The sequence below is a fragment of the Brachyhypopomus gauderio genome, chromosome 4 (genome assembly GCF_052324685.1).
Source record: "Brachyhypopomus gauderio isolate BG-103 chromosome 4, BGAUD_0.2, whole genome shotgun sequence".
Classification (NCBI taxonomy): Eukaryota; Metazoa; Chordata; class Actinopteri; order Gymnotiformes; family Hypopomidae; genus Brachyhypopomus; species Brachyhypopomus gauderio.
In genome coordinates this window covers 25,364,709-25,503,340 of record NC_135214.1, presented here as the reverse complement: position 1 = coordinate 25,503,340, position 138,632 = coordinate 25,364,709, and the positions used below count along the sequence as shown (strand labels likewise).

The 138,632-nt window shown below is 44.8% G+C and overlaps 12 protein-coding genes and 1 long non-coding RNA gene across 20 annotated transcripts in view; 11 read left to right on the top strand and 2 right to left on the bottom strand.

The window, feature by feature from the left end:
- LOC143512691 (alpha-2-macroglobulin-like protein 1) overlaps window positions 1-5,584 on the bottom strand; it is an 11,885-nt gene extending 6,301 nt beyond the window's left edge. The window contains exons 1-18 of one of the 2 annotated variants that reach the window (XM_077003289.1): window positions 5,442-5,584; window positions 4,949-5,132; window positions 4,384-4,540; window positions 4,217-4,269; window positions 4,116-4,136; window positions 3,797-3,965; window positions 3,500-3,581; window positions 3,261-3,387; window positions 2,833-2,947; window positions 2,625-2,734; window positions 2,212-2,382; window positions 1,864-2,097; window positions 1,665-1,728; window positions 1,269-1,417; window positions 930-1,079; window positions 398-547; window positions 208-286; window positions 1-119 (exon numbers count right to left, since the gene is read on the bottom strand). The exon at window positions 1-119 is cut by the window's left edge and continues 11 nt beyond it. In XM_077003289.1, the coding sequence (XP_076859404.1) occupies window positions 1-119; window positions 208-286; window positions 398-547; window positions 930-1,079; window positions 1,269-1,417; window positions 1,665-1,728; window positions 1,864-2,097; window positions 2,212-2,382; window positions 2,625-2,734; window positions 2,833-2,947; window positions 3,261-3,387; window positions 3,500-3,581; window positions 3,797-3,965; window positions 4,116-4,136; window positions 4,217-4,269; window positions 4,384-4,540; window positions 4,949-5,132; window positions 5,442-5,518 (2,211 nt within the window). In that variant the 5' untranslated portion in view covers window positions 5,519-5,584. The remainder of the gene's footprint in view (window positions 120-207; window positions 287-397; window positions 548-929; window positions 1,080-1,268; window positions 1,418-1,664; window positions 1,729-1,863; window positions 2,098-2,211; window positions 2,383-2,624; window positions 2,735-2,832; window positions 2,948-3,260; window positions 3,388-3,499; window positions 3,582-3,796; window positions 3,966-4,115; window positions 4,137-4,216; window positions 4,270-4,383; window positions 4,541-4,948; window positions 5,133-5,441) is intronic. The other variant, XM_077003290.1, reaches the window with a different exon arrangement.
- Window positions 5,585-22,720: 17,136 nt separating this feature from the next.
- On the bottom strand, window positions 22,721-35,104 carry LOC143512690 (alpha-2-macroglobulin-like protein 1). 4 transcript variants are annotated; one of them, XM_077003285.1, is made up of 34 exons: window positions 34,983-35,104; window positions 34,483-34,666; window positions 33,918-34,074; window positions 33,747-33,799; window positions 33,646-33,666; window positions 33,330-33,498; window positions 33,038-33,119; window positions 32,799-32,925; window positions 32,371-32,485; window positions 32,163-32,272; window positions 31,751-31,921; window positions 31,403-31,636; window positions 31,204-31,267; window positions 30,808-30,956; window positions 30,480-30,629; window positions 29,948-30,097; window positions 29,762-29,840; window positions 29,544-29,673; window positions 28,963-29,089; window positions 28,802-28,864; window positions 28,327-28,378; window positions 28,155-28,238; window positions 27,582-27,758; window positions 27,199-27,280; window positions 26,897-27,053; window positions 26,699-26,773; window positions 24,957-25,119; window positions 24,561-24,754; window positions 24,109-24,324; window positions 23,785-23,903; window positions 23,591-23,699; window positions 23,453-23,518; window positions 23,201-23,306; window positions 22,721-22,976 (listed from the first exon to the last, which is right to left on the bottom strand). In XM_077003285.1, the coding sequence occupies exons 1-34, from the start codon at window positions 35,057-35,059 to the stop codon at window positions 22,930-22,932; spliced, it is 4,059 nt and encodes a 1,352-aa protein (XP_076859400.1). In that variant the 5' UTR covers window positions 35,060-35,104; the 3' UTR covers window positions 22,721-22,929. The 4 variants fall into 4 exon arrangements, with proteins under 4 accessions (XP_076859400.1, XP_076859401.1, XP_076859402.1 ...); XM_077003286.1 differs by having other exon boundaries at window positions 28,802-28,861; XM_077003287.1 differs by having other exon boundaries at window positions 30,808-30,953.
- A 10,528-nt stretch (window positions 35,105-45,632) lies between these two features.
- On the top strand, window positions 45,633-46,297 carry LOC143511646 (uncharacterized). The gene is made up of 3 exons (XR_013130211.1): window positions 45,633-45,731; window positions 45,823-45,878; window positions 45,968-46,297. It is a non-coding gene; the product is annotated as an uncharacterized LOC143511646 (long non-coding RNA).
- Window positions 46,298-56,433: 10,136 nt separating this feature from the next.
- LOC143512689 (uncharacterized) lies at window positions 56,434-59,092 on the top strand. The gene is made up of 3 exons (XM_077003284.1): window positions 56,434-56,566; window positions 56,658-56,713; window positions 56,803-59,092. Exons 1-3 carry the CDS (start codon window positions 56,547-56,549, stop codon window positions 59,004-59,006), a joined length of 2,280 nt encoding a protein of 759 aa, XP_076859399.1. The 5' UTR covers window positions 56,434-56,546; the 3' UTR covers window positions 59,007-59,092.
- A 2,723-nt stretch (window positions 59,093-61,815) lies between these two features.
- LOC143512688 (uncharacterized) lies at window positions 61,816-64,474 on the top strand. Its single transcript, XM_077003283.1, has 3 exons — window positions 61,816-61,948; window positions 62,040-62,095; window positions 62,185-64,474. The coding sequence occupies exons 1-3, from the start codon at window positions 61,929-61,931 to the stop codon at window positions 64,386-64,388; spliced, it is 2,280 nt and encodes a 759-aa protein (XP_076859398.1). The 5' UTR covers window positions 61,816-61,928; the 3' UTR covers window positions 64,389-64,474.
- A 2,717-nt stretch (window positions 64,475-67,191) lies between these two features.
- Window positions 67,192-69,841, top strand: LOC143512687 (uncharacterized). Its single transcript, XM_077003281.1, has 3 exons — window positions 67,192-67,315; window positions 67,407-67,462; window positions 67,552-69,841. Exons 1-3 carry the CDS (start codon window positions 67,296-67,298, stop codon window positions 69,753-69,755), a joined length of 2,280 nt encoding a protein of 759 aa, XP_076859396.1. The 5' UTR covers window positions 67,192-67,295; the 3' UTR covers window positions 69,756-69,841.
- Window positions 69,842-72,550: 2,709 nt separating this feature from the next.
- Window positions 72,551-75,209, top strand: LOC143512686 (uncharacterized). The gene is made up of 3 exons (XM_077003280.1): window positions 72,551-72,683; window positions 72,775-72,830; window positions 72,920-75,209. Exons 1-3 carry the CDS (start codon window positions 72,664-72,666, stop codon window positions 75,121-75,123), a joined length of 2,280 nt encoding a protein of 759 aa, XP_076859395.1. The 5' UTR covers window positions 72,551-72,663; the 3' UTR covers window positions 75,124-75,209.
- Window positions 75,210-77,925: 2,716 nt separating this feature from the next.
- LOC143512685 (uncharacterized) lies at window positions 77,926-80,576 on the top strand. The gene is made up of 3 exons (XM_077003279.1): window positions 77,926-78,050; window positions 78,142-78,197; window positions 78,287-80,576. The coding sequence occupies exons 1-3, from the start codon at window positions 78,031-78,033 to the stop codon at window positions 80,488-80,490; spliced, it is 2,280 nt and encodes a 759-aa protein (XP_076859394.1). The 5' UTR covers window positions 77,926-78,030; the 3' UTR covers window positions 80,491-80,576.
- A 2,722-nt stretch (window positions 80,577-83,298) lies between these two features.
- Window positions 83,299-85,946, top strand: LOC143512684 (uncharacterized). Its single transcript, XM_077003278.1, has 3 exons — window positions 83,299-83,420; window positions 83,512-83,567; window positions 83,657-85,946. The coding sequence occupies exons 1-3, from the start codon at window positions 83,401-83,403 to the stop codon at window positions 85,858-85,860; spliced, it is 2,280 nt and encodes a 759-aa protein (XP_076859393.1). The 5' UTR covers window positions 83,299-83,400; the 3' UTR covers window positions 85,861-85,946.
- Window positions 85,947-88,655: 2,709 nt separating this feature from the next.
- Window positions 88,656-91,314, top strand: LOC143512683 (uncharacterized). Its single transcript, XM_077003277.1, has 3 exons — window positions 88,656-88,788; window positions 88,880-88,935; window positions 89,025-91,314. Exons 1-3 carry the CDS (start codon window positions 88,769-88,771, stop codon window positions 91,226-91,228), a joined length of 2,280 nt encoding a protein of 759 aa, XP_076859392.1. The 5' UTR covers window positions 88,656-88,768; the 3' UTR covers window positions 91,229-91,314.
- Window positions 91,315-94,030: 2,716 nt separating this feature from the next.
- On the top strand, window positions 94,031-96,681 carry LOC143512682 (uncharacterized). Its single transcript, XM_077003276.1, has 3 exons — window positions 94,031-94,155; window positions 94,247-94,302; window positions 94,392-96,681. Exons 1-3 carry the CDS (start codon window positions 94,136-94,138, stop codon window positions 96,593-96,595), a joined length of 2,280 nt encoding a protein of 759 aa, XP_076859391.1. The 5' UTR covers window positions 94,031-94,135; the 3' UTR covers window positions 96,596-96,681.
- A 6,282-nt stretch (window positions 96,682-102,963) lies between these two features.
- Window positions 102,964-107,419, top strand: lipg (lipase, endothelial). 2 transcript variants are annotated; one of them, XM_077003274.1, is made up of 10 exons: window positions 102,964-103,093; window positions 103,779-103,960; window positions 104,290-104,469; window positions 104,837-104,948; window positions 105,076-105,300; window positions 105,655-105,897; window positions 105,984-106,104; window positions 106,192-106,416; window positions 106,496-106,597; window positions 106,702-107,419. In XM_077003274.1, the coding sequence occupies exons 1-10, from the start codon at window positions 102,991-102,993 to the stop codon at window positions 106,712-106,714; spliced, it is 1,506 nt and encodes a 501-aa protein (XP_076859389.1). In that variant the 5' UTR covers window positions 102,964-102,990; the 3' UTR covers window positions 106,715-107,419. The 2 variants fall into 2 exon arrangements, with proteins under 2 accessions (XP_076859389.1, XP_076859388.1); XM_077003273.1 differs by lacking the exon at window positions 102,964-103,093 and adding an exon at window positions 103,402-103,461.
- An 11,062-nt stretch (window positions 107,420-118,481) lies between these two features.
- The window catches only part of ipo11 (importin 11), a 105,623-nt gene continuing 85,472 nt past the window's right edge, over window positions 118,482-138,632 (top strand). Inside the window, exons 1-8 of one of the 3 annotated variants that reach the window (XM_077003272.1) lie at window positions 118,540-118,634; window positions 119,374-119,530; window positions 119,868-119,923; window positions 121,695-121,758; window positions 122,065-122,210; window positions 126,327-126,427; window positions 128,097-128,169; window positions 130,578-130,781. In XM_077003272.1, coding sequence (XP_076859387.1) covers window positions 122,073-122,210; window positions 126,327-126,427; window positions 128,097-128,169; window positions 130,578-130,781 — 516 coding nt within the window. In that variant the 5' untranslated portion in view covers window positions 118,540-118,634; window positions 119,374-119,530; window positions 119,868-119,923; window positions 121,695-121,758; window positions 122,065-122,072. Of the gene's footprint in view, window positions 118,635-119,373; window positions 119,531-119,867; window positions 119,924-120,331; window positions 120,374-121,694; window positions 121,759-122,064; window positions 122,211-126,326; window positions 126,428-128,096; window positions 128,170-130,577; window positions 130,782-138,632 lie in introns of those variants that run through there. The other 2 variants (XM_077003271.1, XM_077003270.1) reach the window with 2 other exon arrangements.

The following is a 138,632-nucleotide window of genomic DNA, read 5'->3' as shown; positions in this document are numbered from 1 at the left end:
AAGGTCCCAGAGCCAAGTCTCTGGAAAGTATCTGCGGACCGTGGTGGATGGTGGACTTTGTTCGGAGGGAGTTGGAGCAGAATCTGTAGAGGATTCTTCAGCCATGGCCTTATTTACAGCTGTCGAGGTTGAAGAAATCATTCAGATACACAATACAATTTACTCACTTATAAATGAGCAACGAATCAGCGATTTGATGCAACTTACGGCCAAAATACAGCAGTGGATTACCGCAATCGTAGGGCTTTTTTATGTCAACATTGGTAATGATCTTGATACCAGCATCCTGAGAACAGGAAACGCCAGCAGAATCTCAAAACATAATAAAATTTTATTGGAATTTTGCAAAGAGCCTTGTCTTCCCCACCAAAATAAATAAATAAATAAAATTCCTTACTTTAAAGATGCTGTATACGTCAGCATTTCCATCATACGGGCGAGGGAAAATGATTCTCCGCTTTGATCGGAGAGGTGGGTAGCAGGGGTAGAAGTCCTCAGAGTCATCTGGGTATCCATATAGATCATAGACTGGAAGCAGCTTGAAGACCTAAGATCATACCAGATGAATTCATCCACTCAGATGCATTCATCCATTGGACTCCCAATTAAATTAATAGCCGCTTGAAACCTTCAAAAAAGGAGTACAACCTTTAACTTGTAAAAACCTCTAGGATTGTTTTTTAGTAATTTCTGATGTAAAATCAGGGTACAGTAGTGGTGGCCTCTTGCACCAGGAGATCTTCCTGCTGCAGAGTGAACCCAACCCTGATCAGGCTAATGAAGGTTCTGCAGAACATCTACAGATCATGTTTGGAGCAAAAGCTCTGCAGGTAAACCAGCAAGGACAGACGTGGGGGCCCCTGTAGTTCAGGGGTTCAGTCTGAACAAACATCTGGGTGCCCTGTAGTTGAGGTGCAGTCTGAACGTACAGATTCAGCGCTGAACTCCTCCTCTGGTCTGAGGAGCAGCAGACTCTCGTCGATGGCCCTCACGGAACACAGCGAGCCTGGGTGAGCTTTCAGCGTCAGCTCCACAGAGCTCCCAGGGAGCTCCATGGGAGAAGAGAAATCCATAGACACCTGAGAAACAAGAGAAACAAACCCATAAACTACACTGATGAGATGCAGTTTGTTTGAGAGGTGGAGATTAATTACACTAATTGACCATTACACTTTTACTTCACAGGATTGAAGTCTGATATTAGAAGTTGAGTGCAAGCATTTGAAACTGAGCACTGGGTGTTTATGGGAATTTTGTGACGTACTGACCTCGTTAGCCAGACACGGCTCAACTGGGAAGTCCATGCCATCAGCCAGCACCTCCCCTCCAGGGAGCACAGCATACACCACCACCCGGGCGACCGGAGCCAGCGCGTGCACCACCTGGAGTGACACGGACACTTCTCCTCTGTTCTCTGCTATACAGAGACAGGTGGAGGTTAGAACACACCTAGAGCACCAGAGCACCTACAGCAGAAAGGGGCCTGGAACTTCTGAGCCCAGAGGAGGTTCCTATGCCTAATTCCACCATGTTCATGGATTCATGGATTAAGGTCCTCAGCCAGGCTTGTTCATACTTTTACAATGCAGAAACATACATCCTGCACTTTCATGACTGAAAGTAACTGGTGCATTGTGGGTACAGTTCTGGTGTGTACAGCAGACCTTTCTGCGGCTCTACAGCCACGGAGACACTTCCCTGCTGCACAGTCCTGCCCCGGGACATCACCTGCACTCCAGCACACAAACAGGAGAGATCAGTTAAACAGGCACATTCTAAACATGACCATCCAGACAACTAATAGCTGTTGGGCAAGTCAAGAGCATCATCTTACACCCTGAAACTAAGATTGGCAGGTCGTACCATGTAGAAGAACTCTAGGGAGACCTGGGTCGCTCCTAGGGCACTGCCCTGTACGATGTACTGGGCCAGCACTGTAGCGATTCTGTTGCACCTGAACACCTCTAGAGGGCGCTGCACCTCCAGGAAACTTCTGCTTTGGGAGTAGAATGGCTGGACGTAGAGGTAAGCAGAGATGTAGTCTGGTGTTCCTATGTTGGTCATATTTCCAAGTGGCTTCTTTTCCACATAATTGGCCTATTGGGAAGAGGAGAAACAATACAACTCCATAAATACAGCCTCGTACACCTTCAAAAAAGTGTCAGACAATGTAAGACATTGTTTATCCGAAAACAAAATGAAGACATTCACCTGTAGAGAGACCGGCTGCGAACCCCATGAATAAGTGTCCAAGAAGAAACGGGCAACACCGTTGCCATCAGTAACCAAATTGTAGATTCTGGATTGGTTTTCAGCGTACGTTATCATCAGAAGCACCGATCCATTCTTCACAGGAGCGGAGTCTGGACCAGTGGCCTTAATCTAACAATGATACAAGGCAGAGTCAACACCACAAGAAAAACATTCAAGCTAACACTGAACAAAATGACAGTTAAATATCTGACAAACGTATCCTGCGCTACATTTGAACTAAACACTAGCAATAAAACACATTGTTAAGATTGCTAAGCAGTAGATCTGGTATTCTAATGTGCAGTACATTTTAATTAAAGGTCCTTATATAGAAATTAATTAAATTAAAAAAATCTTTATACAGTAATCACCTTTCCTTCGTAGGCCAACCCAAGCCTGAACACACCAGGAGTGTCCACAAAGGTGAGGATGACGATCTCACTGACAATAGCAGAGCTTCCAGACCCAGACAGGACCACTCCTGTGACAGTCAATTCATTTATAGATCAGTTTACAAGTATAGATAACCATTTTGATCATCACTAAAACATTAGAATGTATTAGACTGGAATCCCTCACCTGTCCCATATTCCTCCAGTTCAGCATCAACACTAATAGTTCTCATATATTGTGGACTATTCAGTGCAAAGTCACTCAGGTCAATGATGTGGGACCCACAGCCCGTCCTGTCAGTCTAAACCAGGTTTGAACAAACGTGGACCAGAGTTCAGAAACAGTAGTGTCTGCTACACTGGACAACAATTACTGCTCATATGAAATTTAAAGGTACAATAAGTAACTTCTCCAGTGATTTTTCTCACGAAAGCCATTGTGCCGACACTTGGTGGCCTGGCTGTTTGAGATGCTGTACTAAATACATTTTAAACATGGCCGTCTCCATTTGGGGGACCTGCTCTATGAAGCATGAATCTTATTTGTGGATTTACAAAGCATTCTGAATAATATTTCATTTCCCAGTGCTGTAACAGGTGAAGACGTGGACTAACTTTCATGGTGTAAGTCCTGTGGATGTCTGGGAGTTGTGTAGCTCCTGGAGCAAACCACCAGTATCTGTAACTGTTACGGCGGACCACAGCAGTGACAGACCCCATCACTGGTTTCCCATAAGTATACCTATGGACAGAGTGGAGGTGGTGGAGTAATGAATACATAACATTATGGTGATGGATGTTTGTCTCATATTAAATCATTATTGTGTGGTATGTAAAATGTTTAAATGACTCACTTTGCACACACTTTCAGTGTGACCACTGTGTCCAGAACAGTTATGACTGGAAGATCAACTGTCACTTCAAACTTTGGCAGGACTACAGGGGAAAAAATTAAGACTAAGAATCTTTTAAAAGAATTTAAGAATGTTTTGCTGTTATTCATTTCATTTAAATATGAATCACCTGTGAGGAATTAAGCATACTGCTCCAAACACTGAATACTGAGAATTATATAAACTAAGAAAGCACACAGTGCTGGGTCTGACTAACTGAACCCATCTGACATTAACAGAAAACAGTGCTGGTCTGACCGTATTCCTTGATTTCAAAGTCTTGTCTGGTTGCTTCGTTCCTCTCATTCCAGGCGGTGATGGTGTAGAATCCCTGTGGAGTCTCAGGGCTCATGGGATACGTCAGATCCAGGAAGCCGTCGGATGTGGACTTGTTAAGCCACTGACCGATGCGGTTGGAGTTGGGGTCCTACACACAACAGCAACATGCAGCAATTCTCAGAAAATGCAATTAGCAAGGACACTTCTGAAACAACCAGGAAACATTTCTAGAATCAGAAAACTGTTTTTAAGAGCAGAGCTCAAACGTCAGCGATGTGTATTGCAAGATTCACCGTACCTGCAGCTCCACTGTTGGGAACTGAAAGAGAAAGAAGCCCATAATATCACTCTCCAATATATATTAGTGATGTGTTATGCTACTGCATTCTACCGTCTTACCATCTGATTGTGGGTGAGGAAATTGCCATCCAGAGAGACTATGCGGAATTTCACTGTTGGAAGAGAGAGACGACATCACTGCTGAGCCTACAGACGCTCAATGAGTCACTCCTTCATATACTAGACACACATTCCCTCACTGCACCAGTAGTCCCAGCAAACATTACCAGTCTGTCCTGGTTTGTAGATGGGTTTGTCTGTTTGGATGATTGTCAGCTGCGCGGGACGTTTCAGGATGATCCTGGTTGTCCTGTTTAGGAAAGTGGTTTTCCCAATGAGCTCGAAATAAATGGAAGCTTCTGTGTCCATGGTTACAACAGGAACCTGTTTGATGCAAAATTACAAGTGTGAAATGAACCACTATTGTGTTTGTGAAACACATGATGAAACAGAGCTGAGAGGCACTCTACTCCTGAATCACCAGTAGCTGTGTTTACACAAGCAACGTGTGAAAAACACGTATGAGACACTGGACATATTCTAAGATACACCAATACTACAAATAATAGGAAACTGAGAAAATGAATATTTTATTTACTAAAAACAAACTAAGCTTAAATGAAACACTGAAATAGCCACCTAAAGACTAATATATAAATATGCATTAGGTGAAAAGTATACTGACTAGACATTTCAATCTGAGCCTTGTTCATATGGGACTGCTGATTTAAAGCAGTTTGCTGATAGATTTAAAACATCATGGTGGCGTTCCGTTAGACGGTGGGGTCAGACCTGGAAGAAGACACACTGGTAGTACTCTTGTGTTTTAACATTCCAGGTCAGAAGACTCTGGTTGCTTTGCCCATGTTGCAGATTGACATGCAACAGCAATGTTTTCTGGGACGTGTAGACATGGACACACAGAGTCTCCTCACTGCCCCCTACTGGCTGGGAATTTACAGTCAACAGGTAAATCCTGAATGGAAACGAAGAAAAATAGTTGTAAACCAGTTTTTCACAGACACAGTTGATATAAAGTCCTAGTCCACACTACTGATGCTTGGAAATCTTTGACGGCACTCGGTTTTTTTTTTTTACAATGACGTAACCATACGCAACTGTGGTACAAATAAGAAATACAGCAAAACAGAGCAAAGTGGGTTAGTCTTGATCAGGTGTTACGTCGTTTCATGTTAGCTTGAAGTAAACAAATGTATCGCGTATCAAAAAACCACTACAACTTCAATAATCAAAGTTAACTTGAGATTTAAAAAAGCGTTCGTACGTGTCATTGGAAGAAAAGGCAATAGCGCTGTGGACGAGCAGAAGCGCGGGAGCGAGCACTCTGGCGAGCAGCATCATGACCGGGACTCGGCCACCATCTGAATCAGGCTAGCTGGAAGCTCCGGCTATAAATACTGAAATATAAATATGCTACACCTGTTATCAAACAACCTATCAGTTCGGTCGAAATTTGAGATGTTCATCTCCACGTGCACAGCCTCCGTTGCAATCCCGTGTACACGCCTCACTCTCCTTAATGAGACTCATTAGGTGATCTAAACCAAATATGGGGGCTATTCCACAAAGCGAGCTCATAAAAGCAGCGCTTATTAAAGTGAGCCTCGCTTGAGTTAGCCAAACAGTTAACTTCCGTCTAGTTCTGGTCCACTAACGAAATCCAGACGCAACCTGTTCCCGCTAATTCAAGCCAGGATTTTGTAATCGGCGATCATGCGCGTGCACACGGTATTTAAACAGCCTCACGAATCGATATTCGAAAAGGCAAGAAAATATCGAAAGAACTGAAGGAACGAGCAGCTTTTTTCCCTACTTATAAGCAGGGCTCTCAAGTTTTGGATTCATGTCAGAGTGTGAGAGTTGTTGAGCGGGGGGGGGGGGGGTTTGTATATCGCGATCGATCGCCAGTGGAGGGCGACATAGATATGGATCGGAGGTAAATAAACTAGATTTTTTTTTTCTCGCCGTGTGAAATCGGAAGTGTGGCGTGTGAGCGGAGAAGGGTAATGCTGCAGGCCGGAGCCCCGGTGGGCGTGGATAAAGGGCGGAGCATGTGTCAATCATTTTCGACTGCAACCAATCAGATACTAGACTTTCGTTGTCAATCAATTTTTATTAAGCCAATTATCAGCCAGAGTTAGCTGTCAATCATTTTTTACTGCAGCCAATCATCTTAACAGATCTGCCAAAAGAAGGCGGAAACTGCACGGAGAAACTCTTTAAACAGAAGTATATGCCATTCTTGCACAAAAGTAGCTGAATAAAAACATTAGAAGAGCCATGACTTTAGACATTTTTAAATCAAAGTTTAAAATGCTTCTCACTTATTTTTCTGGAACGGCACTTTAATGTTTTTTTTTTCCTTTATTGACAACGAAAGTCTAGTATCTGATTGGCTGCATTCGAAAATGATTGACACATGCTCCGCCCTTTACCCACGCCCACCGGGGCTCCGGGCTGCAGCATTACATATATGTGTGAGCGTGTGAAGACGGTCAAATGCGTGTGTCACACGCTCAATGCGTGAGACTTGAGAGCCCTGCTTATAAGTCTGTTTGAGGAATATAAATACATTATTACGAAGAAAGGCAACACGTCCTGTATTTATAAAGCCAGAGAAGCTGTCTGGCAGAATATTGCAGACAGATTAAATGCGTGAGCATATAATTGAATCCATTCATTGGCATTTTAAGTGTTATAGTAAATTAATAATGTTAATTAATCATGAGCGGGCTGAAGAGAATGTGGCAGCGGGTCAAGGTGAAATATAAAAATATACTCCAGAATGGTAAGTACAGTTGATTAGTCTAATGTGCAGGAAAAGGTAAAACACTATATTAAATAACTGTATAAAATATTTTAGCAACCAGAAATAAAACTGCTACTGCTGGTGGGCCTCCTGTAACAGCCCTCACTCCTGCAGAAGACCTTGCTTTAGAGCAAAACAGCAGACGCCCCATCATTGTGGAATTTGATGAATATATTAAGGAAGCGCTTAAGCGCAAGGAAAACCTTTTGAATTTCACGGCAGACCGTAGCCTTACTAAGATGTTCTGTGTCCCCAATGCTCTACAGAAATGCGCCACTGGCAAAGAAGCACAGAGCGATAAAGACCGTTTGGGGTTTGGTACGAGCTTTACTACGTCTAGTGGTCTTAACAGGGGTGTAGCAGCAAATTCTGGGTATGTGGTGAAAGTCTGAATATATGGAATGAAACCTGACGTCATCGACGCACTCGCGACGTTTTGTGCTTTCAGTTTGTGATGCTGGGTGTGGTGGCAGGCTGCTCGTTATGAGTGAGGCATCTCGTAATTCAGGGAATTTTCTCCATAGTACTGTTGGCTAGCGTGCTATCAGCTGTGACTGTGATTCCGAGGTGCAGTTTGTTTGTGTAATCATACTTCATGTTCAGATTCACCCTGAGAACATTACACCAGAATCGGTAACCGCGTCGCGTGATGAGGGCTTCCATACGGGAAGATAAACCGGGCCCATAGTTTACATCAGTGACTGTGTTTCAGCCATTCACACAGATATATATATATATATATATATATATATATATATATATATGCACTATTACAATACTACTGAATGAATGCCACTGTATGAATGTCTGTTCTGTAGGTCCAGTCGTATTGCACAAGTAATCACTCAAGACTTTCAAATCAGAACTGAAAACACTCCTGTTTCGGACTGCTTTTAATATCTCTTAATTGTTTTATATTATTTACTGCTGTACCTGACGTTTCTCCCATTTTATCTGTACAGTGTCCTTGGGTGTTATGAAAGGCGCTTTAAATAAAATTTATTATTATTAGGGTATTATTAAGTAACCGTCTGCGCTGCGCGGACCTGCACACTGGTTCGGTTTGAGGAGGACTCTGAGAGTTGTATCTTACCATATGGAAGCCCTTTGAACATGAGTAAATTTACACAAACACCACAGCTCCGAATCAAGCTAATCACCGCTGATGGCATGCTAGCCAGCAGTATTATGGAGAAATGTTCTATTTATTCTACTTGTAAGCAGTACGCCACCATAGCTTGTGCACTGTCAGGGTGTTTATCATCTCCGTACTGAGGATTACTGCTACCTAGGGGTGTGACGATACACTCAGCTTACGAGACGAGACACGTTATTGGGTTCACGAGAATGAGACGTGACAATTTTAAGAAAACTAAAATGACAAATTATATGACTGGACAACAGACTTTTATTTAACTGAGTTACACATGCATTTTGAAATGTTTTATTAGAACTCTTAACTTAACAAACTGCATGCATGTGTAACGGTGTTAAATTGTTAAATCCTGCATAAATGGGTTGAGACTTTTATTTTGTAATCGGTCTATACCGTTTTGCATTGTGGGATTTCTGCAGCGGGAAGAGAATTACATTGCTGCAGGTAGGTGGGATAATCGTGGGTCTGAGAAGTTATTAAAATCCATATTTGCACTATTTTGTATGTCTTAGATTTAACATAAATTTAACCTAATATGTAAGGTGATCTATAAATTGGATTTGTGTGATGTTTTCTCGTTTTGTATTTTTTTTGTTGGCCTTAATGTATTCGTATTGGAAAGTCCAAATGATAATACAGCATTTGTTTTGTTTAGGCAGACTCCACATTTTATCCCACCCTAAATATCATTTTATCAACCCATGTGCAGGTAATTTATTACATTTGTATTTTAAGTTGTTTGCATTTTGTATGTTCTATGTGCACCTCGTGGTCCCGCTAGCATGTGCGATCCAAAGCGTGACTAGCCTGGAACGTTATGGCTGCATTCCACGTGCAGTACCGGTGGTGGCCATTGAGTGTACTTTTTGTTCATGTATATATATTTTAAAAATGGATGAAGAAATGTTTTGTGTGAGAAGCAGCGGGAAGAGAATTACATTGCTGCAGGCAGACTCCACATTTTATCCCACCCTAAATATCATTTTATCAACCCATGTGCAGGGAATAAATGACTTCATCCAATTGAGCGTCCTCATCATTTTCAACACAACGCAGAACAGTTACATTGGTGCCGTGATTCCCGTGACCTTCAGTTGGTCGACGATCAACGCCTCTTTGGACCGGTGGGCCTGTCGTCATCCTACAGCTGAATTTATTTATGGGTCATTGTAGTTGCAGTTTGTGGATGTTTGCATTGTGAAAGATTGTAGTGTAGTATATTGTATATAAATGCTCTTTATTTCTCTGCTTTCCTTTATCTTTGCTCTTTCTCTTCTATCTTTTTATTTTTATACTAATGGATAACTCACAGCCTAGTGGGTTTCAGGGCTTCCAAACTCCAGTTAGTGTAGGTCGGGGTAGAGGCTTACTTGGGGTGTCTATTCCTTTCCCTGATATAACCACTACTGTAGGTAGAGGTGTTGGGATGGTAACAGCCAGTCCTGTCAGTAGCAACACACACACACACCTCACACACAGTATGATGGCCCCTCTGCAGGTCTGGCCCCATGCACATCCACTCCCAATGCAGCGCATGACATTACTGGTCAGTTGGGTAGCATTGTGCAACACATAGGTCAACAGCTAGCTGATAGTCTCCTCACACACTTGAGTAGGTCTGTTCCAGTGTCAGCAGCATCTGCATCTAGTGCACAAAGTGACAGTCACAATCCAGCTCAGAATTATATGTCAAATTCATCTCAACTTCAAGTAGTGAATCAGAGAAAAGTGAAAGATCCTCCTACGTTCAGAGGTGACTCGTCTGATACTGTCACACTTGAGGAATGGATTGAGCTCATGCGAACCTTCATTAGGAATGGTGGCCTGGCTACTGAAGATCGGGGAGAAGAGATTCTCATACATCTAAGAGGCAAAGCCAAAGATGTTGTCAAAGTGGGTGTGAAGTCTAGTGGGGTTGATATTAGAAGTAACCCAGATTCCATATACAGCCTTTTGAGAAATTACTTTACTTGCAAGCAGTTTTCACCTCTTCCTCTTCAAGACTTCTATACAACTCTCCCTGAGTCTCAGGAAGACCCTTATGACTACTGGCTGCGTCTTAATCGCGCTGCTGATGTTGCTTCGGAGCGTCTCAAGGAACAGGGTAAGCAGCAGGATGACCTATCCACTGAGGTCACACGTATGTTCATTAGGAACTGCCCAAACTCAGGCCTGGCTCTTACCTTTCGCTCTAAGACTATCGACAAGTGGTCAGCTGCTGAGGTACAGGAAGTTTTGAATGAGTTCCACTCTGAGAAGGTTGTCAAAGCAGTGGGCAAGAGGAATGATCTGGAGGACATCTCTGTGAGCAGAATGGAGGTCAACACTAGTTTAGCACCCATGAATAACAACCAGCCTTCAACTCAGTCCACCTCCACTGACCACTCTACTCTGGAGAGGATGATTAGTATGTTGGAGAAAGTTCTCATGAGCAATGCTCAGCCCGGGAAAGTGGGTAGGAAGACTACTGGCTTACCTCGAATTCAGGGTCTTAGTGACACTCCATGTTTAGTTTGTACAGATGTCTCTCACTCTGCTTTGTCACACTGCAAGGATAACAAGTTGTGTTTCCAGTGCTTTTCACCTGGTCATGCAAGGAACAGATGTCCACACAGAGGGAGGAGCGAAGCTCAGGTTAATCAACCGTCAAACTGACTGATCTGCGTGTAGGGGAGGACCACGTAGATCTTGAGAGTAATCCTCCCACTTCTAGCTTTGGAGCATTTTCAGATTATGAGTCTTTAAGCCAACTGCACTGTAGTGACATTTGTTCAGACAAAACAGTTATTTTTCAGAATTTACAGTCAGTTCCTAGATCTGACAGTTTATTTTACACATCAGTTTCAATTGAGAACGGACCCACCTTTAAGGCTCTTATTGATAGTGGCTCTATGGCGTGTACTCTTAGTGAGTCTGCTGAAGCGAGTTTGTTGAGGTGTATTCCAAGCATCACTAAGCAGTCAGCTCAAGACATTGTCATTGTTGGCTGTGGAGGTCATCGTGTCACACCAACAGCAATCTATGACCTTTGCATCACAGTATATGGCTGTTCCTACTTTAGTGGTACCGGGTCAAACAGAGGAGATTATCCTGGGCACAAATTCTATAAAAAGGCTCTTGATGCAACTGAGAGAGACGAGAGGTTACTGGAGACTTGTGTCCACACCCAGCCATAACCAGAGTGATGAGTGCTGTGAGTTTTTGTCCCTTTTCTCCAATACTGAGAGATGGAGAGGTGAGATGATGCCTGAGAAGGTAGGCACGGTAAAACTCCAGAGAAGTGTGACACTAGAATCACAAACAGAGCACCTGGTTTGGGGAAAGCTGCCTGTGTCTTCAGTCCTGTCTGTGGGCAGTACAGTCATTGTTGAACCAACGAAGTCGAGGTCAAGGCCAAAGAAGATAATGGTTGGAAGGGTGATCACACCACTTTGGGGGGATGGGTCGATTCCACTTAAAGTCATCAATCCAACTAACAACAGGGTTGTATTAAAAAGGAACACCAAGATAGCGGATGTGTCACCCTGCATTGCGGTGGAAGACCTGCAGCAACATACACAGATCAAATCAAATGTGCTGTGTACTGAGGATAGCCCATCTTCACAACACAGATCCAGTGATGAGAGGAAGCAAGCGCTGTGCAACTTGAACCTCTCCGACATTGACTTAGAGTCTTGTGAGGTGTCTGCCCACTGGAAAGACAGACTGCTACAGATAATTGAGAGCCATGAGTCAATCTTCTCAAGAGACAAGATGGACTGTGGAGAAGCAAAAGGTTTTGTCCACCGAATTAATCTGACTGACAACAGACCCTTTCGTTTACCATACAGGCAAATACCACCGAGTCAGTATGATAAACTAAGGACGGCGCTAAACGACATGGAGGAAAAAGGAATCATTCGTAAGTCGCACAGTGATTATGCATCACCCCTTGTGTTGGTCTGGAAAAGGAACGGTGACTTACGGATCTGTACAGACTTCAGGTGGCTGAATGCACGGACCGTCAGAGACGCCTATCCACTGCCACACCAGTCAGATGTGTTAGCTGCTCTGGGGGGAAATATATTTTTCTCCACTATGGACCTGACGTCAGGCTACTATAATGTGCCTCTACAGGAAGAACACAAGAAGTTCACAGCCTTCTCCTCTCCGTTTGGCCTGCATGAATACAACAGACTTCCTCAGGGCCTCTCCAATAGTCCAGCAACATTCATGAGGATGATGATGTCCATCTTTGGAGATGAGAACTTCACTAGTGTGCTGTGCTACCTGGATGACCTGATGGTGTTTGCTCCATCTGAATCTCTGGCTCTTCAGCGCCTTGAAATGGTCTTCTCACGCCTGTCCAGTAACAATCTGAAGCTGGCCCCTAAGAAGTGCTTTTTCTTAAGACGGTCTGTTAAGTTTCTCGGTCATATCATCTGTGAGGAAGGCATTAATACAGACCCGGAGAAAGTTGAGGCCATTAGTGCAGTCCAGCGTGTTGATTTGATGGAGGCAGATGGACAAACACCATGCCCAAAGAAGATAAGATCGTTCCTTGGTATGGTGCTGTATTATCAACATTTCATCGAAGGATGTTCCGCTAAGGCCAAGCCACTCTTCCAGTTAACATCAGGACCCAGCAGGACGACACCTATGAAAAAGGGAAGGAAGACTAGATGGAAAGTCTGCTATGCTAAGCTCACTGCCACTGATTGGACACCTGCGTGTCAAAATTCGTTTGAGCTACTGAAATCAGATCTACTACAAAGTGTGACTTTAGCTCATCCATTCTTTGATCAGCCTTTCATATTGGCTGTCGATGCATCCTTTGATGGGGTTGGGGCAGTGCTCTCTCAAGTTCCACCTGGAGAAGAGATAGCAAGACCTGTAGCCTTTGCCAGTAGAACACTCTCGCGGGCGCAGATGAACTACCCTGCTCACAGACTGGAGTTCTTTGCACTGAAGTGGGCTGTCTGCGAAAAATTCAGCCATTGGCTTAAAGGACGTCACTTTACAGCCTGGACCGACAACAATCCTTTGACATACATCTTGACAAAACCCAGACTGGACGCGTGTGAGCAGCGCTGGGTAGCTAAACTCGCATCGTACAGCTTTGATTTGAAGTATGTGCCAGGCCCAAAAAATGTTGTCGCTGATGCCTTGAGCAGAGAGCCCTTTGTCCAGTCTTGTGTAAGTCATCGCCTTGTCACAGAGCCATATGTGTCACTTCTAAAAAAACGTCAGTGATGTTGGTGATGAAACTGTCCAGCATGCTTTCAAGTACAGCAACAACCATCAGATGGTCCTTAGATCGTGCAGAGATCCACAAACGATGCCCAGAAGTGGGAGTGGTTCAGTTGAGGCTCTGGAGGTTTCGGCTGTTTTCAGTGCACACTCCACTGGTGGCCTGAGCGAAGTCATGTGTGCGGGTCTAGCTGTTCCTGAATTGCAGCAGACCACTTCTCCCATCCCTCACAGTAGCCTGGTGAGTCAGCAAGGACAAGATGTGTCCATCAGTCGAGTGCTCTACTATATTGAAAGACATCGGAAACCATCCAAGAGTGAGAGAGCGGATGAACCCGCCAGTGTACGTCGGCTCCTAAGACACTGGGACAAGCTCATTATCCGTGATGGTGTGCTGTGCAAGGTGAGGAGAGATAATAACATGAACAGACGACTTTTTCTATTTGTGGTGCCAGATTCCCTAAAAGGACAAGTTCTGAAGGGAATTCATGATGCGGCCGGTCACCAGGGTAGAAGCCGAACACTGGCGCTGGCGAAACAGAGGTTTTTCTGGGTTGGCATGAAGCGCGACATCGACGATCATGTGAAGACCTGTCATCGCTGTGTTGTGGGGAAGACACCAGAACCCAATGCCTCTGCCCCATTGGAGAACATTCGCACATCAGAACCGATGGAGTTGGTATGCATTGACTTTTGGTCTGCGGAGGTCAGCAATGGCAAGTCTATGGATGTACTGGTCGTAACAGATCATTTTTCTAAAATGGCTCATGCATTCCCATGTAAAAATCAGTCCGTTTAGTCTATGGCTTTCCAAAAAAGATTCACTCTGACCAAGGAGCAAATTTCGAAAGCAAGCTGATCAAGGAATTGTTGTCTCTGTCAGGTATCGAGAAGTCACACACGACACCGTACCACCCCATGGGCAACGGCATTGCTGAAAGATTCAACAGAACCCTTGGATCTATGGTGAGGACATTGCCTCCGAAGTCTAAAGACAAGTGGCCACAGATGTTACAACTTCTCACCTTCTGTTACAATTGCACTGAGCACGGGACGACTGGCTTTGCGCCCTTCTATCTCATGTTTGGCAGAGTCCCTCGCCTCCCAGTTGACATTTTGTTTTCAAACGTCCTCTCTGATGAATTGGTGGTAGACCACAGTGAGTTTGTTTCACGCCTGAAGAAGGATCTGCGTGAAGCTGTGCAGGTAGCACAGAGACACAGTCAGAAAGAACAGACTCTGCATGCCAGGCTATACAACAGGAAGATCAGAGGTGCACCACTTACCATCGGAGACAGAGTGCTTGTCGCAAACAGAGGTGAAAGAGGAAAAAAGAAGATAACTGATAAATGGGAATCTTCTCCATATGAAGTGGCTGTAAATTCTGACATCAATGTTTACAAAATCAGAGAGAACAACACTGGCAGAGTGAAGGTAGTCCATAGAAACCTACTACTCCCTGTTGACTTCTTACCACTAGATGATATGCAGGATTACCGGTCCAGGGACGGTGATGAGGCAGTTCCTGAAGTCACCCCTCAAGTTGATGACAGCGTTGGTGATCGGACTGCACACTGGGTACTTACAAGCCGCGAAGACTTTGAGATGGGGGAGTGTCAAGCTCAACACACTGAAGTGTCTGAATGCACGTTGGAGCCAGAGGACTCAGTGAGTGACATCACAGGTGAAGTGTACGATCAGCACGGAGATGTTCCTTCTGTGAGTGATGGCTCACAAGATGCTGAAACCCACCCAGTAGTGCCTGCCCATAGTGACATTATGCAAGTTGAACCTGCTGTCTGCACTCAGCCCCAGAGATTTGTTAAACCTCCTCAAAGACTTATATATGAGATGAATGAACAAGTTCTTGACACCACAGAGTCCTCAGTGAGCTCTTTAATTTCTCTAGTTGCAAGCTTCTTTTGAGTTTAACACATATAAGATTAAGGTATTTTTTTGTCAGATGACACTGGATACAGTTAGACATGTCAGATAGAGTTGTAGCAGAATTTGAGGTGTAGCAGGCATCTCTACAGTCTACTTTTAGTTTGGGGTATGACGCCATCCCATTCTTTGGGTATTTCCTAGTTGGAGAATTCTTTAATTGACAGCTTTTAGTACTATCTAATGACATACACGTCTCTCTTCTCTCTTTACGTTCCCAATTTAGCAGGATTTAAGGGGGGTGTATGTAACGGTGTTAAATTGTTAAATCCTGCATAAATGGGTTGAGACTTTTATTTTGTGATTGGTCTATACCGTTTTGCATTGTGGGATTTCTGCAGCGGGAAGAGAATTACATTGCTGCAGCTAGGTGGGATAATCGTGGGTCTGAGAAGTTATTAAAATCCATATTTGCACTATTTTGTATGTCTTAGATTTAACATAAATTTAACCTAATATGTAAGGTGATCTATAAATTGGATTTGTGTGATGTTTTCTCGTTTTGTATTTTTTTTGTTGGCCTTAATGTATTCGTATTGGAAAGTCCAAATTATAATACGGCATTTGTTTTGTTTAGGCAGACTCCACATTTTATCCCACCATAAATATCATTTTATCAACCCATGTGCAGGGAATAAATGACTTCATCCGATTGAGCGTCCTCATCATTTTCAACACAACGCAGAACAGTTACAATGGCACCGATTTCATTAATCTAAACATGTCACTTTGATGAGTATAAACATGGCACTACAGTAGTTTGACTACAGGCTGTTCACCCTGAAAACATAAATGCAATTTTTAGTGTACATAGTTCCTTCTTTCTATTAGTTCATGGATGATTTTTTGTTAAATATAAATTAATTAAATCTTAATTAAAATATTATGTCTTAGGAAGTGGAAAAAGATCATGTAAGTGAACCTAAAGCTGCAGTGATAACTAATAGCTTTACATGACACGAGGGATGAGGGTCAAGGGTCAAGGGTTGAGGTACAAGGGTGTCCTCTTTTCACCACTGCTCTGAAGGCTCTTGCCTGAGTGATTAGGTGACATTATGGGGACATCAGGGGGCCTCATTTCACAGGGAGTTTTTATGTCTTCTGAAGAAATTTGTCAAAAAGTACAATTTGAACAGACTATTTTTTGGAAATACATTCCAAGGTGCAACAGCAATAACAAAGACAATGAATTATGTAAGTTATATACATTATCACACCAGAAAGAGTGTGTGTTTTATAAGATTTTCAATGGGACATTTAATAACCATAGTAACATAGTCTTATGGTTATGTGGCACTGCTGAGGAAAACTGGAATAGTACTGTGTCAAATGTAGGGTAATACATTAGGGGAGTGTAGGGAAATGTAGTCCATACAAGATGCTCCAGAGGAATTACCCTAATCCTCTTACATTGTGTTGACTGGATATGAGCAATTGATCTTGGAAAGACTATACACAGAAGGGTACATACTGTATATGTATACACACTTTGGAGCTGCCCCCTTGTGGACAGGTTTTGGACTGATATTTTGGGAATTTTGAATAAATAGGCTGGCTGTGTTATGCCACCATAACGAAGGTTTAGTATTAGGGTTATAGGTGATAACTCTTTTTTTGACAGTTTGTACACAACCTGTTATCTAAAATAGGAATGGGATGGACACAATGTACTGTATTGATTTTTATTTGGGGGGGAGGGGGCAGTCATGGCCAGGTGGTTAGGGAACTGGTCTTGTGACTGGAGGGTCGTGGGTTCGATCCCCAGACCTGAGGCCATGACTGAGGTGCCCCTGAGCAAGGAACTTAACCTTCAATTGCTCACTTGTGTATATAAAAAGAGATAAAAATGTAAGTCGCTCTGGATAAGGGCGTCTGCCAAATGCCATAAATGTAAATGTATTTGCACTTTCCCAGTAAGGCATAATTCTACAGCACTTCTGTTAACCGGGACTTCAAAAGGATTCTATGTGCTGATTGTACAGTTACTATATGTGAATTGTTATACATGTAATAGAAGGACCAAGATTAGGGTTAGTTTAGAGTTGTTATTATTATTATTTTCTAAATATGTTTTCTCTTTTAAAATGGACTATCTCCAGGGACCTTTATTTTGACAGAAATTGATCCGGTACTGTGGACAAATGTAGCTAGAATCACAATGCTTTGTTTCCGTCGTATCCGTCTAATTTTTGTAAACTGAAAAATAATTTAAGAATTAGAAGTCCTTGTCTGTAATGAAAGAAGTGGAAGTGAAAACACTGCTGAAAAAAAACGTCCAGCAAAAAAAAACTTGCCCGTCTAATAGTAAACAGTAATCTCAACATTACATTGTAGTTAGCTACAATAATCTGCAGTAATTTGTAGTTACTTGGGCAATTTCCTAACTTCACCTAATATTTAGTATTTAGGGGCAGTCAGATGAATGTCATATTTCATACATGCTTCGACACAATGTCTTGAAACACTGCTTCAAATTAATTTATGAGATATGAGTTATGAGATTTAAAAAAACGGTCTTAATCGTTCTCAGTCCAAATTGATTTTATTTTGAGACTGACAGATGGTTTTGCATTCTTCACAACTCACGATCAAGATTAGATGTACAAAAGGATAATTGATGTGCAAATAATTTATCCCAGCCAAAAAAAGGCCATGATATTAGATAGATGAAAATATTCAACAAATAGGAATACAGGGCAACCAATTTGGCACTAACCTCTGCCCACGTGGCTACGATTAGAGCCCCACCATAAACAAAAACACAAACACAAGAGAACAGAAGAGAACAAGGGGCTATTCCACGAAGCGAGGTAACTCAGTAAGCCGGCTTTTTAAGACAAGCCTGGCTCATTTTGCTCAAATTCGGTTCCACGAAAGAGGCTAGACTTAAGCCTCGCTCAGTTACTACAGCAACATATACGTTTGAACAAACCTGCTCCGTACTAGGCTAGAGTTGAGGCTTAGCTTAGCTGGACCGCTTCTATTGGCTGAGCAGTGTGATGTCAGTTTCGCCATCTGGGAAACTGAATTGAGGAACAAGGTTCCGCTGCAGTTCTATCCAATAAATGTTGTGGATGTAGCATATCATATCATATCTTTATACATTTAATTAAGTACTGTAATTATTAGTTTGGAATGATTGCAGATTATTATTATTATCAGAATTTAATAATTATATTTTCAAATTTGTGGTGGGCAGACCGTTTATATATTTTATAATATTTCGATATATATTATATATATACAGCGAGTTAAATTTAATTAGTGGTCGGCCGTTAACGTTAACATTCATTGGCATTGTAAAAATGTTATACTAAATTAATTATGTTAATTAATCATTTCTTGATTTAGAAGTAACATGAGCGGGGTAAAGAGAACGTGGCAGCAGGTCAAGTTGAAATATAAAAATATACTCCAAAATGGTAAGTACAGTTGATTAGTCTAATGTGCAGGAAAAGGTAAAACATCATATTAAATAACTGTATAAAATATTTTGGCAACCAGAAAGGAAACTGCTACTGCTGGTACTGATGGTGGGCCTCCTGTAGCAGCCCTCACTCCTGCAGAAGACCTTGCTTTAGAGCAAAACAGCAGACGCCCCATCATTGTGGGAATTGAAGGAGGAACATCATCTGATCCTGTCTGTCCTCATGATACACAGCCTTATGTTAAAGGTAGGTTCAGTTGTTTCTCAGATTTTACATTTATGTTCTTGCAGGCTTCATCGTAGTATTATTGTATACTTGATGACTAACATTTTACAGTGGTGGGGGGGGGGGGGGGGATGTGCTGACTCTTTTGGATCCTCCTGTATTTGACAATGATGTGAGTACCATAAACCAGCCTATTTCTTATGACTGAACCCTGAGGTTCGATAACATTTACTTGTCTAATTTGTTGTTTGCAGGGGGAGATTGCCTGACCATCCAGGATTGTACAGGAGGATGAGGACACAGTGTCTGCCTGTTCAGAAACGCCAGCTGTAAGGCGTGTGTGTCTATGTATCTGTCTGTTAATGTGCTGTGATCTCATGATTTGTGTTGAGTTTAAAGGAAATGGAAGAACAGAGAGAAGACCCTCAGGCCTCCATGTCCAGAGCTCACATCTCTACAAGAGAACAAGTGAGTAGTAGTTATGCAGTTCAACATGAATAAATACTTCTCAATCTTGACTATACTTCTGTCTTGAAGGAATCTGAGATTAGGGAGATCTACAAAAGGTACTTGCTCCAAGATATATAATGTAAAAAAGCAGATCTGCAGTACAAAAAACTACAAATACGGAAGTTGGAGCTTGAAATAAAGAAAATGGAGAAAAATGTGAGTATTTGCAAAAAGGTCTCACTTTAATATGCTTGTTTTTGCAAGCTAAGTAAATCAAAGTTTCTTCTGTCCACAGGCTCAGCAAGACAATCAATACATTTCTCTTTCCAAAAAAGGTATTAGTGGTGTCAATTCCAAGTTCATAGATTAAAAGTCCTCACCAGGATTTTGCTCAAGCTTGCAAAATTTTCTAATTGGCAATCCAGGTAAAATTAGTGGAATCAACACAATCCAGGAAGCCTGAGCAAAATCCTGGTGAGGACTTTTAATCTATGAACCTGGAATTGACATCTCTAGTTAATATGTTGTGTTAATGAACCAATGCAAACAAAATATTCCATTAATCAAAGTGTTTGCATACATGTCCCTCACAGCTCTATCCATGTGGTCTGCAATTAAAATGTCGTCATCCTGTTGCTCCAACTGCACTCTTGGCATTGCTTCTTTCTGCAGTATTGCCACGTTGTGCTACAATGTCACAGGCTCTCTCAGGGGTGACTGAGATGGCGCAAGCAGTTAAATCTGCTCTATAACTGTCCAAATGCCATCTCAATGCATGCCCTTGTCTTGGAATGTGCACGATTTAACCTCCTCTCTGCATCTGTTGTAGGGTCTGCATATGGGGTAAGGAGAAAAGGTTGGCAGGGGTAACCCCTGTCCCCAAGCAGTTAGCCAGGAAAAGCACCTACGATTATAAGGAGTAGAGTTAAACACTGAGGCCAAATCTGCACTATTTTGTGTGGTTTTAGTAATCTTACCTTGGGCAAACCTCTATGCCAGTGAGGAGGCACGAAATATTCTTGAATCATGCACCGAGCCGGGGCATTTTGCCTCAATGTTGGAAATAGAAATGGTGCAAACCATCTAGAACAATGGCAAAAGTGACAGAATGAAAGTTGTTCAAACCCATGGACCGACATGCTTTACAATTTCTGTTGGGTGGGCAAAACTTGCATGTATCTGTACATTGACGCTGTGAAATGATTTTTGATTCACATAGTGTGCCTCCATGGGTCCAGATGGAGCCTTTATCCAGATGTGAGTGCAGTCTATAGCACCAATGACATTTGGAAATCCTGGAGAATTTAATGCGTGAATTGAATGAATTTTAGCATGAAATAGTTGATCAAGATGAATACAAAGCACTTCGGTAAATGCTCTGGATAAGAGCGTCTGTTAAATCACATACGTTTAACTCCAAGTTACTGATCAAACCAACACTTCTCATGAATACATATCAGCTGTTCTGAAAAAGGCTTCTATTATGGGAAGGATGCCTCTGTGACCAGGGAATTTGATGAATATATTAAGGAAGCGCTTAAGCGCAAGGCAAACCTTTTGAATTTTGCGGCAGACCGTTGCCTTACTAAGATGTTCTGCATCCCCAACGCTGTACAGAAATACACGACTGGCAAAGAAACGCAAAGTGATACAGACCGTTTGGGGTTTGGTAAGAGATTAACTACGTCTAGTGATCAATATATGGCACCAATAATTTACAGAGATATATAATAGTGTCTTCTGAACCTGTAGCGCTCAATAGTGATGGGACATCTGAAGCTAGGCTTCGAAGCGTGTACCGAGTAAAAAGGGGCGTGTCCGATGAAGCCCCGCTTCGGAGCTTGTGTCATATTGAGCAAAATCACGTGATCAGCAACAAACGAGGCCTCGCATTACATCGGCCACGTCATTGCTTCATTTTGCGTATCGTTTTTCTAAATAAAAGCGCTATGAACCCTGTTGCTTCGTGTTGTAGTAGGTGGTTAAATTTAAAATCTGGAACGTTCTAAATTCTTTTTGTTTGATCAGGATGTACATCAGATTCACACATCAAAAACAGACTAAAACCATTGGAAGAGGCAAACCTTATTTGTAATGTTAAAAACATTTTACATTTGGCAGACGCCCTTATCCAGAGCGACTTACATTTTATCTCATTTTTATATAAGTGAACAATTGAGGGTTAAGGGGCACCTCAGTCATGGCCTCAGGCCTGGGGATCGAACTCACGACCCTCCGATTACAAGCTCAGTTCCCTAACCACTTCCCTTCCCTAACCACCAGGTCATGACTGCCAAACCAGATCTAGAAGCCCCAAGAAGCAATTATTTAAAACACATTCTTTTTTTTTTTAATCAGTTTCTAACTCCAAATATTCAGTCACTCAACAATCACTCAATTCCCAACATAATAAAGTACAACATATCTTCATTGTCAAATACGTTCATGACATACAAGAAAACCCAACACAACCACTAATGGTCAAGGATTAGATTGGCTACAAATCATTTTAATAATTAAAACATGACAATTAAGTATGATTTAATTGATTCTCCTGTTACTAAACATGAGTTTGATGGAAACTTTGTGACAATATTGCATTTACACATTTTTGAAAGTATGATCCAACTGAATGACGAGGCTGTTACAGTTTCACCAGCAGATGTCACTAGTGAGTGATGAATGAAGCCTCGAGTAATGAACCTTTTTGCAAAGCAAAGGGTTGGAAAGCTTCATTGCTTCAAGAGGCTTCATTTGCCCATCACTAGCGCTCAAATAAGTAGTCATCCGGAAAGCCCAGTGGATCTGTCCTGTCCTGGAATGACCTTGGAGCTGGTAGCATGAATGCTCTGCGCACTACACACGCTCCCTCATCTACTGGATTCTCTACAAATGGGCATGCCATGGTCAATCAGCCTTCACTGTTAGCTGCTCTTTTATAGCATACATTTTGGATTATTTGTATCACCTGTATGAAAATCTTGGTAAGGTAGTTGTCTGTATCCATTTCCTTTTTGCACCATTAAGTTAACCACACATTTACATTATTTATACTGAACATGTGAATTGCGGAGTGAACGGCTGAAGAACTCCAGATGTGTTTGAGGTTGTGGGGAGTAAGACAAATTCAGGAACTGCTCACTGGAATTATGTCCCCGTTTCTATGGCATTAACCCTCAACAGAATGACTTCAAATGGACACTGGGAAACCAAGTGACAACTAAGAATACAACCAAGACGCAATGAGCACATTTCTGCTTTGAAGGGTATTGTATAACAAGAAAAATGACATGACAGCAACATGAGCTCAGTCAGATAAGATTTATTCATTGTCTTAATGTTCTTCATACACATCTCATGCATTTGCAGTAATGAAACCAGCTGAATAATTCCTGCACACACATCAGTCAAATTAGATCAGATTTACACATCAGGTAAAAGCCCAGATTCTCATAGTACACTGCAGAATACCATGACGACCGTTGTCAGCACAGGAAGCAGGGGGTGTGGCCTACACTGTGGTACACGGGGATGTGTATTCAGTGACTGCCCCATCGCCTATAAAAATAAAGCATTATTATAAGGGGTTATATTTTTGCACACCGTGTAATTGCATCATGTGTCAATTAGCTAAATATATAATTAAGAAGAAAGATGCATTAGAGTTAAGTAGAATGAGATTGGCCATCTCCCCTCCCAAAAAGTGAGACTCATCTGTACGTTTCACTTATATTGCAGCCACCCCCCTGATGGTTTCTGAAGATGAAGGGACTGGTTCTTACTGGGCTGGTAGTAGTCGTAGACCTTCACTACAGCTGGTTTCAGGTTCTGAACTGCCACGTCCTGCTGGATGATCAGTGTGTAGGTCTGGGGCTCTCCCTTCTTCAGCTGGGGAACGAAGACGTCAGCATAAATAACCATGTAGACTCCACTGTTAACATTGCGTTTACTGTGTAAGCATCATATTGTTTATTTATATGAAAAAGGAAAGTTGTTCTGAAGCCTCTGAACTGATATTCATCGTCTGCTCTCACCCCGTTCAGGTAGACGATGGCGTTTCTCTCCGTTTGATCCACACGTTTCACAGCTCCATCCTTCACCTGTAGGAACAGGTTAATCATGATCACACCAGCCGACATGGGCGTTTTCAATGAGGTCAAAGGCAAAGTTACCCCTAATTCGCCAAGCACTGGCACCAGCGACCCCTGAACCAGCTTGAACCCAGACAGCATCGTGACCTCGATGACCACCATGTCAGTCACTGTCCTTTTACCATTATACCTGAATGGCGAAACAGTAAATCAGTCACATGGACAAACTTTATATGCGAGACCAATGTTAGTTCTTATTCTGTAGTAGAGCTCACGTGACATTCACAGCGACCCCGATAGTCGGGGATGGGGCACTGCAGTTTGAGGTTGTGTTGACTGAGATGCTGAAGGAGGAGAAGTCACTGGGAGGAGGGATGTTGTAATGCTGGGTGAACTGGAAGAAAATTATTAGTGGTATACATCATCCTCCCACTGTTCATATGAAGTACACAAATGCCATTTAAATAATTCAAATAACTTGATTATTCAACAAATTTCAGTCCATTTTTAAACCCAAGAAACTACTCAGAACTAAAGACCTGCAGAACAAGAGACACAGGGTGCTTCACGATCAGCAGAGGACGTGGCATCTGACTGACCTGCACAAACACACAGCCGTGTCCTGCTGCTGTGAGCCTGTACTCCCCGGTCACCTGCTGCAGCTGGGCCTGCTGGTACAGCAGCCTGTTACTCTGGTTCACCGTGAACTGGCTCGTCGTGCCCGAGGGTGACGTCACAGTGACCGTAACGGTGCCCGTCTGACTGTAGGTGGCAGTGCTGTATTTAGCCAGAGCCTGAAGAGCTACTACAGTGTCCTGAGCAGAGAAAAGGGATTACAAAACAAAAGCAATAATGAGGGTTAAGTAACATCAGAAACAGAAATAACAGAACCCCACAGGTGAGGTGTGGTGTGCGTTACCCGTGTAGAGGCGAACCCCACAGGTGAGGTGTGGTGTGCGTTACCCGTGTAGAGGCGAACCCCACAGGTGAGGTGTGGTGTGCGTTACCCGTGTAGAGGCGAACCCCACAGGTGAGGTGTGGTGTGCGTTACCTGTGTAGAGGCGAACCCCCCGTAGGCGTTCTGCTGCTGTCCCATCCAACGGACGATACTGGCACTGTAGCCCAGGTCAAACTGGGGCAGCAGGGGTCCAGAGAGCACAGCCAGCAGCACGTAGGAGGTCGTCTCCACGTCCAGAGAGTCCGTCACCATCCTGTCACCCCTACTGCTCCAGTGTCGCCCGTCCACTGATGGAGATGTTGGATAAAAGCACAGAGCACACTCAGCAGAAACTCTCAAACATGATGATTTTCTCTAGTAACCAACATTCCCCAACAAATACACAACCTTCAGTCTCCATAACTGCTCATTCAAAACATACAACCTCGACATTCACACCAAAGTGTGAATCTGCCATCTGATGGGTTTAATGGGTAAGTGAGATCTGACCCGTCACTATGGCTTGCCGGTCCAATCGGGAGAGCAGGGTGCTCCTCATCTTCCGGTCTCCAGCCAGTGTGAAGGTGTAGCAGAGGAGGGCGATGGTGTAGGTGGAGTTCACCTGGCCAGAGGCGTTCCTCAGACACTCCAAACTCTTGGTCACCACGGGATCCTACCGTACCACACAATCATCCACAATGTTCATTCAGACCATTTTACTATTAGAGGTCTGTCTGAAGGACAGACAGAAGACTTCACCCCCACCACCCAGACGTGCACCCTGCGTGTCCTTGATGTTTGTACAGAGCAGAGGTGGGACCAAGTCAGTGTTTTGCAAGTCTCAAGTAAGTCCAAGTCTTTATACCTCAAGTCCCGAGTCAAGTCTCAAGCAAAGACACTCAAGTCAAGTCAAGTCAAGACAGGCAACAGTCAAGTCAAGTCCCAAGTCTGAAACTTGGAATTTCAAGTCCTTTCGAGTCTTTTTTTTTTTTTTTTTTTTTTTACCAATGTTGCAGGTATATTTTAAATGTAAATAATAGACATGCGTTCTTTTTTAAATCTGTATTCTCCTCAAATCTTGATAAAACATGTGCAACTGAAAACACGAAGTATTAAAAAAAAAAAATTACACCTCTTTATTGCACAGTTCAATTTGTTAAACTTAGCTGCAAAAATATTCATACTTTAAACTACAATTTTCCAGAAATAAATATTCTGTGAAAAAGTCATAAGTAGAACTCCATGTTCAAATAAAAAGTGCTGATATTTTCACAGTACAATACAAAGAACCATAACGGCATTTTCCCTCTCTTCTCTTATCTGGTTTCTTGGAGAAAATGTGTGAGTGACACAAGACAAACAAATATAAGAACTGAACAATTAACAGGAATCTGCAACTTTAGACATTTCAGTAAACTATTCTGCATTGCATTTGCTGGCCAAAAGTCTGTATGTCATTTGTGCACGATGAATGATGTCCCCATAGCTGAAAACTCGCTCCACTTTTGTCAATATATTTTTTTCTCGACGTAGATGTTTTCAAATACACAATCCATGTTGAGATAGAACTGGATATTATGATAGTGACAGAGAGAGGCTCTCTTCCCCGAGTTCAGATACAGAACCCAGGGTTGCCAACTCTCACGCATTGAGCGTGAGACGCATTTGACCGTCTTCACACGCTTTCACGCTACACATCCGATTTCTCACGCCGGAAAAAAAATCTAGTTTATTTACCTCTGATCCACATCTATGATTCAATGAGTTACTAGTTCGCTCTGGCACCAACCACTGGCGATCGATCGATCGCGATATAATACTTAATTTGTGTACATTTTACACCCCGCCCGGTAAAAATTTACGTTCGCCAACCCCCCCCATTTGATTGGTTGTGCTGCAGCTCACGCACACACACACGTGTGGAAAAGCAGAGGACCGGTCTGCGTCAGAAGGACGGAAATGAAATTAATGGGGCACACTATAAATATTAATATGCGTTTTAAAATTTAGATTTGGGGTAAAAAAAAAATCAAGTCTTTGCAAGTAAACAGGTTCAAGTCCAATTCAAGTCCCAAGTTATTGGTGTAAAAGTCCAAGTCAAGTCTAAGTCTCTGAATATTTTTTCAAGTCAAGTCAAAAGTCTTAATATTAATGACTCGAGTCTGACTCGAGTCCAAGTCATGTGACTCGAGTCCCCACCTCTGGTACAGAGTTCTCTGTTCAAGGGGAGCTGCCCAAGGAAGAGGACCCACCGTCCCCGGAGTGTCTGCCTCCAGCAGAGCAGCTGTGACGTATGCCGAGAGGGTCACCTCATTGTCCACTCCACCCTGAGAGAGAGAACGAGAACAAGTCAGCCCTCTGGCCCACAGGAGTACTGCAACATGTAATAAATGCCACAGTGCAGTGCCACCCCACACCAGCAGGTGGCAGCGGCTCTGCAGTGTCCTGACCTGCATGTCCACATGGATGAGGTTGCCCACTGAGGCGAAACAGCCGTTCTCCTGTTGCTGATCGCCCAGCCATGTCCTGGCCTGATTGATGACTTCCTGATCGATGAAGATGTATCGCTTCGCAGCTTTGAAAGACTTCATCACAAACGCAGTGAGCCTGAGGGGGGGGGGGGGTGGACGACACACGGAGTTCCTGACCATCATTTTAAAGCTGTCCATAACATTGAGGGCCAGAGGTGTGACAGTTGATAAGTGTAGTGTGTGAGCTGCCCATATCAGGTCGTCTCTGGTGTGACACTGACCAGGTGTTGCCCGACTTGTCAGTCATCCCAAAGGCACTGTAGGACCCATCCTCATGCTTGTAGGTCAGCTCTCTCTGGTAGCCTGTGAAGGTCATAGGAAAACCAGCTCATTACATCTCAGCTCATTACTGTAGAAGAGGAAGTGATTTACCAGCACCACACACGACCTTCAACACCTTCACTGTCCATTGTTAAAAGGTATCGCACCATCAAAGCTGCACCCATCGCAATGTGCTTGAGCAAAGGTCATGAAGAAACTGTTTATATTAAAAAAAAACCCACCCAAACTGCCGAAATCAAATCCTTCTGACTGAAAATTAAGCTCTGGATATGTTGAGAGGAGACGGTGTTAGCCGTGTGTGTGAGCTGGTATGTGCACTCACCACTCAGCAGGAAGGAGGCGGCTTTGGTCTTGATGGTGGGCGTCAGCTGGCCGCTGCTTTCCAGGTACTCCAGGATGAAGATGTCAGGAGCGAAGAGCAGCATGTTCTGTTCACCACAGCCGTACGGCATGGCCAGCAGATTGTCCAGGTTCTGCAGCACACGGCCCATCAGATCTCCTGCAGAGAGGTGGAGGTTCAGAAGTGTTTGTGCGTTTCCAGATGCAGAGAGAGCTCCATGTATCATTTACAAGTCATACAGTTCTTCCCAATTCAGACTTGAAACAGGGATGGAGACAAACGATGAACCATCTCTGTTCAACACCCATGGGCCTGGTACAGCAGAGCTGGGCTACAGCACAGGGATGAACTCTGCAAACTACCAGTGTGAACGTCCACATACAAAATAATGGTCCGAGGTGAATTACTGCACTAAGCTGTTTATTTACTGAGCAAGGAATTTGCTTGTTAAAATGTAAACAAGATTTCAGAGCAGACGTCTGGGGTTCTGGAGCTAAGCAACAGTAGCAGCACCAGACAATGACCGTGTGGTTGTACAGGTGTGTGTGCGCTCACCCAGCACAGACACCGAGGCTGTGGGGGAACCCTCCACAAACACTTCAGGTAATGTTAGTGTAATGTTCGTCTCAACAGCACCACCTAGAGGATGGAAAGATCCATCATACAGCAACCCCCATAAACAGAAGTGAGAATATGAACGTTAATTCTGCAGATGACAGCTGCTGACCTGCTGAGCAGAGGAGCTCGTTGTAGGTGTTGGTCTGTTTGGTTCCCTCTGCCTGTCGCAAGAAGAATGACAAATATTACAGTATAAAATCAGCTCAAACCTACTGGGGATCACAAACAAAACCCTTGTGTCTGGTCTGTATCCTTCGGTCAGGTTACCAGAGAACAAATCACACCTGTCACACTCCACTGTTACAGTAAGGGCACTACCTGGAACCACAAACAAAGGTTTCAGTGTTTAATTTTCTCAGAGACTGACAGAATAGCCCCTCCACTGAGCTCAGGATTCATATTCACTGCTCTAGTGATTCAGTCCACACACTCAGCAACTCTACACTGCAGACGTCACCTGACACACTCCTTTATTCAGCAGGATAATGAACTACAGCTCCAGTACAGGGAGGGTGAAGGGAGCTGCACTCAGTGGGGCTCATCAGGGTGGTGTAGTGAGGTGGAGGAAGACTAATGGAGCTCACCATCACCAGCAGGGTCTGCTCCACCGTGTCCACGCTCCCCTTCTCTGGCACAATGGGCACCTGCTTCCCACACCGCACAGACGTCCGCACAGTCTCCGCACGCACTCTGAAAAACACCTCACCTACAGAACGAACACACACTGGTGTAAAGACAGCCTTACCCAGTATGGAGGGTGTGACGACCCATGTGAAGGTCCAGCTGTCTTCAGCACAGAGGCAGCGCGTGTAGTTGCAGTCCTTGCAGGGTTGCACTGAGAACTGATTTGAGGACGCGAGCACTGTCTGCACCTTTAACACACAGTTGCAGCACAGAGAGCAACAGCTTGAAACAGAGCCCAGCTGACATTAGGTGGAATCCAGCAGCACAGGGAGTCCAGAACTGAAGCACTAACAATGGTTACAATCATATTTGGCTTACAGGCATGGACAGCAGTTTAAGGGTGATTTCTAACTCAGATATGAGTCATAATGGGGACTTGAAGCAGAGTGAACAGAGCAGAGGGTTTGGGAAAGTGGGATTTGTAGTTCCCATGTCCAGGAGACCGTGTAGGTGTACCTGCTGATCAGGCAGGAGAGCATGATGGGAAATGTTCAGACACAAAACGTGGTGATTGTGTCTGGGGCGGTCTTGTTGACTAAAAGAACCCCAGACGTGCTGGTGATGAGGGGAAAAAAAAGTTGTCACAAGACCTGCCAACAGTGAGCTGTAGCGTGTTTGAGCCGCAGCCCAGTGTGTACACACCTCACATGAACAAGGTCCCAGAGCCAAGTCTCTGGAAAGTATCTGCGGACCGTGGTGGATGGTGGACTTTGTTCGGAGGGAGTTGGAGCAGAATCTGTAGAGGATTCTTCAGCCATGGCCTTATTTACGGCTGTCGAGGTTGAAGAAATCATTCAGATACACAATACAATTTACTCACTTATAAATGAGCAACGAATCAGCGATTTGATGCAACTTACGGCCAAAATACAGCAGTGGATTACCGCAATCGTAGGGCTTTTTTATGTCAACATTGGTAATGATCTTGATACCAGCATCCTGAGAACAGGGAACACCAGCAGAATCTCAAAACATAATAAAATTTTATTGGAATTTTGCAAAGAGCCTCGTCTTCCCCACCAAAATAAATAAATAAAATTCCTTACTTTAAAGATGCTGTATACGTCAGCATTTCCATCATATGGGCGAGGGAAAATGATTCTCCGCTTTGATCGGAGAGGTGGGTAGCAGGGGTAGAAGTCCTCAGAGTCATCTGGGTATCCATATAGATCATAGACTGGAAGCAGCTTGAAGACCTAAGATCATACCAGATGAATTCATCCACTCAGATGCATTAATCCATTGGACTCACAATTAAATTAATAGCCGCTTGAAACCTTCAAAAAAGGAGTACAACCTTTAACTTGTAAAAACCTCTAGGATTGTTTTTTAGTAATTTCTGATGTAAAATCAGGGTACAGTAGTGGTGGCCTCTTGCACCAGGAGATCTTCCTGCTGCAGAGTGAACCCAACCCTGATCAGGCTAATGAAGTTTCTGCAGAACATCTACAGATCATGTTTGGAGCAAAAGCTCTGTAGGTAAACCAGCAGTGACAGACGTGGGGGCCCCTGTAGTTCAGGGGTTCAGTCTGAACAAACATCTGGGTGCCCTGTAGTTGAGGTGCAGTCTGAACGTACAGATTCAGCGCTGAACTCCTCCTCTGGTCTGAGGAGCAGCAGACTCTCGTCGATGGCCCTCACGGAACACAGCGAGCCTGGGTGAGCTTTCAGCGTCAGCTCCACAGAGCTCCCAGGGAGCTCCACGGGAGAAGAAAAATCCATAGACACCTGAGAAACAAACCCATAAACTACGCTATGATGAGATGCAGTTTGGGAGGTGGAGATTAATTACACTAATTGACCATTACACTTTTACTTCACAGGATTGAAGTCTGATATTAGAAGTTGAGTGCAAGCATTTGAAACTGAGCACTGGGTGTTTATGGGAATTTTGTGACGTACTGACCTCGTTAGCCAGACACGGCTCAACGGGGAAGTCCATGCCATCAGCCAGCACCTCCCCTCCAGGGAGCACAGCATACACCACCACCCGGGCGACCGGAGCCAGCGCGTGCACCACCTGGAGTGACACGGACACTTCTCCTCTGTTCTCTGCTATACAGAGACAGGTGGAGGTTAGAACACACCTAGAGCACCAGAGCACCTACAGCAGAAAGGGGCCTGGAACTTCTGAGCCCAGAGGAGGTTCCTATGCCTAATTCCACCATGTTCATGGAGTCATGGATTAAGGTCCTCAGCCAGGCTTGTTCATACTTTTACAATGCAGAAACATGCATCCTGCACTTTCATGACTGAACATAACTGGTGCATTGTGGGTACAGTTCTGGTGTGTACAGCAGACCTTTCTGCGGCTCTACAGCCACGGAGACACTTCCCTGCTTCACAGTCCTGCCCCGGGACATCACCTGCACTCCAGCACACAAACAGGAGAGATCAGTTAAACAGGCACATTTTAAACATGACCATCCAGACAACTAATAGCTGTTGGGCAAGTCAAGAGTATCATCTTACACCCTGAAACCAAGATTGGCAGGTCGTACCATGTAGAAGAACTCTAGGGAGACCTGGGTCGCTCCTAGGGCACTGCCCTGTACGATGTACTGGGCCAGCACTGTAGCGATTCTGTTGCACCTGAACACCTCTAGAGGGAGCTGCACCTCCAGGAAACTTCTGCTTTGGGAGTAGAATGGCTGGACGTAGAGGTAAGCAGAGATGTAGTCTGGTGTTCCTATGTTGGTCATATTTCCAAGTGGCTTCTTTTCCACATAATTGGCCTATTGGGAAGAGGAGAAACAATACAACTCCATAAATACAGCCTCGTACACCTTCAAAAAAGTGTCAGACAATGTAAGACATTGTTTATCCGAAAACAAAATGAAGACATTCACCTGTAGAGAGACCGGCTGCGAACCCCATGAATAAGTGTCCAAGAAGAAACGGGCAACACCGTTGCCATCAGTAACCAAATTGTAGGTTCTGGATTGGTTTTCAGCGTACGTTATGATCAGAAGCACCGATCCATTCTTCACAGGAGCGGAGTCTGGACCAGTGGCCTTAATCTAACAATGATACAAGGCAGAGTCAACACCACAAGAAAAACATCAAGCTAACACTGAACAAAATGACAGTTAAATATCTGACAAACGTATCCTGCGCTACATTTGAACTAAACACTAACAATAAAACACATTGTTAAGATTGCTAAGCAGTAGATCTGGTATTCTAATGTGCAGTACATTTTAATTAAAGGTCCTTATATAGAAATTAATTAAATTAAAAAAATCTTTATACAGTAATCACCTTTCCTTCGTAGGCCAACCCAAGCCTGAACACACCAGGAGTGTCCACAAAGGTGAGGATGACGATCTCACTGACAATAGCAGAGCTTCCAGACCCAGACAGGACCACTCCTGTGACAGTCAATTCATTTATAGATCAGTTTACAAGTATAGATAACCATTTTGATCATCACTAAAACATTAGAATGTTTTAGACTGGAATCCCTCACCTGTCCCATATTCCTCCAGTTCAGCATCAACACTAATAGTTCTCATATATTGTGGACTATTCAGTGCAAAGTCACTCAGGTCAATGATGTGGGACCCACAGCCCGTCCTGTCAGTCTAAACCAGGTTTGAACAAACGTGGACCAGAGTTCAGAAACAGTAGTGTCTGCTACACTGGACAACAATTACTGCTCATATGAAATTTAAAGGTACAATAAGTAACTTCTCCAGTGATTTTTCTCACGAAAGCCATTGTGCTGACACTTGGTGGCCTGGCTGTTTGAGATGCTGTACTAAATACATTTTAAACATGGCCGTCTCCATTTGGGGGACCTGCTCTATGAAGCATGAATCTTATTTGTGGATTTACAAAGCATTCTGAATAATATTTCATTTCCCAGTGCTGTAACAGGTGAAGACGTGGACTAACTTTCATGGTGTAAGTCCTGAGGATGTCTGGGAGTTGTGTAGCTCCTGGAGCAAACCACCAGTATCTGTAACTGTTACGGCGGACCTCAGCAGTGACAGACCCAATCACTGGTTTCCCATAAGTATACCTATGGACAGAGTGGAGGTGGTGGAGTAATGAATACATAACATTATGGTGATGGATGTTTGTCTCGTATTAAATCATTATTGTGTGGTATGTAAAATGTTTAAATGACTCACTTTGCACACACTTTCAGTGTGACCACTGTGTCCAGAACAGTTATGACTGGAAGATCAACTGTCACTTCAAACTTTGGCAGGACTACAAGGGAAAAAATTAAGACTAAGAATCTTTTAAAAGAATTTAAGAATGTTTTGCTGTTATTCATTTAAATATGAATCACCTGTGAGGAATTAAGCATACTGCTCCAAACACTGAATACTGAGAATTATATAAACTAAGAAAGCACACAGTGTTGGGTCTGACTAACTGAACCCATCTGACATTAACAGAAAACAGTGCTGGTCCGACCGTATTCCTTGATTTCAAAGTCTTGTCTGGTTGCTTCGTTCCTCTCATTCCAGGCGGTGATGGTGTAGAATCCCTGTGGAGTCTCAGGGCTCATGGGATACGTCAGATCCAGGAAGCCGTCGGATGTGGACTTGTTAAGCCACTGACCGATGCGGTTGGAGTTGGGGTCCTACACACAACAGCAACATGCAGCATTTCTCAGAAAATGCAATTAGCAAGGACATTTCTGAAACCAGGAAACATTTCTAGAATCAGAAAACTGTTTTTAAGAGCAGAGCTCAAACGTCAGCGATGCGTATTGCAAGATTCACCGTACCTGCAGCTCCACTGTTGGGAACTGAAAGAGAAAGAAGCCCATAATATCACTCTCCAATATATATTAGTGATGTGTTATGCTACTGCATTCTACCGTCTTACCATCTGATTGTGGGTGAGGAAATTGCCATCCAGAGAGACTATGCGGAATTTCACTGTTGGAAGAGAGACGACATCACTGCTGAGCCTACAGACACTCAATGAGTCACTCCTTCATATACTAAACACACATTCCCTCACTGCACCAGTAGTCCCAGCCACAGCCAACATTACCAGTCTGTCCTGGTTTGTAGATGGGTTTGTCTGTTTGGATGATTGTCAGCTGCGCGGGACGTTTCGGGATGATCCTGGTTGTCCTGTTTAGGAAAGTGGTTTTCCCAATGAGCTCGAAATAAATGGAAGCTTCTGTGTCCATGGTTACAACAGGAACCTGTTTGATGCAAAATTACAAGTGTGAAATGAACCACTATTGTGTTTGTGAAACACATGATGAAACAGAGCTGAGAGGCACTCTACTCCTGAATCACCAGTAGCTGTGTTTACACAAGCAACGTGTGAAAAACACGTATGAGACACTGGACATATTCTAAGATACACCAATACTACAAATAATAGGAAACTGAGAAAATGAATATTTTATTTACTAAAAACAAACTAAGCTTAAATGAAACACTGAAATAGCCACCTAAAGACTAATATATAAATATGCATTAGGTGAAAAGTATACTGACTAGACATTTCAATCTGAGCCTTGTTCATATGGGACTGCTGATTTAAAGCAGTTTGCTGATAGATTTAAAACATCATGGTGGCGTTCCGTTAGACGGTGGGGTCAGACCTGGAAGAAGACACACTGGTAGTACTCTTGTGTTTTAACATTCCAGGTCAGAAGACTCTGGTTGCTTTGCCCATGTTGCAGATTGACATGCAACAGCAATGTTTTCTGGGACGTGTAGACATGGACACACAGAGTCTCCTCACTGCCCCCTACTGGCTGGGAATTTACAGTCAACAGGTAAATCCTGAATGGAAACGAAGAAAAATAGTTGTAAACCAGTTTTTCACAGACACAGTTGATATAAAGTCCTAGTCCACACTACTGATGCTTGGAAATCTTTGACGGCACTCGGTTTTTTTTTTTTTAATGACGTAACCATACGCTCTCGTGAAACCGTGGTACAAATAAGAAATACAGCAAAGCAGAGCAAAGTGGGTTAGTCTTGATCAGGTGTTACGTCGTTTCATGTTAGCTTGAAGTAAACAAATGTATCGCGTATCAAAAAACCACTACAACTTCAATAATCAAAGTTAATTTGATATTTAAAAAAGCGTTCGTACGTGTCATTGGACGAAAAGGCAATAGTGCTGTGGACGAGCAGAAGCGCGGGAGCGAGCACTCTGGCGAGCAGCATCATGACCGGGACTCGGCCACCATCTGAATCAGGCTACCTGGAAGCTCCGGTTATAAATACTGAAATATAAATACGCTACACCTGTAATCAACTATAAATACGGAAATATAAATATGCTACACCTGTTATCAAACAACCTATCAGTTCGGTCGAAATTTGAGATGTTCATCTCCACGTGCACATCCTCCGTTGCAATCCCGTGTACACGCCTCACTCTCCTTAATGAGACTCATTACATTTACATTTACATTTATGGCATTTAGCTAGTGATGGCAAAAGTGTGGCTTTTGGGAGATCGAATCAAATGAACCAATTGATTCGGAAAATGATTCAATCTTGTGAAACATTCGAATCATCACACGCCACAGTGACATCTAGTGGGCAACCAGGGTATAAATCCACACCACAGAAACAGAGTAATGTGTTTTTAATGAAATATGACATGAAATATTCCCCCATACCATATTGTGTCCATAAATAAATTGTAGTCTTGAAAACATTTTGCAGAGAACAGGGTTGTTTTAATTATTAAGATGTATTTGTCATTATGATACACTGTTAGTCAGTGGATTGATATAGCTGACATTATTCATTTTACATTGCAAGGTAGGGAAATGCTTGTGTAATGCTTTATTTATTAAACATTACAAGTAATCAGTTGTAATCACAACTGATTACAAGTATAGATAGATAGATAGATAGATAGATAGATAGATAGATAGATAGATAGATAGATAGATAAATAGATAGATAGATAGATCTTTATTGATCCCTTTGGGAGGTTTCCCTCAGGGAAATTAAGATTCCAGCAGCATCATGACAGTAATAGAAGATAAAGATTAAAGAGATTAAGCTAGTACTAATAATAATAAATACTAAAAAACAATAGGATATAAAGAGCCAAAGAGGTATTGCACATAATTTTTGCTATCTGTTTAAAATGTTATTGCACTGGCTATGTTATAATGAGCCTTTAAGTTATTGCGCATAGTCCGGTTAGTGTTTTTGTTGTGATCAGTCCGTTTTCCTGTGACCCCTCCTCCCCTGCAAAGAGGAATTGTACAGTCCACTGGCATGAAGAACAAATTAGTTATTAAACATGTAAAGTAAACATTCTGATCTCAGACCAGCTGCTTGAACTCAGGGTTGCCAACTTTTCAAGATCGCTTGGAGTGAGATTTGAACCTGGAGTGGGTGGCGAGGCGAGTGTAAATTGTTGAGCGGGGGTGGCGAACGTTACTGGGGCGGTGTAAAATGGACACAAATTAAGTATTATATCGCGATCGATCGATCGCCGGTGGTTGACAGATATAGATCTTTTCGGCATGAGATATCGGAAGTGTGGCGTGAGAGCGTGTGAAAACGGTCGAATGCGTGTGTCTCACGCTCAATGCGTGACAGTTGGCAACCCTGTGAACTTAATAGTGATGTGTCGTTCGCGAACGATCCGGCTCTAAGAGTCGGCTCTTTGAAGTGAACGATTGGAACCGGCTCCACAATGGGAGCCGTTTTAGGATCCTATTTGGGAGCCGCTTTTTCCTTCAGTATTGCGCTTGTGCTCTGTAAGTGCCACAGTGCCACAGTTTTTTTCCAACATCGTTTTTATTTGTCCTTCGGTGCCTCGCTGTCTCTCCCTCTCCTTGCGCGTATTGCTCTGTTTCTGCCAGTGGTAGAGCATACTTGGCGCGTCGCGACCAGCGCGAGGGTCCGTGCGCCGAAAATGACGCAATCGCGGTGGCTCCGCCCCTGCGTGAGGACCCCCGTGCGAAGCGAGGTCGTGCACCTCTTCAGCGCAATGAACAAAGTTATGTATGCCGGGTTCATACGTACGTCACTTGCCATTTTCAATATTTCCCAGCACCTTAAACCTAAATATTTATACATATACTCGAAATTATTCGCTTTTTTATCACATCGATTCAGTCAGACATCTATTTGTTGTGAAACAAAATACAGTTACATTTTCAAGTACTTTAGCCTACTTTAGCACTTTTCAAACCTGGAGCACAATGCAACATTAATTTTCGTCAGGTAAAATCCTGTTTTTCCCTGTTTTTTAGGGGTGTTTCTTTATACTACCACCCAGGGGCGATTTTAGGATCTGGTCTTTAGGGGTGCCCAGCCCCCAGTGCTCACAGAGGCACAATACCAAAGTATTGCGCAGGTGCAGAGCAAGGTTTTTACATAATATAATATTTAAAAAATGTGTTGAGCCAGGGGGTGCTGAGCAACTTCATGGTGGTGCTCTAGCACCACTAAAAATACCCTAGCCTCGCCCCTGCTACCACCCATATCGTTTCGGACAACACTGCAAAGAACTTCTCTACTGCCCGCATGTCAAGCGTGTGCTCCACACATCTGACCAATCACACGCAGCTTTCAGTTAATAATGTGGTGGGAAAACACTGGAAAAAAAAAGTCTCCACTTTTTTTGTGGAAACGGCAGGCAATTGGCCAAGCTGTATTGCGTTCTATTTTGTGATAATTTAATAATTGGTTATAATAAAACTTTTATTTATAAAGCATTGTTATGCAGCATTTTTACTTAACAATGTCAATAATGAAACAAAATGTTATAAAATTAGGTTTAAGCTATTAATTAATTAATAATGTAAATATATATATGGGGAGCCGTTTGGGAGCCGAAAGAGCCGGCTAGCCACAGTAAGAAGAGCCATTAGAGCCGCATCTCAAAATAGAGCCGAAAATCCCATCACTAGAACTTAAGTGCAGACTAAAACGCGCTAAAAGATTCGAAACGTTTTGAAACTTCGTGACGTAACGAAACCCGTTTTTGGACCAGTCACGTGACTTTCCCGTTTTGATACAGACTTCGAAACAGTGTTTCGGAACACCGTGATTCAAATGAATCGATTCAGTTCGATTCCGCGTTTCGAATTTGACATCACTACATTTAGCAGACGCTCTTATCCAGAGCGACTTACAAAAGTGGTCATTAGGTCCATTATCTCATGGACGTAATTTTGATTTCAAAAGTGGGGGGGACATGGATTCGTCGCTATTTAAATATTTGGTTTTAACCGTAAAAACTGGGGGGGACCAAAACCAGCTTTTGAAAAAGTAGGGGGGACATGCCCCCCCCCCCCCCCCCCCCCCCCCAAATTACGTCCGTGGGTGATCTAAATATGGGGGCTATTCCACAAAGCGAGCTCATGAAAGCAGCGCTTATTAAAGTGAGCCTCGCTTGAGTTAGCCAAACAGTTAACTTCCGTCTAGTTCCGGTCCACTAACGAAATCCAGACGCAACCTGTTCCCGCTAAAGCTGGGCGTACACGATATTTTAAATCGTGTACTCAGCTCCAGCTCAAACTGTACGACTAAATCGCAAGGTTTAAAAGTTCACAGCTCACGATTCATATACTCACACTATACGACCCGACGCTCTCATGTTATCTCACGAGGAGCGATTTGAATTTCAAACATGTTTGATATTCTTGCGACGCTGCGATTTCTGATCGGGAGTTGGTCGTGAGGTGTGAATCGCTACTCGTTTACCTGTGTAAACTATACGATGCACGACACGCGATTGAGCCGAAACTCGGCCCGATCGAAAAATAGTCGCACGAGTGAAAAATCGGCTGAAAATTGGCCAAAAATCGCACAGTGTACGCCCAGCTTAATTCAAGCCAGGATTTTGTAATCGGCGATCATGCGCGTGCACACCGTATTTAAACAGCCTCACGAACTGATATTCAAAAAGGCAAGAAAATGTCGAAAGAACTGAAGGAACGAGCAGCTTTTTTCCCTTCTGATGAACAGGACCTACTTATAAGCAGGGCTCTCAAGTTTTGGATTCATGTCAGAGTGTATGTATATATATATATGTATATATATATATATATATATATATATATATATATATATATATATATATATATATATATATATATATATATGCACTATTACAATACTACTGAATGAATGCCACTGTATGAATGTCTGTTCTGTAGGTCCAGTCGTATTGCACAAGTAATCACTCAAGACTTTCAAATCGGAACTGAAAACACTCCTGTTTCGGACTGCTTTTAATATCTCTTAATTGTTTTATATTATTTACTGCTGTACCTGACGTTTCTCCCATTTTATCTGTACAGTGTCCTTGGGTGTTATGAAAGGCGCTTTAAATTTATTATTATTAGGGTACAGAGTTGTATAGTAACAAAGTAGAACTACTTCACTACTGTACTTAAGTACTAAAATGCAGTATCTGTACTTTACTGAAGTATAATTTTTTTCTCCTACTTCCACTTTTACTTCACTACATATTTTCCATCAGTTTAATACTTTTACTCCGATACATTTTTTACGTGCTGTAGGCTATAGTTACTCGTTACAATTATAAACATGTTAGCTGGCGCTGTCACCGGATCAAGTGATCAGGCTGTCTCATGAGAAAACTGCGCATGCTCCGGTCGCGTCTCGTTTACTCTGCTGCTGCCTTCACTGAACACTTGAGCTTCATAATCTAGGTTCACTTGACACGTCGTGACTGCCGCAAGGGTCCGCGCGGCAAAAATGGTGCAATCGCGGTGGCTCCGCCCATGCGCGGGGTCGCGTCGCGGGTTTGTGCACCTCTTGATTTTTGTGCGTGCGAAGTGCAAGGTGGAATTCATGCACTTGTAAGGCACTTTGAAGGTTCATTTTCAGTATTTTCCAGCACCTTCAGCTTAATTTACATATTTATACAAATACACGTATACACGAAATTATTCCAAATAATTCGCTTTTTATCTCATTAAAAGAGATGGTACCGTGTTTGGTAACAGCAGAAGTGCTGCATAATAAGCTTGTTGGCGTTTTAATGTACATATATTGGCACCTTCCACACCTTCAACATCGAGTGATTGTGGTGGTGACGATGAGGAAGGAGACCACCCTGGCCCTGGAGACATTGTTTGCGTTTGGAGTGAAAGTAAATTCCTATAGGATGAAGTGCCATCTCTGCCTCCCTAAAGAGGGTGAAATATTGGCCTTCAAACATTCACCTTCGAACTTGAAGAAACATCAACGTAAGTTACAAATATTACGCACAGAAGACACACCATAGCAGTCAGTAAGCGCTAGTTAGGTTAGATATCTTAGCTAACTAACCTAATTATGTTCATGACGTGCTGCAGTATTCACTTAACATTAGCTGGCAGTCATAAAGGCGACGTCATGCCGAGTTGTGTTTTTAGCAACAGTAAGCCGTGTCTCTTTTCATGCTGACTAATCATGTGCCCATTTTTATAGTGTAGTGTTTTATAGGGTAAGGGCATTTAGGGTAAACGCAGGGCAGTAGGCTCACCCTTAGAATCAGAATCAGACTGGTCAGTACAGTCATTCTGTAGGTCTGTGACTGAGAGATGCGAAGTGGAGAGGTGTGCGGAGCGTGACAGTAAGTCCGCCACCACATTTTCTCGCCCTGGTGTATACTGCAGGCTGAAGTTATATTGGTGGAGCCGTTCATACCAGCGGTGTATGCGCAGGGGTCTATGCCCGGATCCTGAAGTTGCCAGTAATGCCGTGAGTGCTTGGTGGTCCGTCCGTAGTGTAAATGAATGGCCATACAGATACACATGCCACCGCTCGCATGCCCAGACACATGCCAGGGCCTCTCCTTCTCCCACTGAATACTTCTGCTCCGCCGGATTAAGGGCCCGTGAAGCAAAAGAAATGGGTCGCTCTGTGTTGTCCGGGAGCTGAGACAGCACAGCCCCGACTGCAAAGTTCGAGGCTTCACAGGTGAGGAATGTCGGACTGGATGGGTCAAAGTAAGCCAAGACAGGTGGTGCAATGAGTTGGGCCTTCAGCTGTGTGATGGCATCTACACAGGGTGGAGTCCAGGCCCATGGGGCATCCTTCTTATGGAGCTGACTGAGAGGGGCAGTGGTGGCTGAGTACTGTGGGAGGAACCGTAGGTAATATGCTGTCATGCCCAGGAAAGAGGCAAGGTGAGCGGGGCTGGATGGCATGGGCAACTGTTGGATGGCTTCCACATTCAAATGTATTGGATTAAGCCCACCTGCAGTCAGACGAAAGCCCACAAACTCTACTTCAGATGCTGAAAAAATGCATTTCTCCCCATTCAGCATCAAGTTATGGGAGGCCAGAGTGTCCAGCACTTGCGCGAGGCGTTGATTGTGGATGGTGTACGTTGGTCCATGTACTACAATGTCATCCAGGAAAACAACTACTCCAGGAATGCCGGAAAAAATAGTTGACATTATTTTCTGGAAACAGCTAGGGGCAGAGCAAAGACCAAACGGTACCCTCGTGTAGCAAAAAACACCTGTGTGTGTGACGAATGCAGTGAGGTTGCGACTATCTGTGTGCAGAGGAACCTGCAGGTAGCCCTGGCGGAGATCCAGCTTGGTGAATACTTTTGAGCCGTAAAACTGGCATGTCAGCTCTTCCGCCGTAGGCAATGGGTATTTGTCTGGGACCACAGCCTTGTTCACGGCTCTCAGGTCCACACATACACACGCAAACCTCCCGATTTCTTTTTTGCGATCACCAGGTTTGAGATCCATGGGGAAGCATTGACTGGTTCGATAACGCCTGCTTCTAACAACTTAATCAGCTCTCCTTTGACATCCTCACGTAAAGCTAGGGGAATGCGGCGAAGAGGCTGTATGACTGGGTGCACGTCGGAGCGCAGGAGTGGTTGGTGTGTAAAGTCTGAAAATACAGCCCAGGCCCGAAAACAGCTGAGGCCACCGCTGCTCCCATGGTGAGCTGACCTGAAGGATTGCTGCCCCAGTTGTCCAGGAACCTGAAACCCAGGCTTGTGATTAGATCTAACTCCATAAGATTAGCACCATGCTGTGCCACCTGGAAAGTGAATGTTGGGACGCATTTGTTTCCGTGGCGCACTGCACAGCTCAAGGAGCCAACTAAGTCGATCAGTGTATTGCCATAGCTATGCAGCACTGCAGATGGCGTCTTCAGCGTTTTGTGGGGCAGGAAATGCTTAACAGTGGACCAGTTGAGAAGAGATACGGCTGCCCCCATGTCTACTAGCAATGGCACACAGACCCCATCTAGTTCCACTGTGCACGTCTTGAACGGTACCTGGGCAGAGCTGACAGAGTGTATGGGGGTAGGGTCAGTAGTGCCAGTTCCGGCAGGCCGTGAGCCAGCCCGCGATGCACCCGTAGGCGGTACGGAGCGGCAGACCCTGGCAAAATGGTTGCTCTTCCCACAGCGCTGACACACTTGGCCCCTAGCAGGGCACACTGCGGCTTTACTAGCATGCGAAGAAGAGCCACAGTCACCACAAGTATGGCGCGATTGGCCACGCATGCGGCTCATAGAGTGTACACCCATGTCGATATCAAAGGATGCAGGGCTAGGTGGGCGCTCGGGTTCGTTTACATGCTGAGCGAAAGCGAGCTGTGGAGTGGTGCTATGAGACAATTTGCTGGATAGCTCAGTAGCTGTTTCAATTTGCAGTGCAATTTCCAAAGCCTGGCTAAGTGTTAGGTCATATGGGGACATTACTAACTTCTCTCGTATTTTAGAGTGCGTTGCATGTTCCGTAAGCTGATCTCTGATCATTTCCTCTTCCATGGTTCCGAATTTGCACAACGACGCTAAGCTGCGGAGATCGGCTACATAATGCTGAATGGACTCACCCGCATTCTGTCTGCGCTGCTGAAAGACGATTCTGCGCAGGATTACCGTCTGTGGAGCTGCGAAATGTGCTTCGAGTAATGTTGTAGTGTCCTTATACTTCTCCGCTTGTCCCAGTGTTCTGAATAGGCGCTGGCCTTCGGTGCCTAAAAAGTGAATCAAAATGGCTTTACGGTGCGCGTCGCTAGCTCCGCTAAGTCCGAGGGCTGCAAGGTATGTCTCAAATGATTCCAGCCACCGAATCCATGGTACCGGGGGCTCGCCTGGTAGTGCGAGAAATTGGGCTGGTGGCGGAAGCGAAAGCTCCATCCTCGTCGCCAAATATTATATATGAAACCACACAGAGTCGTACGGCTCGTCCACGCTTGTTTATTCACACACACTGCACAAGACAAGATGGACTTCCCGCTAATCTGTGACCCTTAACCCTAGATGACGTAATGGCTTTTAAAGACATAACAGTGGATACAAAGTGTATCAGCAAATGGTAACTTGGTCTGCTAACAGCAAGGAGGTCTGTTAATGGGCATTTAGAACTTAATATGAGAATGGATTTTTACTGTAGACAATGCCTTATTGGTAAAGAAAATGGTGGCTGGTGCATCATAAGCATGTATGAGTGTTCCCTAATTTTATCATACACAAAGAAAATGGCATAGCATTCAGCGTCTCGTAGAAGATGGGAGAGGGAACAAGATGACAGACAGTATACGTGTATGTAAGCTTACTGTACACTACTGTCTTGCATTTTACCTGTATGATTTTAAAGACTAATGCAAGTTAACATTTTTTAAGTAACCTGAAGTGTGTTGGGGTTTAACATATGAAGACGGGTCTTTATAGGCCTTAGTTGTCTGTCCAAAATGCACACGTTTTCAAAACTCATGGTGTGGAGCTTAACCCCTGTGAATGTTGGGGTCTTACTGTAAAGCTGTTCATTCATTTGACAACATAATCTACATGATGTCAATTATATATTTTATGTATTCAGTTGAGTTCAAACACTTCATAACGAATGAGACCTTTTGGTTTCAAACACAAATCCATGGACAAAATTAAATGCTGAGATGAAAGCTAACTGCATTAAATGTCTCTATCCAAAGACCCTAATATTTGTCCTCTCTAAATGTCAGTGTATTTCTGCGATCTTTTTCATACTTTGAAGTTCTGGATTACAGGGATGACATGAGTCTTTCCAGTGATTGGTTTATAAAAAAGGAGGGCATACCGTAGACATTCTTGCTGGTGGTGCTCTAGTTAATGTTGCCAGTTAACTCATTCTGCAGTGAGCAGGAAGAGGTGCGTTATGCCACAGACAGAGCTGGCCCAAGGCAGACTCGAATTATGTGGCTGCTCAGGGCCCCCACGCCACCAGGAGGCAACCAAGAGCACCAAGATATCACCATGAGCCTATTACATAAGAATTTGGAGCTGAGGAGGTTGTATGTGGGGCCCCAAATGAAATTCTGCTTAGGGCCCCATAAAGGCTTGGGCTGGCCCTGGCTACAGACAAACAATGTGACTTTCCAAGTAATCAGTTTGGTGTACCATTCAAACTGCTCAACTTGCTGACCTGTATTCTGAAATGTTGAAGTTGTGGTTTGCATACAGGTGGTTTTAATCTCGTTGAGCAGCTCTTACTCAGAGGGTTACAGGAGAACCGTTACTTCCGCACAAGTTCTTAGGTCATATGGAACAAATCGGAGAAACTTATTTGGTTGAAACAAACACAAAATGGGATACATTCATTACATGACTGATTGGTAACAAACAATCACACATTTCAAGCTCTTTCACCAAGAGGACTGATGAATCTGTCTGGTCTCCAAGCTACAGTTTGTCATGTGAACACCTGACAGAAGTGACATGGAATAGCACCATACCATTCAAACAATGTAAATTATCTCCAAAATGTACATCAACAAGAATTGAGGAATCAAAGCTGTGTGTGCTGTAGTTGAAAACAACAAGTAGATCGTGGGAAACTTTGGTGAACTCGTGACTGCTGTTGTACAACTCCTCCCTTGGATTTGCCTGTGTTAACCTAACCCTAACAGGAACCCTAGTCTGTGTCTTGTGCTCTCATTGGCTGTAGCTCATTACCACAATCACTGCCAATTTTAATAGTATTCCAGTACATTTTACACTACAAGATTTGGACTGATTTTACCTTTCCAGATATTTAGCCAGTTGATCATTTTCGGGTGTCTGCGGGACAATGGCAAGTCTCACTGATGATATCTTTGAGCGATTTACACACACAGTGAGTGAAAGCGAATTTGCCTCTGGGGATCTGGGCCTTTGCTCGCTGATCTCCAAAAACTCTCAGTGAGTGGAAATTCGGGGATAAAATAATGTAATATGAACTTCCATTAGTTGTAGTGAATGCTCAGTGACACTGCTTTTGCAGATAAAGCTGATGTACGTCATCATGTAAAAGCAAACCAAAGGATTATATGAAGTGTCATGAAATTTTGAGATTTATTTCTTAATTCATGTTTTCATTTGAATCATAATTCGGTGTCTGAAATATCATTTGTGATCCTCACAACTATTCTGCCTACATCTAAAGGATTATCAATGGCCCAAAAGCATTTGTAAATAAACTGTACCAAACATAAAGTGAGAAAATGATATGTGTTTGATTAAAATATTCAACACACGAAGGGGAGAACAGAGGAACAGGCCGTCAATTCCACCCATGTGACAAACAAGCAAATGAGAGGAAAAGAACATTAAGGTCGGATCAATAAATGCAGTTTCTGGTACTACTGCAGCAGTACTGTCTTTATAAAGCCAAGTATCGTTCACTCATTAGTCACTGCTTGGTTTTTTTAATTAGCTGCACAACAGGTGAAAAGTGTTTGAACAGGTGATTCCTTTCAGGTTACTTTACTGAGAGGATTAAAAGGAATGCAGGTAGGCAAGGGTGCTGTGTTTGTCTGTGCATCTCATAGAGAACGGGTTGGTGCATGAAGCTTGGAGTTGGGCTTCTTTTTTTGTTTTTCTTGTCTGGAGGCATGATGTGGTGGTGCAGAAGGTAGTTCTATAATGAGACCATGATGTGGTATCTCTGTGTCTGTTTTTAAGACAGCATGTTTCCTATGTTTAAATGCTCTGTTGTCTTGTAGGCTTTGGTTACTCCTCACTGCTGTGTTTCTGTTGAGGACTGCAGATGGGCTTGTAGGTAAGAAATTGATCACACCAAACCACAGATACTGTTACTTTGTCCACATCCAAGAAAATAAGCAATTTCTTTATTCCTTCCCCTTCAAGTGAGGAATAAAAGGGTGCCACTGTCCTTGTATGGTGCAACGGTGTCTGGTTCTGTGGCTCAACACCAAGGAGTCCACGACCTTCCTTATGTGACCAAGACCGCAGGCTCTGCTCCCAGTGTTGCAGGCATGCAAAGTAGATCTGTGCTGCCTCAGCAAGTCTCGGACCCCAGTTGGACTCAGGTTGTACAGTCAAGTTGTGGTTCCAGTGATCAAATGGTTTTGCCAGGATCTGAGACTGCAAGTGGCTCTGCTGGGATTTACCAGTCTGTGTTCCAAAGTGGCCAGCAAGTCCCTGGACATGTAACCCAAGCCCAGCTGCCAGGTTCCTCTGGCAGGTTAGCTTCAGAGCTTAAGTTGCTATAGTAACTGACTCAGGTTCTCTTTAAGCTTGGTTTCTGGAACGGAAAACCTCGAGTTTCTGTAAACACCCGGTTTTATCACTTGGAATACCCCCCTGGTCAGTAATCCCAATAAACCGCAAGAGCCAAGCAACAGTACAAAGGGGCAAATCCAAAAGAGCAGTGCAAACAGTCCAGATCAAACCATGAATAGACAGGCAGTAGAATAATGCTACGTATGCTTACTAGAAGTGCTGCCTGCTCGGCTACCGGCCTGGGGGCTGCTAAAACCGCTGCTAACTATGCTCGGCTACCCGCCTGGGGGCTGCTACAACCGCGGCTAACTCTGCTCGGCTACTGGCCTGGGGGCTGCTAAAACCGCTGCTAACTCCGCTCGGCTACCCGCCTGGGGGCTGCTACAACCATGGCTAACTCTGCTCGGCTACCGGCCTGGGGGCTGCTAAAACCGCTGCTAACTCTGCTCGGCTACCCGCCTGGGGGCTGCTACAACCGCCGCTAACTCTGCTCGGTTAGCCCTAGCTAACAGATTAAATTGCAATAATGCCACCAAAGAAAGCTAGCAATGTATCTGAGGAAGAAATGGAAGAGATCAGAAAATCCCTGAACTTCATGTCAGAAGAACTTAGTAAAGTGGCCAAACAGCAGGTTATGCTACTTGATTTATTAGGGGAAGTAAAACAACTTAAAAACCTCATCAAAGAAAAAGATCAAATGATTGAGAGACTTGAACGACGAATTGACTACCTCGAACAATACTCAAGAATGGACGATTTAATTATAAGTGGACTAGAGACAATGCACAGAACTTACGCCAGTACTACTGCTGGAAGTAAAGATGGAGAGGATGCCTCGCCAAGGGAATTACAAACGCTGGAAACGCAAGTTATAAACTTCTTTGAGGAAAGGAACATAAAAATTCAAGGTAAAGACATTGTAGCTTGTCACACTCTCTCCCCAGAAAAGATAGCAAAACGAAGCCAGCTATTATAATTCGATTTGCAAACAGGAAGAACAAGATTGAGTTGCTGAGACAGGGAACAAAGCTGAAGGGGACAGGGGTGTATGTGAATGAGCACCTCACCAAAAAGAACGCAGACATAGCCAGAAAAGCAAGCATACTCAGGAAACAAAATAAAATACAATCAACATGGACAAGGAATTGTAAAGTAATGATACGGTTAAACGGAACACCAGAACAAGCAAAGGTAATCATGATAAGGGAGTTAGAAGATTTAAATCAGTACATAAAAGTATAAGACACTTGTCATGATAAGAAAAACATAGTTACTTTGACATGGAGACTAATACTAGATTGGATTCACGACAAATGACAGACCTAAATGAGGATTATTCATTTCCATTGAATAACCTAAATGAGGATTATTCATTTCCATTCAATGAAATTGATGAGGAAGAGTTTGAGCACATTAACAAGGACTGTGTGGTTGAGTATGTAAATAGACAGGATGGTAAAGGTGAAATTTTGAATTTTAGTACTACTGACCAGATAGAACACAAAATATGAGTTTGGAAACGACATTGATCCAGAAAACAACTTCTACAACAACAACAATAACTCGTGTGAGTATTACACTAGTGAACAGTTCAATAGTAAGGTCAACATGGAAGGAGCATTTTCTATAATACACTTCAATAGCAGAAGCCTTAACAAAAAATTTTCTAAAATTAAGGAGTATTTGAATAAATTCAAAAAGTTTAGTGTCATTGCAGTAACTGAAACGTGGCTTGAACATGATAAAGACTATGCAGGAGGGTTGGAAGGATATGAACTGTTTACAGTTAACAGGGTTAATAAAGTAGGAGGAGGAGTTGCTCTCTATGTTGATACAGACTTACAATGTAATATGGTCACAGATATGTCATATGCAATAGATAATATAATGGAGTGCGTAACTATAGAAATTAATATAGAAAAAACAAAAAATATATTAATTAGTTGCGTATATAGAACACCAGGAACCTGCCTTGATACATTCAGTGCTAGATTAGAGAGTATACTGGAACAGTTAAAAAAGTACAAATTATATGTGGGGATTTTAATATTGATTTATTAAATCCAAAGGGATATAAAAAAACAACTGACTTCATCAATACACTGTATAGTAATAGTTTATTCCCTGTAATTATAAAACCAACCAGAATAACTACAGACACTGCAACGCTAATTGATAACATATGGACAAACAAAATTGAGGATAGAATAATTGGTGAACTGTTCATCATAGATATTAGTGATCACCTTCCCGTCTTTGCAGTCTTTCAGAACATGTTTATAGTTAAAAAAGAACACAGGCCAAAAACTTATAAATTAGTTAGACATAGAATTCCAGAAACTATTACAGCTCTCAAGGAGGACTTAATGAAACAAGATTGGACAGAAGTATATAAAAATAATGATCCAGATAAGGCATATGGGGTTTTTCTGTCCATACTAACAGGGTTTTATGAAAAAAATTGTCCTTTAAAAAAAATCAAAGTAAGGAACAAATTTGAAGGCAAGCCATGGATAACAAAGGGAATTGCAAATGCATGTAAAAAGAAAAACTTATTATATAATAGATTCGTAAAGCAAAGAACAAAAGAAGCTGAATATAAATATGAGGTACAAAAATAAATTAGTAAGTATTATTAGAGTTAGCAAGAAGGATTACTATCAGAAAGTACTAGAGCAGTGTAGGAGTAATATGCAAGGAATTTGGAAAGTACTAAATAGCATAATTAGAAAAAATGATGGAAAAACAAGTAACCCTAAGTATTTTGTGAAAGACAACCAAACAATTGTAAATAAAGCAAAAGAAATTTCAAATGAATTTAATGATTATTCTGCTAATGTAGGATATAATTTAGCAAGGGAGATTGTGGAACCTAAAATAAAGGATGGAATAGCATATGACATAATTACTAAAAACCCTCACTCCATTTTTATCAGGGGAACAGAAGAAAATGAAATACTTGAAATCATTAAATGTAAAAATAAAAAGTCTGCTGATTATAACGATATGGATATGACATTGGTGAAAAACATTATAAAATGCATCGTGAAACCTTTTACACATATTTGTAATCAGTCACTTCAGACAGGCATTTTTCCTAATAAAATAGCCAAAATTATTCCTATCTACAAAAGTGGTGACAGACATCAATTTTCTAATTATAGACCAGTTTCTCTTCTACCTCAGTTTTCAAAAATTTTAGAAAAACTATTTGTTCATAGACTCGATGGATTTCTAGAAAAGCACAACCTATTGAGTGAACACCAATATGGTTTTAGAGAAAATAGGTCCACTTCAATGGCAGTAATGCAACAAGTAGAAGACATAGCTACAGCAATAGACAATAAGGAATATACAGTTGGAGTTTTTATAGACCTAAAAAAAGCATTTGACACAATTGATCATGATATATTGTTAAAAAAACTGGAAAGATATGGAATGAGAGGGGTAGCATACTTATGGCTCAAAAGTTATTTAAGCAATAGATATCAATATGTGCAAATAGGGAATAGTAAATCTGACTTATTGAATGTTACTTGTGGTATTCCTCAAGGTTCAGTGTTGGGGCCTAAACTGTTCATATTATATGTAAATGACATTTGTAAAGTCTCAAATCTATTAAAAACTGTATTATTTGCTGATACACATTTATATTGTTCTGGGGAAAAACTGGAATGGCTTCTGAATACAGTAGGAAGAGAATTAAGTACTATGAAGAGATGGTTTGATATTAATAAGTTATCATTGAATCTAACTAAAACAAAGTTTATGATATTTGGTAACCGAGAAATTAGAACTGAGGTAAAACTTAGTATAGATGATGTTGAAATTGAAAGAGTGTACGAAAAAATTTTTTTGGGGGTGATAATAGATAATAAGTTATGTTGGAAACCACACATAAATAATGTAAAAACTAAAATGGCCAGAACAGTTGCAATACTGTATAAAACCAAACATATTTTAAATCAAAATTCACTATATATACTGTACTGTTCTTTAATAGTTCCACACATGACCTATTGTGTGGAGATATGGGGAAATGCATATAAAACAAACACACATCCAATTTTCATGCTGCAGAAAAAAGCAATGCGAATTATCAACCAAGCAGGATAGTATGAATCAACCAATAAACTGTTTCTTAAAAAACATGCTCTAAAATTTTGATATAGTTGATTTACATATTGCACAGATAATGTATAAGGCAGAAAAAAATTCTCTTCCTAACAGTATACAGAAGTTATTTGAAACTAGAGACAACACATATGAACTAGGGGTGGGCGGATCGATATTTATATCGATAGTATCGATACAAAGGTGAGGATCGGTATCGGATCGATACCACGGCGAAAATATCGATTCTTTTGCTGCAGTTTAGAGGTCTGCGCGGGACTGCTTTTTTAATCCCGCTCCCGCTTGTTTTAATCCCACTCCCGCCAAAAAATCGCTTGTTTTAATCCCGCTCCCACCCGCACCTGCTTGTTTTAGTCCCGCTCCTGCCCGCACCGGCCAAAAAATCGCTTGTTTTAATCCCGCATTCGCCCGCCACATACACATTTCTGTCGCCCCCGCCCGCAATCCTAATATGAATTGAATTAATTAGATTTAGTACTTGAGATTTTCTTATGTATTTATTAAAACAGCAATATAGCGATGGATTGCGCTGTCCCATTTCTTACCACAGTCCAAACACATGCCGTCAGGTGACGTACACCAACACTTTCTGACATCAATCACAACAAGCCGATTTCCCTCTCCATTAATTACAATGGAATATGACTTCCATACATCAGACTTTCCTGTAGTTGGCTTAATTGTGGTGTATTCGCCTGTTTTAATTGAATTTTCCACAGCTGAAACTGGTTGACAGTCTACAGCAGGGGTCGGCAACCTATGGCACACGTGCCACCATTGGCACGAGGCATAATCACTGGCACGCGACACGCTGGACCAGCATCAGCAAAAATATATAAATTATTATATTAATGGATTATAATTTAAAGTAAAAAGTATCGTGTGTATCGGTTAGGGGGTTAACTTTGTGGAATAATTGCAGTAAGGAAATGAAAATGTGTAGTTCAGTAACTAAATTCAAAAAAATGTACAAGAGTAAGGTAGTAAATTCTTATAAACTTGTACAATGATTATATATGGATTAGGTGATATTTAATTATTCATTTATTTATTATTTATTTTAATGTTATTTTGTGACTTTGCTTTGGTATACAAATTATGAGAATGGCTTAATGTAAAAAGGGTAGGTATAATAAGTTACAAGCTTCAACCTATACCTTTTCGGTTATATGTATTTTGCTGATATGTTTATTTATAACTGAGGTTGTGTTGTTGTTTTGTTTGTTTGTTGGTATATATATTCTTTTTGATTGTGGAACACATAACCGAAATAAAACTTTTCAAATTTCAAAAAAATGTTGAAACTCATTTTCAGGGACAGGGCTCCAAGAGTGTCCTTGGCAACCCCCAGGTTTCTAGCAACCTTTTTCAACAAGGTGCTCTGCATCAGGGGTCTTCTGACAGCTTGGCCACTGTATCCAGTGCTCAAGGTTTCCCAAGTTGGTCTACTGGTTCTAAGGGACATGCTACATCTGTACAGTCTGCTCCTAACAACCAGGGAGTATATTGGACACTGACCTCAGGCCAGTCAACATACCTTCCTCCAGAGAATCCTCAGCCTCCTACCCATGTCCCTTCTCAACCTCAAAGCTACCCACAATTCCTGCTTCCTTCTGACTCCCAGACTGTAGGTGTATCTGCTTCAACCTCTCAGCAAGGCAGCTCTGGTGGTCAGTACCAGAGTTCCAGCTGGTCTGCTTCACCAGTCATGAAATCAAGACTCCTTCTTTTGTCTAGCCCCAGCTCCCCTATGCATTCCAGTGTAACTTCTACTAGCCCCCAGTCTGCACAAGTAGGTGGCAGCACCTCCCATGTTGCCTACCCTTCTCAGGTTGCAAGTACACAGCTGACCTCTAGCCTCCAGTCTGCACAAGTAGGTGGCAGCACCTCCCATATTGCCTACCCTTCTCAGGTTGCAAGTACACAGCTGACATCTAGCCTCCAGTCTGCACCTGGTATAAGCTCAACCAGCCAGCAGTCTGGGGATGTTCCACCAAAAAGTAGCTACTATCCACCTTTGTATTCCCAGGGTGGGAGCACATGGCAGACGTCTAACCAGAACCAGGCCCAGATGCAGAGTTCTGGTGTAGGTTCTGGCTTGACCTCCACTAGCCAACAGTCTGCCAGCAGCGGCTATGGTACCCAACCTTCTTGGCCTGTACTGCAACCTGCCCATTCCCAGATGCATAGTGTTGGTGTGACCTCCCCCACACGGTGGTCTGCTAGTGATGCTGCACAAAGCGGTAGCAACAATGTTCTGCCATCCCAGGTTGTAAGCACATGGCAGACATCTAGCTTCCAGTCTGCACTGCAGACTGCCCAGGCCCAGATGAAGGGTTCCAGTGTGGGGTCTGGTGTGACAACCGCCACCAGCCAGCAGTCTTCCAGTGACGTGCCACAAAACGGTGGGTATGGATCTCTGTATTCCAAGGGTGCAGGGACATGGCAGGTTTCTAGCCATAACCAGCCTTCAGTACAGACTGCCCAGGCCCAGATGGAGGGTTCCACTGTCGCCAGCGTGAGTTCTGGCTTTATTTCAGCCGGCCAACCATCTGCTAGGGATGCAGTACCCCAAAGCAGCACCACCACCTATGGTGCCCACCCTTCTCAGGTTGCAAGCACATGGCAGACATCTAGCCAGAACCAGGCTTCAGCCCAGACCCAGATGGAGGATTCCAGTGTGAGTGCTTGTGTGACCTCCACTAGCCAGCAGTCTGCTAGTGACTCTGCACAAGGGAGCAACAGCTACTACGGATCTCTGCCATCCCAGGCTACAGGTACAGGCCAGTGGTCTGCCCACCAGGCTGTGTTGCACACTGCCCAGAAGCAGGGTACCCCTAACCAACCAGGACCCCACACTGCATCATCCAATCAACATAGCCCAGTTGCCCAGATCCCATCTAGTGGGGTGTCCAAAGGACTTGTTGGTGGCAACTCTGGTCAGTCGGGACAGGATGCTGTGACATGGGCAGTCGTGAAGCAACCAGCATCTGCTGTGGCTTTTGGCAGGGACCAACAATCCTCTGGTGTGTGGTTGAGCACTAGTGGATCTCCTTCCTCAACCAGCTACAGCTCTTCTCAGGACACGCCTGGTCCTTCCTCCTTCCAGCAGATTAAATCCCAGTTGCCTTCTACCCAGTTCAGTGGGATGGTGAGGCACTAGGGGTCAAGTCTACCATCTTGCAGTGGGATGCTGAAACGGTTCTTGACATGGTTCTTCCTCCTTTTAAATAAAATTTGATTGCAACATCGCTGTCTCTGCTAGCTTTTTTTTCTGTTAAATGGTGTCCGATTCAGTGAGTTGGTCTCATTAGCAAGTGGTGATTGCAGAAGTTCTTCCCCTGATGCGTGTTGCAACTATACTGGTCAGAATCTGAATGCCTGAACCACTTTGTCGAGCTGTGTGGCTGAGAAGACTCGGCGTAACTTCCCTGTTTAGGTTCTCATGTCGTCACAGGTTATCATGAGGTGAGTGATCTCCAAGTGAGCTTGGCGTGGATGAGGGGTGGATACAAAGTGTATCAACGAATGGTAACTTGGTCTGCTAACAGCAAGGAGGTCTGTCAATGGGCATTTAGAACTTAATTTGAGAATGGATTTTTACTGTAGACAATGCTTTATTGGTAAAGAAAATGGTGGCTGGTGCATCATAAGCATGTATGAGTGTTCCCTAATTTTATCATACACAAAGAAAATGGCATAGCATTCAGCGTCTCGTAGAAGATGGGAGAGGGCACAAGATGACAGACAGTATACGTGTATGTAAGCTTACTGTACACTACTGTCTTGCATTTTACCTGTATGATTTTAAAAACTAATGCAAGTTAACATTTTTTAAGTAACCTGAAGTGTGTTGGGGTTTAACATATGAAGACGGGTCTTTATAGGCCTTAGTTGTCTGTCCAAAATGCACACGTTTTCAAAACTCATGGTGTGGAGCTTAACCCCTGTGAATGTTGGGGTCTTACTGTAAAGCTGTTCGTTCATTTGACAACATAATCTACATGATGTCAATTATATATTTTATGTATTCAGTTGATTTCAAACACTTCATAACTGATGAGACCTTTTGGTTTCAAACACAAATCCATGGACAAAATTAAATGCTGAGATGAAAGCTAACTGCATTAAACGTCTCTATCCAAAGACCCTAATATTTGTCCTCTCTAAATGTCAGTGTATTTCTGCGATCTTTTTCATAATTTGAAGTTCTGGATTACAGCGATGACATGAGTCTTTCCAGTGTTTGGTTTATAAAAAAGGAGGGCATACCGTAGACATTCTTGCTGGTGGTGCTCTAGTTAATGTTGCCAGTTAGCTCATTCTGCAGTGAGCAGGAAGAGGTGCGTTATGCCACAGACAGAGCTGGCCCAAGGCAGACTCGAATTATGTGGCTGCTCAGGGCACCCAAGAGCACCAAGATATCACCATGAGCCTATTACATAAGAATTTGGAGCTGAGGAGGTTGTATGTGGGGCCCCAAATGAAATTCTGCTTAGGGCCCCATAAAGGCTTGGGCTGGCCCTGGCTACAGACAAACAATGTGACTTTCCAAGTTTAAGGTTGGTGTACCATTCAAACTGCTCAACTTGCTGACCTGTATTCTGAAATGTTGAAGTTGTGGTTTGCATACAGGTGGTTTTAATCTCGTTGAGCAGCTCTTACTCGGAGGGTTACAGGAGAACCGTTACTTCCGCACAAGTTCTTAGGTCATATGGAACAAATCGGAGAAACTTATTTGGTTGAAACAAACACAGAATGGGATACATTCATTACATGACTGATTGGTAACAAACAATCACACATTTCAAGCTCTTTCACCAAGAGGACTGATGAATCTGTCTGGTCTCCAAGCTACAGTTTGTCATGTGAACACCTGACAGAAGTGACATGGAATAGCACCATACCATTCAAACAATGTAAATTATCTCCAAAATGTACATCAACAAGAATTGAGGAATCAAAGCTGTGTGTGCTGTAGTTGAAAACAACAAGTAGATCGTGGGAAACTTTGGTGAACTCGTGACTGCTGTTGTACAACTCCTCCCTTGGATTTGCCTGTGTTAACCTAACCCTAACAGGAACCCTAGTCTGTGTCTTGTGCTCTCATTGGCTGTAGCTCATTACCACAATCACTGCCAATTTTAATAGTATTCCAGTACATTTTACACTACAAGATTTGGACTGATTTTACCTTTCCAGATATTTAGCCAGTTGATCATTTTCGGGTGTCTGCAGGACAATGGCAAGTCTCACTGATGATATCTTTGAGCGATTTACACACACAGTGAGTGAAAGCGAATTTGCCTCTGGGGATCTGGGCCTTTGCTCGCTGATCTCCAAAAACTCTCAGTGAGTGGAAATTCGGGGATAAAATAATGTAATATGAACTTCCATTAGTTGTAGTGAATGCTCAGTGACACTGCTTTTGCAGATAAAGCTGATGTACGTCATCATGTAAAAGCAAACCAAAGGATTATATGAAGTGTCATGAAATTTTGAGATTTATTTCTTAATTCATGTTTTCATTTGAATCATAATTCTGTGTCTGAAACATCATTTGTGATCCTCACAACTATTCTGCCTACATCTAACCTTCATCAATATTAGATGAACAAAAGGATTATCAATGGCCCAAAAGCATTTGTAAATAAACTGTACCAAACATAAAGTGAGAAAATGATATGTGTTTGATTAAAATATTCAACACACAAAGGGGAGAACAGAGGAACAGCCCGTCAATTCCACCCATGTGACAAACAAGCAAATGAGAGGAAAAGAACATTAAGGTCGGATCAATAAATGCAGTTTCTGGTACTACTGCAGCAGTACTGTCTTCATAAAGCCAAGTATCGTTCACTCATTAGTCACGCCTTGGTTTCTTTAATTAGCTGCACAACAGGTGAAAAGTGTTTGAACAGGTGATTCCTTTCAGGTTACTTTACTGAGAGGATTAAAAGGAATGCAGGTAGGCAAGGGTGCTGTGTTTGTCTGTGCATCTCATAGAGAACGGGTTGGTGCATGAAGCTTGGAGTTGGGCTTCTTTTTTTTGTTTTTCTTGTCTGGAGGCATGATGTGGTGGTGCAGAAGGTAGTTCTATAATGAGACCATGATGTGGTATCTCTGTGTCTGTTTTTAAGACAGCATGTTTCCTATGTTTAAATGCTCTGTTGTCTTGTAGGCTTTGGTTACTCCTCACTGCTGTGTTTCTGTTGAGGACTGCAGATGGGCTTGTAGGTAAGAAATTGATCACACCAAACCACAGATACTGTTACTTTGTCCACATCCAAGAAAATAAGCAATTTCTTTATTCCTTCCCCTTCAAGTGAGGAATAAAAGGGTGCCACTGTCCTTGTATGGTGCAACGGTGTCTGGTTCTGTGGCTCAACACCAAGGAGTCCACGACCTTCCTTATGTGACCAAGACCGCAGGCTCTGCTCCCAGTGTTGCAGGCATGCAAAGTAGATCTGTGCTGCCTCAGCAAGTCTCGGACCCCAGTTGGACTCAGGTTGTACAGTCAAGTTGTGGTTCCAGTGATCAAATGGTTTTGCCAGGATCTGAGACTGCAAGTGGCTCTGCTGGGATTTACCAGTCTGTGTTCCAAAGTGGCCAGCAAGTCCCTGGACATGTAACCCAAGCCCAGCTGCCAGGTTCCTCTGGCAATGTTGAAACTCATTTTCAGGGACAGGGCTCCAAGAGTGTCCTTGGCAACCCCCAGGTTTCTAGCAACCTTTTTCAACAAGGTGCTCTGCATCAGGGGTCTTCTGACAGCTTGGCCACTGTATCCAGTGCTCAAGGTTTCCCAAGTTGGTCTACTGGTTCTAAGGGACATGCTACATCTGTACAGTCTGCTCCTAACAACCAGGGAGTATATTGGACACTGACCTCAGGCCAGTCAACATACCTTCCTCCAGAGAATCCTCAGCCTCCTACCCATGTCCCTTCTCAACCTCAAAGCTACCCACAATTCCTGCTTCCTTCTGACTCCCAGACTGTAGGTGTATCTGCTTCAACCTCTCAGCAAGGCAGCTCTGGTGGTCAGTACCAGAGTTCCAGCTGGTCTGCTTCACCAGTCATGAAATCAAGACTCCTTCTTTTGTCTAGCCCCAGCTCCCCTATGCATTCCAGTGTAACTTCTACTAGCCCCCAGTCTGCACAAGTAGGTGGCAGCACCTCCCATGTTGCCTACCCTTCTCAGGTTGCAAGTACACAGCTGACCTCTAGCCTCCAGTCTGCACAAGTAGGTGGCAGCACCTCCCATATTGCCTACCCTTCTCAGGTTGCAAGTACACAGCTGACATCTAGCCTCCAGTCTGCACCTGGTATAAGCTCAACCAGCCAGCAGTCTGGGGATGTTCCACCAAAAAGTAGCTACTATCCACCTTTGTATTCCCAGGGTGGGAGCACATGGCAGACGTCTAACCAGAACCAGGCCCAGATGCAGAGTTCTGGTGTAGGTTCTGGCTTGACCTCCACTAGCCAACAGTCTGCCAGCAGCGGCTATGGTACCCAACCTTCTTGGCCTGTACTGCAACCTGCCCATTCCCAGATGCATAGTGTTGGTGTGACCTCCCCCACACGGTGGTCTGCTAGTGATGCTGCACAAAGCGGTAGCAACAATGTTCTGCCATCCCAGGTTGTAAGCACATGGCAGACATCTAGCTTCCAGTCTGCACTGCAGACTGCCCAGGCCCAGATGAAGGGTTCCAGTGTGGGGTCTGGTGTGACAACCGCCACCAGCCAGCAGTCTTCCAGTGACGTGCCACAAAACGGTGGGTATGGATCTCTGTATTCCAAGGGTGCAGGGACATGGCAGGTTTCTAGCCATAACCAGCCTTCAGTACAGACTGCCCAGGCCCAGATGGAGGGTTCCACTGTCGCCAGCGTGAGTTCTGGCTTTATTTCAGCCGGCCAACCATCTGCTAGGGATGCAGTACCCCAAAGCAGCACCACCACCTATGGTGCCCACCCTTCTCAGGTTGCAAGCACATGGCAGACATCTAGCCAGAACCAGGCTTCAGCCCAGACCCAGATGGAGGATTCCAGTGTGAGTGCTTGTGTGACCTCCACTAGCCAGCAGTCTGCTAGTGACTCTGCACAAGGGAGCAACAGCTACTACGGATCTCTGCCATCCCAGGCTACAGGTACAGGCCAGTGGTCTGCCCACCAGGCTGTGTTGCACACTGCCCAGAAGCAGGGTACCCCTAACCAACCAGGACCCCACACTGCATCATCCAATCAACATAGCCCAGTTGCCCAGATCCCATCTAGTGGGGTGTCCAAAGGACTTGTTGGTGGCAACTCTGGTCAGTCGGGAGAGGATGCTGTGACATGGGCAGTCGTGAAGCAACCAGCATCTGCTGTGGCTTTTGGCAGGGACCAACAATCCTCTGGTGTGTGGTTGAGCACTAGTGGATCTCCTTCCTCAACCAGCTACAGCTCTTCTCAGGACACGCCTGGTCCTTCCTCCTTCCAGCAGATTAAATCCCAGTTGCCTTCTACCCAGTTCAGTGGGATGGTGAGGCACTAGGGGTCAAGTCTACCATCTTGCAGTGGGATGCTGAAACGGTTCTTGACATGGTTCTTCCTCCTTTTAAATAAAATTTGATTGCAACATCGCTGTCTCTGCTAGCTTTTTTTTTCTGTTAAATGGTGTCCGATTCAGTGAGTTGGTTTCAGTGAGTTGGTCTCATTAGCAAGTGGTGATTGCAGAAGTTCTTCCCCTGATGCGTGTTGCAACTATACTGGTCAGAATCTGAATGCCTGAACCACTTTGTCGAGCTGTGTGGCTGAGAAGACTCGGCGTAACTTCCCTGTTTAGGTTCTCATGTCGTCACAGGTTATCACGAGGTGAGTGATCTCCAAGTGAGCTTGGCGTGGATGAGGGGTGGATACAAAGTGTATCAACGAATGGTAACTTGGTCTGCTAACAGCAAGGAGGTCTGTCAATGGGCATTTAGAACTTAATTTGAGAATGGATTTTTACTGTAGACAATGCTTTATTGGTAAAGAAAATGGTGGCTGGTGCATCATAAGCATGTATGAGTGTTCCCTAATTTTATCATACACAAAGAAAATGGCATAGCATTCAGCGTCTCGTAGAAGATGGGAGAGGGCACAAGATGACAGACAGTATACGTGTATGTAAGCTTACTGTACACTACTGTCTTGCATTTTACCTGTATGATTTTAAAAACTAATGCAAGTTAACATTTTTTAAGTAACCTGAAGTGTGTTGGGGTTTAACATATGAAGACGGGTCTTTATAGGCCTTAGTTGTCTGTCCAAAATGCACACGTTTTCAAAACTCATGGTGTGGAGCTTAACCCCTGTGAATGTTGGGGTCTTACTGTAAAGCTGTTCGTTCATTTGACAACATAATCTACATGATGTCAATTATATATTTTATGTATTCAGTTGATTTCAAACACTTCATAACTGATGAGACCTTTTGGTTTCAAACACAAATCCATGGACAAAATTAAATGCTGAGATGAAAGCTAACTGCATTAAACGTCTCTATCCAAAGACCCTAATATTTGTCCTCTCTAAATGTCAGTGTATTTCTGCGATCTTTTTCATAATTTGAAGTTCTGGATTACAGCGATGACATGAGTCTTTCCAGTGTTTGGTTTATAAAAAAGGAGGGCATACCGTAGACATTCTTGCTGGTGGTGCTCTAGTTAATGTTGCCAGTTAGCTCATTCTGCAGTGAGCAGGAAGAGGTGCGTTATGCCACAGACAGAGCTGGCCCAAGGCAGACTCGAATTATGTGGCTGCTCAGGGCACCCAAGAGCACCAAGATATCACCATGAGCCTATTACATAAGAATTTGGAGCTGAGGAGGTTGTATGTGGGGCCCCAAATGAAATTCTGCTTAGGGCCCCATAAAGGCTTGGGCTGGCCCTGGCTACAGACAAACAATGTGACTTTCCAAGTTTAAGGTTGGTGTACCATTCAAACTGCTCAACTTGCTGACCTGTATTCTGAAATGTTGAAGTTGTGGTTTGCATACAGGTGGTTTTAATCTCGTTGAGCAGCTCTTACTCGGAGGGTTACAGGAGAACCGTTACTTCCGCACAAGTTCTTAGGTCATATGGAACAAATCGGAGAAACTTATTTGGTTGAAACAAACACAGAATGGGATACATTCATTACATGACTGATTGGTAACAAACAATCACACATTTCAAGCTCTTTCACCAAGAGGACTGATGAATCTGTCTGGTCTCCAAGCTACAGTTTGTCATGTGAACACCTGACAGAAGTGACATGGAATAGCACCATACCATTCAAACAATGTAAATTATCTCCAAAATGTACATCAACAAGAATTGAGGAATCAAAGCTGTGTGTGCTGTAGTTGAAAACAACAAGTAGATCGTGGGAAACTTTGGTGAACTCGTGACTGCTGTTGTACAACTCCTCCCTTGGATTTGCCTGTGTTAACCTAACCCTAACAGGAACCCTAGTCTGTGTCTTGTGCTCTCATTGGCTGTAGCTCATTACCACAATCACTGCCAATTTTAATAGTATTCCAGTACATTTTACACTACAAGATTTGGACTGATTTTACCTTTCCAGATATTTAGCCAGTTGATCATTTTCGGGTGTCTGCAGGACAATGGCAAGTCTCACTGATGATATCTTTGAGCGATTTACACACACAGTGAGTGAAAGCGAATTTGCCTCTGGGGATCTGGGCCTTTGCTCGCTGATCTCCAAAAACTCTCAGTGAGTGGAAATTCGGGGATAAAATAATGTAATATGAACTTCCATTAGTTGTAGTGAATGCTCAGTGACACTGCTTTTGCAGATAAAGCTGATGTACGTCATCATGTAAAAGCAAACCAAAGGATTATATGAAGTGTCATGAAATTTTGAGATTTATTTCTTAATTCATGTTTTCATTTGAATCATAATTCTGTGTCTGAAATATCATTTGTGATCCTCACAACTATTCTGCCTACATCTAACCTTCATCAATATTAGATGAACAAAAGGATTATCAATGGCCCAAAAGCATTTGTAAATAAACTGTACCAAACATAAAGTGAGAAAATGATATGTGTTTGATTAAAATATTCAACACACAAAGGGGAGAACAGAGGAACAGCCCGTCAATTCCACCCATGTGACAAACAAGCAAATGAGAGGAAAAGAACATTAAGGTCGGATCAATAAATGCAGTTTCTGGTACTACTGCAGCAGTACTGTCTTCATAAAGCCAAGTATCGTTCACTCATTAGTCACGCCTTGGTTTCTTTAATTAGCTGCACAACAGGTGAAAAGTGTTTGAACAGGTGATTCCTTTCAGGTTACTTTACTGAGAGGATTAAAAGGAATGCAGGTAGGCAAGGGTGCTGTGTTTGTCTGTGCATCTCATAGAGAACGGGTTGGTGCATGAAGCTTGGAGTTGGGCTTCTTTTTTTTGTTTTTCTTGTCTGGAGGCATGATGTGGTGGTGCAGAAGGTAGTTCTATAATGAGACCATGATGTGGTATCTCTGTGTCTGTTTTTAAGACAGCATGTTTCCTATGTTTAAATGCTCTGTTGTCTTGTAGGCTTTGGTTACTCCTCACTGCTGTGTTTCTGTTGAGGACTGCAGATGGGCTTGTAGGTAAGAAATTGATCACACCAAACCACAGATACTGTTACTTTGTCCACATCCAAGAAAATAAGCAATTTCTTTATTCCTTCCCCTTCAAGTGAGGAATAAAAGGGTGCCACTGTCCTTGTATGGTGCAACGGTGTCTGGTTCTGTGGCTCAACACCAAGGAGTCCACGACCTTCCTTATGTGACCAAGACCGCAGGCTCTGCTCCCAGTGTTGCAGGCATGCAAAGTAGATCTGTGCTGCCTCAGCAAGTCTCGGACCCCAGTTGGACTCAGGTTGTACAGTCAAGTTGTGGTTCCAGTGATCAAATGGTTTTGCCAGGATCTGAGACTGCAAGTGGCTCTGCTGGGATTTACCAGTCTGTGTTCCAAAGTGGCCAGCAAGTCCCTGGACATGTAACCCAAGCCCAGCTGCCAGGTTCCTCTGGCAATGTTGAAACTCATTTTCAGGGACAGGGCTCCAAGAGTGTCCTTGGCAACCCCCAGGTTTCTAGCAACCTTTTTCAACAAGGTGCTCTGCATCAGGGGTCTTCTGACAGCTTGGCCACTGTATCCAGTGCTCAAGGTTTCCCAAGTTGGTCTACTGGTTCTAAGGGACATGCTACATCTGTACAGTCTGCTCCTAACAACCAGGGAGTATATTGGACACTGACCTCAGGCCAGTCAACATACCTTCCTCCAGAGAATCCTCAGCCTCCTACCCATGTCCCTTCTCAACCTCAAAGCTACCCACAATTCCTGCTTCCTTCTGACTCCCAGACTGTAGGTGTATCTGCTTCAACCTCTCAGCAAGGCAGCTCTGGTGGTCAGTACCAGAGTTCCAGCTGGTCTGCTTCACCAGTCATGAAATCAAGACTCCTTCTTTTGTCTAGCCCCAGCTCCCCTATGCATTCCAGTGTAACTTCTACTAGCCCCCAGTCTGCACAAGTAGGTGGCAGCACCTCCCATGTTGCCTACCCTTCTCAGGTTGCAAGTACACAGCTGACCTCTAGCCTCCAGTCTGCACAAGTAGGTGGCAGCACCTCCCATATTGCCTACCCTTCTCAGGTTGCAAGTACACAGCTGACATCTAGCCTCCAGTCTGCACCTGGTATAAGCTCAACCAGCCAGCAGTCTGGGGATGTTCCACCAAAAAGTAGCTACTATCCACCTTTGTATTCCCAGGGTGGGAGCACATGGCAGACGTCTAACCAGAACCAGGCCCAGATGCAGAGTTCTGGTGTAGGTTCTGGCTTGACCTCCACTAGCCAACAGTCTGCCAGCAGCGGCTATGGTACCCAACCTTCTTGGCCTGTACTGCAACCTGCCCATTCCCAGATGCATAGTGTTGGTGTGACCTCCCCCACACGGTGGTCTGCTAGTGATGCTGCACAAAGCGGTAGCAACAATGTTCTGCCATCCCAGGTTGTAAGCACATGGCAGACATCTAGCTTCCAGTCTGCACTGCAGACTGCCCAGGCCCAGATGAAGGGTTCCAGTGTGGGGTCTGGTGTGACAACCGCCACCAGCCAGCAGTCTTCCAGTGACGTGCCACAAAACGGTGGGTATGGATCTCTGTATTCCAAGGGTGCAGGGACATGGCAGGTTTCTAGCCATAACCAGCCTTCAGTACAGACTGCCCAGGCCCAGATGGAGGGTTCCACTGTCGCCAGCGTGAGTTCTGGCTTTATTTCAGCCGGCCAACCATCTGCTAGGGATGCAGTACCCCAAAGCAGCACCACCACCTATGGTGCCCACCCTTCTCAGGTTGCAAGCACATGGCAGACATCTAGCCAGAACCAGGCTTCAGCCCAGACCCAGATGGAGGATTCCAGTGTGAGTGCTTGTGTGACCTCCACTAGCCAGCAGTCTGCTAGTGACTCTGCACAAGGCAGCAACAGCTACTACGGATCTCTGCCATCCCAGGCTACAGGTACAGGCCAGTGGTCTGCCCACCAGGCTGTGTTGCACACTGCCCAGAAGCAGGGTACCCCTAACCAACCAGGACCCCACACTGCATCATCCAATCAACATAGCCCAGTTGCCCAGATCCCATCTAGTGGGGTGTCCAAAGGACTTGTTGGTGGCAACTCTGGTCAGTCGGGAGAGGATGCTGTGACATGGGCAGTCGTGAAGCAACCAGCATCTGCTGTGGCTTTTGGCAGGGACCAACAATCCTCTGGTGTGTGGTTGAGCACTAGTGGATCTCCTTCCTCAACCAGCTACAGCTCTTCTCAGGACACGCCTGGTCCTTCCTCCTTCCAGCAGATTAAATCCCAGTTGCCTTCTACCCAGTTCAGTGGGATGGTGAGGCACTAGGGGTCAAGTCTACCATCTTGCAGTGGGATGCTGAAACGGTTCTTGACATGGTTCTTCCTCCTTTTAAATAAAATTTGATTGCAACATCGCTGTCTCTGCTAGCTTTTTTTTCTGTTAAATGGTGTCCGATTCAGTGAGTTGGTCTCATTAGCAAGTGGTGATTGCAGAAGTTCTTCCCCTGATGCGTGTTGCAACTATACTGGTCAGAATCTGAATGCCTGAACCACTTTGTCGAGCTGTGTGGCTGAGAAGACTCGGCGTAACTTCCCTGTTTAGGTTCTCATGTCGTCACAGGTTATCACGAGGTGAGTGATCTCCAAGTGAGCTTGGCGTGGATGAGGGGTGGATACAAAGTGTATCAACGAATGGTAACTTGGTCTGCTAACAGCAAGGAGGTCTGTCAATGGGCATTTAGAACTTAATTTGAGAATGGATTTTTACTGTAGACAATGCTTTATTGGTAAAGAAAATGGTGGCTGGTGCATCATAAGCATGTATGAGTGTTCCCTAATTTTATCATACACAAAGAAAATGGCATAGCATTCAGCGTCTCGTAGAAGATGGGAGAGGGCACAAGATGACAGACAGTATACGTGTATGTAAGCTTACTGTACACTACTGTCTTGCATTTTACCTGTATGATTTTAAAAACTAATGCAAGTTAACATTTTTTAAGTAACCTGAAGTGTGTTGGGGTTTAACATATGAAGACGGGTCTTTATAGGCCTTAGTTGTCTGTCCAAAATGCACACGTTTTCAAAACTCATGGTGTGGAGCTTAACCCCTGTGAATGTTGGGGTCTTACTGTAAAGCTGTTCGTTCATTTGACAACATAATCTACATGATGTCAATTATATATTTTATGTATTCAGTTGATTTCAAACACTTCATAACTGATGAGACCTTTTGGTTTCAAACACAAATCCATGGACAAAATTAAATGCTGAGATGAAAGCTAACTGCATTAAACGTCTCTATCCAAAGACCCTAATATTTGTCCTCTCTAAATGTCAGTGTATTTCTGCGATCTTTTTCATAATTTGAAGTTCTGGATTACAGCGATGACATGAGTCTTTCCAGTGTTTGGTTTATAAAAAAGGAGGGCATACCGTAGACATTCTTGCTGGTGGTGCTCTAGTTAATGTTGCCAGTTAGCTCATTCTGCAGTGAGCAGGAAGAGGTGCGTTATGCCACAGACAGAGCTGGCCCAAGGCAGACTCGAATTATGTGGCTGCTCAGGGCACCCAAGAGCACCAAGATATCACCATGAGCCTATTACATAAGAATTTGGAGCTGAGGAGGTTGTATGTGGGGCCCCAAATGAAATTCTGCTTAGGGCCCCATAAAGGCTTGGGCTGGCCCTGGCTACAGACAAACAATGTGACTTTCCAAGTTTAAGGTTGGTGTACCATTCAAACTGCTCAACTTGCTGACCTGTATTCTGAAATGTTGAAGTTGTGGTTTGCATACAGGTGGTTTTAATCTCGTTGAGCAGCTCTTACTCGGAGGGTTACAGGAGAACCGTTACTTCCGCACAAGTTCTTAGGTCATATGGAACAAATCGGAGAAACTTATTTGGTTGAAACAAACACAGAATGGGATACATTCATTACATGACTGATTGGTAACAAACAATCACACATTTCAAGCTCTTTCACCAAGAGGACTGATGAATCTGTCTGGTCTCCAAGCTACAGTTTGTCATGTGAACACCTGACAGAAGTGACATGGAATAGCACCATACCATTCAAACAATGTAAATTATCTCCAAAATGTACATCAACAAGAATTGAGGAATCAAAGCTGTGTGTGCTGTAGTTGAAAACAACAAGTAGATCGTGGGAAACTTTGGTGAACTCGTGACTGCTGTTGTACAACTCCTCCCTTGGATTTGCCTGTGTTAACCTAACCCTAACAGGAACCCTAGTCTGTGTCTTGTGCTCTCATTGGCTGTAGCTCATTACCACAATCACTGCCAATTTTAATAGTATTCCAGTACATTTTACACTACAAGATTTGGACTGATTTTACCTTTCCAGATATTTAGCCAGTTGATCATTTTCGGGTGTCTGCAGGACAATGGCAAGTCTCACTGATGATATCTTTGAGCGATTTACACACACAGTGAGTGAAAGCGAATTTGCCTCTGGGGATCTGGGCCTTTGCTCGCTGATCTCCAAAAACTCTCAGTGAGTGGAAATTCGGGGATAAAATAATGTAATATGAACTTCCATTAGTTGTAGTGAATGCTCAGTGACACTGCTTTTGCAGATAAAGCTGATGTACGTCATCATGTAAAAGCAAACCAAAGGATTATATGAAGTGTCATGAAATTTTGAGATTTATTTCTTAATTCATGTTTTCATTTGAATCATAATTCTGTGTCTGAAATATCATTTGTGATCCTCACAACTATTCTGCCTACATCTAACCTTCATCAATATTAGATGAACAAAAGGATTATCAATGGCCCAAAAGCATTTGTAAATAAACTGTACCAAACATAAAGTGAGAAAATGATATGTGTTTGATTAAAATATTCAACACACAAAGGGGAGAACAGAGGAACAGGCCGTCAATTCCACCCATGTGACAAACAAGCAAATGAGAGGAAAAGAACATTAAGGTCGGATCAATAAATGCAGTTTCTGGTACTACTGCAGCAGTACTGTCTTCATAAAGCCAAGTATCGTTCACTCATTAGTCACGCCTTGGTTTCTTTAATTAGCTGCACAACAGGTGAAAAGTGTTTGAACAGGTGATTCCTTTCAGGTTACTTTACTGAGAGGATTAAAAGGAATGCAGGTAGGCAAGGGTGCTGTGTTTGTCTGTGCATCTCATAGAGAACGGGTTGGTGCATGAAGCTTGGAGTTGGGCTTCTTTTTTTTGTTTTTCTTGTCTGGAGGCATGATGTGGTGGTGCAGAAGGTAGTTCTATAATGAGACCATGATGTGGTATCTCTGTGTCTGTTTTTAAGACAGCATGTTTCCTATGTTTAAATGCTCTGTTGTCTTGTAGGCATTGGTTACTCCTCACTGCTGTGTTTCTGTTGAGGACTGCAGATGGGCTTGTAGGTAAGAAATTGATCACACCAAACCACAGATACTGTTACTTTGTCCACATCCAAGAAAATAAGCAATTTCTTTATTCCTTCCCCTTCAAGTGAGGAATAAAAGGGTGCCACTGTCCTTGTATGGTGCAACGGTGTCTGGTTCTGTGGCTCAACACCAAGGAGTCCACGACCTTCCTTATGTGACCAAGACCGCAGGCTCTGCTCCCAGTGTTGCAGGCATGCAAAGTAGATCTGTGCTGCCTCAGCAAGTCTCGGACCCCAGTTGGACTCAGGTTGTACAGTCAAGTTGTGGTTCCAGTGATCAAATGGTTTTGCCAGGATCTGAGACTGCAAGTGGCTCTGCTGGGATTTACCAGTCTGTGTTCCAAAGTGGCCAGCAAGTCCCTGGACATGTAACCCAAGCCCAGCTGCCAGGTTCCTCTGGCAATGTTGAAACTCATTTTCAGGGACAGGGCTCCAAGAGTGTCCTTGGCAACCCCCAGGTTTCTAGCAACCTTTTTCAACAAGGTGCTCTGCATCAGGGGTCTTCTGACAGCTTGGCCACTGTATCCAGTGCTCAAGGTTTCCCAAGTTGGTCTACTGGTTCTAAGGGACATGCTACATCTGTACAGTCTGCTCCTAACAACCAGGGAGTATATTGGACACTGACCTCAGGCCAGTCAACATACCTTCCTCCAGAGAATCCTCAGCCTCCTACCCATGTCCCTTCTCAACCTCAAAGCTACCCACAATTCCTGCTTCCTTCTGACTCCCAGACTGTAGGTGTATCTGCTTCAACCTCTCAGCAAGGCAGCTCTGGTGGTCAGTACCAGAGTTCCAGCTGGTCTGCTTCACCAGTCATGAAATCAAGACTCCTTCTTTTGTCTAGCCCCAGCTCCCCTATGCATTCCAGTGTAACTTCTACTAGCCCCCAGTCTGCACAAGTAGGTGGCAGCACCTCCCATGTTGCCTACCCTTCTCAGGTTGCAAGTACACAGCTGACCTCTAGCCTCCAGTCTGCACAAGTAGGTGGCAGCACCTCCCATATTGCCTACCCTTCTCAGGTTGCAAGTACACAGCTGACATCTAGCCTCCAGTCTGCACCTGGTATAAGCTCAACCAGCCAGCAGTCTGGGGATGTTCCACCAAAAAGTAGCTACTATCCACCTTTGTATTCCCAGGGTGGGAGCACATGGCAGACGTCTAACCAGAACCAGGCCCAGATGCAGAGTTCTGGTGTAGGTTCTGGCTTGACCTCCACTAGCCAACAGTCTGCCAGCAGCGGCTATGGTACCCAACCTTCTTGGCCTGTACTGCAACCTGCCCATTCCCAGATGCATAGTGTTGGTGTGACCTCCCCCACACGGTGGTCTGCTAGTGATGCTGCACAAAGCGGTAGCAACAATGTTCTGCCATCCCAGGTTGTAAGCACATGGCAGACATCTAGCTTCCAGTCTGCACTGCAGACTGCCCAGGCCCAGATGAAGGGTTCCAGTGTGGGGTCTGGTGTGACAACCGCCACCAGCCAGCAGTCTTCCAGTGACGTGCCACAAAACGGTGGGTATGGATCTCTGTATTCCAAGGGTGCAGGGACATGGCAGGTTTCTAGCCATAACCAGCCTTCAGTACAGACTGCCCAGGCCCAGATGGAGGGTTCCACTGTCGCCAGCGTGAGTTCTGGCTTTATTTCAGCCGGCCAACCATCTGCTAGGGATGCAGTACCCCAAAGCAGCACCACCACCTATGGTGCCCACCCTTCTCAGGTTGCAAGCACATGGCAGACATCTAGCCAGAACCAGGCTTCAGCCCAGACCCAGATGGAGGATTCCAGTGTGAGTGCTTGTGTGACCTCCACTAGCCAGCAGTCTGCTAGTGACTCTGCACAAGGCAGCAACAGCTACTACGGATCTCTGCCATCCCAGGCTACAGGTACAGGCCAGTGGTCTGCCCACCAGGCTGTGTTGCACACTGCCCAGAAGCAGGGTACCCCTAACCAACCAGGACCCCACACTGCATCATCCAATCAACATAGCCCAGTTGCCCAGATCCCATCTAGTGGGGTGTCCAAAGGACTTGTTGGTGGCAACTCTGGTCAGTCGGGAGAGGATGCTGTGACATGGGCAGTCGTGAAGCAACCAGCATCTGCTGTGGCTTTTGGCAGGGACCAACAATCCTCTGGTGTGTGGTTGAGCACTAGTGGATCTCCTTCCTCAACCAGCTACAGCTCTTCTCAGGACACGCCTGGTCCTTCCTCCTTCCAGCAGATTAAATCCCAGTTGCCTTCTACCCAGTTCAGTGGGATGGTGAGGCACTAGGGGTCAAGTCTACCATCTTGCAGTGGGATGCTGAAACGGTTCTTGACATGGTTCTTCCTCCTTTTAAATAAAATTTGATTGCAACATCGCTGTCTCTGCTAGCTTTTTTTTCTGTTAAATGGTGTCCGATTCAGTGAGTTGGTCTCATTAGCAAGTGGTGATTGCAGAAGTTCTTCCCCTGATGCGTGTTGCAACTATACTGGTCAGAATCTGAATGCCTGAACCACTTTGTCGAGCTGTGTGGCTGAGAAGACTCGGCGTAACTTCCCTGTTTAGGTTCTCATGTCGTCACAGGTTATCACGAGGTGAGTGATCTCCAAGTGAGCTTGGCGTGGATGAGGGGTGGATACAAAGTGTATCAACGAATGGTAACTTGGTCTGCTAACAGCAAGGAGGTCTGTCAATGGGCATTTAGAACTTAATTTGAGAATGGATTTTTACTGTAGACAATGCTTTATTGGTAAAGAAAATGGTGGCTGGTGCATCATAAGCATGTATGAGTGTTCCCTAATTTTATCATACACAAAGAAAATGGCATAGCATTCAGCGTCTCGTAGAAGATGGGAGAGGGCACAAGATGACAGACAGTATACGTGTATGTAAGCTTACTGTACACTACTGTCTTGCATTTTACCTGTATGATTTTAAAAACTAATGCAAGTTAACATTTTTTAAGTAACCTGAAGTGTGTTGGGGTTTAACATATGAAGACGGGTCTTTATAGGCCTTAGTTGTCTGTCCAAAATGCACACGTTTTCAAAACTCATGGTGTGGAGCTTAACCCCTGTGAATGTTGGGGTCTTACTGTAAAGCTGTTCGTTCATTTGACAACATAATCTACATGATGTCAATTATATATTTTATGTATTCAGTTGATTTCAAACACTTCATAACTGATGAGACCTTTTGGTTTCAAACACAAATCCATGGACAAAATTAAATGCTGAGATGAAAGCTAACTGCATTAAACGTCTCTATCCAAAGACCCTAATATTTGTCCTCTCTAAATGTCAGTGTATTTCTGCGATCTTTTTCATAATTTGAAGTTCTGGATTACAGCGATGACATGAGTCTTTCCAGTGTTTGGTTTATAAAAAAGGAGGGCATACCGTAGACATTCTTGCTGGTGGTGCTCTAGTTAATGTTGCCAGTTAGCTCATTCTGCAGTGAGCAGGAAGAGGTGCGTTATGCCACAGACAGAGCTGGCCCAAGGCAGACTCGAATTATGTGGCTGCTCAGGGCACCCAAGAGCACCAAGATATCACCATGAGCCTATTACATAAGAATTTGGAGCTGAGGAGGTTGTATGTGGGGCCCCAAATGAAATTCTGCTTAGGGCCCCATAAAGGCTTGGGCTGGCCCTGGCTACAGACAAACAATGTGACTTTCCAAGTAATCAGTTTGGTGTACCATTCAAACTGCTCAACTTGCTGACCTGTATTCTGAAATGTTGAAGTTGTGGTTTGCATACAGGTGGTTTTAATCTCGTTGAGCAGCTCTTACTCGGAGGGTTACAGGAGAACCGTTACTTCCGCACAAGTTCTTAGGTCATATGGAACAAATCGGAGAAACTTATTTGGTTGAAACAAACACAGAATGGGATACATTCATTACATGACTGATTGGTAACAAACAATCACACATTTCAAGCTCTTTCACCAAGAGGACTGATGAATCTGTCTGGTCTCCAAGCTACAGTTTGTCATGTGAACACCTGACAGAAGTGACATGGAATAGCACCATACCATTCAAACAATGTAAATTATCTCCAAAATGTACATCAACAAGAATTGAGGAATCAAAGCTGTGTGTGCTGTAGTTGAAAACAACAAGTAGATCGTGGGAAACTTTGGTGAACTCGTGACTGCTGTTGTACAACTCCTCCCTTGGATTTGCCTGTGTTAACCTAACCCTAACAGGAACCCTAGTCTGTGTCTTGTGCTCTCATTGGCTGTAGCTCATTACCACAATCACTGCCAATTTTAATAGTATTCCAGTACATTTTACACTACAAGATTTGGACTGATTTTACCTTTCCAGATATTTAGCCAGTTGATCATTTTCGGGTGTCTGCAGGACAATGGCAAGTCTCACTGATGATATCTTTGAGCGATTTACACACACAGTGAGTGAAAGCGAATTTGCCTCTGGGGATCTGGGCCTTTGCTCGCTGATCTCCAAAAACTCTCAGTGAGTGGAAATTCGGGGATAAAATAATGTAATATGAACTTCCATTAGTTGTAGTGAATGCTCAGTGACACTGCTTTTGCAGATAAAGCTGATGTACGTCATCATGTAAAAGCAAACCAAAGGATTATATGAAGTGTCATGAAATTTTGAGATTTATTTCTTAATTCATGTTTTCATTTGAATCATAATTCTGTGTCTGAAATATCATTTGTGATCCTCACAACTATTCTGCCTACATCTAACCTTCATCAATATTAGATGAACAAAAGGATTATCAATGGCCCAAAAGCATTTGTAAATAAACTGTACCAAACATAAAGTGAGAAAATGATATGTGTTTGATTAAAATATTCAACACACAAAGGGGAGAACAGAGGAACAGCCCGTCAATTCCACCCATGTGACAAACAAGCAAATGAGAGGAAAAGAACATTAAGGTCGGATCAATAAATGCAGTTTCTGGTACTACTGCAGCAGTACTGTCTTCATAAAGCCAAGTATCGTTCACTCATTAGTCACGCCTTGGTTTCTTTAATTAGCTGCACAACAGGTGAAAAGTGTTTGAACAGGTGATTCCTTTCAGGTTACTTTACTGAGAGGATTAAAAGGAATGCAGGTAGGCAAGGGTGCTGTGTTTGTCTGTGCATCTCATAGAGAACGGGTTGGTGCATGAAGCTTGGAGTTGGGCTTCTTTTTTTTGTTTTTCTTGTCTGGAGGCATGATGTGGTGGTGCAGAAGGTAGTTCTATAATGAGACCATGATGTGGTATCTCTGTGTCTGTTTTTAAGACAGCATGTTTCCTATGTTTAAATGCTCTGTTGTCTTGTAGGCTTTGGTTACTCCTCACTGCTGTGTTTCTGTTGAGGACTGCAGATGGGCTTGTAGGTAAGAAATTGATCACACCAAACCACAGATACTGTTACTTTGTCCACATCCAAGAAAATAAGCAATTTCTTTATTCCTTCCCCTTCAAGTGAGGAATAAAAGGGTGCCACTGTCCTTGTATGGTGCAACGGTGTCTGGTTCTGTGGCTCAACACCAAGGAGTCCACGACCTTCCTTATGTGACCAAGACCGCAGGCTCTGCTCCCAGTGTTGCAGGCATGCAAAGTAGATCTGTGCTGCCTCAGCAAGTCTCGGACCCCAGTTGGACTCAGGTTGTACAGTCAAGTTGTGGTTCCAGTGATCAAATGGTTTTGCCAGGATCTGAGACTGCAAGTGGCTCTGCTGGGATTTACCAGTCTGTGTTCCAAAGTGGCCAGCAAGTCCCTGGACATGTAACCCAAGCCCAGCTGCCAGGTTCCTCTGGCAATGTTGAAACTCATTTTCAGGGACAGGGCTCCAAGAGTGTCCTTGGCAACCCCCAGGTTTCTAGCAACCTTTTTCAACAAGGTGCTCTGCATCAGGGGTCTTCTGACAGCTTGGCCACTGTATCCAGTGCTCAAGGTTTCCCAAGTTGGTCTACTGGTTCTAAGGGACATGCTACATCTGTACAGTCTGCTCCTAACAACCAGGGAGTATATTGGACACTGACCTCAGGCCAGTCAACATACCTTCCTCCAGAGAATCCTCAGCCTCCTACCCATGTCCCTTCTCAACCTCAAAGCTACCCACAATTCCTGCTTCCTTCTGACTCCCAGACTGTAGGTGTATCTGCTTCAACCTCTCAGCAAGGCAGCTCTGGTGGTCAGTACCAGAGTTCCAGCTGGTCTGCTTCACCAGTCATGAAATCAAGACTCCTTCTTTTGTCTAGCCCCAGCTCCCCTATGCATTCCAGTGTAACTTCTACTAGCCCCCAGTCTGCACAAGTAGGTGGCAGCACCTCCCATGTTGCCTACCCTTCTCAGGTTGCAAGTACACAGCTGACCTCTAGCCTCCAGTCTGCACAAGTAGGTGGCAGCACCTCCCATATTGCCTACCCTTCTCAGGTTGCAAGTACACAGCTGACATCTAGCCTCCAGTCTGCACCTGGTATAAGCTCAACCAGCCAGCAGTCTGGGGATGTTCCACCAAAAAGTAGCTACTATCCACCTTTGTATTCCCAGGGTGGGAGCACATGGCAGACGTCTAACCAGAACCAGGCCCAGATGCAGAGTTCTGGTGTAGGTTCTGGCTTGACCTCCACTAGCCAACAGTCTGCCAGCAGCGGCTATGGTACCCAACCTTCTTGGCCTGTACTGCAACCTGCCCATTCCCAGATGCATAGTGTTGGTGTGACCTCCCCCACACGGTGGTCTGCTAGTGATGCTGCACAAAGCGGTAGCAACAATGTTCTGCCATCCCAGGTTGTAAGCACATGGCAGACATCTAGCTTCCAGTCTGCACTGCAGACTGCCCAGGCCCAGATGAAGGGTTCCAGTGTGGGGTCTGGTGTGACAACCGCCACCAGCCAGCAGTCTTCCAGTGACGTGCCACAAAACGGTGGGTATGGATCTCTGTATTCCAAGGGTGCAGGGACATGGCAGGTTTCTAGCCATAACCAGCCTTCAGTACAGACTGCCCAGGCCCAGATGGAGGGTTCCACTGTCGCCAGCGTGAGTTCTGGCTTTATTTCAGCCGGCCAACCATCTGCTAGGGATGCAGTACCCCAAAGCAGCACCACCACCTATGGTGCCCACCCTTCTCAGGTTGCAAGCACATGGCAGACATCTAGCCAGAACCAGGCTTCAGCCCAGACCCAGATGGAGGATTCCAGTGTGAGTGCTTGTGTGACCTCCACTAGCCAGCAGTCTGCTAGTGACTCTGCACAAGGCAGCAACAGCTACTACGGATCTCTGCCATCCCAGGCTACAGGTACAGGCCAGTGGTCTGCCCACCAGGCTGTGTTGCACACTGCCCAGAAGCAGGGTACCCCTAACCAACCAGGACCCCACACTGCATCATCCAATCAACATAGCCCAGTTGCCCAGATCCCATCTAGTGGGGTGTCCAAAGGACTTGTTGGTGGCAACTCTGGTCAGTCGGGAGAGGATGCTGTGACATGGGCAGTCGTGAAGCAACCAGCATCTGCTGTGGCTTTTGGCAGGGACCAACAATCCTCTGGTGTGTGGTTGAGCACTAGTGGATCTCCTTCCTCAACCAGCTACAGCTCTTCTCAGGACACGCCTGGTCCTTCCTCCTTCCAGCAGATTAAATCCCAGTTGCCTTCTACCCAGTTCAGTGGGATGGTGAGGCACTAGGGGTCAAGTCTACCATCTTGCAGTGGGATGCTGAAACGGTTCTTGACATGGTTCTTCCTCCTTTTAAATAAAATTTGATTGCAACATCGCTGTCTCTGCTAGCTTTTTTTTCTGTTAAATGGTGTCCGATTCAGTGAGTTGGTCTCATTAGCAAGTGGTGATTGCAGAAGTTCTTCCCCTGATGCGTGTTGCAACTATACTGGTCAGAATCTGAATGCCTGAACCACTTTGTCGAGCTGTGTGGCTGAGAAGACTCGGCGTAACTTCCCTGTTTAGGTTCTCATGTCGTCACAGGTTATCACGAGGTGAGTGATCTCCAAGTGAGCTTGGCGTGGATGAGGGGTGGATACAAAGTGTATCAACGAATGGTAACTTGGTCTGCTAACAGCAAGGAGGTCTGTCAATGGGCATTTAGAACTTAATTTGAGAATGGATTTTTACTGTAGACAATGCTTTATTGGTAAAGAAAATGGTGGCTGGTGCATCATAAGCATGTATGAGTGTTCCCTAATTTTATCATACACAAAGAAAATGGCATAGCATTCAGCGTCTCGTAGAAGATGGGAGAGGGCACAAGATGACAGACAGTATACGTGTATGTAAGCTTACTGTACACTACTGTCTTGCATTTTACCTGTATGATTTTAAAAACTAATGCAAGTTAACATTTTTTAAGTAACCTGAAGTGTGTTGGGGTTTAACATATGAAGACGGGTCTTTATAGGCCTTAGTTGTCTGTCCAAAATGCACACGTTTTCAAAACTCATGGTGTGGAGCTTAACCCCTGTGAATGTTGGGGTCTTACTGTAAAGCTGTTCGTTCATTTGACAACATAATCTACATGATGTCAATTATATATTTTATGTATTCAGTTGATTTCAAACACTTCATAACTGATGAGACCTTTTGGTTTCAAACACAAATCCATGGACAAAATTAAATGCTGAGATGAAAGCTAACTGCATTAAACGTCTCTATCCAAAGACCCTAATATTTGTCCTCTCTAAATGTCAGTGTATTTCTGCGATCTTTTTCATAATTTGAAGTTCTGGATTACAGCGATGACATGAGTCTTTCCAGTGTTTGGTTTATAAAAAAGGAGGGCATACCGTAGACATTCTTGCTGGTGGTGCTCTAGTTAATGTTGCCAGTTAGCTCATTCTGCAGTGAGCAGGAAGAGGTGCGTTATGCCACAGACAGAGCTGGCCCAAGGCAGACTTGAATTATGTGGCTGCTCAGGGCACCCAAGAGCACCAAGATATCACCATGAGCCTATTACATAAGAATTTGGAGCTGAGGAGGTTGTATGTGGGGCCCCAAATGAAATTCTGCTTAGGGCCCCATAAAGGCTTGGGCTGGCCCTGGCTACAGACAAACAATGTGACTTTCCAAGTTTAAGGTTGGTGTACCATTCAAACTGCTCAACTTGCTGACCTGTATTCTGAAATGTTGAAGTTGTGGTTTGCATACAGGTGGTTTTAATCTCGTTGAGCAGCTCTTACTCGGAGGGTTACAGGAGAACCGTTACTTCCGCACAAGTTCTTAGGTCATATGGAACAAATCGGAGAAACTTATTTGGTTGAAACAAACACAGAATGGGATACATTCATTACATGACTGATTGGTAACAAACAATCACACATTTCAAGCTCTTTCACCAAGAGGACTGATGAATCTGTCTGGTCTCCAAGCTACAGTTTGTCATGTGAACACCTGACAGAAGTGACATGGAATAGCACCATACCATTCAAACAATGTAAATTATCTCCAAAATGTACATCAACAAGAATTGAGGAATCAAAGCTGTGTGTGCTGTAGTTGAAAACAACAAGTAGATCGTGGGAAACTTTGGTGAACTCGTGACTGCTGTTGTACAACTCCTCCCTTGGATTTGCCTGTGTTAACCTAACCCTAACAGGAACCCTAGTCTGTGTCTTGTGCTCTCATTGGCTGTAGCTCATTACCACAATCACTGCCAATTTTAATAGTATTCCAGTACATTTTACACTACAAGATTTGGACTGATTTTACCTTTCCAGATATTTAGCCAGTTGATCATTTTCGGGTGTCTGCAGGACAATGGCAAGTCTCACTGATGATATCTTTGAGCGATTTACACACACAGTGAGTGAAAGCGAATTTGCCTCTGGGGATCTGGGCCTTTGCTCGCTGATCTCCAAAAACTCTCAGTGAGTGGAAATTCGGGGATAAAATAATGTAATATGAACTTCCATTAGTTGTAGTGAATGCTCAGTGACACTGCTTTTGCAGATAAAGCTGATGTACGTCATCATGTAAAAGCAAACCAAAGGATTATATGAAGTGTCATGAAATTTTGAGATTTATTTCTTAATTCATGTTTTCATTTGAATCATAATTCTGTGTCTGAAATATCATTTGTGATCCTCACAACTATTCTGCCTACATCTAACCTTCATCAATATTAGATGAACAAAAGGATTATCAATGGCCCAAAAGCATTTGTAAATAAACTGTACCAAACATAAAGTGAGAAAATGATATGTGTTTGATTAAAATATTCAACACACAAAGGGGAGAACAGAGGAACAGGCCGTCAATTCCACCCATGTGACAAACAAGCAAATGAGAGGAAAAGAACATTAAGGTCGGATCAATAAATGCAGTTTCTGGTACTACTGCAGCAGTACTGTCTTCATAAAGCCAAGTATCGTTCACTCATTAGTCACGCCTTGGTTTCTTTAATTAGCTGCACAACAGGTGAAAAGTGTTTGAACAGGTGATTCCTTTCAGGTTACTTTACTGAGAGGATTAAAAGGAATGCAGGTAGGCAAGGGTGCTGTGTTTGTCTGTGCATCTCATAGAGAACGGGTTGGTGCATGAAGCTTGGAGTTGGGCTTCTTTTTTTTGTTTTTCTTGTCTGGAGGCATGATGTGGTGGTGCAGAAGGTAGTTCTATAATGAGACCATGATGTGGTATCTCTGTGTCTGTTTTTAAGACAGCATGTTTCCTATGTTTAAATGCTCTGTTGTCTTGTAGGCATTGGTTACTCCTCACTGCTGTGTTTCTGTTGAGGACTGCAGATGGGCTTGTAGGTAAGAAATTGATCACACCAAACCACAGATACTGTTACTTTGTCCACATCCAAGAAAATAAGCAATTTCTTTATTCCTTCCCCTTCAAGTGAGGAATAAAAGGGTGCCACTGTCCTTGTATGGTGCAACGGTGTCTGGTTCTGTGGCTCAACACCAAGGAGTCCACGACCTTCCTTATGTGACCAAGACCGCAGGCTCTGCTCCCAGTGTTGCAGGCATGCAAAGTAGATCTGTGCTGCCTCAGCAAGTCTCGGACCCCAGTTGGACTCAGGTTGTACAGTCAAGTTGTGGTTCCAGTGATCAAATGGTTTTGCCAGGATCTGAGACTGCAAGTGGCTCTGCTGGGATTTACCAGTCTGTGTTCCAAAGTGGCCAGCAAGTCCCTGGACATGTAACCCAAGCCCAGCTGCCAGGTTCCTCTGGCAATGTTGAAACTCATTTTCAGGGACAGGGCTCCAAGAGTGTCCTTGGCAACCCCCAGGTTTCTAGCAACCTTTTTCAACAAGGTGCTCTGCATCAGGGGTCTTCTGACAGCTTGGCCACTGTATCCAGTGCTCAAGGTTTCCCAAGTTGGTCTACTGGTTCTAAGGGACATGCTACATCTGTACAGTCTGCTCCTAACAACCAGGGAGTATATTGGACACTGACCTCAGGCCAGTCAACATACCTTCCTCCAGAGAATCCTCAGCCTCCTACCCATGTCCCTTCTCAACCTCAAAGCTACCCACAATTCCTGCTTCCTTCTGACTCCCAGACTGTAGGTGTATCTGCTTCAACCTCTCAGCAAGGCAGCTCTGGTGGTCAGTACCAGAGTTCCAGCTGGTCTGCTTCACCAGTCATGAAATCAAGACTCCTTCTTTTGTCTAGCCCCAGCTCCCCTATGCATTCCAGTGTAACTTCTACTAGCCCCCAGTCTGCACAAGTAGGTGGCAGCACCTCCCATGTTGCCTACCCTTCTCAGGTTGCAAGTACACAGCTGACCTCTAGCCTCCAGTCTGCACAAGTAGGTGGCAGCACCTCCCATATTGCCTACCCTTCTCAGGTTGCAAGTACACAGCTGACATCTAGCCTCCAGTCTGCACCTGGTATAAGCTCAACCAGCCAGCAGTCTGGGGATGTTCCACCAAAAAGTAGCTACTATCCACCTTTGTATTCCCAGGGTGGGAGCACATGGCAGACGTCTAACCAGAACCAGGCCCAGATGCAGAGTTCTGGTGTAGGTTCTGGCTTGACCTCCACTAGCCAACAGTCTGCCAGCAGCGGCTATGGTACCCAACCTTCTTGGCCTGTACTGCAACCTGCCCATTCCCAGATGCATAGTGTTGGTGTGACCTCCCCCACACGGTGGTCTGCTAGTGATGCTGCACAAAGCGGTAGCAACAATGTTCTGCCATCCCAGGTTGTAAGCACATGGCAGACATCTAGCTTCCAGTCTGCACTGCAGACTGCCCAGGCCCAGATGAAGGGTTCCAGTGTGGGGTCTGGTGTGACAACCGCCACCAGCCAGCAGTCTTCCAGTGACGTGCCACAAAACGGTGGGTATGGATCTCTGTATTCCAAGGGTGCAGGGACATGGCAGGTTTCTAGCCATAACCAGCCTTCAGTACAGACTGCCGAGGCCCAGATGGAGGGTTCCACTGTCGCCAGCGTGAGTTCTGGCTTTATTTCAGCCGGCCAACCATCTGCTAGGGATGCAGTACCCCAAAGCAGCACCACCACCTATGGTGCCCACCCTTCTCAGGTTGCAAGCACATGGCAGACATCTAGCCAGAACCAGGCTTCAGCCCAGACCCAGATGGAGGATTCCAGTGTGAGTGCTTGTGTGACCTCCACTAGCCAGCAGTCTGCTAGTGACTCTGCACAAGGCAGCAACAGCTACTACGGATCTCTGCCATCCCAGGCTACAGGTACAGGCCAGTGGTCTGCCCACCAGGCTGTGTTGCACACTGCCCAGAAGCAGGGTACCCCTAACCAACCAGGACCCCACACTGCATCATCCAATCAACATAGCCCAGTTGCCCAGATCCCATCTAGTGGGGTGTCCAAAGGACTTGTTGGTGGCAACTCTGGTCAGTCGGGAGAGGATGCTGTGACATGGGCAGTCGTGAAGCAACCAGCATCTGCTGTGGCTTTTGGCAGGGACCAACAATCCTCTGGTGTGTGGTTGAGCACTAGTGGATCTCCTTCCTCAACCAGCTACAGCTCTTCTCAGGACACGCCTGGTCCTTCCTCCTTCCAGCAGATTAAATCCCAGTTGCCTTCTACCCAGTTCAGTGGGATGGTGAGGCACTAGGGGTCAAGTCTACCATCTTGCAGTGGGATGCTGAAACGGTTCTTGACATGGTTCTTCCTCCTTTTAAATAAAATTTGATTGCAACATCGCTGTCTCTGCTAGCTTTTTTTTCTGTTAAATGGTGTCCGATTCAGTGAGTTGGTCTCATTAGCAAGTGGTGATTGCAGAAGTTCTTCCCCTGATGCGTGTTGCAACTATACTGGTCAGAATCTGAATGCCTGAACCACTTTGTCGAGCTGTGTGGCTGAGAAGACTCGGCGTAACTTCCCTGTTTAGGTTCTCATGTCGTCACAGGTTATCACGAGGTGAGTGATCTCCAAGTGAGCTTGGCGTGGATGAGGGGTGGATACAAAGGGTATCAACGAATGGTAACTTGGTCTGCTAACAGCAAGGAGGTCTGTCAATGGGCATTTAGAACTTAATTTGAGAATGGATTTTTACTGTAGACAATGCTTTATTGGTAAAGAAAATGGTGGCTGGTGCATCATAAGCATGTATGAGTGTTCCCTAATTTTATCATACACAAAGAAAATGGCATAGCATTCAGCGTCTCGTAGAAGATGGGAGAGGGCACAAGATGACAGACAGTATACGTGTATGTAAGCTTACTGTACACTACTGTCTTGCATTTTACCTGTATGATTTTAAAAACTAATGCAAGTTAACATTTTTTTAAGTAACCTGAAGTGTGTTGGGGTTTAACATATGAAGACGGGTCTTTATAGGCCTTAGTTGTCTGTCCAAAATGCACACGTTTTCAAAACTCATGGTGTGGAGCTTAACCCCTGTGAATGTTGGGGTCTTACTGTAAAGCTGTTCGTTCATTTGACAACATAATCTACATGATGTCAATTATATATTTTATGTATTCAGTTGATTTCAAACACTTCATAACTGATGAGACCTTTTGGTTTCAAACACAAATCCATGGACAAAATTAAATGCTGAGATGAAAGCTAACTGCATTAAACGTCTCTATCCAAAGACCCTAATATTTGTCCTCTCTAAATGTCAGTGTATTTCTGCGATCTTTTTCATAATTTGAAGTTCTGGATTACAGCGATGACATGAGTCTTTCCAGTGTTTGGTTTATAAAAAAGGAGGGCATACCGTAGACATTCTTGCTGGTGGTGCTCTAGTTAATGTTGCCAGTTAGCTCATTCTGCAGTGAGCAGGAAGAGGTGCGTTATGCCACAGACAGAGCTGGCCCAAGGCAGACTCGAATTATGTGGCTGCTCAGGGCACCCAAGAGCACCAAGATATCACCATGAGCCTATTACATAAGAATTTGGAGCTGAGGAGGTTGTATGTGGGGCCCCAAATGAAATTCTGCTTAGGGCCCCATAAAGGCTTGGGCTGGCCCTGGCTACAGACAAACAATGTGACTTTCCAAGTAATCAGTTTGGTGTACCATTCAAACTGCTCAACTTGCTGACCTGTATTCTGAAATGTTGAAGTTGTGGTTTGCATACAGGTGGTTTTAATCTCGTTGAGCAGCTCTTACTCGGAGGGTTACAGGAGAACCGTTACTTCCGCACAAGTTCTTAGGTCATATGGAACAAATCGGAGAAACTTATTTGGTTGAAACAAACACAGAATGGGATACATTCATTACATGACTGATTGGTAACAAACAATCACACATTTCAAGCTCTTTCACCAAGAGGACTGATGAATCTGTCTGGTCTCCAAGCTACAGTTTGTCATGTGAACACCTGACAGAAGTGACATGGAATAGCACCATACCATTCAAACAATGTAAATTATCTCCAAAATGTACATCAACAAGAATTGAGGAATCAAAGCTGTGTGTGCTGTAGTTGAAAACAACAAGTAGATCGTGGGAAACTTTGGTGAACTCCTAACTGCTGTTGTACAACTCCTCCCTTGGATTTGCCTGTGTTAACCTAACCCTAACAGGAACCCTAGTCTGTGTCTTGTGCTCTCATTGGCTGTAGCTCATTACCACAATCACTGCCAATTTTAATAGTATTCCAGTACATTTTACACTACAAGATTTGGACTGATTTTACCTTTCCAGATATTTAGCCAGTTGATCATTTTCGGGTGTCTGCAGGACAATGGCAAGTCTCACTGATGATATCTTTGAGCGATTTACACACACAGTGAGTGAAAGCGAATTTGCCTCTGGGGATCTGGGCCTTTGCTCGCTGATCTCCAAAAACTCTCAGTGAGTGGAAATTCGGGGATAAAATAATGTAATATGAACTTCCATTAGTTGTAGTGAATGCTCAGTGACACTGCTTTTGCAGATAAAGCTGATGTACGTCATCATGTAAAAGCAAACCAAAGGATTATATGAAGTGTCATGAAATTTTGAGATTTATTTCTTAATTCATGTTTTCATTTGAATCATAATTCTGTGTCTGAAATATCATTTGTGATCCTCACAACTATTCTGCCTACATCTAACCTTCATCAATATTAGATGAACAAAAGGATTATCAATGGCCCAAAAGCATTTGTAAATAAACTGTACCAAACATAAAGTGAGAAAATGATATGTGTTTGATTAAAATATTCAACACACAAAGGGGAGAACAGAGGAACAGCCCGTCAATTCCACCCATGTGACAAACAAGCAAATGAGAGGAAAAGAACATTAAGGTCGGATCAATAAATGCAGTTTCTGGTACTACTGCAGCAGTACTGTCTTCATAAAGCCAAGTATCGTTCACTCATTAGTCACGCCTTGGTTTCTTTAATTAGCTGCACAACAGGTGAAAAGTGTTTGAACAGGTGATTCCTTTCAGGTTACTTTACTGAGAGGATTAAAAGGAATGCAGGTAGGCAAGGGTGCTGTGTTTGTCTGTGCATCTCATAGAGAACGGGTTGGTGCATGAAGCTTGGAGTTGGGCTTCTTTTTTTTTGTTTTTCTTGTCTGGAGGCATGATGTGGTGGTGCAGAAGGTAGTTCTATAATGAGACCATGATGTGGTATCTCTGTGTCTGTTTTTAAGACAGCATGTTTCCTATGTTTAAATGCTCTGTTGTCTTGTAGGCTTTGGTTACTCCTCACTGCTGTGTTTCTGTTGAGGACTGCAGATGGGCTTGTAGGTAAGAAATTGATCACACCAAACCACAGATACTGTTACTTTGTCCACATCCAAGAAAATAAGCAATTTCTTTATTCCTTCCCCTTCAAGTGAGGAATAAAAGGGTGCCACTGTCCTTGTATGGTGCAACGGTGTCTGGTTCTGTGGCTCAACACCAAGGAGTCCACGACCTTCCTTATGTGACCAAGACCGCAGGCTCTGCTCCCAGTGTTGCAGGCATGCAAAGTAGATCTGTGCTGCCTCAGCAAGTCTCGGACCCCAGTTGGACTCAGGTTGTACAGTCAAGTTGTGGTTCCAGTGATCAAATGGTTTTGCCAGGATCTGAGACTGCAAGTGGCTCTGCTGGGATTTACCAGTCTGTGTTCCAAAGTGGCCAGCAAGTCCCTGGACATGTAACCCAAGCCCAGCTGCCAGGTTCCTCTGGCAATGTTGAAACTCATTTTCAGGGACAGGGCTCCAAGAGTGTCCTTGGCAACCCCCAGGTTTCTAGCAACCTTTTTCAACAAGGTGCTCTGCATCAGGGGTCTTCTGACAGCTTGGCCACTGTATCCAGTGCTCAAGGTTTCCCAAGTTGGTCTACTGGTTCTAAGGGACATGCTACATCTGTACAGTCTGCTCCTAACAACCAGGGAGTATATTGGACACTGACCTCAGGCCAGTCAACATACCTTCCTCCAGAGAATCCTCAGCCTCCTACCCATGTCCCTTCTCAACCTCAAAGCTACCCACAATTCCTGCTTCCTTCTGACTCCCAGACTGTAGGTGTATCTGCTTCAACCTCTCAGCAAGGCAGCTCTGGTGGTCAGTACCAGAGTTCCAGCTGGTCTGCTTCACCAGTCATGAAATCAAGACTCCTTCTTTTGTCTAGCCCCAGCTCCCCTATGCATTCCAGTGTAACTTCTACTAGCCCCCAGTCTGCACAAGTAGGTGGCAGCACCTCCCATGTTGCCTACCCTTCTCAGGTTGCAAGTACACAGCTGACCTCTAGCCTCCAGTCTGCACAAGTAGGTGGCAGCACCTCCCATATTGCCTACCCTTCTCAGGTTGCAAGTACACAGCTGACATCTAGCCTCCAGTCTGCACCTGGTATAAGCTCAACCAGCCAGCAGTCTGGGGATGTTCCACCAAAAAGTAGCTACTATCCACCTTTGTATTCCCAGGGTGGGAGCACATGGCAGACGTCTAACCAGAACCAGGCCCAGATGCAGAGTTCTGGTGTAGGTTCTGGCTTGACCTCCACTAGCCAACAGTCTGCCAGCAGCAGCTATGGTACCCAACCTTCTTGGCCTGTACTGCAACCTGCCCATTCCCAGATGCATAGTGTTGGTGTGACCTCCCCCACACGGTGGTCTGCTAGTGATGCTGCACAAAGCGGTAGCAACAATGTTCTGCCATCCCAGGTTGTAAGCACATGGCAGACATCTAGCTTCCAGTCTGCACTGCAGACTGCCCAGGCCCAGATGAAGGGTTCCAGTGTGGGGTCTGGTGTGACAACCGCCACCAGCCAGCAGTCTTCCAGTGACGTGCCACAAAACGGTGGGTATGGATCTCTGTATTCCAAGGGTGCAGGGACATGGCAGGTTTCTAGCCATAACCAGCCTTCAGTACAGACTGCCCAGGCCCAGATGGAGGGTTCCACTGTCGCCAGCGTGAGTTCTGGCTTTATTTCAGCCGGCCAACCATCTGCTAGGGATGCAGTACCCCAAAGCAGCACCACCACCTATGGTGCCCACCCTTCTCAGGTTGCAAGCACATGGCAGACATCTAGCCAGAACCAGGCTTCAGCCCAGACCCAGATGGAGGATTCCAGTGTGAGTGCTTGTGTGACCTCCACTAGCCAGCAGTCTGCTAGTGACTCTGCACAAGGCAGCAACAGCTACTACGGATCTCTGCCATCCCAGGCTACAGGTACAGGCCAGTGGTCTGCCCACCAGGCTGTGTTGCACACTGCCCAGAAGCAGGGTACCCCTAACCAACCAGGACCCCACACTGCATCATCCAATCAACATAGCCCAGTTGCCCAGATCCCATCTAGTGGGGTGTCCAAAGGACTTGTTGGTGGCAACTCTGGTCAGTCGGGAGAGGATGCTGTGACATGGGCAGTCGTGAAGCAACCAGCATCTGCTGTGGCTTTTGGCAGGGACCAACAATCCTCTGGTGTGTGGTTGAGCACTAGTGGATCTCCTTCCTCAACCAGCTACAGCTCTTCTCAGGACACGCCTGGTCCTTCCTCCTTCCAGCAGATTAAATCCCAGTTGCCTTCTACCCAGTTCAGTGGGATGGTGAGGCACTAGGGGTCAAGTCTACCATCTTGCAGTGGGATGCTGAAACGGTTCTTGACATGGTTCTTCCTCCTTTTAAATAAAATTTGATTGCAACATCGCTGTCTCTGCTAGCTTTTTTTTCTGTTAAATGGTGTCCGATTCAGTGAGTTGGTCTCATTAGCAAGTGGTGATTGCAGAAGTTCTTCCCCTGATGCGTGTTGCAACTATACTGGTCAGAATCTGAATGCCTGAACCACTTTGTCGAGCTGTGTGGCTGAGAAGACTCGGCGTAACTTCCCTGTTTAGGTTCTCATGTCGTCACAGGTTATCACGAGGTGAGTGATCTCCAAGTGAGCTTGGCGTGGATGAGGGGTGGATACAAAGTGTATCAACGAATGGTAACTTGGTCTGCTAACAGCAAGGAGGTCTGTCAATGGGCATTTAGAACTTAATTTGAGAATGGATTTTTACTGTAGACAATGCTTTATTGGTAAAGAAAATGGTGGCTGGTGCATCATAAGCATGTATGAGTGTTCCCTAATTTTATCATACACAAAGAAAATGGCATAGCATTCAGCGTCTCGTAGAAGATGGGAGAGGGCACAAGATGACAGACAGTATACGTGTATGTAAGCTTACTGTACACTACTGTCTTGCATTTTACCTGTATGATTTTAAAAACTAATGCAAGTTAACATTTTTTAAGTAACCTGAAGTGTGTTGGGGTTTAACATATGAAGACGGGTCTTTATAGGCCTTAGTTGTCTGTCCAAAATGCACACGTTTTCAAAACTCATGGTGTGGAGCTTAACCCCTGTGAATGTTGGGGTCTTACTGTAAAGCTGTTCGTTCATTTGACAACATAATCTACATGATGTCAATTATATATTTTATGTATTCAGTTGATTTCAAACACTTCATAACTGATGAGACCTTTTGGTTTCAAACACAAATCCATGGACAAAATTAAATGCTGAGATGAAAGCTAACTGCATTAAACGTCTCTATCCAAAGACCCTAATATTTGTCCTCTCTAAATGTCAGTGTATTTCTGCGATCTTTTTCATAATTTGAAGTTCTGGATTACAGCGATGACATGAGTCTTTCCAGTGTTTGGTTTATAAAAAAGGAGGGCATACCGTAGACATTCTTGCTGGTGGTGCTCTAGTTAATGTTGCCAGTTAGCTCATTCTGCAGTGAGCAGGAAGAGGTGCGTTATGCCACAGACAGAGCTGGCCCAAGGCAGACTCGAATTATGTGGCTGCTCAGGGCACCCAAGAGCACCAAGATATCACCATGAGCCTATTACATAAGAATTTGGAGCTGAGGAGGTTGTATGTGGGGCCCCAAATGAAATTCTGCTTAGGGCCCCATAAAGGCTTGGGCTGGCCCTGGCTACAGACAAACAATGTGACTTTCCAAGTAATCAGTTTGGTGTACCATTCAAACTGCTCAACTTGCTGACCTGTATTCTGAAATGTTGAAGTTGTGGTTTGCATACAGGTGGTTTTAATCTTGTTGAGCAGCTCTTACTCGGAGGGTTACAGGAGAACCGTTACTTCCGCACAAGTTCTTAGGTCATATGGAACAAATCGGAGAAACTTATTTGGTTGAAACAAACACAGAATGGGATACATTCATTACATGACTGATTGGTAACAAACAATCACACATTTCAAGCTCTTTCACCAAGAGGACTGATGAATCTGTCTGGTCTCCAAGCTACAGTTTGTCATGTGAACACCTGACAGAAGTGACATGGAATAGCACCATACCATTCAAACAATGTAAATTATCTCCAAAATGTACATCAACAAGAATTGAGGAATCAAAGCTGTGTGTGCTGTAGTTGAAAACAACAAGTAGATCGTGGGAAACTTTGGTGAACTCCTAACTGCTGTTGTACAACTCCTCCCTTGGATTTGCCTGTGTTAACCTAACCCTAACAGGAACCCTAGTCTGTGTCTTGTGCTCTCATTGGCTGTAGCTCATTACCACAATCACTGCCAATTTTAATAGTATTCCAGTACATTTTACACTACAAGATTTGGACTGATTTTACCTTTCCAGATATTTAGCCAGTTGATCATTTTCGGGTGTCTGCAGGACAATGGCAAGTCTCACTGATGATATCTTTGAGCGATTTACACACACAGTGAGTGAAAGCGAATTTGCCTCTGGGGATCTGGGCCTTTGCTCGCTGATCTCCAAAAACTCTCAGTGAGTGGAAATTCGGGGATAAAATAATGTAATATGAACTTCCATTAGTTGTAGTGAATGCTCAGTGACACTGCTTTTGCAGATAAAGCTGATGTACGTCATCATGTAAAAGCAAACCAAAGGATTATATGAAGTGTCATGAAATTTTGAGATTTATTTCTTAATTCATGTTTTCATTTGAATCATAATTCTGTGTCTGAAATATCATTTGTGATCCTCACAACTATTCTGCCTACATCTAACCTTCATCAATATTAGATGAACAAAAGGATTATCAATGGCCCAAAAGCATTTGTAAATAAACTGTACCAAACATAAAGTGAGAAAATGATATGTGTTTGATTAAAATATTCAACACACAAAGGGGAGAACAGAGGAACAGCCCGTCAATTCCACCCATGTGACAAACAAGCAAATGAGAGGAAAAGAACATTAAGGTCGGATCAATAAATGCAGTTTCTGGTACTACTGCAGCAGTACTGTCTTCATAAAGCCAAGTATCGTTCACTCATTAGTCACGCCTTGGTTTCTTTAATTAGCTGCACAACAGGTGAAAAGTGTTTGAACAGGTGATTCCTTTCAGGTTACTTTACTGAGAGGATTAAAAGGAATGCAGGTAGGCAAGGGTGCTGTGTTTGTCTGTGCATCTCATAGAGAACGGGTTGGTGCATGAAGCTTGGAGTTGGGCTTCTTTTTTTTGTTTTTCTTGTCTGGAGGCATGATGTGGTGGTGCAGAAGGTAGTTCTATAATGAGACCATGATGTGGTATCTCTGTGTCTGTTTTTAAGACAGCATGTTTCCTATGTTTAAATGCTCTGTTGTCTTGTAGGCTTTGGTTACTCCTCACTGCTGTGTTTCTGTTGAGGACTGCAGATGGGCTTGTAGGTAAGAAATTGATCACACCAAACCACAGATACTGTTACTTTGTCCACATCCAAGAAAATAAGCAATTTCTTTATTCCTTCCCCTTCAAGTGAGGAATAAAAGGGTGCCACTGTCCTTGTATGGTGCAACGGTGTCTGGTTCTGTGGCTCAACACCAAGGAGTCCACGACCTTCCTTATGTGACCAAGACCGCAGGCTCTGCTCCCAGTGTTGCAGGCATGCAAAGTAGATCTGTGCTGCCTCAGCAAGTCTCGGACCCCAGTTGGACTCAGGTTGTACAGTCAAGTTGTGGTTCCAGTGATCAAATGGTTTTGCCAGGATCTGAGACTGCAAGTGGCTCTGCTGGGATTTACCAGTCTGTGTTCCAAAGTGGCCAGCAAGTCCCTGGACATGTAACCCAAGCCCAGCTGCCAGGTTCCTCTGGCAATGTTGAAACTCATTTTCAGGGACAGGGCTCCAAGAGTGTCCTTGGCAACCCCCAGGTTTCTAGCAACCTTTTTCAACAAGGTGCTCTGCATCAGGGGTCTTCTGACAGCTTGGCCACTGTATCCAGTGCTCAAGGTTTCCCAAGTTGGTCTACTGGTTCTAAGGGACATGCTACATCTGTACAGTCTGCTCCTAACAACCAGGGAGTATATTGGACACTGACCTCAGGCCAGTCAACATACCTTCCTCCAGAGAATCCTCAGCCTCCTACCCATGTCCCTTCTCAACCTCAAAGCTACCCACAATTCCTGCTTCCTTCTGACTCCCAGACTGTAGGTGTATCAGCTTCAACCTCTCAGCAAGGCAGCTCTGGTGGTCAGTACCAGAGTTCCAGCTGGTCTGCTTCACCAGTCATGAAATCAAGACTCCTTCTTTTGTCTAGCCCCAGCTCCCCTATGCATTCCAGTGTAACTTCTACTAGCCCCCAGTCTGCACAAGTAGGTGGCAGCACCTCCCATGTTGCCTACCCTTCTCAGGTTGCAAGTACACAGCTGACCTCTAGCCTCCAGTCTGCACAAGTAGGTGGCAGCACCTCCCATATTGCCTACCCTTCTCAGGTTGCAAGTACACAGCTGACATCTAGCCTCCAGTCTGCACCTGGTATAAGCTCAACCAGCCAGCAGTCTGGGGATGTTCCACCAAAAAGTAGCTACTATCCACCTTTGTATTCCCAGGGTGGGAGCACATGGCAGACGTCTAACCAGAACCAGGCCCAGATGCAGAGTTCTGGTGTAGGTTCTGGCTTGACCTCCACTAGCCAACAGTCTGCCAGCAGCAGCTATGGTACCCAACCTTCTTGGCCTGTACTGCAACCTGCCCATTCCCAGATGCATAGTGTTGGTGTGACCTCCCCCACACGGTGGTCTGCTAGTGATGCTGCACAAAGCGGTAGCAACAATGTTCTGCCATCCCAGGTTGTAAGCACATGGCAGACATCTAGCTTCCAGTCTGCACTGCAGACTGCCCAGGCCCAGATGAAGGGTTCCAGTGTGGGGTCTGGTGTGACAACCGCCACCAGCCAGCAGTCTTCCAGTGACGTGCCACAAAACGGTGGGTATGGATCTCTGTATTCCAAGGGTGCAGGGACATGGCAGGTTTCTAGCCATAACCAGCCTTCAGTACAGACTGCCCAGGCCCAGATGGAGGGTTCCACTGTCGCCAGCGTGAGTTCTGGCTTTATTTCAGCCGGCCAACCATCTGCTAGGGATGCAGTACCCCAAAGCAGCACCACCACCTATGGTGCCCACCCTTCTCAGGTTGCAAGCACATGGCAGACATCTAGCCAGAACCAGGCTTCAGCCCAGACCCAGATGGAGGATTCCAGTGTGAGTGCTTGTGTGACCTCCACTAGCCAGCAGTCTGCTAGTGACTCTGCACAAGGCAGCAACAGCTACTACGGATCTCTGCCATCCCAGGCTACAGGTACAGGCCAGTGGTCTGCCCACCAGGCTGTGTTGCACACTGCCCAGAAGCAGGGTACCCCTAACCAACCAGGACCCCACACTGCATCATCCAATCAACATAGCCCAGTTGCCCAGATCCCATCTAGTGGGGTGTCCAAAGGACTTGTTGGTGGCAACTCTGGTCAGTCGGGAGAGGATGCTGTGACATGGGCAGTCGTGAAGCAACCAGCATCTGCTGTGGCTTTTGGCAGGGACCAACAATCCTCTGGTGTGTGGTTGAGCACTAGTGGATCTCCTTCCTCAACCAGCTACAGCTCTTCTCAGGACACGCCTGGTCCTTCCTCCTTCCAGCAGATTAAATCCCAGTTGCCTTCTACCCAGTTCAGTGGGATGGTGAGGCACTAGGGGTCAAGTCTACCATCTTGCAGTGGGATGCTGAAACGGTTCTTGACATGGTTCTTCCTCCTTTTAAATAAAATTTGATTGCAACATCGCTGTCTCTGCTAGCTTTTTTTTCTGTTAAATGGTGTCCGATTCAGTGAGTTGGTCTCATTAGCAAGTGGTGATTGCAGAAGTTCTTCCCCTGATGCGTGTTGCAACTATACTGGTCAGAATCTGAATGCCTGAACCACTTTGTCGAGCTGTGTGGCTGAGAAGACTCGGCGTAACTTCCCTGTTTAGGTTCTCATGTCGTCACAGGTTATCACGAGGTGAGTGATCTCCAAGTGAGCTTGGCGTGGATGAGGGGTGGATACAAAGTGTATCAACGAATGGTAACTTGGTCTGCTAACAGCAAGGAGGTCTGTCAATGGGCATTTAGAACTTAATTTGAGAATGGATTTTTACTGTAGACAATGCTTTATTGGTAAAGAAAATGGTGGCTGGTGCATCATAAGCATGTATGAGTGTTCCCTAATTTTATCATACACAAAGAAAATGGCATAGCATTCAGCGTCTCGTAGAAGATGGGAGAGGGCACAAGATGACAGACAGTATACGTGTATGTAAGCTTACTGTACACTACTGTCTTGCATTTTACCTGTATGATTTTAAAAACTAATGCAAGTTAACATTTTTTAAGTAACCTGAAGTGTGTTGGGGTTTAACATATGAAGACGGGTCTTTATAGGCCTTAGTTGTCTGTCCAAAATGCACACGTTTTCAAAACTCATGGTGTGGAGCTTAACCCCTGTGAATGTTGGGGTCTTACTGTAAAGCTGTTCGTTCATTTGACAACATAATCTACATGATGTCAATTATATATTTTATGTATTCAGTTGATTTCAAACACTTCATAACTGATGAGACCTTTTGGTTTCAAACACAAATCCATGGACAAAATTAAATGCTGAGATGAAAGCTAACTGCATTAAACGTCTCTATCCAAAGACCCTAATATTTGTCCTCTCTAAATGTCAGTGTATTTCTGCGATCTTTTTCATAATTTGAAGTTCTGGATTACAGCGATGACATGAGTCTTTCCAGTGTTTGGTTTATAAAAAAGGAGGGCATACCGTAGACATTCTTGCTGGTGGTGCTCTAGTTAATGTTGCCAGTTAGCTCATTCTGCAGTGAGCAGGAAGAGGTGCGTTATGCCACAGACAGAGCTGGCCCAAGGCAGACTCGAATTATGTGGCTGCTCAGGGCACCCAAGAGCACCAAGATATCACCATGAGCCTATTACATAAGAATTTGGAGCTGAGGAGGTTGTATGTGGGGCCCCAAATGAAATTCTGCTTAGGGCCCCATAAAGGCTTGGGCTGGCCCTGGCTACAGACAAACAATGTGACTTTCCAAGTTTAAGGTTGGTGTACCATTCAAACTGCTCAACTTGCTGACCTGTATTCTGAAATGTTGAAGTTGTGGTTTGCATACAGGTGGTTTTAATCTCGTTGAGCAGCTCTTACTCGGAGGGTTACAGGAGAACCGTTACTTCCGCACAAGTTCTTAGGTCATATGGAACAAATCGGAGAAACTTATTTGGTTGAAACAAACACAGAATGGGATACATTCATTACATGACTGATTGGTAACAAACAATCACACATTTCAAGCTCTTTCACCAAGAGGACTGATGAATCTGTCTGGTCTCCAAGCTACAGTTTGTCATGTGAACACCTGACAGAAGTGACATGGAATAGCACCATACCATTCAAACAATGTAAATTATCTCCAAAATGTACATCAACAAGAATTGAGGAATCAAAGCTGTGTGTGCTGTAGTTGAAAACAACAAGTAGATCGTGGGAAACTTTGGTGAACTCGTGACTGCTGTTGTACAACTCCTCCCTTGGATTTGCCTGTGTTAACCTAACCCTAACAGGAACCCTAGTCTGTGTCTTGTGCTCTCATTGGCTGTAGCTCATTACCACAATCACTGCCAATTTTAATAGTATTCCAGTACATTTTACACTACAAGATTTGGACTGATTTTACCTTTCCAGATATTTAGCCAGTTGATCATTTTCGGGTGTCTGCAGGACAATGGCAAGTCTCACTGATGATATCTTTGAGCGATTTACACACACAGTGAGTGAAAGCGAATTTGCCTCTGGGGATCTGGGCCTTTGCTCGCTGATCTCCAAAAACTCTCAGTGAGTGGAAATTCGGGGATAAAATAATGTAATATGAACTTCCATTAGTTGTAGTGAATGCTCAGTGACACTGCTTTTGCAGATAAAGCTGATGTACGTCATCATGTAAAAGCAAACCAAAGGATTATATGAAGTGTCATGAAATTTTGAGATTTATTTCTTAATTCATGTTTTCATTTGAATCATAATTCTGTGTCTGAAATATCATTTGTGATCCTCACAACTATTCTGCCTACATCTAACCTTCATCAATATTAGATGAACAAAAGGATTATCAATGGCCCAAAAGCATTTGTAAATAAACTGTACCAAACATAAAGTGAGAAAATGATATGTGTTTGATTAAAATATTCAACACACAAAGGGGAGAACAGAGGAACAGGCCGTCAATTCCACCCATGTGACAAACAAGCAAATGAGAGGAAAAGAACATTAAGGTCGGATCAATAAATGCAGTTTCTGGTACTACTGCAGCAGTACTGTCTTCATAAAGCCAAGTATCGTTCACTCATTAGTCACGCCTTGGTTTCTTTAATTAGCTGCACAACAGGTGAAAAGTGTTTGAACAGGTGATTCCTTTCAGGTTACTTTACTGAGAGGATTAAAAGGAATGCAGGTAGGCAAGGGTGCTGTGTTTGTCTGTGCATCTCATAGAGAACGGGTTGGTGCATGAAGCTTGGAGTTGGGCTTCTTTTTTTTGTTTTTCTTGTCTGGAGGCATGATGTGGTGGTGCAGAAGGTAGTTCTATAATGAGACCATGATGTGGTATCTCTGTGTCTGTTTTTAAGACAGCATGTTTCCTATGTTTAAATGCTCTGTTGTCTTGTAGGCATTGGTTACTCCTCACTGCTGTGTTTCTGTTGAGGACTGCAGATGGGCTTGTAGGTAAGAAATTGATCACACCAAACCACAGATACTGTTACTTTGTCCACATCCAAGAAAATAAGCAATTTCTTTATTCCTTCCCCTTCAAGTGAGGAATAAAAGGGTGCCACTGTCCTTGTATGGTGCAACGGTGTCTGGTTCTGTGGCTCAACACCAAGGAGTCCACGACCTTCCTTATGTGACCAAGACCGCAGGCTCTGCTCCCAGTGTTGCAGGCATGCAAAGTAGATCTGTGCTGCCTCAGCAAGTCTCGGACCCCAGTTGGACTCAGGTTGTACAGTCAAGTTGTGGTTCCAGTGATCAAATGGTTTTGCCAGGATCTGAGACTGCAAGTGGCTCTGCTGGGATTTACCAGTCTGTGTTCCAAAGTGGCCAGCAAGTCCCTGGACATGTAACCCAAGCCCAGCTGCCAGGTTCCTCTGGCAATGTTGAAACTCATTTTCAGGGACAGGGCTCCAAGAGTGTCCTTGGCAACCCCCAGGTTTCTAGCAACCTTTTTCAACAAGGTGCTCTGCATCAGGGGTCTTCTGACAGCTTGGCCACTGTATCCAGTGCTCAAGGTTTCCCAAGTTGGTCTACTGGTTCTAAGGGACATGCTACATCTGTACAGTCTGCTCCTAACAACCAGGGAGTATATTGGACACTGACCTCAGGCCAGTCAACATACCTTCCTCCAGAGAATCCTCAGCCTCCTACCCATGTCCCTTCTCAACCTCAAAGCTACCCACAATTCCTGCTTCCTTCTGACTCCCAGACTGTAGGTGTATCTGCTTCAACCTCTCAGCAAGGCAGCTCTGGTGGTCAGTACCAGAGTTCCAGCTGGTCTGCTTCACCAGTCATGAAATCAAGACTCCTTCTTTTGTCTAGCCCCAGCTCCCCTATGCATTCCAGTGTAACTTCTACTAGCCCCCAGTCTGCACAAGTAGGTGGCAGCACCTCCCATGTTGCCTACCCTTCTCAGGTTGCAAGTACACAGCTGACCTCTAGCCTCCAGTCTGCACAAGTAGGTGGCAGCACCTCCCATATTGCCTACCCTTCTCAGGTTGCAAGTACACAGCTGACATCTAGCCTCCAGTCTGCACCTGGTATAAGCTCAACCAGCCAGCAGTCTGGGGATGTTCCACCAAAAAGTAGCTACTATCCACCTTTGTATTCCCAGGGTGGGAGCACATGGCAGACGTCTAACCAGAACCAGGCCCAGATGCAGAGTTCTGGTGTAGGTTCTGGCTTGACCTCCACTAGCCAACAGTCTGCCAGCAGCAGCTATGGTACCCAACCTTCTTGGCCTGTACTGCAACCTGCCCATTCCCAGATGCATAGTGTTGGTGTGACCTCCCCCACACGGTGGTCTGCTAGTGATGCTGCACAAAGCGGTAGCAACAATGTTCTGCCATCCCAGGTTGTAAGCACATGGCAGACATCTAGCTTCCAGTCTGCACTGCAGACTGCCCAGGCCCAGATGAAGGGTTCCAGTGTGGGGTCTGGTGTGACAACCGCCACCAGCCAGCAGTCTTCCAGTGACGTGCCACAAAACGGTGGGTATGGATCTCTGTATTCCAAGGGTGCAGGGACATGGCAGGTTTCTAGCCATAACCAGCCTTCAGTACAGACTGCCCAGGCCCAGATGGAGGGTTCCACTGTCGCCAGCGTGAGTTCTGGCTTTATTTCAGCCGGCCAACCATCTGCTAGGGATGCAGTACCCCAAAGCAGCACCACCACCTATGGTGCCCACCCTTCTCAGGTTGCAAGCACATGGCAGACATCTAGCCAGAACCAGGCTTCAGCCCAGACCCAGATGGAGGATTCCAGTGTGAGTGCTTGTGTGACCTCCACTAGCCAGCAGTCTGCTAGTGACTCTGCACAAGGGAGCAACAGCTACTACGGATCTCTGCCATCCCAGGCTACAGGTACAGGCCAGTGGTCTGCCCACCAGGCGCTGTTGCACACTGCCCAGAAGCAGGGTACCCCTAACCAACCAGGACCCCACACTGCATCATCCAATCAACATAGCCCAGTTGCCCAGATCCCATCTAGTGGGGTGTCCAAAGGACTTGTTGGTGGCAACTCTGGTCAGTCGGGACAGGATGCTGTGACATGGGCAGTCGTGAAGCAACCAGCATCTGCTGTGGCTTTTGGCAGGGACCAACAATCCTCTGGTGTGTGGTTGAGCACTAGTGGATCTCCTTCCTCAACCAGCTACAGCTCTTCTCAGGACACGCCTGGTCCTTCCTCCTTCCAGCAGATTAAATCCCAGTTGCCTTCTACCCAGTTCAGTGGGATGGTGAGGCACTAGGGGTCAAGTCTACCATCTTGCAGTGGGATGCTGAAACGGTTCTTGACATGGTTCTTCCTCCTTTTAAATAAAATTTGATTGCAACATCGCTGTCTCTGCTAGCTTTTTTTTTTGTTAAATGGTGTCTGATTCAGTGAGTTAGTGATTGCAGAAGTTCTTTCCTTGATCTTGGATTTTTTTTCACTCCCTGTTAATGTTTGAAATGTAAGTTGGTAGTAACCAGAGCTGACAAATTGGCTTTTTTTTTTTTTAAGGTAGTGAATGCCTGCACCCACATGACATTAATGAGCAATGGCCAACATTTGATTTTGCTTTTGTCGTCTTGTGATGTTCCACAGACTAGCTCTGTTTGGAAACTATGAATGGTCCCACACAACACCTGCTTTCTGTAGTTCAGTTGTGACACTGGAGAAATTTCTTGTATTCTTTCACGCATGGAAAGTTTTAGCTTGAGGGCTAAATGTGCCACTCCAGTCTGGGCTGGTTTTTAAAATGTGACTGTACTTCAAAGCCTAATCAGTCTGATATACAGGGATAAATTAACAGTCAAACCAAACTTGGGCTGGAGCAAATTGTCCTGTTCCACAAATCTCACGTAACCTCAAGTGTCTTCCCCAACTCAATTTGAATCATAAAAGGGCTTAATTTACCAAGTGTTCTGTCTGGGTCCACCAAGTTGTGCATATGCCTCACATGCTGTACTGGTAGTAAAATCACCAATACTACTTACCTATTTTCTAAGCAGTCAATGGATTTCTGATTCCATTCTATTCTCATTTTTGGTTTTGGATTGTGGTAAAACAGTTCTCTTTTTTTTATTTGCTTAAAATGCAGTGTGTTAGTGTGGAGTTGTTTGTAAGAGTTTTCCATTGAAATCAAAAATGCACAACACCATCAAAAAGCTGTGATGTGTTCCGAGCAACTCAACCATGTCTTCTGAGTGACTAAACATTGCTTTTTCTTTCTGACTTGTATTTTTTCTTCTTTTTGTAAAACATCCATCAGGTTTGTGTAAATGACATCCACATATACATAAAACTTGATACAAAACCCTGAATTAATTGAAATAAATGTAAATGTGCCATATTTTGTCAATTGTGATTTTTCACCACAATCGGTGAAACACACACACTAGTGATTACTAGGGGGCTGAGGATCACACGTGCCCAGAGTGGTGGGCAACCCTAGCCCAGCGCCCCGGGGAGCAGTTGGGGTTAGACGGTAACTGAAATGTTTTATTGGAACTCAATGAGTCTGAAGTGAATTGAGGAGACAATTTATATTATACATCAGGGGTGGGCAATTAATTTTTACAAGGGGCCTCATGAGAAACCTGAATTGTGTCAGAGGGCCACACAAACAATAATGACGTCATCACAGTGGCTCCGCCCACCTCACGCAAACTTCCGCGAGTGTTCTCTGAAACGATGTGTGTTGGCATGGACGTAATTTTGAATTCAAAAGTGGGGGGGACATGGATTCGTCGCTATTTAAATATTTGGTTTTAACCGTAAAAACTGGGGGGGACCAAAACTGGCTTTTGAAAAAGTGGGGGGGACATGTCCCCCCCCCCCCAAATTACATCCGTGTGTGTTGGTATAAAGAAACACCCCTCAAAAACAGGGGAAGGAATATTTACTAATGTTAATGTTGCTTTTTGTTTCAGATTTGAAAAGTGCTGGAATTTAGGCTAAATACTTGAAAATGTTTGAAATTGTAACTACTTCGTTTCACAACAAATAGCCATCTGAATGAACAGTTTTTTTGTATTACGTTAACAAATACGAGCTTCTTGTAATTCCAGGACGAAACATGAGAGAACGTGAAGACGTTAAGATTGGGCGTTTTGAAAATAAACAACAATTAAATAATGTGTTTAAATAAAGAATTAAGCGAATTATTTCGGATCATTTCGAATATATGCAGGGGCGAGGCTAGGGTATTTTTAGTGGTGCTAGAGCACCACCGTGAGGTTGCTCAGCACCCCCTGGCTAAAACACATTTTAAAAATATTATATTATGCAAAAAACTTGCTCTGCACCTGCGCAATACTTTGGTATTGTGCCTCTGTGAGCACTGGGGGCTGGGCACCCCTAAAGACCAGATCCTAAAATCGCCCCTGAATATATGTATAAATATTTAACTTAATTAAGTTTAACGTGCTGGGAAATATTGAAATGGACATTGAAAGTGACGTTAATTCCACCTTGTAAAGGTGTATGAACCCTGCAAACATGACTTTGTTCATTGCGCTGAAGCGCGGCGCGCGCGAAGTTACAAAATTCGAGAGGTGCATGACCTTGCGAATCAACAGCGCGTGAGGCCCTCCGCCACCGCGATTACATAATTTTCGCCGCGCGGACCCTCGCGCCGCGTCAAGTATAAACCAGGCTTAAACCTAGCTTTAAAGCACTTCTATGGCACTTTCAAGGTCCATTTCAATATTTCCCAGCTGACTCAGGTTCTCTCTAAGCTCGGTTTCTGGAATGGAAAACCTGAGTTTTCGTTAACTCTGAGTTTACTTACCCGCTTTCTGGAATACCCCCCTGTTCAGTCAGCTATTTGTTGTGAATCGAAATGCAGTTACAATTTCAAGCATTTTCAAGTACTTTAGCCTAAATTCCAGCACTTTTCAAACCTGGAACACAATGCACAATTAAAATTCGTCACGTAAATTTTCCGCCGTTTGCGGAGGTTCGCGCGAGGTGCAACGTTCACTCCCGAAAGTATAAATTCAGCCTTAACTTGTCGCTGATCACCTACAGTGTTTCTCGCACAGCTCACACACACACACACACGCAGGTACGTCCACACGGAATTAACGCAAACGTAGCGCTTTCAAAATAAAAGCATCACAGTTGTATTGCACGCACGACATAGATATTTGTTTCATTTATGATTGGCCTCTCGCGGGCCGGACAGGGACGCACAACGGGCCGGATGTGCCCTGCGGGCCGGTGTTTGCCCAGGTCTGTTATACATGGTGCTTTATAAGCTGTGTAGCAGCACGCCTTACATTTTCTAAAATGCCGAAGCAAGCGTAAGTAGACTCGAAATTAAATGAATAAAATCTTTTTAGAAGTCCAAATCCTTTAACTTAAATTGCTGACTGATGCTCACCATCAGAACCAGGTCAGACTGGGGGTCCTAAGCCCACTTTTGATGAGGGGCCTCCTACCTGAACCACTTGACAGTTTTGTCACAGTTGCACCTGATTCTCCACCACTGCTCTCTCCTTTTTTTCCAACCAAAAAGCATATGGATGTGTGGTTTGTATGTTTGCATGTGTGATAGGCAGGTGGGGGGTGTGGTATGTTTGTATATGCAACATTGTGAAGTCTTGATATAGTTTTGCTTTAGCTTCACTATGATACATTTGACGAGGGGGGACGTGGAGTAGAAGAAGGGGCTTTCCTTCATTTGCGGGGCCCTACGCAGCTTGTGTAGTGAGAATATAGGGCATACAGGGCGCTCTGGTTCTGCTTGGTATCTCATAACACTAACCCTACACTGTACTGTATGTGCTGTAAGACGGTTCAGCATTGATACTGGCTGTTTCTCCTGGTCTTCTAGAGAATAAAGACCTACATCACCATTCCTGTGGCCTCTGACCTTTCTGAACTGAATTTACACTGAGGAGGAATGTGTGTGTGCAATGTAGATTCGCATGGCATTGCATTATCTGTTCGCGTAGCTCCCTCTATAGGATACATGCCTCCAACGCATCCTGTTCACCAAGAAATCTGTTCCTAAGCATTATAAATTCTCCTTTTATAGCTTCCCACACTAACATAAGTGGCCCTTGTATTATATGTATGCTGAATTTGAATGTGATTTTAGAATTAGATAAGGCACTTACATTTTAGATTTACATACGCCTTATTCATAGATATAGCTGTTATTACACTTTAAAAGTGTGCAAATCTACTTCCATAGCGTAGTTAGTTGTGTTTGTATTTGACGTCAGGAACATCCATTTCCAGGGTGCAGCAGGGTGAACACAGAAACTTTCCTAGTGTGTTCCAGACTGGACATAATGACTGGACAGAATGTACTGCACTGCACACTGGAGCAGAACAACTCTGACTGATAAACACTGAGAACATATTTGGATTCAGTATGCAGAATACACAGCAAACACTCATTTTGTTGCACTATAATCATCTCTGTGATGGTGAGACATGGGAAGACCAGAAGACCGTCTCCATGACAACTGTGATGGTGAGACATGGCAAGGCCATAGGGCCGTGTCCGTGACGTCTGGGATGGCGAGACATGGCAAGGCGCTGGATCGAGTTCCTTATCTGGGGCACTCTGACATTTCTCAGGACAATAAGTGATCTTGTGTCTGTGCTGTGATGTAAAGCCTAGAACAAGACAAAACACACACGCACACACACACGCACACATACACACATACACGTACTTTAACATTTCGTTAACATTTTAACATTGTTGTATGTTGTTTAGCTGTATGTGTATGTCCATGCATTGTGTGTTAACTAACTCTACACAGGTCTGTTTATTTATCAGGCTGTGGAGTTTATCATCTGTTATCACAAACTGTATATACAAACTTTGTGCAGTTCAATGTCAAATTTAATACACCTAAAATAACCAAAAATAAGCAACTTAAGTGAGCAAAATTTAGCAACCATATTTGTGAAAGTAATTGTTTTATTTTTAGATTTTTTCTAACATGCAGTTCACATGAGGAACTGAAGAATCAAATGACTGTAGTTCACATATAAACCAGTTTATAGTGTTTGAAATGCATGAGTCTACTGAGTCAGCATACTGTATGCAATATGATGCCAAAATTAATTTTTCAAGTATGCAAAGGATGACATGATACATGACATGATATTCTGGCCAAACGTATCCGTATGTGACAAAACGTTTCAGTATGTGACCACAGTCTTTAAGGTCCAAAGACATGGAGGTTAGGTAAATTGGCCCTCCCTGATTCCCTGACAAATTCTCCCTGAGTGTGTCTGTGTGTCTTCATGTCCAATAAAAACAGTTGTCTGAGTGTGCATGAATGTGTTTGTATGCCCAGTGGTGGATGGTGCTCTGCCACTAGGGTCTGTCCTCTCTCCCCTTCCTGCACCCCATTCAGTCCCCCAGGGGGCTGTGGATCCCGGTAGAGAGTACGCTGTGCGCAATTGGCTGCCGCTTCTCACCGGTGTGTGAATGGTAGTGTAAGAGTTGTACCTGGGTTAAAAATTGTAAAGCGACCTTGAGTATCTAGAAAGGTGCTATATAAGTTGAACATTTATTCATTCATTCATTCATTCAAGGTACACTGCATCTCATCATGCAACAGTGGTTGAAAAACTTGAGCAGACTTGAGCAGAACCTTCATACATTTGTGTGACCCTGTGGTATGATTTGTGTTTGTTGCATACTGGATACTCCTGTGTGTACAGTATATCCTGTTCATTGTAGTGAGAAGTATACAGTATATCCTGTACAGTGTAGTGTGCAGTATACAGTATGTAGTAGGCTATTTCATACTATAGACTACGTGAAGACTCATTGGAAATTTTTACTTATTAATTAATACATAAACAAGTAAACATCTTTAAATGTTTCTATTGTGCAAATGGCTCTAGGAATGAACTTAGTGGCCCTACACTGAATGGTAAAATCTAGGTCAAATCTTTTCTGAATCTAAACGGATGGTTTTGGAATCAGTCACCTAAATATCACCTCAACAGAAACGGGAGAAAGCTGCCCACACACGTGGTTTCAAACACCAAACCAAAAAGATGGAGCCGAAATGATTATATTACACTATGAGCGTCAGAAATGCGGGCGTCATTTTTTGCAGTGGTTCTATTAATATAAATTATTATCGAACACTCTCTGAAAAAAAACAATCTCTGGTATTAAAACAAATTAAATTAAACGTTTCGGGGGCAACCCAAAATCAGCGTAATGTCATATGTATCAGAATCATTACATACAGGTTTGTATAGAGTACAAACAGCTATATGTTTAATATAGAGGTGTTGTTCGTTCTCGTTCCTCACATGTGCACCATCTGCGCAAACTGTCCGCGAGGAGTGCGTGCGGCAGCAAGACGACGAAGGGTTAAACCGGAACGTGAGTAAGTGCGCGAGTTTGTCACATTTCATTCAAATTCGGTTACCACGCCCTCGACCATAAACCCAGGGGCTTGACCAATCAGAGAGAAGGAATCTCCTCGTAGAGATCTGCCGATGATCAGATGACTGAGGTCTCTATTTAAAACTCTACAGAGCAACCTGATCCCCGTTCATTCATTCTTTCTGGCACCTATAACTTGTAGAATAAGGGAAAAAAAAGAAGCGTCTTCATTTACTTCAGTTCAGTTACCGTGATTATCGTGTCATTCTAAAGCTGTGAACGTTATGGCAGAGAAATCAATTAAAAGCATCGCCTTTTCTTTATGCTTCATTATGTGTGCTGTGCGTGCGTTTACCAATCCGCCCGAGGAAAACGCGCTTCTCAAAGGTAAGGTCCGTGACCTACTGCTCTATACGGTCACAACGAATACGTTTACTTATATATCTACTTATTTTTCTATCTTTGCTGCCTATTGTAATTAAAACATTCTTTGTAAACATTTAACTGTAATATATTAGTTATAAGGAAAGAAAGCCTGTTCGTTCACTGTGTAAGGTTTGAAACGCGCTTCTGCAGCCCGGTGCCCGCTACGATGCTGTGCACGTGAGCACCGTAAAGCCCGGAAAAGACTTTTCACACGTTCTTTGAATATAGTAGCACAGCGGCCCCGTGTCTAAGCCACGGTGTCGACCGCAGATCACACGTTTGATTTAAAAGGCACAGCTCGTTGGACGCGGTGTGCAAGCGCATGTATTGTATGAACTGACCCGAATATTCAGAATACTGGGCGATGAATGTTGCAAGGTGGAGAGGTTCCGTGGTGGAGGGCAGCGGTGGTGATGTAGTTTAAGTTAATAACCTGTCATATCACCATATGTGCACCAAATCTCAGCATTGAACTCGAATGCACTGGACGGTTTCAGCCAAACAATTAGGCCCTACTGCCAAACCGTTTTGCAGTTGTTTTTCAATATTTGGCTTTGGTTGATATTGGACAGTAATTCCCCCCCCCCCCCCCCCTCCCCCTTGGTTATTTAAAATCTAAAGTTATATTTTTACTGCTCTGCTGCAGGTGATGAATATGAAGTGTCTGTGGACGTCAGTCTGCTTCATGATCAGGTTAAATACAACATGCGGCAGTCTGTAGATCTGGATGAAGAAGGCTGTTACCTGCGTCCCGGGGAAAGGGAGTGTCTTCACGAGTGCGGCTTCAACGCCTCCGCTAAGACCATCCTCATCATCCATGGCTGGGCGGTGAGTTGTGTGTGCTGTCTACAGGGTCCGTGTCCATGAGCTCTGGCACAACTCTTTCCCCGTTACCTCAGGAAGGTTCATCCAAATGTCAGCCCGGAGATTCTGCTTGTTTTAAACGTTGTGTAAACTTTACACAAGGGAGCAGGGGACTGACAGATGCCCTCAGTGTGTTAAAGGTGGTTGGGTTCTCTAACGGCTCTCTCCCAAATGTCTCTGTGGAGTAACGATGCCTTGTTCTGAACTATAGGACACATTCTGAGACTCAACACTCTGTGCCCAGCAATCTCTGGTCTGGTTAGAAACCCAGGACTCTGTGTTTTCTCTAACAGATAGGTGGCATATTTGAGAGCTGGATGTATAAGTTGGTGGCAGCTGTTCGGCAGAGGGAGCTGGAGGCAAACGTGATCGTGGTGGACTGGCTCCTCCTGGCCCATCAGCTCTACCCTGATGCGGTTAACCACACCCGCCATGTTGGACTCAGCATCGCCGCCCTGCTGGACTGGCTGCAGGTACGGCTGCATTACAGCACACCGCGTGTGTGTGCACGCCTGCGATTCGGATGTGTGTACACGTGTTTGAGAGTGAGGCAGGCTTGTGGAACTGGATTAGCTGATTGCTCACATTATAAAATCCTCCAGGACAGTAGACGTATGGAGAATAATGGACAATCAGTCCACCAGCGAGCTGCTCAGAGCTTACCGCACCATGCTTTAGTGTTTCCATCAGGGGTTGGTGGGCTTCATGAGGTATTTCTGTGTTGTGGCTAAGCTCCGCCCACTGAGGGCTGCATGAGGTCAGCATGGTGCAGAAGAGGGTGGGCTGTTTGTGTTTTCTGAGACTGGATAAAGACTGTAATGTACTTCCTGTTTCTCATAGGACGAGCAGCAGTTGTCTCTTGATAAAGTGCACGTGATTGGCTACAGCCTCGGGGCCCACGTTGCTGGATATGCAGGCAACTTTGTACGTGGAACCATCGGTCGAATTACAGGTGACATCATCAAGCCGTCTGGAAGGTTCTCTCTCTTTCTTCTAGCTCTGTTGTGCAGATATGCTTTTTAAGTACTGATGCATGCTCAAACATGCAGAGAGGGTATAATGGTGTGTTCTCTGGACAGGTCTAGACCCTGCTGGACCCATGTTTGAGGGCGTGGACTCCCACAGAAGGCTTTCGCCGGACGACGCAGACTTTGTGGATGTGCTCCACACCTACACGCGAGAAGCTCTGGGAGTCAGCATCGGCATCCAGCAGCCAATCGGAGACATCGACATCTACCCCAACGGAGGAGACGTCCAGCCCGGCTGCGCGCTGGGAGACGTGCTGTCAACCGCAGCTGCAGGGAGTGAGTGTCACCTCCGACCTTGTGTGTCTGCGTACCTGTTGTGGGTGTCTGCGTACCTGTTGTGGGTGTCTGCGTACCTGTTGTGGGTGTCTGCGTACCTGTTGTGGGTGTCTGCGTACCTGTTGTGGGTGTCTGCGTACCGGTGTGTCTGCGTGTCTGTGTGTGTGTGTGTGTGTGTGTGTGTGTGTAGGCAGGCAGCTAGCAGCACCAAGTTCTGTCGTCAATGGAACACACATATTGCCTACTATTATCCAAGTTGCTAATTATCTAAATATCTAAGTTGCTCTGAGTAAGTTCATTGGGCAAATGCTGAAAATGCAATAAATCGATTTGTGTATGTGTGTGTGTACACAGACTTCATGGATGTGATGAAGTGTGAACACGAGAGAGCTGTTCACCTCTTTGTGGACTCCCTGATGAACAAGCAGCACGCCGGGTTTGCGTACCAGTGCACCGGGCCGGACCGCTTCAACAAGGGAATCTGCCTGAGCTGCAGGAAGAACCGTTGCAACAGCATTGGCTACAATGCCAGGAAGATGCGCAAGAGGAGGAACACCAAGATGTACCTGAAGACTCGCGCGGACACGCCGTTTGCAGGTGGGACGCTCGCCACGCCGGTGGGACAGACACCTCGCTCCCTCGCTTGTGAGTAACCCTGTTAGTAACTGCAGCCTTTTGTGCAGGTTACCACTACCAGATGAAGATGCACATTTTCAACAGGAAAAAGTCAGATGATGCAGACCCCACGTTTTACATCAAGCTTCATGGCTCGTATAACGACACAAATGAACTGATGGTGGACATGTAAGTACCATGCGAGTTTGCCGTTGTTATTGGGCCTTTTGTAAACCTGTAAAGCACCGGAGGCTAAATAAGCGGTTTTGCCTGCAGTCAGGACGGTGTTGCGCTGAACTTCACCAACACATTTCTGGTCTTCACGGAGGAGGACATTGGGGATCTTCTCAAAATCACGCTGAGCTGGGAGAGCCCCACGCAGTCCTTCTCTGCTGTGTGGAAGCACATAAAGACGTCACTGTGGTCCTGGTCCAGCACACCACCCAAACAGGTCCTGCAGATTCGGAAGATCCGTGTCAAATCTGGAGAAACGCAGAAGAAGTGAGTCTGACCGTATGTGTTATCTTTAGACGCAACGCAACTTCACACATTCACTGACACTGCAGTTCTCTGCACACAGGTACACCTTCTGTGCTGAAGACCACTCCCTCCCCGATATTACACCTGGGAATAAAATCAACTTTATCAAATGTCGTGATGGATGGGAGATGAAACCCAAAAGGTACTAAATGATTAAATAAATCATCTGTTGTTGCACTGAAGTCATGTCTGAACTGTAGTCGCATCTGAAGGGTTTCTTAATGTATTGTACGTGTTCTTTTCTAGGATTTCCATGTGAGGAGGGGGGTGCAGCCCACCACAGTGGGAGTGGGACTGGTTCGCTCTGCCCTCTCTGCCTCTGCACTTTGGAGTGGTGTCTGTGGAGGGACGAGCATCGGCTGTTCACTCTGTGATGTGTTTGGTGCACCTGAGGGAGGCAGGCAGGGGGCGGGGCCACATGTAACTGCACCTGAGGGAGGCAGCCAGGGGCGGAGCCACACGTGACTGCACCTAAGGGAGGCAGCCATGGGCGGGGCCACACGTGACTGCACCTGAGGGAGGCAGGCACAGGCGGGGCCACACGTGACTGCCCCTGGGTTCAGCCACTCCTACCTCCGCGCCCTTTTCGGTGACCTTCTGGGACTGATTTGTACAGTCATGATTAGAGACATAATTTAAAACAAGACCTGTGCATTTTTACACTTTCACCAGCAGTACAGTCATGTGTGTGTGTGTGTGTGTGTGTGTGTGTGTGTGTGTGTGTGTGTGTGTGTGTTTGGTGGTAATTTAAATTAAATTTTATTTTTAAATTATGAAGAATGAAAAGGCACTGCTAAACGACGTGTGTGTACCAAACATAAGCACGTCTTGGACTAAAACTCATTAATTATCCTCCTTGGTGCTAATGTTGAATCGTGTGTGTGTGTGTGTGTGTGTGTGTGTGTGTGTGTGTGTGTGTGTGTGTGTGTGTGTGTGTGTGTGTGTGTGTGTGTGTGTGTGTGTGTGTGTGTGTGTGTGTGTGTGTGTCGGTCATGTAAGTTTATATGTTGTATTTAAAATAAAAATAACTTTTGGACTTTTGTAAATAAGGTGTTTATTTTCTTTATTTCTATATTTTATTTAATACAGTTTTACTTAACGATAAGCTGGGTCAGTGTGTCACCTCACTAGCCACTTGATGTGCAGCTATATATATCGTAACTTCCGTGTGGGATCTAACGGAGTCGTTCTCTGTTAAATCTGTGTGAGAACACGATAGCCCAGACGCTCTTGGAGTGGATAACCTTGCCCCTCACAGATGCATATAAACCCTTAAAACATATTCATGCTGTGTTGAGTACCGTGTTCAGCAGTATCCTCTGGAAACTCACAGATGAACAGCACAGATTTGGACAGACAGCAGGGGTCTAACCCTAACCCCAAACAGGAAGTTTGGAATATTTTGGGAGGAAGTTGAATTTAGGTTTATGAAACTGTTAGAAATGCACAGAATCTCTTGTTTAGTGGGTAAGTTTCAGAAATGTGATGGAGTGAGTCATACTCTTGACTTCTGAAACTAGTGGTTATAAACAGTCCTGTTCCTGTTGATCCATTGACGGGCTGGGACAATGCTGGGTTAAACCCTGTTGAGGGCCCAAGGCAGTCAAAATATTGGCACCCCACCTCACAAGAGTTTTCCAACAGTTTTCACAGGAGCGCTTTAAAGGGGTGGGGTCACAGGTCAGTACCGGTTCTGCTCGTTTGGTAATCACAGAGTGGGACAGAGATCAGTAGACCTTTAATCTTAATTTTTGAAATGTTTGGAAAAAAAGAATTGGAGTTAAATCCACCACTGTCATTCTAAACATCAGTTCCCAAAACCACTGCTACACATGTGACTCCACCCTGTCCTGTGTAGTGTAGGTAAGGGTGGAGTGGAGAACTTAACTCCTGTAGAAACCCCTACTGGCAAAATATACATTACGTCATCTAGGTTAAGTTCACTCTAGGTCAATAGGCGTATATGTGTGTACTTGTACATATTTGCTGTTGAAATTTCATTCATTTCCTGTTCCTGCTGACAAACATCTAGAGTGCTGAGTTCCAGGTGTTTCTGAAAGAGAAAAGCGAAATAGCTACTGTATGTAAAGCTCAGCTTTATCTGATGTTATCTCTGTTGTGAATGAATATTACTCTTACAACTCTGCTCTTGAGATATTCTTTATGAAACTCATTAAACAGTTTCTCCAGGATGACAAAATGAAAATGCAGTCAAATGTATCATCCAGGATCCTGACCTCAGGGAGGAACTGTGGAACTGTGGGCCAGGGTGAGGGGTCCTGTCCTCCTTACATTTTAGTGTGAATCTCTCGACTGCCTCTGTGCTGAGCCAGGAAATACCATGTTGAGCATGAGTAAACTTTAATAGTCCTCCCATGGGAGGAATGTCATACAGCCTGTTTAAAATCCAGGTACACATTCTACGCAGTGTTCATACAAATAATACATCACACAGTTCCCTGCAAGTTAGGACTGTAGACTGTCCAGACTACACAGTGTCCCTTACTGGTACCACACATAAACAGGACTGGCACTCGGCATTCCCAGAATGCAATGCTGTATCACACACAAGAGTGTTTCAGGAACAAAAACTGTAGGTAGCAGGTGTTTTGTAATGTTTCACATACCAGCCCTGCAGCCCAGTTTCAATTACAGATGTAATCTTTTTAGACAGTGCCAAATATGGACAGAACAAGGACATTGTTAAAATTATTGGGGTTATGCCTCCTAAGTAAGACTTAGACCCTCCAGAAAAGGAAGAAACATGGTACATTTCTTTCCATCCATCCATTCATCCATCCATCCATCCATCCATCCATCCATCCATCCATCCATTAACATCCACTTATCTGAGTCCAGGTCATGGGAGGTTTCCCTCTCCCCAGCCACCTCTTCCAAATGGGCATTCCCAGGACAGCCAAGATATATAATGTCCTGGGTCTTCCCCGGGGTCTCCTCCCAGTTGGACATGCCCAGAGCACCTCACCAGGGAGGCGCCCAGGGGGCATCTGGACCAGATGACTGAACAACCTCAACTAGCTCCTCTCTACATGGAGAAGCAGCGGCCCTACTCCGAGTCTGACACGGATGACCGTACTCCGTACCTTATCTCTAAGGGAAAGCCCCGGACACCGTGTGGAGGAAATTCATTTCAGACACGTGCATTCAAGATCTCATTATTTCGATCACTACACAAAGCTCGTGATCATAGTTGAGAGTCAGAATGTAGATTGACCAGTAAATCGAGAGCTTTGCCTTTTGGCTCAGCTCTCTCTTCACCCCAACGGTCCAGTACAGCATCAGCAACACTGCAGGTGCCGCACCGATCTGCCTGTCAACCTCACGATCCATCCTTCCCTCACTTCTGAACAACTGAACAACTCATCATTTCTTATCAGTAATTGTAATTACCGTATATTTACATGAGAAAAGGTTGACCCCTACAGTTGTCACTGTATAACACTGTATAACACTGTATATTGCACTCTTAACCTGGTTCTGTTGGATCACACTGGACCAGAGGAGCCTGGTTCTGTAAGATCACATTTTCTACACATTTTGCAAATCCCATTAAAAGACCCTTTAACTCTTTGACCTCAGACTGAGGTCAAATACTGTAGATTAGTCAAAGGCACAAAGTGTATTTAGCTGTGTATTCTGATAGGCGCAGTTAGCTGTGTATTATAATGGGTACAGCTAGCTGTGTATTATAATGGGTACAGTTAGCTGTGTATTCTGATGGGCAAAGTTAGCTGTGACGTGCTATGGAAAGATTACAGAATTTAGTAGGGCTTCAGAGCATCTAAGAGCAGATCAAACTGTTGCCTGGAAAAAAATGTTATGTGCACGTAACTTGAAAAGAATATTTATCCAACATCTTGCATTTTTTGCATTTTCAGATAGCATGATGATCAGAGAATTCTCCAAGGACATGGAATATCCTCTCCACATCACTAGATACAATCAGCCCTGTAGGCAGGATGCAAACCAGTGTCATGCTAACTCAGAAATGCCACGGCAAGAGTGGGAGGGTAAGAATATTGTAATGAACCATGTTAAAGGCAGATGAAAGGACTGAGATGATAAGCACTTATTACAGATTGGCTGTCGTGACAGCATGAAGTTCCTGAGTGAGTGAGATGAGGGCAGTTCCTGTAGATGAGCAGGTTTAACTGACGTCTGGGATCCTGGAATGCATTCTGGATGGAGAAGTGCTGATTATAAACAACACAACAGAGTTTTAGCAAAGAAAAGAAAGAGTGATACTGGTTATGTATGCTGATGTTGGAGGGTTGAGGGCAGATAGGTGGAGGGTTGAGGGCAGATAGGTGGAGGATTAAGGGCAGATAGGTGGAGGGTTGAGGGCAGATAGGTGGAGGATTAAGGGCAGATAGGTGGAGGATTAAGGGCAGATAGGTGGAGGGTTGAGGGCAGATAGGTGGAGGGTTGAGGGCAGATAGGTGGAGGGTTGAGGGCAGATAGGTGGAGGATTAAGGGCAGATAGGTAGAGGATTAAGGGCAGATAGGTGGAGGGTTGAGGGCAGATAGGTGGAGGATTAAGGGCAGATAGGTGGAGGGGTGAGGGCAGATAGGTGGAGGGTTGAGGGCAGATAGGTGGAGGGTTGAGGGCAGATAGGTGGAGGATTAAGGGCAGATAGGTGGAGGATTAAGGGCAGATAGGTGGAGGGTTGAGGGCAGATAGGTGGAGGATTAAGGGCAGATAGGTGGAGGGTTGAGGGCAGATAGGTGGAGGGTTGAGGGCAGATAGGTGGAGGATTAAGGGCAGATAGGTGGAGGATTAAGGGCAGATAGGTGGAGGGTTGAGGGCAGATAGGTGGAGGATTAAGGGCAGATAGGTGGAGGATTAAGGGCAGATAGGTGGAGGGTTGAGGGCAGATAGGTGGAGGATTAAGGGCAGATAGGTGGAGGATTAAGGGCAGATAGATGGAGAGTTGAGGGCAGATAGGTGGAGGATTAAGGGCAGATAGGTGGAGGATTAAGGGCAGATAGGTGGAGGGTTGAGGGCAGATAGGTGGAGGATTAAGGGCAGATAGGTGGAGGATTAAGGGCAGATAGGTGGAGGGTTGAGGGCAGATAGGTGGAGGATTAAGGGCAGGTGGAGGATTATGGGCAGATAGGTGGAGGGTTGAGGGCAGATAGGTGGAGGGTTGAGGGCAGATAGGTGGAGGATTAAGGGCAGATAGGTGGAGGGTTGAGGGCAGATAGGTGGAGGATTAAGGGCAGGTGGAGGATTAAGGGCAGATAGGTGGAGGATTAAGGGCAGATAGGTGGAGGATTGAGGGCAGATAGGTGGAGGATTAAGGGCAGATAGGTGGAGGGTTCACAAGCTAAGAGGCAGACACAGGATGTTGTCATGGAATTGGGAGGAAACAGTCTGGAATGTGATGTCAAGGATGAATTTGTGGATATTGTTAACTTTCTCCTCAAAGAAAGTGACAAAAACCTCTGGGGCCAGAGGAGGTTGCTGGGTTGGTAGTAGACACAAGTGGAGGAATGGAAGAATTGTGAACATCCTTAATTCAAAAAAGGAAGACAAAATGAGCAGAATGAGACTGGACACAAAGACCTCAAATAAGGAGCCACAGAACAAGAGGAAATGAAAAGTGAACCCCAAGAAAAAACACAAAACATTAAATTAACTAAGCAGACTACAGGAAGACTACAGTCAGGAAAATGCTGGCTGGACACAGTGGAGACCAAGTGACAACTGAACCGATAAATTAGGTGTGGGGGCAGAACAAATGTGTGGAGATGGGGAGGAGCACTGAACCTAAACAAAACCAAAGGTTCATAGTGAAGGTGACAGACCAGGTCACAAAGTGGACAGACAGACAGGTTTTTGTGGGTCTTATGCAAATGTTTCCAGGTTTTCTTTGTAGTAGGATGTACAACAGTTATATAAGAACAGAACTACGAGGACAGGGTGTGGAATGACTCGATTTATTTCTAGCTTCAATTCTCTCCACCTCTCAGCTGCTTGTAGTTCTTCATGGTTGCTATGAAGAACCTAAGCCAGCCAAGAGATGGTGGTAGGACTGTCTGCAGTTTCCAGCACTAGATAGTAAAATTCTCAGGGTGTGGTGGCTTTCTAGGATTGTGGAATCCAGGGTTGGAATAGGTGCTTTGAGTGGGATTGAGTGGGTGCTGTCATTGAGTGGGAGGGATTGCGTGGGTGCCTAAGACAAACCAGTTCATACCTATGGCTGTACTGAACCGCACTTAGACAAACCAGATCACACCTAGACCGACTAGTTCATAAACAGTAAACCAAAATGATAGTAAAATGAACAGAGCAAACTGAATATTAAATACTATCTAGAGTCCAATGTACCGAGCAGAGGACGCACCCAGGAAAGGAAACCCTATCATATTAGTGTACAGACATTGTGCCAACAAGTGATAACATTTTCTTACCTGACTCTGATTTTCAACATGCTTATTATTTATAGGACTTTTATAGATTCTGATTTTCAATATTGTTATTAGATGAATCAGTTAAATTACATAAAGTAATAAATAAAGAAGGTAACAGATGACAAATAAAATAAACTTCACTACATATGCCAAAACCAACAGGTTCAACAGGACTCTTCAAGAAAAGAAAGAAAGAAAAAAATGTTCAGTTGTTGTAACATGAGATTTTTTTTACATGAGGGCACAATGGCAGAGAACTTGGGAAATACATGAAGCTTCCGACTCCAGTGTTAAAGTTTCAGACTGAGGTTTTGTTTGTTTTTAATAGTTTTTTGTGTCTTGGTGGCACACAGCTGGCCTCGCGGAGCAGGAACCTCATGGATCTTCGAGGGTTCATGTGGGTCATTTATTGGGTTCTCACTCCCTGACAGTGAAACTGTGGGATGACTGTGGGGTGAAATTAGAGACATTTCAGTAAACGTGTCAGAACTGATACCACATTTCTCTCTAGTTTCACTTTTTTTTGGACAGATATTTGTACTGGGATGCAAACACTTACATTTGCTTATTTTTAAAAACACAACCATCATTAGCCTACAGAGTTCAGACAACTAGGTTTTGTAACGTCATCTATTTTTATGACACTAAATAATAACTCTATTAATAATATACATTACAGTAATCAACACCCAGGGCCCACTGGGAGAAGGTGGCAGTCTGGTGTGAGCCAGCGTTTGTCCTCCTGGTTTCTGGTCAGGTGGCTGACACGGCAGGTATGAGCAGAAGCATCATGAGCATCTCAGCTCAGCGGGACCAGCAGAGAAACCCGCCCCACGCAGCTGCTCCAACGTCCCAGAGCCAGAGCTGGTGACGTTTCAACCTCAAAGCTGCCTGGGAAATGTTACACAACTTCAGAACTTCAGACATATATCAGACATTGCTGTAGTGTTACCACAAACACAGCAAAAGTGTTATGAACGCCTAGCATTAATGTTCCTCTGTGTGTGTGAGATGTTTGACATAGATGGCTGTGGAAGAATCGCTGAAGGCCACGGGAGGCACTTTGTTCCCACACTAGCACAGAGATGTGCCTGTACAGTGGCACAATACCGGATTCAGGTCATTTACTCACTCAACAGAAAGCAGCTACACCACCAAAACATGGTGTGTAGCATAGTCCGGGTTCCATCTTGTGAAGTAGAGACATTCTCATGGGAACAAAATCAGACAAAATTGTCTGAATAGAAGAGGTCTGGACACTGAGATGGATTAAAGTGTTTGAGCTGTCAGATAATGAAATCCTGCGACGTGGTTGTGCAGGATGGGCAGTTCAGAACAGCACAGACCAAAGACACTAAAGCTCTGCAGAAAGCTTCTGTTCATCGTAATGCTGCTCACGCACCAGGTTGTTTGACTCACTGTGGTCTTATGTGTAAAACACATAAGTGTAGCAAAATTGTGAAGTACAGTTTGTGCTTGCATGTGTGTTTAAATACAATGTGCACAAACCAACAGTATTAATGTATTAACAGAAACTTGCTTACAAAAACTCAGATAAAACAGAAACATTGATGATAAGAACCATTTTCCTGTCCTCCTTCTGAGTTCCATCCCATATTCTCAGAACGGTCTGGCATCACATACTGTGGGTCCCATAATTAGACACACGGTGACCCTGCATGATGCTGAGAAACCCACACTTCTGCTTTAGGCCTCACGGTGAGCCTACAGGAGTGTGTCCATGGCTGCCTGCCCTGCTCCTTCTTTATTAAGTAGGCTTCATCTGGTCAAGATTAGCAGCCCATCCTTACCAGGAAAAGAAAGTTAGAGCATCTGACCCAGGCATGTTCAGTTCCTACTGGGGGCCTATTAGGGTCCTCATTGGTGACAGAGTTTTGCTTTGGCACTGGAAGCCATTTAGAGGATAATCTCTGATAAACTCTAAAGCCATTGGAGGATAATCTCTGATAAACTCTAAAGCCTTTAGAGTCTAATCTATGATAAACTCTAAAGCCTTTGGAGGATAATTTCTGATAAACTCTAAAGCCTTTGAAGGATAATCTCTGGTCAACTCTAAAGCCTTTAGAGGATCATTTCTGATTAACTCTAAATACTAATAAAGGCTTATCGTAAATAAACTCTCAAACCTCTTTAGAAGCTAATTTCTGATTAACTTTAAAGCCTTTAGAGGATAATCTCAGACAAACTCTAAAGCCTTTAGAAGCTAATTTCTGATTAATTCTAAAGTCTTTAGAAGATAATCTCTGATAAACTGTGAAGCCTTTAGAGGATAATCTCTGATAAACTGTGAAGCCTTTAAATGATCATTTCTGATTAGCCCTAAAAAGCTTTTAGAGGATAATCTCTGATAAGCTCTAAACTCTGCTCTAAACTTTAAAAATGTTTAGTTTTATATATTTTCTTTCTTCTTGAGGTGATGGATCTCAAGATGTAATAAGCTTTATTATTTGGGTCTGTTATATCTGTAAAACAATGTGAATTTATGTATGAAAAGTGTAATGTAAATAAGCTTGCCTTTTCCTGTCTTTTGTAGTTTAATATTTATTTTAATTTTCATAATTTGTGGTAATGGTATTTAAGTAATGCACTTTATTAATAAGTAAAGCACTTTGAGATTGTAGACTCACAACATAAAAAGTGCTGTAAAAATAAAGATGATGATTATTATATATAGCTGGTTGACCTAGTATAACTCTCAGATTTCAGATGTATGAAACTGTGTACAGTCTGGACTGGTCTCAACAGTCAGAAGTGTTCCAGAGACATGTTCTCGGGGTAGGGGAGAGAACTGGGCAACAGAACCTAGAACCACACATGTGGTCCTGCTGGTCTACAGCCTACAGTCTGTAACAATGTCAAAGTATAAGAAAGTAAAATAAATCAACGGAGGAGAAGCAGTGTCTACAAACCTCCTTTCATTCTGACCAGTCTTAACCTCTCATGTGTGGGAGTGTGAACTTACAGTTATAAAAACCCAAATTCAAATAATTTACTGTGAGGAAAAAAAAACTCCTCAAATGTTGATTGGCCTACAGGGTCTGCATGATTCTTGAGGAGCCTGTGATTGGCTGGGCGAGGTGTGGTCTCACCTTGACTGGGGTTACTTGAGTTCAGTGGTATTCTGGAGTGTTTAGTCCACGTGGTTTTACTGTCTGCTAGTGTCGGGACTTCTGTGTTGGGAATTTCTCTTGCCACATGAGACTTACGGTTCCACGGAGATGTTTCATCTGGGTTTGATACAGTCTGCTCTGCTAGGCACCTACTGTCTGCTTTCCCAGAGTAAATTCAGATTCAGCTGAAGTTGAACATTTTCTAGTGGTTACCATGGGCATTTAAAATACCACCGTTAGACTATGACTTCCAGAAAACCGAGATGTTCAACCACCCATCCACCCACCCACACACACACACACACACACACACACTTTTCTTCAAAGCAAGTTGTCTGAACCTGAATAGAACATACAACACCCAGAATTATTACACAGACAAAGTATAGGTTTGTGTTCATTTCTTGACTTGACATTTACCTGTAATAATGTGGATAGACACACACATAGAAAACAAGATTTAAGAAGATTAAAATTGCTCAATCTTAAGAATACGCAGTGTGGCAAACTATTGATAAACTTGTTTGGGCTGGTGGACCATGAACACACATGCACTGTAGGGTGTAACACTCTCTCTCGTATCCTGACATAATCGTCAAGTCATTACGGCTTTGATTCTGTGAGGAAAGTCCAGGGGTGATCCTAATATCACAGCTTTAGGGGTGCTCAGCAGAGGTGGACATTCCTGGTTCAGAAAGTAAAAGTCCTCACCAGGACTTTGCTCAGGCTTCTTGGATTGTGTTGATTCCACCTATTTCCTGGCTTGCACTAATTAGAAAATCCATCAAGCTTGAGTAAAATCCTGGGAAGGAGTTTTACTTTATGAACCTGGAATGCCCACCTCTGGTGCTCAGCACCAACATAATGCATTTTAACATTATTTTGGACTATCAGTGCCACACTGGAGGAAGAACCTTATTGGGTATTGAACACTGTAACTGCAAATACACCAGCAAATATGAGAAAATGTCCATTAATGCTGAGGCAAAAAGCTACTACATGGTTTACAAAGTTTTATTTGTAATTTGGTGAAATTTGATAGAACATAAAGGCAGTTCTCTGTTTAGTTTGCTCATATTATCTATTACTTTGGAAACTTTTAGATATATCAGATACTTGTTAGGAAAATTTATGTCATTTTCAGGACAACTACTCAAGGCTTTTAAGGCTTCTGGTCAGTTACTGTGGGCAATTAGGTCACATCATCCTGACCACCACCACCACAACCAACACACACACACACACACACAAAGTTATCTTTTATTATCCTATTATTCTATCATTCTACAACATTAATTAGCTCTGGATAATTAGTCGCTCTGGATAAGAGCGTCTGCTAAATGCCATAAATGTAAATGTAAATTAGCTGATAAAAACACAACATCTTAATACACACAGACCTCACTTCTCACTCCAGTAATGTGTGTAATATGTTAATATGTGTAATATGTTAATGTGTGTAATATGTTAATGTGTCTAATATAGTTTATGTTTGTAATATGTTAATAGATACACCTTGACCCTATGTACAGGGAAAGTTTCATCCTAAATCCAGCACTCTGAGACTGTACACTAAGAGGAAGGAGGTGTGTATTGTGTATAATATCTTAATAAATACATTTTATTCTTATTTTTAGGGGTGCTGGGGCTAAGTTTAGTGGTGCTGGAAAGAGCATAGATACGCCTTGACCCTATGAGTTAATGTAGGCTATAGCCACAACATATTTTTTTACACTCAAAGAGATATCTAATTTGCAATACTGTGACCTTGGAATGTCTTTCCAACATTTTGAGTTTCTTTTCAATATAGCACAGTGATTAACATGTCTGTAGAAATGTTTTACATCAGACTGGCCGTACAGCACAACCTGCTGGATACCTTATGTAAGTACATGTACTGCAGTTTAATATCTATTTCCAAGTCAATACAGCTTACGTATGACCGAAACGTCCCTTTTCTCTGGAAAACGTTGTGGTCACCACAAAGCATATAATAATACAATATACATATATATAATATACTTCATTATAAATAATGAAGTGCTTAGCGAATATAATAAATATAGAGGATCTGGGATATTAGCATACACTGTCAGTGATCAAATGCCCAACTGGTATAATACGCCGGACAAAAAGGAGATAGAAACCATTGACATCAAGACACGGAAACTCTTCACAGTACAGGGAAAGTTTCATCCTAAATCCAGCACTCGGAGACTGTACACTAAGAGGAAGGAGGGGACAACTGTCCAGGGAGAAACACCAGCAACACGGACCCAAGTGATGAAGTGCTCAGCTAATGCATAAGGCAGCAGAAACCTGCGGTGGGTGGGAACGAGGAGGAACATGAACACTCGAAGGTGGAAAACCCCACGAGACATTAATCCTGGGTGGAAACCCCCACGAGACACTAATCCTGGTAGCGCTGAGGACGCTGTGGACACCAGTGGACGCGACACAGTCCAGCCCATGCGCCCCGTGGATGCGGCGCGTGACGTCATCTCTAGGCGACGTCACTGGATGCGCCTTCCTTACAACGTGTGTTGTGGAGCGAACTACATAACTGACAGCAAGAGAGGTCGATAGCGCTGAGCTGTGGATAATTTGTGAAAGGTACGTCTAACAACACAAGTAAATAAATACCGGTACATAAAAATACGTACGTGAACAACATAACGGGATTTTCCAAGGCTTCAGTCTTCTATAGCAGCCAGGCCAGTGTGTTCAGGACCGGTTGGTACAAAGAAACTAAGTTAACAAGCTAGTTTTGTGTGTGTGTGTGTGTGTGTGTGTGTGTGTGTGTGTGTGTGTGTGTGTGTATGTATATGTGTGTGTGTGTGTGTGTGTGTGTGTGTGTGTGTGTCTGTGTGTCTGTGTGTGTGTGTGTGTGTGTGTGTGTGTGTCCTAACTGTGTGCGTGTGTGTGTGTGTGTGTCTCCTAACTGTGTGTGTGTGTCTCCTAACTGTGTGTGTGTATGTCCTAACTGGGTGTGTGTATGTCCTAACTGGGTGTGTGTATGTGTACATCCTAACTGGGTGTGTGTATGTGCATGTCGTAACTGTGTGTTTGTGTGTGTGTGCATGTCATACCTGTGTGTGTGTGTGTGTGTGTGTGTGTGTGTGTGTGTGTGTGTGTGTGTGTGTGTGTGTGTATCCTAACTGTATGTCCCTGCATGTAGACTGTTTAATTGGCTATAATGTGAAGTGCTATGACAGCTGTCTTCTTGTGCTCACGTATCTATAAGGACAGATATAGCTATACGTTAAGACATGTTTATTGGTTCGTGTGGTGTAAACCGTTGTTCAGGTGGAAACTTAAACATTATTATTGTTGTTGTGATGCTTTGGAGCAGATGAGGTTGAGATGAGGATGATGGAAGCGAATGTCATTCACCTTTAGCTGTCAGACTGCCAGCAGGTTGTCCTGTCTACGTCTGGCTCTGATTGGTCACATCATTCATTTCTACAAGGATGTCTGAACAGCACCCTCAGTAGATCTTTCAGTAATAGGTACATGAGTTTTGTATCCTGAGAAATAATTTTTGTACACTTTGTAATAGTTTTGGACCGATTCCTAAATGTGATGCAATGAATTGGTAGCCTTGTATAAGTGCAGTTTTGTAGAAAAATTATCTTTAAATGATCTTTAGATCTCTGAAATTCTGAATTATAGCTTGAGGTTGTTCTTGTTAGACATGCAGTAAATATCTTAAGAACCTCCAAAAAGAAGCTTAAATAATCATGATTAATGTATTTGATGATAATTTTAGTTAGAGGATGAACAGAGTGAAATCCTATAATCCTAACTTTACACTCTAAAATTGTTTCTTACATTTCATAATTCCAGTTGACTTCAAAGATGTCTGCAAGATGTGTAAATGGTGGACCTTGTGTTTTTTCATGGTGAGATCAGAGTTGAACTTTAGCGGGATTGGGATGATTCCAACAGTGTAAACTGCGCTGTGGTTGTATTTAGTAGCACCCACTACACTACAGATGTACACACTGACCCTGACACTACAGATGTACACACTGACCCTGACACTACAGATGTACACACTGACCCTGACACTACAGATGTACACACAAATGATCTTTAGATCTCTGAAATTCTGAATTATAGCTTGAGGTTGTTCTTGTTAGACATGCAGTAAATATCTTAAGAACCTCCAAAAAGAAGCTTAAATAATCATGATTAATGTATTTGATGATAATTTTAGTTAGAGGATGAACAGAGTGAAATCCTATAATCCTAACTTTACACTCTAAAATTGTTTCTTACATTTCATAATTCCAGTTGACTTCAAAGATGTCTGCAAGATGTGTAAATGGTGGACCTTGTGTTTTTTCATGGTGAGATCAGAGTTGAACTTTAGCGGGATTGGGATGATTCCAACAGTGTAAACTGCGCTGTGGTTGTATTTAGTAGCACCCACTACACTACAGATGTACACACTGACCCTGACACTACAGATGTACACACTGACCCTGACACTACAGATGTACACACTGACCCTGACACTACAGATGTACACACTGACCCTGACACTACAGGTGTACACACTGACCCTGACACTACAGATGTACACACTGACCCTGACACTAAAGATGTACACTCTGACCCTGACACTACAGGTGTACACTCTGACCCTGACACTACAGATGTACACACTTACCCTGACACTACAGATGTACACACTGACCCTGACACTACAGGTGTACAGACTGACCCTGACACTACAGGTGTACACACTGACCCCGACACTACAGGTGTACACACTGACCCCGACACTACAGGTGTACACACTGACCCCGACACTACAGATGTACACACTGACCCCGACACTACAGATGTACACACTGACCCCGACACTACAGGTGTACACACTGACCCCGACACTACAGGTGTACACACTGACCCCGACACTACAGGTGTACACACTGACCCCGACACTACAGATGTACACACTGACCCCGACACTACAGGTGTACACACTGACCCCGACACTACAGGTGTACACACTGACCCCGACACTACAGATGTACACACTGACCCCGACACTACAGGTGTACACACTGACCCCGACACTACAGGTGTACACACTGACCCCGACACTACAGGTGTACACACTGACCCTGACACTACAGATGTACACACTGGCCCCGACACTACAGGTGTACACACTGACCCCGACACTACAGGTGTACACACTGACCCCGACACTACAGATGTACACACTGACCCCGACACTACAGATGTACACACTGACCCCGACACTACAGATGTACACACTGACCCCGACACTACAGGTGTACACACTGACCCCGACACTACAGGTGTACACACTGACCCCGACACTACAGGTGTACACACTGACCCCGACACTACAGGTGTACACACTGGCCCCGACACTACAGGTGTACACACTGGCCCCGACACTACAGGTGTACACACTGACCCCGACACTACAGGTGTACACACTGACCCCGACACTACAGGTGTACACACTGACCCCGACACTACAGGTGTACACACTGACCCTGCTGCTGCTTGTTGAATCTGTATTTTGTCTGTACACCCATTCAAATATAATTCTATGAGGTTGTGCGGATTTTGCCTGTTGACAAGTTATAATGGCTGGTCTGTAAATATTGATACATTTTCTGCCGCCAGATGGCAGCATTACCAAACTGTCAAAAAATGCTCAATCTGAAATGGATGACGAAGAAAAGTTGAGGTGCGCTCCTGCGTGTGCTCATGTGTGCGTGTGCTCACGTGTACGTGTGCTCCTGCGTGTGCTCACGTGTGCGCTCCTGCGTGTGCTCATGTGTACGTGTGCTCACGTGCGCGCTCCTGTGTGTGCTCACATGCGCGCTCCTGTGTGTGCTCATGCGCACGTTCCTGCGTGTGCTCACGCGTCCGCTCCTGCGTGTGTTCACGTGTGCGTGTGCTCCTGCGTGCGCTCCTGCGTGTGCGTGTGCTCCTGCGTGTGCGTGTGCTCCTGCGTGTGCTCACGTGTGCTTTCCTGCGTGTCTCCTCACAGACTCACCCATGGACGTCCAGAGCGCCTCCTCGGTGGTGCTGCAGGCTCTGACTCAGGCTGCCAGTCAGGACACCGCGGTGCTGAAACCTGCAGAACAGCAGCTCCGCCAGTGGGAGACGCAGCCTGGATTCTACACCGTACTGCTGGTAACAGCTCCCGTCCCCTCCCGTTGTTATTGGTAACAGCTCCCGTCCCTCCCGTTGTTATTGGTAACTGCTCCCCTCCCCTCCCGTTGTTATTGGTAACTGCTCCCCTCCCCTCCCGTTGTTATTGGTAACAGCTCCCCTCCCCTCCCGTTGTTATTGGTAACAGCTCCCGTCCCTCCCGTTGTTATTGGTAACTGCTCCCCTCCCTCCCGTTGTTATTGGTAACAGCTCCCCTCCCCTCCCGTTGTTATTGGTAACAGCTCCCCTCCCTCCCGTTGTTATTGGTAACAGCTCCCCTCCCTCCCGTTGTTATTGGTAACAGCTCCCCTCCCTCCCGTTGTTATTGGTAACAGCTCCCCTCCCCTCCCGTTGTTATTGGTAACTGCTCCCCTCCCTCCCGTTGTTATTGGTAACAGCTCCCCTCCCTCCCGTTGTTATTGGTAACAGCTCCCCTCCCTCCCGTTGTTATTGGTAACAGCTCCCCTCCCTCCCGTTGTTATTGGTAACAGCTCCCCTCCCCTCCCGTTGTTATTGGTAACAGCTCCCCTCCCCTCCCGTTGTTATTGGTAACAGCTCCCCTCCCCTCCCGTTGTTATTGGTAACAGCTCCCCTCCCCTCCCGTTGTTATTGGTAACTGCTCCCCTCCCCTCCCGTTGTTATTGGTAACAGCTCCCCTCCCCTCCCGTTGTTATTGGTAACAGCTCCCCTCCCCTCCCGTTGTTATTGGTAACAGCTCCCCTCCCCTCCCGTTGTTATTGGTAACTGCTCCCCTCCCCTCCCGTTGTTATTGGTACAGTGGGATGCGAAAGTTTGGGCACCCTTGTTAATTTTCCTGATTTACCTTTATAAATCATTGAATGTTTGGATAAAGAAAAGTGTGCAATAATTGTCTAAACAAAAATAGGCAGGTGCATAAGTTTGTGCACTGTTGTTGTTTTATTGATTTCAAAACCTTTAGAATTATTGGAACTCAAATTTGGTTTGGTAAGTTCAGTGACCCTTGACCTCCATACAGAGGTGACTCCAATTATGAGAAAGGGTAGTTAAGGGTAGCAATTGTATGTTATTCTCCTCTTTGCATCTTCTCTGAAGAGTCACAGCATGGTAGATTCAAAAGAACTTTCAAATGACCTGAAAACAAAGATTGTTCACCATCATGGTTTAGTGGGAGGATACAGGGAGGATACAGCTTTCAGTCTCCAGAGTGAAAAACATTGTGAGAAAATGGATGAAGACAGGTACAGTTCAAGTCAAGACTTGAAGTGGGAGACCAAGCAAAATCTCGAATAAACAGAAGCGAAGGATGTTGAGAACAGTCAGAGTCAACCAACAGACCAGCACCAAAGACCTACAACATCATCTTGCTACTGATGGAGTCACTGTGCATCGTTCAACTATTCACCGCACTTTACACAAGGAGTAATGTGTACGTAATGGGCACCCCTGGTTTAGAGGCTGTTGTTTTTTTTTTGGGTGCCCAAACTTATGCACCTGCCTATTTTATTTAGACAATTATTGCACACTTTCTGTAAATCATATGAACTTCATTACACTTCTCAAATATCACTGTGTTTGTCCCCTATATGATATATTTAACTGAATTTTTTAATCCAAACATTCAATGATTTATAAAGGTAAATCAGGAAAATTAACAAGGGTTCCCAAACTTTCACATCCCACTGTAACCGCTCCCCTCCCCTCCTGTCGTCCTTGGTAACAGCTTCCCTCCCCTCCTGTCGTCCTTGGTAACAGCTCCCCTCCCCTCCTGTCGTCCTTGGTAACAGCTTCCCTCCCCTCCTGTCGTCCTTGGTAACAGCTCCCCTCCCCTCCTGTCGTCCTTGGTAACAGCTCCCCTCCCCTCCTGTCGTCCTTGGTAACAGCTTCCCTCACCTCCTGTCGTCCTTGGTAACAGCTTCCCTCCCCTAATCTCCTCTTGCCCCACCTGGGCTCCACCTACAGTCACCCATGGTCCTACCTGGAGCTCCACAGTCTGTCCATTGTCCCAAATGTAGCCCCACCCACTTTCTCACCTGGACCTCCACCCATATACCCACCTGTAGCTCCACCACAACAGGCTCATCTAACCTGCATTCCCCATTGTAGCTCGTCCCACAGCTCCACCTTTTCCACTTGTGGAGGTGGTGTATATGTTGGATATGGTCTATGTATTTGGTGTTTTTTACTCACAGAGATGGATGTAAACCTTTATTTTTATGTGTTGTTTTTCTATTTCATTTTTTATTTATGTACTTGGATTTGCTGGGCATGTTCGAGCACCGTTAAACCTCTGTGGGTCGTTCAGGAGCAGAGCTAAAACATGAGTAACTCAGTAACTCGGGTCACTCATGTCACTCAGGGGTCTGTGTTCTCTATAAAAGTTACAGCCTGTTGAGTTAGAAGTACAGAGTACATGAACTGTCAGAGTAAATAGTAATTCGAGGATTTAATGGAGCCCTGTAGTTAACAATGTATTCCCTTTTAATGAGCAGTTGTGTAGATCTAGTTAAGCATAACCCTCAGCTTAATGAATAGTGCCCTGTGTGCTAATCGCTTCCTCTGAATGGTGTATGTCAGGACACATCACCATCGATTGATGAAGGCATAGTAGTGTCGAGTGAGCTAATGAAGTTTTTAAATGAGGAGTAATCCATCTGGACTCCATCTGCGTTCAGGAGGGTGGATGATTGAATGACTGTTGCATATCACGGTAGCCAGTGTGGTCGTCTCCAGGAGACAGTCTCCAGGAGACGGCAGTCACTCCTGCATGAGACTCTTACTGTTCTCCAAATAACAGGGCAGGGCTATCAAATACCAGGGCAGGGCTATCAAATACCATGCAGGGTTTTCAAATACCAGGCAGGGCTATCAAATACCAGGACAGGGCTATCAAATACCGGGGCAGGGCTATCAAATACCAGGGCAGAGTTCTCAAATACCAGGGCAGGGCATTCAAATACCAGGGCAGGGCTATCAAATACCAGGGCAGAGTTCTCAAATACCAGGGCAGGGCTATCAAATACCAGGGCAGAGTTATCAAATACCAGGGCAGGGCATTCAAATACCAGGGCAGGGCTATCAAATATTAGGGCAGGGTTATCAAATACCAGGGCAGGGTTATAAAATACCAGGGCAGAGCTATCAAATACCAGGCAGGGTTATCAAATACCAGGTAGGGTTATCAAATACCAGGGCAGGGTTATCAAATATTATGGCAGAGCTATCAAATACCAGGGCAAGGTTATCAAATACCATTGCAGGGTTATCAAATACCAGGGCAGGGTTATCAAATACCAGGGCAAAGCTATCAAATACCAGGGCAGGGTTCTCATGTAGCAGGGCAGGTTTATCATGGTGGTTGGGGGCTGTGAGGTATGTGGGGTGTGCAGGGGGTGTGTGGAGGGTGTGGCACACTGTGGGCATGCCACACATCTGATTAAACACACCCATTGCAGGTGTGCCAGATGTCTGATTAAACATACACTGCAGGTGTGCCAGAAGTCTGACTGTCGAATGGTCCAGGTAGATTGATGGTCAGGTTTGTGAGATCGCGTGAAATATAACATCGTCTGATTACACCCCATAGCCGTAGCCACTGATGAGTGAGTGAGTGTGAGTGTGAGTGAGTGTGAGTGTGAGTGTGTGTGAGTGTGTGTGAGTGTGAGTGTGTGTGAGTGTGTGTGTGTGTGTGTGTGTGTGAGTGTGTGTGTGAGTGAGTGTGTGTGAGTGTTAACTGACTATACTTCATTCTCGTGTTCATGTGATTTGATCCAGTTTGTATAACCTTCATATGTTCTGATGGTGAGACGATTTATAAAGCCAGTGCTCCTCATTTCCTGTCACATCTTCCTCATCTTCCTCATCTCCTACCACATCATCGTCTTCCTCATCTCCTACCACATCATCATCTTCCTCATCTCCTACCACATCATCATCTTCCGCATCTCCTGTCACATCTTCCTCATCTTCCTCATCTCCTGCCACATCCACATCTTCCTCATTTCTTGCCACATCGTCCTCATCTTCCTCATCTCCTGCCACATCTTCCTCATCTTCCTCATCTCCTGCCTCATGCTGCAATGTCTTTAACAGTAATTCCTCTGCTTTGTGTTTCTATAGAGTATCTTCAACAATCACATGTTGGATGTAAATGTCAGATGGCTCGCGGTCTTGTACTTCAAGAACGGCATCGATCGCTATTGGAGAAGAGTGGCACCTCAGTACGTCCAACGTCTGCTCCTCACCACACAGTCTATCAGCAAATAGCACAGGGTGTAGTTTCTTCTTCAGGGATCTGCCAGCTGGGGTGGACTGGGACGGACAGGGACTGGGACAGACTGTGACGGGCTGTCATGGGCAGGGACGGGCTTGGACTGGGACGGACTGGGATGGGCTCTGATGAGATTGGGACGGGCTGTGATGGGTGAGCAGCTTTCTGAAAGCCTTCATCACTGAACAGAAGGAGCCAAATGAGACAGAGCTGGGACTTAACACTGTCAGAATTGCAGTGTGTGCGCGCGCGTGTGTGTTCATGTGCGTGTGTGTGTGTGTGTGTGTGTGTGTGAGAGAGAGAGAGAGAGAGAGAGAGAGAGAGAGAGAGAGAGAGAGAGAGAGAGAGAGAGAGAGAGAGAGAGAGAGAGAGAGAGAGAGAGAGAGAGAGAGAGAGAGAGAATGAGCCAGGAATTAGTAATGCTTCTGGGGATCTGAATGTCTGTCAAACAAAATGTCCCACTGTGCTGATGTAAAATTATAAAGATGTATAAAGTATTTTTACTTAAAAACAATCATTTAAATACTTGTGTAAAAAAGTAAAGTGACGTGTAGACAGACCAGCAGTGACATGTGGACAGACCAGCAGTGACGTATAGACAGACCGGCAGTGACGTGTAGACAGACCGGCAGTGACGTGTAGACAGACCGGCAGTGACGTGTAGACAGACCGGCAGTGACGTGTAGACAGACCGGCAGTGACGTGTAGACAGACCGGCAGTGACGTGTAGACAGACCGGCAGTGACGTGCTATATCAACATCTCATTAATCAAGCTAGATCTGCAGAAGCACAGCCTGATTGGACACTACATGAAACCACTAGATAGGTACAACATAACATAACTTTCAAGTTATTTTACTTTCAAGTAATTGCAATATAATTTATTACCACCTTCAAATGATGTACAGTCTCATCATGTATGGTGCTTTTAATTCATTTAACACCACATAAATAAGATTTGAAGGTTCTGGCTGTGGTATTGACATAGCGATGTTTATAGCTCTGGGTTCCTGTCCAAGTGACGACGGGAAGGAAGCCTGTAATATTTCAGAACTGGAGGGGTGCGGATAATGACCTTGTTAGGGTCAGTGTTCTCCAGCAGGGTGAACCAAGTGTAACCAAGTGTCTTTATAACTGAGTGTCTCCGCATGTGCTGCTGGTCACCAGGACATAAGATGTAATTATGCCCTTTAGCAGACAGCATGATGTCTGTCAACTTCCGGTTGGCTGACTGACTGGAGTAAAGATCTGCCTGGCAGAGGTCACCTGTAAGGTCCTCAGTGCCCCTCCCACAGCCCAGGTCAGAGGTCATCTGTAGGGTCCTCAGTGCCTCTCCCACACCTGACAGCCCAGGTCAGAGGTCATGTGTAGGGTCCATCCCAGGTCGTGGCCACACCAGGGGTAGAAAGAAATGCGCAAAATGTCTGTAGGAATAAATTATTTACAAACAGGAGGATGGTAGATGAATGTAAGGGAATTAAAGTTTCTGCATTTCTGACCTCGCAGATGTACGAAGTGTCATCTTTTAAAACAGTTCATAAAAGTCTCTTCCAAACCGGAGTAAATGTAACGGTAAATACAGGATGGTGTGTAATGTCTGCCGTCTCTCTCCCCGTAGTGCACTCTCAGAGGAAGAGAAGGCGTCTCTCCGAGCCGGCCTCATCACAAACTTCAATGAGCCAGTCAACCAGGTCGGTACACACACACACACACACACACACACACACACACACATATTATGCTCATTCTCTCTCTATGTGTCCACCGAGTGATTTTGCTCCTCATCAGTGTCTGCTGTTTCCTCGGCCAGCGCCAGACTAATTGAGTTCCTGCAGCGATGCTTCTGTTCTGATTGTAAATCGATGGTGTCCAATGTGCTCAGAGCTTTTATAGGAAGTACCAACTCTACAGTGTAATGTTGTTCAGGGGTGAGAAATGGATTTGGATTGAAAGGCACAGGCGTCCCTTTCTCCCAGTAGGGGGCAGACATGAGTGGCTCTCTGAGCTGCAGTATAGTTGCGTGCGTTATCACTGGGTAAAGACATATCCCCAGTTTCAAGTGAAAACCTCAGTTCCAACTTCAACACATTTCCTATTAGCATATATTTACTTTGGCAATTCAGTAGGTCACCTACTTTCACGAGAGGTCATTCAAAAACTATCAATAGAGTCAGATTATTTTCAAATTCACTTTTCCAAATGGCCAAAAGTTCACAAGTATGACAATGTGTCTCTTTAATATGTCCAGAGGACTCCAGATATTGATGTCATGACCTTTAGGAGTTTCTTACTGGGAGTGAACCTGTGGTTATTTGAGTGTTTGCCTTCTTACTGGGAGTGAACCTGTGGTTATTTGAGTGTCTGTCTTTAGATCCCCAGCCCTATATATGCCCTATATACACAGATGCTGCTTTGAGACAATATAGAGAGAGAGTACAAAGAGAGAGACAGTACAGAGAGAGAGAAAGACAGATGGTACAGAGAGGGCGGGACTGAATGGAGAGGGAGACAGAGAGAGAGGTGGTATAGAGGGAGAGACTGCATGGACTACAGAGACTACAGAGAGAGTGCAGTGAGACAGATGGTATGGAGTGAGAGAGAGACAGTACGGAGAGAGAAAGAGACGGTACAGAGAGAAAGAGAGAGAGAGATGGTACTGAGAGAGAGACAGTACTGAGAAAAAGAGAGAGAGAGAGAGAGAGAGAGAGAGACAGTACTGAGAAAGAGAGAAAGAGAGAGAGAGAGAGAGAGAGAGAGAGAGATGGTACTGAGAGAAAGAGAGAGAGAGAGAGACGGTACTGAGAGAGAGAGAGAGAGAGAGAGAGAGAGAGAGAGAGAGAGAGAGAGAGAGAGAGAGAGAGAGAGAGAGAGACGGTACTGAGAGCTCCATCCCAGTTGGAAGCGCATGACGGGTATGTGGGAATATAGATGCCATGACAAGGAAGGAGACATCAGACAGAAAGTTCAAATGTGGTCACTGCTGCCAGCAGGACTTTAATCTCACGCATTCCTCAGTGAGACTAAATGGTTTATAGATGACAAAGTGTAAGAATGTGAGTGCTCACTACAAAGAGAGGGAATGTAAGTGCACACTACAAAGTATGAGAATGGGAGGGCTCACTGCGAAGAAAGCCACGCCCACCTTCCACAGCCCCGCCCACCCCTACCACCTAGTACTAACATGTAAACCTGGTACCCCAACCACCTAGTACTAACATGTAAACCTGGGACTCACTACATAAGTACCATATTAAATTGCCTTTCAGCAATTAGTTAACAGAGTATATGTATGATAAAACGAAATATTGGGAATTGAAAAATATATACATGGTATACATAAAGTTTTGGCTTCAACTGTATATTTTATTAATACGTTGTTCACGCTACTGAATGCATTCAGAACTACACCAATGAATGAATTTAACGTAATGGTTATTACGCCTGCATTTCAACAGTGTTTTTAAACAGTGTAAACTGCAGATATACGGGAAAGCGTTCAAAGCTGCTGTTGTATATGCTGTCCCCAGTCTGATCTGATTAACCTGCACCATGAACAAATACATAGAAGTGTAGGTGTTCTGATGTGTGTGTACCAGTGGTACCTGTGTGGTGTGAAGGGGAACACACACACACCTGGAAAAACAAATACTCACCAGCTGTTCACCTGTTAGATTCACCTGCTATCGAACCTACGTGGACATTTCCTCATGTAACATATTCGGTTAGTTATAATAGTAGTAATAATGAGGTTATAAATATTCCAATGTGTATGTAGCAGTTCCTAGCATATCTACCACCAAGCCATAGTGGACTGGGTGGGATTTAGGAGGTGGACCATTTTCAGAACAGGTGTGACATCCCCGTGGCAACGGGGTTTTCATGTGTCCCTGCTGGGCTGATGGTGGTCCACTCTGAAATGTCCAACCAAAGGTGGTCCTCTGTTCTCACGGTGGGGGAAGGGTGGAGAATGGCTAAAACCAATCGGACCTGGCAGCATGGAGGTGAGGGGCCTCACCTGCACACACGAGGCAGGTGTTTGGCTCTGTGCTGGGGGCCGAGGTGGGCAGGCTTGACCTGTGGGCGGGTGTCGTGTGTCCAGATCGCCACCCAGATCGCCGTGCTGATAGCGAAGGTGGCTCGGCTGGACTGTCCCCGCCAGTGGCCCGAGCTCATCCCGGTCCTGCTGGAGTCTGTGAAGGTGCAGGACGTCCTGCAGCAACACCGCGCCCTGCTCACCTTCTACCACGTCACCAAGACACTGGCGTCCAAGCGGCTCGCTGCTGACCGCCGGCTTTTCCAGGACGTGAGTACAACCAACAAGCACACACACACACGACACACACACATACCACACACACACATACCACACACACACACATACCACACACACACTACACACACACACTACACACACATACTACACACACACACACACTACACACACACGACACATACCACACACACACTACACACACACATACCACACACACACTACACACACCACACACACACACAAGCATTTGCTGTCTCTCAGATGTTGATTACTGTATTATTGTGTTTATCTTTGTGTATTTTCACCCCTGCTTTGCTGTCTGTCCTTCCTCTTCTTCTTTTCCATCACGGTCATTACACTAGTGTCCTCAAACACAGTGTCCCTATTGCTCTACCAGTGCCTGACTCTAGGGGGCACTGTGTGGCTTTGGTGCTGTGGTCCCTGGCCTGGTTGCGTGCGCTGACACTTATGGAGAGTGTCTGCGTTGGCTGTGTTGGCTGCCTCTGCCTGCAGTGACCCAAAACACAGGACATTTCCTTCATTTGAGACTCGGGCCCAGGCACACAGGTCACTTCCTGTTGCTCCGTGCATACTAAGGATTTAATTGGTTCTTATCTTACTGAACTCCAAAGATTGTTGCAGTGGACACCTGTTGTTGAAAACGAAGTCTTTACTGAGGGAGATGGTTTGCAGCTCACATGGAGTCCATTTTCAGTCTGCCACCCCAGTCCTCTCCCCAACCAGGAGGCAGTGTCTAAGAGTGGGGTGGGTGTTGTCAGAGAAACCAATAACCAATCAGATCTAGGAGCAGGAAGGTGGTGGTGGTGTTGGGGGAGTGGTCAGCAACCAATCACATGTCCGAGAGCGAGCTGAAGGCGGTTTTGGGGGAGGAGTTGGCAACCAATCACAGATGCCGTGTCTCTATTTCCAGCCGTTTATTTAATCTGGTCTGCAGATATTTGCATAAAAATCACATTTGGAGACAAGTTTGTTTTTGTTACTTCGCGTGTCCTCAGCCACAGAATAAGTTCCTCACAGTGGGTTCTTTGTTTGCTCTTGTCTCTGCGTCTCTCCTGAGGGCCTGGAGGAAACGCTCCCCTGCAGGGTTGCGCTGTGATTAGAGACTGTAGCTCTAGTCTGACGTCTGAGAGGTGAAGGACACTTCAGAATTCCCTCTTAAGATCCAGCCCATCATGATGCTCAATGAACAGAGAAATTGGATATGCTAATGACACTCAGTGAACTCGGGGTGGTTCTGCTGCTTTGGGTGATGGTAGTGGATGATGTTGACAGCCCTGGATGGTAGTCGTAGACCTGCAAGGACGTGTCTGCCATAACTGAAACCAAAATTCCAGACAATTTTCTGGGCTACAAAACAAGTGTGTTTTTCTTGTGATTTTTTTTTCTTTCTTTTTTGTCTGTGGATGAAGCTACAGAGCTGATATTAGAAGGAGAAGTCTTTACTCATTCTGCTGTAGGAACAGATATGCACACACACATATATATGTATATACACGCGCACACACACACACACACACACACACACACACACACACACACACACACACACACATATACACATACACACAAATATACACACATGTTCAGGATGATCACTACTGTGAGAGCGTGTTTAGAAGTGTGTTCAGTGTCGTGTTCAGGTTGATCACTACAATGAGTGCATGTTTAGAAGTGTGTTCAGTGTTATGTTTAGGCTGATCACTACTGTGACCATCACTGAGACCAGCTGATATACATCACAGCATCGGTGATACTGGAGAGTCTTGGCTACATGATGGACATCAAGGAGCAGCTCTCTCCTTGGAGAAGATGGTTGGAGGTCTAGAGGTTCAGTCAGCTCACCAAAGCTGTGGACCGTACAGTATTAGAAAAGCAAATTGGTGAGCGGGGATCACACAACACCAGAGCCCAGTGGCTACTGAACCTGAGAACTGACCATCACCACCTCCCTGAACAAGACCCAGTAACCACCACCCCAGACCCTGATCTGGTCCACACCTACTGGCTGAAGAAGATAACTGCATTCCACGAGTGTTTGGCAGCACATATGAACTAGCTGCCAACAGATGGAACACCCTGATTGGCTAACTGGATGCCAGACAGCCCTGATTGGGACTGAAGGGGTTTTTCCCATCCAACCACCGGCCGATAACCTGATAACCAGATAATCTGATGACCTGATAATCTGATAACCTGCCTCTGCACAACATGGAGTCTCCTGTCGGTCATTCCTGCTGCTCTGACGAGTAGCACGTGGCTCAGAACGGCATGGCATGATATGTTTAAAGCTTGTTTTCCTTTTAACATATTTTTGAGCAAGTTTCATATTTAAATTCCAGGTTATGTGTTTTGAATGTAAAAGTTGGATGGAGTACCCTAATTAAAGATCATTAAAGTGCGGTTTAGAGAGGTGGGTCTCCAGCTGACGTCTGTGGGCTGCACTGAGGACGCAGCCCACTCACTGGGTCATCTAGGACCTGGTCTTGGAGTGACGGATCAAACCAAGCACTACTTCTACATGAGTCGTGAAGCTGTGTGTGTGTGTGTGTGTGTGTATGTGTGTGTGTGTGTGTGTGTGTGCGTGTGTGTGTGTGTGTGTGTGTGTGTGTGTGTGTGTGTAATAGAGTTGTGGTGTGTATGGTTGTACAGTGTGGTCCATTTTTGGCTTTGTGTGCAGATAACTGGTTTTCAAATTGAATGCAGGAGCTCCAGCAAGCTGATGAAGGGTGTGCAGCAGTAGGGAATTATGGGAAAACCTGAGGAGATTGAGTTCATGTCAGACTGACACTTTTTGGATCTGCTGCAGAGGCCTAAAGGCATGCAGAGCCCTGGCAGGGGTGGTCCGATGGGCTCCTCCCCGTGATGAGGGCCGGAGCAGGAACCATCCCTGGAGAAAACCCCTCCAGCTGCTGTACAGGAGAAACCTGCATGAGTGCGTCAGGCATACAGCATGTGCAGTGGACAAAAACTGGTTGAACAAAACAACTGTCAGGGAAGAGAAACCCAACAAGCACCACTAGCACGGAGACGTGTGGGGCTCCATGTGCTTGTGTTAGATGTGGAACCCGGTGGTAGCACTAAACTCCTCAGTTTTGAGAGGCAGGAGAAAAAAGTCAGATCAAGGGTCAGATCAAGGGTCAGATCAAGGGTCAGATCAAGGGTCAGATCAAAGGTCAGATCAAGGGTCAGATCAAGGGGTGAGCAAGTGAGGAGAGTGGAGGAGCAGCAGTCTCTCACAGCCAGAGAGAAGATGGTGATGCAGCATCTGGTGAGATGGTGTAAGTGTGTGTGTGGTGAGGTCGATGAGGTCAGGAAGTGTGAACGATTTAGAGGGTTCAGGAAGTGTGAACGATTCAGATGCTGCCTGCCGTGATGCCCTCTGCTGGGGGCGTGGCCGTGATGCCCTCTGCTGGGGGCGTGGCCGTGATGCCCTCTGCTGGGGGCGTGGCGCTGATGTTTTGCTGATGTTTGATGTTTGAGTGAGTTTCTTTTGGAAGAAACTCTGGTGGATGTCGAAGGTCAAGCAAAATTGCCCTGGTCACCTGGCTGACATTAGAAGTGTGTGCTTTAGTCAGGAAGGGTGCCATAACGTAACGGAATTCAAGGGACAAAATTGTGAATGTGTGAGACAGCCGGGCACCTGTCCTGCGGGTGTGAGACATCCTTTGAATGAGACAGGTGGGCACCTATCCTGCTGGTGTACTGTGAAGAGGAGAGAGTTCTGATCGGTGTACTGTGAAGAGGACACAGATCTGCTGACCAAGGCCCTGCTGTGGGCCAGGCCTCCGACACAGACGGGCAGACCGAGCTGAAGTCAGCGGCAAACCTTCCAACAGTGCGACCTGCCACCAGAGTCTGAGATTCAGCCGATAGTGGACGATGAGTGAGATCAGTGGGATTACAGCCTCTTTGTGAGGGAGCCTCGTCCGTCTGAAAGAGATGCAGACAGAGATCACAGAGACACATGCTGGGATATTAAAGCTGTAGTCAAAATGAAATGGGAGCTACAAAATAGGTGCTTAGCTGAGAAAGAAAAAGTCTAGTCAGTGTTGGTGATATTCGTGTGTGTGTATACTGTTTTGTGTTTTGCGTTTATTGGTATGTGTGTTCTGTGTGTGAAGTCTCTCTGGGTTGTGCGTGCTTCCGGCTCTGGTGCTGTTGCATGCTGTGCATAAGCCACACCCACACCACCAAAAACCACACCCACACCACCAAAAACCACACCCACACCACTAAACATGCACTTGGTCTGAATTATTTTAGCATGGATTGCTACTAACGGAAAATGAGCTCGGCCATTTTAAAGGTTGTTTGACCCTAGGTGACAGATATATTTATCAGTGTGCTGCTCTGTGGGTGTTTCCAGCAGGCCCATCTACTTGCCCAACCTAGTAAAGTTTCCTCTCAAAAAACCTTTTTGGATTTGATTACTACATTAAATCGTGTAATGACAACAATACAGGTTAAAGAGGTTTGAAGCTGTTAAACTCTGTTAAACTCTGTTATGGAGTTCTGATGCTTTTCTTCTGCCCGTTGTTACTCGTATGAGTTTGTGTGCAGTGAGGAGCCCTTAACAACACCTGACGACAGTACTGGTTTAATATTACCTCATAGTGTAGCAACTTGTAGTTCACCTGTGGTCTTGGGCAACTGGAGCTGTAGGTTCTCCACCACCTCTGAGCTCTGGAGCTGTAGGTTCTCCACCACCTCTGAGCTCTGGAGCTGTAGGTCCTCCACCACCTCTGAGCTCTGGAGCTGTAGGTCCTCCACCACCTCTGAGCTCTGGAGCTGTAGGTCCTCCACCACCTCTGAGATCTGGAGATGTAGGTTCTCCATCACTTCTGAACTCTGGAGCTGTGTGTTGTGCACCTGTCACAGACACTTTGTGAGTGTTCTGAGACTCTTACCATTAATCAAAGAGAGCCTGTGTTAGGCGGGACAGCCACACCCTTCCGTCTGTTCACATGTAGCTCAGTGGAGACGTAGCTCTCCTCGCCTCAGGCTGTTAGCAACACAACACGGATTGACTGAATTTTCTGAATTTTTAGGGGATCAAACAGAAAGCTTCCATCAATTAGCTTGATTCTGATTATTTCCTCATCAGTTCAGCAGCCGTAGTTTGGCTGCTCTGTATGTGAGTGAGTGAGTTCCTGTGTGGTTCCTGAAGCTTTGACTTGCTGCATGCTGTTCAAACTGTTTTGTAGTGCCAGCAGACACGAGCGTGGCACCACTCGTTTCCTCATTAATTTCAGCCTCAGTCATGTTCATCATGGCCGTCTGTGCTCTCGGTTATTATGTCTGTGGAATGCAGTGTTGCATATGATGCGTGACACTGCGTGTGTGTTTATATTCTCATCAAAATTACACTTATGCCTCAGCATGTCTATACACTTCCATCAGTCCCCACAATGCTAGTATTACACTTCTGCCTCTGTAAACACCTGGATCAGTTCCCAAACCCTGTAGGGGGCAGGAGTGAGATCATAGGTGATCCTGTAGGGGGCAGGAGTGAGATCAGAGTTGATCCTGTAGGGGGCAGGAGTGAGATCAGAGGTGATCCTGTAGGGGGCAGGAGTGAGATCAGAGTTGATCCTGTAGGGGGCAGGAGTGAGATCATAGGTGATCCTGTAGGGGGCAGGAGTGAGATCATAGGTGACCCTGTAGGGGGCAGGAGTGAGATCAGAGGTGACCCTGTAGGGGGCAGGAGTGAGATCAGAGGTGATCCTGTAGGGGGCAGGAGTGAGATCAGAGGTGACCCTGTAGGGGGCAGGAGTGAGATCAGAGGTGATCCTGTAGGGGGCAGGAGTGAGATCAGAGGTGATCCTGTAGGGGGCAGGAGTGAGATCAGAGGTGATACTGTAGGGGGCAGGAGTGAGATCAGAGGTGACCCTGTAGGGGGCAGGAGTGAGATCAGAGGTGACCCTGTAGGGGGCAGGAGTGAGATCAGAGGTGATCCTGTAGGGGGCAGGAGTGAGATCATAGGTGACCCTGTAGGGGGCAGGAGTGAGATCAGAGGTGACCCTGTAGGGGGCAGGAGTGAGATCAGAGGTGACCCTGTAGGGGGCAGGAGTGATATCAGAGGTGATCCTGGAGGGAGCAGGAGTGAGATCAGAGGTGATCCTGGAGGGAGCAGGAGTGAGATCAGAGTTGATCCTGGAGGGAGCAGGAGTGAGATCAGAGGTGATCCTGTAGGGTGCAGGACTGAGATCAGAGGTGATCCTGTAGGGGGCAGGAGTGAGATCAGAGGTGATCCTGTAGGGGGCAGGAGTGAGATCAGAGGTGACCCTGTAGGGGGCAGGAGTGAGATCAGAGTTGATCCTGTAGGGGGCAGGAGTGAGATCAGAGGTGATCCTGTAGGGGGCAGGAGTGAGATCAGAGGTGATCCTGTAGGGGGCAGGAGTGAGATCAGAGGTGATCCTGTAGGGGGCAGGAGTGAGATCAGAGGTGATCCTGTAGGGGGCAGGACTGAGATCATAGGTGATCCTGTAGGGGGCAGGAGTGAGATCATAGGTGATCCTGTAGGGGGCAGGAGTGAGATCAGAGGTGATCCTGTAGGGGGCAGGACTGAGATCATAGGTGATCCTGTAGGGGGCAGGAGTGAGATCATAGGTGACCCTGTAGGGGGCAGGAGTGAGATCAGAGGTGACCCTGTAGGGGGCAGGAGTGAGATCATAGGTGATCCTGTAGGGGGCAGGAGTGAGATCATAGGTGATCCTGTAGGGGGCAGGAGTGAGATCATAGGTGATCCTGTAGGGGGCAGGAGTGAGATCATAGGTGATCCTGTAGGGGGCAGGAGTGAGATCAGAGGTGACCCTGTAGGGGGCAGGAGTGAGATCAGAGGTGATCCTGGAGGGAGCAGGAGTGAGATCAGAGGTGATCCTGTAGGGGGCAGGAGTGAGATCAGAGGTGACCCTGTAGGGGCAGGAGTGAGATCAGAGTTGATCCTGTAGGGAGCAGGAGTGAGATCAGAGGTGACCCTGTAGGGGGCAGGAGTGAGATCAGAGGTGACCCTGTAGGGGGCAGGAGTGAGATCAGAGGTGACCCTGTAGGGGGCAGGAGTGAGATCAGAGGTGATCCTGTAGGGGGCAGGAGTGAGATCATAGGTGATCCTGGAGGGAGCAGGAGTGAGATCAGAGTTGATCCTGGAGGGAGCAGGAGTGAGATCAGAGTTGATCCTGGAGGGAGCAGGAGTGAGATCAGAGGTGATCCTGTAGGGTGCAGGACTGAGATCAGAGGTGACCCTGTAGGGGGCAGGAGTGAGATCAGAGGTGACCCTGTAGGGGGCAGGAGTGAGATCAGAGGTGACCCTGTAGGGGGCAGAAGTGAGATCAGAGGTGACCCTGTAGGGGGCAGGAGTGAGATCAGAGGTGACCCTGTAGGGGGCAGGAGTGAGAACAGAGGTGACCCTGTAGGGGGCAGGAGTGAGATCAGACGTGACCCTGTAGGGGCAGGAGTGAGATCAGAGGTGACCCTGTAGGGGGCAGGAGTGAGATCAGAGGTGATCCTGTAGGGGGCAGGAGTGAGATCAGAGGTGACCCTGTAGGGGGCAGGAGTGAGATCAGAGGTGACCCTGTAGGGGGCAGGAGTGAGATCAGAGGTGATCCTGTAGGGGGCAGGAGTGAGATCATAGGTGATCCTGTAGGGGGCAGGAGTGAGATCAGAGGTGATCCTGTAGGGTGCAGGAGTGAGATCAGAGGTGACCCTGTAGGGGGCAGGAGTGAGATCAGAGGTGATCCTGTAGGGGGCAGGAGTGAGATCAGAGGTGATCCTGTAGGGGGCACTCTCAGGAAGGACACTGGATGTGATCTGTTCTCCATGACTGTAACTCTCACCACTGTGAGAGCACTGACCAAAGCACTC

What these genes read in the sequence shown, in the direction of transcription:
- LOC143512682 (XM_077003276.1), top strand. Translation starts at nt 94,136, where the DNA reads ATGATGTGGTGGTGCAGAAG. An exon ending in ATGATGTGGTGGTGCAGAAG is followed by an intron (nt 94,156 to 94,246) that starts GTAGTTCTATAA and finishes GTTGTCTTGTAG; the next exon opens with GCATTGGTTACTCCTCACTG. An exon ending in GACTGCAGATGGGCTTGTAG is followed by an intron (nt 94,303 to 94,391) that starts GTAAGAAATTGA and finishes TTCCCCTTCAAG; the next exon opens with TGAGGAATAAAAGGGTGCCA.
- LOC143512686 (XM_077003280.1), top strand. Translation starts at nt 72,664, where the DNA reads ATGATGTGGTGGTGCAGAAG. An exon ending in ATGATGTGGTGGTGCAGAAG is followed by an intron (nt 72,684 to 72,774) that starts GTAGTTCTATAA and finishes GTTGTCTTGTAG; the next exon opens with GCTTTGGTTACTCCTCACTG. An exon ending in GACTGCAGATGGGCTTGTAG is followed by an intron (nt 72,831 to 72,919) that starts GTAAGAAATTGA and finishes TTCCCCTTCAAG; the next exon opens with TGAGGAATAAAAGGGTGCCA.
- LOC143512685 (XM_077003279.1), top strand. Translation starts at nt 78,031, where the DNA reads ATGATGTGGTGGTGCAGAAG. An exon ending in ATGATGTGGTGGTGCAGAAG is followed by an intron (nt 78,051 to 78,141) that starts GTAGTTCTATAA and finishes GTTGTCTTGTAG; the next exon opens with GCATTGGTTACTCCTCACTG. An exon ending in GACTGCAGATGGGCTTGTAG is followed by an intron (nt 78,198 to 78,286) that starts GTAAGAAATTGA and finishes TTCCCCTTCAAG; the next exon opens with TGAGGAATAAAAGGGTGCCA.
- LOC143512689 (XM_077003284.1), top strand. Translation starts at nt 56,547, where the DNA reads ATGATGTGGTGGTGCAGAAG. An exon ending in ATGATGTGGTGGTGCAGAAG is followed by an intron (nt 56,567 to 56,657) that starts GTAGTTCTATAA and finishes GTTGTCTTGTAG; the next exon opens with GCTTTGGTTACTCCTCACTG. An exon ending in GACTGCAGATGGGCTTGTAG is followed by an intron (nt 56,714 to 56,802) that starts GTAAGAAATTGA and finishes TTCCCCTTCAAG; the next exon opens with TGAGGAATAAAAGGGTGCCA.
- LOC143512683 (XM_077003277.1), top strand. Translation starts at nt 88,769, where the DNA reads ATGATGTGGTGGTGCAGAAG. An exon ending in ATGATGTGGTGGTGCAGAAG is followed by an intron (nt 88,789 to 88,879) that starts GTAGTTCTATAA and finishes GTTGTCTTGTAG; the next exon opens with GCTTTGGTTACTCCTCACTG. An exon ending in GACTGCAGATGGGCTTGTAG is followed by an intron (nt 88,936 to 89,024) that starts GTAAGAAATTGA and finishes TTCCCCTTCAAG; the next exon opens with TGAGGAATAAAAGGGTGCCA.
- lipg (XM_077003274.1), top strand. Translation starts at nt 102,991, where the DNA reads ATGGCAGAGAAATCAATTAAAAGCATCGCCTTTTCTTTATGCTTCATT. An exon ending in TCATCATCCATGGCTGGGCG is followed by an intron (nt 103,961 to 104,289) that starts GTGAGTTGTGTG and finishes TTTCTCTAACAG; the next exon opens with ATAGGTGGCATATTTGAGAG. An exon ending in GTCAACCGCAGCTGCAGGGA is followed by an intron (nt 105,301 to 105,654) that starts GTGAGTGTCACC and finishes GTGTGTACACAG; the next exon opens with ACTTCATGGATGTGATGAAG.
- LOC143512687 (XM_077003281.1), top strand. Translation starts at nt 67,296, where the DNA reads ATGATGTGGTGGTGCAGAAG. An exon ending in ATGATGTGGTGGTGCAGAAG is followed by an intron (nt 67,316 to 67,406) that starts GTAGTTCTATAA and finishes GTTGTCTTGTAG; the next exon opens with GCATTGGTTACTCCTCACTG. An exon ending in GACTGCAGATGGGCTTGTAG is followed by an intron (nt 67,463 to 67,551) that starts GTAAGAAATTGA and finishes TTCCCCTTCAAG; the next exon opens with TGAGGAATAAAAGGGTGCCA.
- LOC143512688 (XM_077003283.1), top strand. Translation starts at nt 61,929, where the DNA reads ATGATGTGGTGGTGCAGAAG. An exon ending in ATGATGTGGTGGTGCAGAAG is followed by an intron (nt 61,949 to 62,039) that starts GTAGTTCTATAA and finishes GTTGTCTTGTAG; the next exon opens with GCTTTGGTTACTCCTCACTG. An exon ending in GACTGCAGATGGGCTTGTAG is followed by an intron (nt 62,096 to 62,184) that starts GTAAGAAATTGA and finishes TTCCCCTTCAAG; the next exon opens with TGAGGAATAAAAGGGTGCCA.
- LOC143512690 (XM_077003285.1), bottom strand. Translation starts at nt 35,059, where the DNA reads ATGATGCTGCTCGCCAGAGTGCTCGCTCCCGCGCTTCTGCTCGTCCAC. An exon ending in ACGGCTGTGTGTTTGTGCAG is followed by an intron (nt 23,904 to 24,108) that starts GTCAGTCAGATG and finishes ATTTTCTTCCAG; the next exon opens with TTCACCCAGCATTACAACAT. An exon ending in GGGGTCGCTGTGAATGTCAC is followed by an intron (nt 23,700 to 23,784) that starts GTGAGCTCTACT and finishes TTCGCCATTCAG; the next exon opens with GTATAATGGTAAAAGGACAG.
- LOC143512684 (XM_077003278.1), top strand. Translation starts at nt 83,401, where the DNA reads ATGATGTGGTGGTGCAGAAG. An exon ending in ATGATGTGGTGGTGCAGAAG is followed by an intron (nt 83,421 to 83,511) that starts GTAGTTCTATAA and finishes GTTGTCTTGTAG; the next exon opens with GCTTTGGTTACTCCTCACTG. An exon ending in GACTGCAGATGGGCTTGTAG is followed by an intron (nt 83,568 to 83,656) that starts GTAAGAAATTGA and finishes TTCCCCTTCAAG; the next exon opens with TGAGGAATAAAAGGGTGCCA.